At 38.9% G+C, this 103,941-nt stretch overlaps 3 protein-coding genes and 1 long non-coding RNA gene across 7 annotated transcripts; 1 reads left to right on the plus strand and 3 right to left on the minus strand.

Moving 5' to 3' along the window:
- Nucleotides 1–10,807: 10,807 nt before the first annotated feature.
- Nucleotides 10,808–12,041, minus strand: LOC101476249 (uncharacterized). The gene is made up of 3 exons (XR_191294.2): nucleotides 11,923–12,041; nucleotides 11,101–11,269; nucleotides 10,808–10,919 (listed from the first exon to the last, which is right to left on the minus strand). It is a non-coding gene; the product is annotated as an uncharacterized LOC101476249 (long non-coding RNA).
- A 5,180-nt stretch (nucleotides 12,042–17,221) lies between these two features.
- On the minus strand, nucleotides 17,222–41,029 carry kcnj3a (potassium inwardly rectifying channel subfamily J member 3a). The gene is made up of 3 exons (XM_004555410.2): nucleotides 39,477–41,029; nucleotides 38,295–38,511; nucleotides 17,222–19,081 (listed from the first exon to the last, which is right to left on the minus strand). The coding sequence occupies exons 1-3, from the start codon at nucleotides 40,152–40,154 to the stop codon at nucleotides 18,486–18,488; spliced, it is 1,491 nt and encodes a 496-aa protein (XP_004555467.1). The 5' UTR covers nucleotides 40,155–41,029; the 3' UTR covers nucleotides 17,222–18,485.
- Nucleotides 41,030–50,359: 9,330 nt separating this feature from the next.
- galnt13 (polypeptide N-acetylgalactosaminyltransferase 13) lies at nucleotides 50,360–85,880 on the minus strand. 4 transcript variants are annotated; one of them, XM_004555412.2, is made up of 14 exons: nucleotides 85,450–85,880; nucleotides 79,897–80,177; nucleotides 75,387–75,552; nucleotides 72,885–73,051; nucleotides 71,809–72,016; nucleotides 68,665–68,835; nucleotides 67,930–68,047; nucleotides 66,817–66,997; nucleotides 64,990–65,129; nucleotides 62,986–63,084; nucleotides 61,738–61,872; nucleotides 61,411–61,440; nucleotides 58,306–58,528; nucleotides 51,959–52,096 (listed from the first exon to the last, which is right to left on the minus strand). In XM_004555412.2, exons 2-13 carry the CDS (start codon nucleotides 80,036–80,038, stop codon nucleotides 58,343–58,345), a joined length of 1,743 nt encoding a protein of 580 aa, XP_004555469.1. In that variant the 5' UTR covers nucleotides 80,039–80,177; nucleotides 85,450–85,880; the 3' UTR covers nucleotides 51,959–52,096; nucleotides 58,306–58,342. The 4 variants fall into 4 exon arrangements, with proteins under 4 accessions (XP_004555470.1, XP_004555469.1, XP_004555468.1 ...); XM_004555411.2 differs by having other exon boundaries at nucleotides 75,387–75,555; XM_014408285.2 differs by lacking the exon at nucleotides 61,411–61,440 and having other exon boundaries at nucleotides 75,387–75,555.
- Nucleotides 85,881–88,062: 2,182 nt separating this feature from the next.
- rprma (reprimo, TP53 dependent G2 arrest mediator candidate a) lies at nucleotides 88,063–89,192 on the plus strand. Its single transcript, XM_004555414.2, has one exon. It carries the CDS (start codon nucleotides 88,323–88,325, stop codon nucleotides 88,629–88,631), a length of 309 nt encoding a protein of 102 aa, XP_004555471.1. The 5' UTR covers nucleotides 88,063–88,322; the 3' UTR covers nucleotides 88,632–89,192.
- Nucleotides 89,193–103,941: the final 14,749 nt, after the last annotated feature.

Here is a 103,941-nt window from a genome sequence, read left to right on the forward strand (position 1 = left end):
TTTTGTCTCCTCTCTGTCGCATCTCCTAAAAATATGTCCCAGATTAAAGTTTGTCAATTTTAAAATGGTTGGGGGAAATGGGATTTGGTAGCAGCAGAAAAGCTGCCACGCCCACATAATATCCAAATTCAGCTAATAACATAAAGAAAGGAAGGGAATGACAACAACTGAGGAAAGAACTTGGCAACCTTGTCACACTCACAGGAGAGTGCTGTCAAGTCATACTACTGTACTACCTGTCTGGAATGATGGAGAGGCAAATGATTAACAGCGACGTGATTTGAAGCCAACACACACTGCATTCAGTAGATTACACAAGACGGCTTCAACTTTGACGTGAAAGTGGAAATAGACAGGGAGATTCAAGGAGACTCTTCTTCTTCTTTGACTGAAAAACCCTCTAGCCCCAAAAGACCTAAGATAGAGATCATAGATAAATACTACTGATTCCAACAAGAAGCTTCAAAGAATAGTAGGTATCAATGTGTTTTAGTTTAAACTCTTAAATATTTTCCCCATTTTCTTTTAGTGCATTAGATGGCGCCATTGTCCTTTTATTGTGGTTATTTTCAACCCACAGTCATATTCACATATTTTTTAATCACCAATAGTGATTAGAGCACTCTGCAAAATTGATAACATTAGGCTGAATAGGGTTTCTATTTTAATTTAAAGCATGTTTCATGACAAGCTTTTGACGTGTGCCCACTTTTTTCTATAATCATTAATACTATATGTGAGCAGGAATTGATGTTGGCTTATATAACAACCTCACAGCTGAATAAATATTGTCAACAGATAAAAGAATCAGTAACTACATCACAAATAATGCACCAAAAATTAGTTTAAGGTTATTTAGAAGACTAACATGAATATAAGTATAACTGTATGACAGTACTTATGCTCAATTGCACGGCCAAACCATGCAAGAGATAGCTGGATCCTTTTGTGGATAAATAATTTGACTTGCCTCTTCTCTTGTGACACTTCCTGACTCTGTAAAGGCTGATTTGTTTGCTTCATGTACCCGCACAAGTCCAATGTTGTCATCTTAAATGAAGATCCATGGCACTAACAGGCTTACATCCTGCAGCCGCTTTGCCTTAATGTGTTCTTGGTGCACTGAAGGATCACCGTGCATTCTCTATATGTGTATGTATATATGCTTTATAGCTTTTCCCACTTTTATGAAGGGTATCAGTGGTAAGCACACAGTGTCTTAATTTTGTGTAGGTAAACTATAAAGACTGCCACACCTAAAAAGTATATGGAGTATAAAGCAATAATATAAGTATAGACACACAAGTGGAAACATCATCACAGAGAAATTCATTTTTCCCCTTTTGGCTCTGTTGATTTCTTTACTTTTAACTATTAACCTGCACTGAAAAGAGAGATGGTGCTTAATGTAATAAGTAAAGTTTTTTTTATCCAAAGCCCTTTGATCCTGAGCACGCCTGTATATGATGTATCCAAAATGACACACGCATATATGTCGTTAAGAGCGGCCGTATAAACTGCTGTTTGTGCTGATGTTGAAAGGCAGGATCTCAGACTGCGAGATTTATTTGCATCTGTAGTTCGAATTGTTTCGATATGAATTTAAAACCAGTCCCCGGTGTACAGTACGAGCAGCATGAGGTGTTATGGACGAAAGAGAGAAGCACTTTTTCACAACCCCTGCAGAGCAAGGTGGCCTGCGCTCCATATCAAAACGGAAAATCTTCTACACCTGACAGAGCTCGTCTGACAGGAGAGCAGTGTGTCATTATAGGTGACTCATTATCTGCTCTCCTTGCTGCTTGTGTGTGTATGCGTGTTCTTCCCTGCGCATTAGTTTGTGTGTGTATGCACACGTTTGATATGGCATTTTCCCTTTTTGAGTATACATAGCAATTATGGAGGCATCGTGTTTAATACAAACACTGTGTTACCAACAAAAGGGGAGGCAAGTTTCATAAAGGTAAAATACAGCAGTGAGCATTAAAGTCAGCATTTCACAAAACACAACAATTCTCTGACCTTCACCGCATGTTCGGTAATTATCCTCGTATGTTCTCTCAAAGTGTGACAGCGTCTGTCTTTCTCTTTGCTCTCCCTCTGTATGTTTGCAGGTGTTTAACTCACCTGTAATATGACTAAACCTTCATGTGACTCTGCCTTTACCTGTCCTAATCCCTCGTCTTATTATTTAAAAAGGTGGTGTGGACTGAAAAACACAGCCTTCTTCACTGGAGTGGCTGTGAGGATGATTTTAATTAGCATAATTGCAATGACCATGTGGACCGAGATTATTGTGTGGCTGCTAGGCTGTCTGTTCTATTGTAGCTCCTCTTAGAGAGAGCCTGTGGATTGCTCATTGACTCACCCAGCAGTAGCGTTTCCTAGCAACGCCTCTTGAATGTACTGTACAGTACTTCCCCATCTCATGGGCGCCTTTAATAATCTGCTTTGCCATTTCCATGTAAGCTTTGTTAAAAGATTTACTGTACGAAGCATTTGAAAGTGTGGTTTTCTTGCCGCTGTCCGCACAGAGTGTGTGCAGCAAACGGTGCTGATTCGTAGGATAAAATGCCGTTTACAGCAGGGCTTTTCCATGCGTGCAAGCGAATTAACGTGATGCAGGAATCCAAGGACTTCAGCTCATACAGTGAGGGGGGAAATGCTGATTGCTCATAATGAATTGCCATTAATGATAACGCTGTTCTGCTGAAGAACAGCTTTGACCTGGGCAATTTTATTAACTGTACCACATGCCTGATAGACAGTTTTAATAACTGAGGCTAATTTCACTGAAAGACCTCACAGTCAAGATGAAGCTCCCTGAATGTAAATGTTGTGGTGTTACACAACTTAACCATGCAATGGCCTCAGTTTATTCTGCACAATTTAACTAACAAGTAATTGTGATACTCCACAAAATCAGTGCAAAAAGGAGTGCATCTGACAGCCAGGAGCCGAGGGCAGCAGCAAGGTTATCATGAATCCTGGTATCACATGTATTGTTGCTGCCTGAGTTCTTGCTGATGGACAGCTTATATGCTCCGGGACAGGAGATCATGAGTCTTGCTGCCTTGTAAAATTGTGACTGAGTTGCTCTAAATCACCGCACAGAGAATGTGTCTGCGTGTGGGTTGATACGTAGACCTCAAAGCTTTGGTTTTGGCATGGAATTAAAGTGCGTATGCCCTTTTGTTTTATATTTTTATTTTCCATCCCCCTCACTTCTATCTTCTTACCTTTATCCTGGGTGATGCGTTTGTATCTTACCACTGTTATGACACATCCCTTCATGCACAGCCAGCTTATTCAGGGTTACACACACAATAATCAGCTGTTATTGTGTCTTATTAACTGGACACATATGAATATTAGCATCCACAGCACCAGGAAGAACCCTTTGTTTTCCCTACTTCCTTTTCACTTCTCTGCTCGTCCACCCCTTCACATTGTTTTGTTTTATTCATGTCTTTCTCTGAACTTCCGCGATTTCCTGGCTGCCACATCCGACATCCTTGTGTCGCGCACACACAGTTCCTCTAATTCTGCTTCAGTTGCTTTTATATTCTTTCTTTCTCTCTTCACCTGTTTCTGTTCACTGCTTTTCCCTGCGGTGAAGATGTCTCCCATCTGGCTGACTTCACAGCAGACTGACAGTCTCTTGCAGCTCTCTTGTGACTCCTTGCTCCTAGTGCCCACTGCCAGAAGCTCTACAGAAATAACACAGGTAAATTTCTTTTAATATAAGAAAGGCCAGAATTGCAAAACTTGGATTAAAGAACATAGCCTTAAGTATTCTAACACAGGTAAAACAAAGCACATTATTTTCCGAAGTTATGTAAATAAGGCATTTTATATCTTTTGTAATATAAAGTTTTGGTCAGAATGTTTCATACACTTATCATGGGCATGAATGTCATGGTAATTTTGGTCTTTTCATGATTTCTTTGCCCTGTTCATTTTCCAGGGTGGGATGAGTGTACAGCATACCTTTTGTGCACAAAATCTGCGTGCACAAGTTTAAATTGGTAGCCAAGCTTCTGGCTTGATTCTGGCTCAATATTTGAACGATCCTCTTGGTAGAATTGGTTTAATTGGTTGGTTTCCTGCTGTAGACCCAGATGTTTTAGTCCACAACATTCCTATAGGGTTGAAGTAGGTTATTTGAGAAAGACATGTCCATAAACTTAATGTTACCTTACTATATCCATTCCAAAAGTTGAAGTTGAGGAATTTGTAAGAATTGCTCCTTCATTACTTTGTGCAATGTACCATTCCCACTCGCAGCAAAGCAGCGCCTCAACATGATGCTACAGGCACCATGCTTGACAGTGGGTACAGTGTTCTTAGGTTTGAAAGGCTCACCATTACTCCTCTAAACATAAGAAAACCCAAATAAATTTAAACTTCTGCTCCCAGCTCTTGTTTTTTTTTAAAGTTATACAGTTCAAGTAAATCATTCAAAACCAAAAATTGACATGACATTTATGCCCACGATTATTGTATATAATCTTCAAACCACTACTATAAATATGCTAGCCACATAGAAACTGCTTTATTCTATCTTATAATCATTCTTTATTTTCAGCAACAGCAGGGAGGAAAGCTGTCACTGATGTGACCCCACTAGGATAAGCTCACGGTAAGATTCATACATTCTTTTCCTTAAGTAAAGTTTTATTATATTTTCATAGCACACCAACTAAATATTGCATCGAATATTCAGACAGCTCTAAAAGTAAGATATGTTTTGAGAGTAGGTTCGGGTTCTTTCATATAAACAATTTCAGGTCGAAATATTGCAGCACAATACCTGCAACCCCACACTATGTCTTAATTAAGCCATTAGGAAGCGCGTTTCCTAGACTTGGACACGTCTGGTGTTAATGAGCCACCTCAGCTGTCCACTGTGGTTACTTGCAAGGCTAGGTGGTTCTCTTTGGGCAAGGATAAAATGGAATGAGGAAGCATGAGCCAGCAGTGAGAATTCACAGTGAGGTGATTAAAGGTAGTAGTGAAAGCCCTGTCTGGGAGCAAAAGATTAAGATGATGCTACTCTCTCATCTTCCTCAAAGCCAAAGTCATTTGATGTGGCCCCCACAGGCTAGTTGCCTAGAGCCAACGTTCTTCGGCAGAAGATCACAAATGAAGATACACATATTCAAATATGTTTTTGATGAGAGTGGCTGCCATTAGACGATAAATTGAAAGATTGGCTTGGCACATCACAGAGTGCATTTGAAATTCCTCCTGTGGAGGAATTGGCAACACAGAAGATTGTATGTGTCCAGAGCCAAATGTTTGCAAATATACAAAGTACCGTAGCTCTCTAGATAGTGATGTATCAGACGTGGAAGCAGAGGACGTCAATTTGTAACAGAGTTAAAAACCTCAGTCTTTGCTCAAAGTGCTAAAAAAAGATTTTTTACACAGGTAGATAGTTAGGTATGGCAAACAAAAGAAGAAGCCAGAGCAGCACGTGGAAGTGTGACAAACACTGAGATGTAATCTCTGACATACGGATGAAGATGAAAGGCATTTTTAAAGCAGCTACTGCATGGAAAAAAAAGAAACAGGTGTTACCAGTGACAATGATGAAGATTAGGTGTCTATTTAGGGGCAGTGCCTTGATTAATGTAATTAGTAACACCTGTGTTTACCTACTAATTTCTGTCAAAATGTCTGCTGTGAAAAAAAGTGTATCTGGCAGAGGACAAAGGGAACACGTGAAACTTGTATAGCGTGGGAACGAGACGACAGTTGGACACAGGTGCAGCACATTAGGGTGGGGCAAGAGATCACACAGGAAGGGCAGCAGGTGAAGGATGTGCGAGCACATTTAAAACAGAATGTGACAGCGATAGTCCAAGGAAACAAAAACATAACTGAACTAATTAGCTGTATGCAAACAAACAAAGCGCAGGCAGATAATGCCTGTGAGGATTTGCTGCTTTTTTGCCTTGTTTTGCAGATTGTATCCACTCTGGCTGGAAGACTCAGAATGACCTTTTTATTGTCTTTTTTTTCTTGTTTGTTTGTTTACAATACTTATAATGCAAAGAAAAAATGCCTGGTGTCATATTGTTGAAAACTTTTTTTTTTAATGAAATGTTGTTTTTCCATACTGCCACTAATATAAGCAAAGTTAGTATTCATGGGTATTAGGCTTACAGCATGACTGCGACATGCTGGGTGTAACTAACAGTCTGCTGTGTGTTGCGCAGAGACGGAAATTACCATAAGAAAAACGTGACTCAAGGGCACTGATCTTTAGTGGTGTGCTGCTTGACCTCTTGTATGTACAGTAACATTTGTATTCAGTTCAATTCAAGGCAAATTCAAGTACTGTAATGCCACAAACTTTGTTGAAAATGCGTGTCTTTCCTGTTGCACGGTTTATCTTAGCGTATATGCACATCCCTTAAGGATTTAATTTTCTAATCACTGAGTTGGTCAGTAGAATGTTAGTGTTTGGGAAACCTACACATGTAATTTCAGTCGCTTCTGTGTTCTTAATTGTGTATGTGTACATATATTTAAAGTGCAGCATGTGTGTAGGTGTTTGTGTGTATGTGCATGTCTTATACAGTATATGTATAAGCAAATGTGCCTGGAAGGGCCATTAGATATTCCACTTCCATATGTCCCCCATATATTACTCAAGGGAATGATCTTATTAACGTCAATCAAACTTAACCTCGCAGGCTAAAGATTTAAATAGATCTTAATACTGCTGTAGTGTGGTCATCTTACTGATATATAACTCTGTGTATTTCATACTTTTCAAGGCAATGTATATTTCAGAAGGTCGATTATGTATGGGCATTGTCCGTTTCACCGGCAATGAAGCAGTTTATTCAGATAAAAGGTCGTTTTGAAAGCATTCATGCAGCCAAGGTCTCCCTTTTGATTGCTTTCACTGATTTCCTGATGTAGAGCAGGCCATTGTGCTGTACATGGATGATGCTATTATCACAGATACATTAAACATGAGCCATGAGCCAGGCACTGGAATAAAATGGAACAGATGGTAAGCATATTTTGAGCTGAGCCAGAATGAATAATTCCCCCAACTGATGACACAGCAAAGCCTCAACAGCTTTGAAAACTTCTAAATCGTTGTGGGAAAAGTTTTAGTTTCTATATTGGAGTGATTTGTTGTTGTTGTTGTTGTTGTTGTTTTTGGATGTCAAAAACCTTGGAATAACAGATTTTTTTAAGAGATGCTTTGAACAGATTGAAAATGCAAAACTATGAAAGAACACCGTGTACAAATCGTAACAGCAAAAAGCTCATTCTCAAACCAATTCCCTCTAGTTTTATTCCTCCTCTCGCTATGATGATCTTTAGTTTACCTTTGTAAACAAGCTGTTGCTGTGTGTGACATTCTCCTTTTACAGCAGCTTAGCTTTCCAGGTCCAGATGCCGGATGTTTGTCCTTGAGGGGACAGTTGCCCTCAGACCTACCTGTCAGTTTAAATAAGAGGTGGCAGGGCACTTTGCAGTATATTTCCTCAAAGTACAGAGGTTATAAACCATTTTTAAAAAGTAATAACAGACTTTTGTCTGCAGTGAGAGGTGTGTGTTTTCAAATTGTTATGCATTTATGACTTCTTTCACTAGAAGTCCTGATTTTTGTTGACCTTTTTGCTATCCACAGTTTGCTTTAGCTCACTGCTGTCCATAAATCACAGTTCAGACCTAATGGCCCAGTCATGTTTTCTCTGCACAGGTTACTTCTATCTTTTTTTCTTAGTGATCATTAGTTTAAATGGCAAGGCAGTACCACCAAACCATGATGGTCATTAGTTCTGTAGCATAGGATTATTTTTCACAGCAAAGTTTTGTTATTGTTTTATTTTTATTATTTTTTGACTCCATCGTTCATTACAGTCGGTGAATGATTTATTGTGTCTGAAAAGCAGCCCATAACTGAACGTAACTTTTAAATGCAATCTTGTTAAAGCTATCAAATTCACCAACTTTCAGCTTCATTGCCTCCAGGTAGTGTCCTCCCCATTATACCCTAATTAAGACTGTTTCTCCATTCTATTACTTTCAGTATGACTTTAAAAATGAAATGCAGGGAAACCGAAAGAAAGGTCAAATGTACGTTTGAGTAAATCAGTTAGGATTTGTTTTTCTACAGCTATTACCCCCCGCAGGAGATTTAGTTTATAATTGACAGGCAAGTCAGTCAATCACTTGTCGGGATGTAAAGAGATGAAAACATCTTGTCCTCTTCTATATCTACTGTGAGCTTTCTATTCCTCTTACTCCATAAGTCATTAGTTAATTTATCTGAAGTCAAGCTGAAAGGCATGTTTTCCTTTTCATGGCCCTCACGCATCACTTAAAGTGGCCTTACCTTCCTCAGCTCATGTTAATCTTTATTGTCCTTCCTCTTGTCACCTATTGATCTTACCGGTCCTTCAAAATAACAATTGGGCAAGAAAATTAAGCTCTTGTGTGCTTACATGACCCTGACAAAAAGGAAGACAGAGGGGGGGGGGAGAGAAAATAGTTCTTCATTCTGCAACATTTAGTCCAATCAGCTTCCTGAGGCTGAAAGCCGACGGGTGGTTCGGCTCCTGTGGTGAAAGAAAGTGGAGGCTGTAAGCCTGCTCCATTTTTCTATAGCATCAAAAATGCATGGGAGTAAAGTGCATTATGAATTACATGCAGGGCTATGTCTAACAAATTTATATAGCCAATAAACACATGGCTGTTCAACGTCTCATAACTGGCGTTTTCATCAGATTCAAACATCTGGCATGGATTAATAATGTATTTTTAAAGGAGAGTCTGCTTTAAAATTACCCTGAAGAGACACGAATCTAACATTTATTGTTATATAAGTGCTTAGTTTCTTTACAATGCAGGCTAGATTTCTTTAACAGTGATTTTATTCCTGCATGTTTATTTAAAATGAACACATTTTAGAGTGGAAAATAGGTGAACCAACTCAGTTCAGATGCATAAATCGTACGGTAATAGCATATTAGCAAACAGCCTAGTGTTTGTGTAAAGTGAACAGAGTTTTTTGGCAGCATGTAAACACCATGCTACCTGGGGAGGAGTCCAACACTGTTTACAACCAAAGTAACAAATGGAACATAGTGTAGTCTCCTGAAATATTCATCCCAGAGCCACAGCAGACACTGCAATGGCAAAGAAAAGACAATGATGAAGTGAATGACCAACAGCAGGGCAGAGACTTTGCTCAGTCAAGTGAAACCACCCTTCAGTCTTCTCCTGGTTTTTACTCCTGCTGCTCAAAATGGAGAGAAATCATCATCAGTCAGCACGTCTTTCCTATAGAAATCACGCGGTGTGCAAAATGAATCTAGGTTTACATTAAAACATGTTAAGTTGTGGGAACATGCAGATGTAATGTATTCCGGTTGCAGTTGCTAGGTAACAAGTGTTTCACGGGGAAACCCTCATTATGAAGTGTTTAAAATGCGTCATTAATTGCCAATGTGCAGATAGAAGTATTTGAACGTTAACCTTCAAAACTAGTGCAGTACAGAGCGATTGCTTGTGTGGATTGTGGTTCACGCGCCTTGCATACTTGTTTGAAATAATCCAAGCATTGCTCGCAAATTGCCTTTGTGAGTTTAAGTCATATTCAGGACAAATGACCGGATTGTGTGCTGGATCAAAAACCTTTATGTGCGTGCAGTGGAACAGAGGCACACCGTTATGTACAATCTCTTTCTCATAGCTCTACACTTATCAAACAGTTGCCTCCACAGCCACAGAGCAGAGGATGCAGCCGAGAATCTGCCACCCTCGTCTGAACAGGATTATTTTTAGCAAGCATGGATTGTGAGAGAGCACTTGTTTTATTTCAGTCCTACTGGCTGTGCCTGAAGCACCACAATTATTTGGTGCCCTTCGAGTATGCAGTCATTTTCCTCAAGCGTACATCCAACACAGGGATGGACAAAAGGTGGCAGGTTTTATGAATTCTGCTATCCTCTATAAGAGCTGTTCACTGCAGCTTTCAAAAGCATTCCTCGTGGCTAGTTTCTTGGATAGTGTCCTTTTTTCTTTCCTTTTCTTTAACAAGTTAAATGCGGGGTAATGTGTTCGATACTGACTTAAGCGGTTCCCACATTAAAATCTATTTATTCTAGTTTTCTTGCTTAAAGGCCCAAAAAGAAAAGAAAAAAACCCAAAACAAAAGGCATACTCAGAGCATTAGCATTTCAAATGATTCTTTAGTCCCAAATTTCAGCTGTGAATCACATTTGGCTTCTCATAACTAAAAAAAAATAAAAATAATAATTCTTCACTGCCCATCCTCTAAAAGCAATAGTTTTGGCAAAGGAGGGCAACAGTCACTTACTGATCTTAAACCAAACATGAAATGGAAGGGAGCAGATAAAGCGAGCATCAGGCGAACAGGCTCACTATTCTACAGAGAGAGTGGGCTTGGTGTGATGTGTCCTACTCAGCTCCTTTTCCCCTGTGCTGTTGGCGACTACAGCAAAGATGGATTTTGACTCAGGTGCAAACTGAGCTGTTTTGCAGACGCCCACACCAGCCCGTTATCGTACAAATACAATACACCAGAGACGAGGCATCTGTTGTGGCTTTTTGTGTGCATGTGTGCGTGTGTTTCAGAGTAAGTACGGAGAGATGTGTTTTCATGTCCGTGAGCATGAGCTTGTTTAAAATGATGGAAGACAGATGATACCGATTTTTTTTAGCATCACTTGTTCTTTTTTTTCCCATTTTTTTTTGTTTGTTTTTTTTACAATGCACTTCAGAAAAAAAAAGAAAAAGAAATGGTGGGTTATGGACCTTTTATAAATGCACCGCAGTATGCTGCCTCGACAGAACTTGCATTAGGCTGTGGCAGCTGTTTCCACACCGAATTATCAAACCTATTTGTATTGCCAGGAGAGGAGCTGAGGGATAAAGAGGCAAAGTGTAAATGTAAAACAAGTCATGACAGAATCTGACAAGAGACAGAAATATTCTCTATCCCCCTCTGGTGTTCTCTTTTACACTCTCTCAACCATTTTAATCTCCCCCTTAATACCATCCCTTCCAGACTCAACTTTGATCACTGTCATTTTGAAAACTTACAGGATTGGAAGGATTGAGACAAATGTATTATTCATCCCACACACCAATTCGGCTCTCCTCTGTTGTCTGTAATACACTTCTCTCATTTTCCTGTCAGTTTTGTCTTTTGTTCACTTTGCTCTGTCGAAGCCTCATAGGAAGGTACTGATCTTTGATGATCTGTAATGGACTACAAGGAGGAAAATGTCACAAAAGTCACAAAAATGTTTTTTTCAAATATAAAAGATATTGTAAAAAAGTCATAAAATCATAATTTGCACGTATATACAGTCTTAGGGTATTGATTCGCTAACTATGAAGAAAAAATATTTATATATTAGTAAAATATTGACTCAAAATTCACATCACTCCCAGAAGCAGTGGGGTTCTTCAGTAGTCTGTCTTGGATTCATGGTCTTGGAACAACGGACAGAAATGCCACCCTCGTATTTGTTTCATGAAGCAGATATCATGATCACCTTCAGCTGGCGTAAGCACTAAGCTCCCTAATCCAACCGGCACCTCAGAAAATCACACCCAGAGCTCATGAGTCAGGAGCTACGGCAATAAAGATGAATTGGAAATCACTACGAAGGCCTTGAAAAGTTGATTTACTCTGGCCAGAAGGGTTTAAAAGTAATCTGACAATTTGGAGGAGGAGCAGTGCAAAAACGCTTGGCATTCCAAAGTCTGATTGTCAAGCCAACAAGTTTACATTTACCCGCTGCAGCTAGGCTCATAGTGACAAAACTGAATCCTACGGTCATGCTGGATTTTTTAATGTGTTTAAACACAAGAAACTTTTGCTTTAGGAAGCAGAGCTTTGTAAAAGGAAACACTCACCTACATTTGCTTGCATGTTAGATAAAGTGAGTAAAAAAATAAATAACAGACACTTCATCAGCTCACTAAGCCTCTTTTTCTCTACTTCAGCATATACTGTGTGCAGTTACCTATGCATGACAACAAGCAGGGTAGATTTACCACTTGGAGCTTTTCGATAGCAGACATTTTGACTTGCCAGAGCAAAAATAGCACAGGTGAGACTAATTTGGTTTGTGATGGCTCAGTTCCATCAAGTGTCCCATTATGCTATGACTGTGAGCCAGAAAGCACTAATTTTTGCTCCAATGGCTCTGTGGTTTCAGAGAGATAAAGACAGCCTTCAACCTTTGATTTTTGTCAGCAAAAATGGCAACCGTACATAACATGCAGATATTGTTAGCTGTAAGAAATCAAGACTTTAGGCTAAAATGTACTTCTCAAGCAGCAGATGTAAACACGTAACTGCTAATATAATTTAAATATTCTCTTAGTGTAGACAGTCCATAAAAGACTGAGACAAAGGGATACTGTATTTGACTAGAGTGCTTTTTAAATAGTGAATGACTTCACCCTTTATGCATGCAACTTTCCAGCATGGAAACCAGCAGCTACTTCCACCACCAATCTTCTGAAACTGACAGGCACTTCGTGCAGTGGCCCAGAGTGTGTAGGTGTGAAAGTGTTTTGAATTCACAACTCAGTTTTTACACATAAAACCAAAACAACAAGTGTGGCTTTTTTAGTTTTCACTGCTTAACGAATTTAACAAATCATCACCCACTGTAAGGTTTATGCTACAGCTGCCCTAAATCAACAGTATTGGTGATTACCAAAATTCTTTCTTTCATGTTTCTGTACTGGTTAATACGAGGTCAATCCCAAAAGTAAGGTCTCCTATTTCACAAATATAAACAGCTGTTTATTTTCTATAATATTTACATCATTTATCATTGAAGAATCATTTCTTTTTAATGCATTTTTGTTGACACTGTGGCAATTTTAGAATGCTGATGATATACCAGCTTGCCGTCATGTCTTTCAGGAAGCATTGAACCTCATCTTTCACCTCTTCTTATGGCGGTAAACTTTCTACACCACTTGGTGCTGAATTTCAACCAGTTTAATGCCTTTTGAGTTCAAAAATTGAATAACTGCGCGAACTTCATATTTGGCGGTAGCGTTCAAAGGGAGCTCCATTTTCAAGGGCTGCCAAGCCAAGATTGAGCATCCCAGCGAAACCGTGCATGCTCATTTGGGGGTGGAGAAAGCACCAATCGCAACAGTGTGGCCAACAGCCGTACGAACAGTTTCTCTACGTCCCCACAGCTTTGGATACCTTACTTTTGGGATTGCTCTCGTAAATAAAAGTATAATTTTTAGTTTCAAACAAGTTTCTGAAAGAACTCTAAAATATTTGCTCCTTGTTTCTGTTACAGGTGGTCTGATACATTTGTTAAGCACTGCGATACATAGATTGTTGCATGTCGCAGGCAAGACGTCAACATCTGAGACACCTGTTATTAATATGACAAGGAAAAAAGTAAGATAAGCCTGTTTAATTCAAGTTAACCCAGATTGGTTACCTTGGATTTAATCAATACAGAAAAAAGAAGTTTGACAAGTTCTTCTAATTATCTCAGAAATTCAGAGAAAACTTGTTTTTCTGAATTTACAAAAGAACTTAAAATCCTGAAAGAGCCTCTGTTGACTTCAAAGCTTGATTTAATGAGCAGTAATGACCTCCCCTTCCAATTAGTTTAATACACCTTTCTTTTGGTTTAGCTTTGCAACATTGAGATATACAAGCGTCTTTGTGTCTTGAGTCACCACAGAGAAGCCAAATTGAATTTTAGATGTGTCATCTTGTATCCTGGAGCCATACAGGTTCAGTGCCATCTTTACTACTGAAAAAAACTGTATCTCCCAATCTTTTCAAGTATGTCTGCAGTGGGACCATTATTGCATGTGAAATCTTTCAAGTCCAAAAAGACTCTTTAGGGATTTTAAGTTATATTGTTAATTTAGAAAAACAGAGTAGATTTTTGTGTTTCAAATTATCTCTGAATTTCTGAGATAATTAGGATAAATCTTTTTGTTTTCATTTGCTTCCATAGCTTTTTGGCCATGCGTCTGAAATGCATGTCACAAGTTGATGGATCGAAATTTGCTGAAAAAAACAATGAGCTAGAATAGAACCAGCAAAGTAGAAAAGAATGTTTATAATATAGTATAATTATATAGTATTAGATAGCAAAGATTATAACTTTTACTAAAATGATGTTTAATATGCTATGATTGAATTATTTTTGTTAGCTTAACAGAGTGATTTGGATGCTGAAACTCTTTTGGCCACACAATTGGCATTGGTGGGATACACTGTGAGGAGATTTGTGTTGCAATATTTTAAGCAGTGCAAAACCACCAACAGTTCAGTCTTATGTCGCACCACTCATCATGTGTGATGTGTCATATATCATCCCATCTTGATGCTGGCACAGAGTGAGTGTTCAAACAGCTAGTCAGCATACCATATTTAACTTTGAATGTTCAATGAACTTTCACTGTCACTGTATTTTTTACCAACAAAGTGTTAGATTTGCACATTTCTTGAAGTTTGAAGACATTCTCTTCTCGTGCGTCTTGTTTCTCTTTTCTTCATTTTGGAATAGTTGAGAAATTATGTACAGTTGTGTTTGTCTTGCATTTATGTTGTTTTCTTTGCCACAGGTTGAGTTTGTGACAGATTTTTATTGGTCAAGGATTCTGATGATAATTTTAAAAAAATCTCTCCAAGACTTTATTTTTTCTGGAATGCGAACAAGATTTTCAGAGAAACCCTTTTTCTGCTTCCTACTACAGTCCTCCTACATCTTCTGAATCTGCTCGTGTCAATTATTTTAGCATTTAATTACTATGTTGTGGAGAAACATTGGCAAAAGAAAACCCCACCACCATCATCACCACTCAAAAGAAAGGCAACATCTAGATCAAAGATCTCTTAATGCTGATAAAGGGCGATTGTGTGTTTTGGCTGTTTCGAGGTGGCCTAAAAAGATTTGAACCCTGTTTCCAAGATGTTTAAGGATAATGACTTTTGCAATGTTGATATACTGATTCATCCATGGGCTTAAAGACATTTTTTGGGGGGGAAAGGTTATCTTAGGATAAGGACAGCATTAACCCAACTTCCTGTGATGCCTACAGTCACACCACTGACTTTATCTCCACAAGTCCTTTAAGGTACCTCTCAAAAAAGACTTATTTCCCATAGCATATTTAACGGTAGCGAAGGCTGTACTGTGAAATTCTAACGGCAGCAATGATTACACAGAGTATGACCAAAACAATGAAAGATGCTGAAGAAAAGACTTCTCACAGTGTCACTGGCTCTGTCGATGTGGAATCCTTTATCTGACTCAATTTTTGGCCCGATTTAGAAATACATTGCATCACTTTGCAGCCCCGAATGTGTCCTCGGCAAACAAAAGTCAAATGTACAAAAATACCACAATGCTTGATCTCCTGTTAGTATTGTATCTGATTTTTAAAGGGCTGAAAAATGTGCCACTCACTGTAAAAAGGTCCTCTCAGTTCTCAGTTAACTCCTATGGCGATTGTCATTATCAATCCTGCACAGAAATCTGAAGTGATCATTTAAGTATGTAATTTTTAACAGCGTTCTCTGAATCTGCTGATTAAAAACACACAATACATGTCCCTCTGAGACATTTACAAAGAAAACAACTGGTTAATGAAATTGCTGTAGAATTTACCTGGAATACAGAGGCATCCTTGCTTTTCAGGAAAGATTTGCATGCATTTTGATATCGCAACCCTAAGCATGATACTACATTTTACACCAGTATTTGAACGTTTTTACACTTCACGTTAAATTACAAATGGAAATATAGAGAGCTTATACAAGAAGTTATGTGTCAAAAATGTTTCTTGTCATGCTGTGGCAAGTGGACCTTTTTTCATCTTGGAGTGGAAAAAGAATGGGGGTCATATCAATAGTCTCATCTTACACTCGGAAAGTAACGTATTTTCCCAAATGTCAAAGCATTCCAAAATTTAAAAAGAAAAGGTTGCATAGCCAAACTGAACACTCCCCAGACACTTTATTAGGTACACTTTTCCATGCTCAGAAATGCTTTAATTCTTTTTGGCATGGATTTAGCATTCCTCATAGATTTTGTTCTATAATGGCAGGGTAGCATCACACAGTTACAGCACATCCATTGATGTGAATCTCCTGCTCCCCCATATCTCAAAAGACCTCTATTGGATTACAGTGAATTGACTTAAACTTTGTGACATGGCATGTTATCCAGCTGAGAGCAGCCATCAGAAGATGGGTAAACTATGATCATAAAAGGATGGACAGGTTAGCAATGCTAAAGTTGTCTGTTTAAAATGATGCACAGTCAGTGCTAAGAAGCTTAAAGTGTGCAAGAACATATTCCCACATCATCACATCTGAACCAATGCTGAAATGAAGGATAGATCCATGCGTTTATGTTGTTTACATCAAATTATGTCCCTACCATCTGAGTGTTGCTACTGAATCTTAAAGAAGTCCAGTCGCTTTTCTTTCCTTAGATTACCATGACCTGGATGACTGAGAACCTTCGCAGACAATCATCACATCAGTTTTCTATTGTCCAATTTTGTTGTGAATTATAACCTCAGTTTTCTGTTCTTAGCTGACAGGAGTGAGACTCGGTGTGGTCTTCTGCTGCTGTAGCCCATCTGCTTCAAGGTTCGTTGGACTGTGCATTCAGAAAATGCTTTTCTGCATACTTTGGTTTTAGTGAGTGGTTATTTGAGTTGCTGTTGCTTTCCTTTGAGCTTTAACCAGTCTGGCCATTCTCCTTTGACCTCTCGCATCAACATGGTATTTTCACCTGGAAAACTGCCACTCAGTATTTTCTCTTTTATGGGACCATAACCCTAGAGATAGCTGAGTGGGAAAATCCAAGTACAAACATCATGCCACATTCAAAGTCTTGTCAAAGTTTAGTCAAAGTTCGAAGTCACTGCATTCTGATGCAAAGTTAAAATTTCAGCACGTTGTTTTGATCATTTCGAAGAACATTTGGGTGCATTTTGCTGCCATGCGATTGGAAGTGGCCAGTGAGTGTACACAGCTTTGGGTAATTCACATGGCAGTAGATGCAGCCACACAGGTCAGCTATTAACAGTAACGAAACAATGGTGTTGGTCTTCCATCGTTTTGACCGCCCTTAACACGGTGACATTTTTTCACCAACTCAGTAAAGTATGCATTATATCAAGTCAAAGGAGCAAGATGCTCAACAGTTACTTTAGATCTTTATTCCTGAAGAGATTGGGTATCATACAATGTCTTTGATGCATTTAGAGAAAACCAGATTTCATGGCATGGATTCAGTCAACAGAATGAATATGGGGCTGTGGTAGACCCTGTGGCTATATAAAGATTATAGTCATTATAATATTATTGCTTTCATCACAGAGGAGGAATATTATGGGCCCCTAAAACAAAGGTTATGATTTTCTTATAGGCCCGGTAAATCTAAATAGTAACACCTAAGTTGAAATTCTAAAGGAGTGTCTTGTATGACCACACAGGCCTACTATAGATTGTATTCTGTTATATAATGAAAAATGTGATTGCACAGTACTAGACTACTGCCCTAAGCAGTCAATTTAAAACAGAATGCCCATAAATAGGTTTTAATATCACAGGGTATAATATAATGATTGTTTTGTGCTTATCAGGAACAAATATTCAATCTTTCAACTTAAGTGTTACTTTAATAAGTGAAACTCATTGTGCCCAGTTCCGATAGGTCATATGAGGCTGATAATGCACTCCTACGTAAATGTAAAATGCATCATTTAGCAACATATTTTGTATTTGATCATCTAATAAATTCATAAAATCGCACATGGTAAAATAGTCTATATATGAAATGCCAAAAATACGGCTGTGAACAAACATGAAAATGGAAACAAGGTAATATAGTTAAGGCTAAACATCTTTGTCTATTACCTTTGTATAGCTAAGTCAATAAGAGAAGCATGCAGTTAACATAACATTGCCACGATTTTACATTAAACAACAAAAGCAATCAACTCAAAACAAATGTATGTGCCTGTCGTCACCACAAATTAGAACCATGTAATGTAGGTTTTCCATGTTGTAAATCATATGGCTTTGTGCAATTGTTCCACCGTCTGCAAATTCATTAATGAAATTCTTTTTGTAAAATAATATATCAATAAATGTCATGCCAGAAATTATTTAGATTCTGTTCTACATGCGCTGTTTCTTACATGCCAGATTGTGCTAATTGTACATCATCCTTAAAAAAACAACCCAAAAAAAATCAGAGGTCTTTCATCAGAGCATGTACACTTACATCCAGAGACAAATGTGCTCAATTCCATCCCCACACTTTATATAAGGTTTTTGTGCACATATTCTACATTTCGTTTAATATAAGAATATTGTCCATTAATAAATTAGGAATAGTACAAGGACTTCAGTTAGGGAAATAAAAGTGGATGGCATAATTTAAAATATGTTGCCTGCTTTATGTAAAGCGATCTGAATTCATCTTTCTAAGTTTAGGCGGCAGGTGTCCGTCCATCCTGCCCGCCCCTCCTCCAGCCAGTCGCTGCAACTTTGGAGGTAGGTCCGCCACTGACTTACTGATGGGCTCTGTGCTGATCTTGGAGGCCTTCCCACCCTGCTTGTCGTCAGAAACGCCAGGAACAGAGCTGATTCGCTGCAACTTCATGGGCAGGTCGCCAAAGCTGTAAGTCATCTCTGAGGTGGTGGAGCTCATTCTTAGTAGCTTCTTAGGCAGGCCGTCCCGCCCTGTGATCTTCTGGAGCTTGGTAGGCAGCTTGGTGGTGCTGTCATTGTCCTCCAGGGTCTCCAAGCAGTCCAGAGAGCTGTTCTTCTCCCCGCTGTTGCAAAGGGATGGAGCCATGAGGGGCGAGGAGAGAAGCAGGGCCTCCTCCTGTTCCTTCACGCTGTAAGGAGGGGTGGGCACCTCGAATGTAGCATGAAACTGAGAGTAGTCCACTTTAAAGAAACCTTCTTCCAAAGATATGACCGGGAAAAAGCGATGTCCCCACAGAACCTCGTCCTCGGTGTACGATGTCCTCGCTTGGCAGGTCATTCCTGTGACGAAAAGACAGAAGACCCTTTAAGTTTCACAAATTATGTGTCACTGACTTATAACAGTACAGTTAACCCCAAAAATTTAAATATGAAATATTTCAAGACTCCACTATTATACAGCAGAGCCCTGATTTAATTATGTGCTTGGCACTCTTCCATAAGAGCCAATATGTTATTCACCAGAGCTATTTTTAGATGACAAAGCAAACAATATTGCAAACAAAACTGCCTCAATGATTAAGCATTTACTGTATTACAGAGCCAGCTGCCTAAATAAAAAGCTTAATTGATTTTCCCTTCCTAAATGTGATGTTTATGAGCAATTTCCAAGCTAACATGAACATTAATTAAAAGTATAGTTGAGTAATTGGCTGCACGTGTTTTATAAGAATGAAAAAATAATAATTACAAAAGTCCAATTTTAATTAAAAATTATGATTAGTAAGGAACTTCCACTGCACCTGTCATGTATTCAAAGAGTACAGTGCATATTAATATTACATTTACTCTTTGGTTTAGCATCGTCTTCACTTATGGCAGTCCAGTACAAAAATACAGGAAAAAAAGACCTCAAATCCACTCTTATTCTACTTAACAGCTCTGTCCACGCCTTAGCAACTACAACAGATAGAAGTAATATTTCTTTTTAAGACATTAAAGGGGAATCAGATGTTATGCAAAGCACACATACACACACACACATACAGACAAAAAAATGTTCATTATCCTTTTTCATGACATTGTTAAGCCAAAACCAGCGTGACAATTTGGGTAAAAGTGCTCAATTCTGTCCTTTGGAGATTACAAATTAAACCACAATAGCCTTATTAGCATGTGTCTGGCTTGTGTGTGTACTTGTAACCATGCCTTGCAAATTTGGCACATGATAGCAGACTATTATACATTTGGAATAAATGTTCCCTCACTGGGGAATTAAAATCCTGCTTTAAAACTCCCCTCGCATCCTCAGAAACAAATTAATGCAATTAGAAAAATCCCAAGGTTTGAATTAAACAGCATTAAACATTTGTTTTCATCCAAAGTTATTGGATGCTTGTAAGTGATTACTCATCGTCATTATTCAGCAGTAGCTATCAAAGCCATGTGTGCATTATGTCACACTCCCCTGCTTACAGGAAAGCCTTTTCTATCCCAGCATAGTTAACATTCCACTGAATAAACAATTTTAATTTCTAGCTGAAAGTGAGTGCAGAAAAACTATAATTAGGTTTACATCTTGAACAAAATACTAAATTGGTTATATCACACAGCTGAATGGCTGGGACATTCATGTTAAAACTTGTTGAAATCCATCAGGAAATCAGCAACTGCGGTTCATAATTATCACACATTTTAATTACCAAACTAATATTGTTCTAGCAGCGACATTTGGGTCCAAACTAAGAGAAGCGCTTATTCACAGTGAGACACTGCTGCTGATTGCGAGGATGTCATCATCGAAACTAGCAGCATCTGCGATTCCGCCTGATTCCCAAGGTCATAAAATAATTCACTGATAACAGCTCTGTACACAATCACAGATGTGAACATCAAGTGCGTTTAGGGTATTCAGTGTATTACTTCTGCACTATTGCCTCAAAGTCCCCGAGCCTTTTGGGCATATACAAATGTGCTGCAGTGAATAAAGTGGGCAAAGCTAATGAGAACTGTAGGGCCAGAGCGATAGAGTTAAGCCTGAATGGAAATCTTATTGCATAGTGAACCTGTTAAATTTCCGCCAGCCAAAACACAGTCGCCATCAACAGGCGTGCAAACACCGATTGTGAGAAAATTCTGGTGGAAAATGCTTTCAGATTATAGCTTTTGACAGCTACTTAATCACCACCACAAATGAGCTGCACCTTCTTAATCAAACATGTCGCTCAGTGCTAATTGGACATTGATACTATATCTAAAAGACTACAACACTCTTTAGTTATTATTTTTTAAATCAAAGGAGTGAAAGGGGTTGCTACAGTAAAAACAAAATCCAAATAGCTTCATCTTACATCTATTAATAACACTATCGGCCCTGCAGATAGTGTAGGAGTTACTGTAAGACCTCTGTCTCTGGAAACCCATGAACCCTGCAGGCCTGGGGCCGAATCCCTGCTCAACCTGTTCCCCTTCCTCTCAACCCACTCAGCCCACTACGGCAGAAACCTCTCTGATGTCAATGATCTAATCCGCTGTATCATCCTTCAAGAACTAACAATAGCACCAGGCTTAATCAAGATCATTAATATAGATTTCAATTCCATACATTATTCAAGAACAGATACTTGAGCCATTGCATAATTGTAGACACTGTTGCATCAGATATGTACAATTGTGTTGCTAAAGACCTGCTGTTCTGCAACGCCCACATTCATATGGCCACACCATAACAGACACAGCAGTGATAATGAACTGTGCACCTCGACTTTCAGTAAGGCCAAGACACTGCAAATTTGTATGGAAATTTAAACATTATGCTGTGTATATCGAAGTTTCGTATCAGTTAGAGAGGCAGCCCTAGATCGAGTAACAGAGTGCAGTTACACAGCCTAAAATAGCAGCAGCAAGAAACCATAAAACCTCATTTAGATATTTTTTTTACAGTTACTATGTATCATTGCTAAAAATAGAAATCTACTCAAATGAGAATGCCCATATTGGATTGTACAATGTATTACTGGTAAAGCCTTATGTAACTCTTAAACACACGCCTGCCCAGAACTCAGCGTTTCTATGGAAACAAAACTGTAGAAATGTGTGCATGTGACAGCCATAAAGCTTTTTCTCTGCTTAGTTTGGTCAAAAGTAACAGTGACACAACACAAAAGTCTCTCAACAGCTGAAAAAAAAATGCACAACCCAACTGCTCAGAATGGATTTTCCACTGAGGACAGGCTCAGATCCTCAATATGGCTCCCGAGCCAGACCAAAATAGTTTTATTGTCACTGAAATGTGACCTTTTACAACACAAAACCACACAGCTCAAAAGTGTCTGCCTTTTGGTGAAGTGGGGAAAACATATATTCTGGTGACATCTCATCAGCGAAGCCCAAAACTCATAATACAAATGTCATTTTTAATAAAGCGCAGAGCAATTTTCTCATCCCCTTTCATCCATCACTCGGGCGGAATATTGCACTGTTTCCCTCGGATGATCTTTGCGGCACGCACGTTCTGTATCACACGAACGGGTCATAAATGCACGCGAAGCAGGGGTAAAAAAAAAAAAAAGAAGAAGAACACAACAAGCAAACGCACAAAAATAAACATATCTGTTGTGCTCTGTGCTGCTGGGAACAACAGCAGGACGTCACAGCAGAGAGGGGGAGAAAAAACACCTCTGATATGTGGTGTACAGTGTTGTCACTGAAACTTAGGTTTATTGATGTTACCAACACCTCTATGTCAAAAAAGTGAAAGCTAAAATAATTTTGTAGTCACAGTTTTTATACTGTATGCTTGATATAGTATAGGCTTCCCAGTTATACTGAGTTGGTACCACTGGAACTACGCTACATGGATTTTTAACCACTTCTGGGAAATTCAAATTCTTTTTATTCACCCCATCACTTCAAAAAGAACAAGTTGCAGTTAACATCCATGGCTGTCCTGATTAAAATATTATCTTTTCTTATTAAAATATGTACATTGTGAGAGAAATTTATAGGTGGATATGAAATATTAAAGCCACTATTTCAGCATCTGTGAAAATGTAAAAATAAATTGTCACAATCTCCCCTTCTGTTTCTGAGTTATAGCATTTAATAATGGTGAGAAAAGATCATCGCGCCACAATGAAGTTGATAAAATTCACTTATTCACTTCACTATTTCATCCGATCAAACATTTATGTGTAATTATTTCAGTTTCGCATTTACAGCCCAAAAGTTGTTTTGTGAAATGTCGTTAGCATCGAGGCATAAAAACGATGTGCTGTAACAATAATTTAACCTACCTCTATGAGTCATGACAGAAAAAACAGAAAATCAACATAATGTTTGAAATTTTTAATCCAAAAATCACTAAAACAGCGCTTTCCAGCTTTTCCAGTATTTAGATTTTTCTTTCTTTTTATGATTTTTATGATTAAAAAAAAGTAATTTGAATGTAGAATTTTTTAACTGTCCTTTGAGGAGACACAATGACTGACAGATTTATTAATTACACTAATAATCATAATAATAAATCAACCTGTGGTCAGTTTCATTCATTCTTCAGTTCATGTAAACAGAAAACCGTCAGGTTTCACCAACTCTGTTAAAGAAAAGAGAAGCCAGAAGAAACTAAGTGGGGGAAAAAACATCACTGGAATCAGTAAAGAGGCAATTCCTCATTCAGCCCATTAGGAGAGAAATTTGTAACTGTGTGGATCCATTACACTTCTAATTTCAGTAAATCGTTATCTGTTCCCTTCTGTGACTCTGTATAAGGCAATACCAGTATATTTCAAATCCTCTGTGGAGTGGCTCTTCTCTATAAAGTGCTCCGCAATAAGAGATTCTGAACACCCCTCTTACAGATTCTCTGGAAGACAAATCAGGGTCTTTTGGCTGTTTTATCAACAATACACAAGTTTCACAGAGGAAGACCTCTCTGTTATCGACTTACAACATCTTAAAAAAATGTATCTCTCCTTTTGTCTGATTTTTTTGGTGTGTGTGTGTGTGTGTGTGTGTGTGTGTGTGTGTGTGTGTGTGTGTGTGTGTGTGTGTGTGTGTGTGTGTGTGCGTGTGTGTGTGTGTGTGTGTGTGTGTCGATAATGCTGTTGCAAATTACTGAACCACCTCAAAGGCACTTATGCTGGCAGGCAACATATGGGGGAAGAGGGTAGACTCGGATCAAATTATTATCTGCTTTCAGTCCCTCAATTAACCTAAGCGAGTGGTACAAGAAGTGCAAAGTCCTTTAGTAAAAGTAGCCGTTCGACTAAAGACAAATACAACAGTAGAAGCAGAAGTCCCACATTGAACACCGAGCATCAAAACGCAGACAAAGTTAACGTCTGACTGCTGAACATAGTAAACAGAGCTAAAGATGATTTAGATTTTCCATCTCCACAGCTGTGAACTGATGTCATTGTTGGTAACATAATGAGTCCATCTGTTACATGCTTTAATTCTTACTTTATTATGTATCGCTGAAACAGGGGTAAAAACTGCATCTCTCTTCAGTTTTGATTGACAGTCTTTCAGATAAGAATCATTTCCCGTTTTACCTCAACATGCCAGTATATTGGTTGTTGAAAAAAAAGTGAAAGTCACAGATATTACTTAGTGCTGACTTTTATTGCACAGCTTTTTAAGAAAGATTATACATTCCCAAATCATTGCAACATTTAAACCAGTATTATTACCTGTGAACTTTTTAAAAAACATTTTAAGGATCTCTCTATTCATAAAAGTATCCCTACATTGCACAGTCTGTGTGATATATGGTATTTTGGGGCCTAAATTGAAACCCCATCAGAACCGCCCCCCCTTCAGAACAGGACTCACATGATATGTAATATTCATGTAACAGCATGAATAACATTTGAATAATCCTCTGCTGAACTCAGGAATGTTGCACAGATATAAAAATGCAGCTCATTAAAAGTAGATTTCAGAGAGGAGAGAACATGGAAAACAGAACGAGCATGCAGATCTTCTTTTGTCATCTCAGCAACAACCATGTTTGAAAATCAACTCACAGGTATTTTGCTAAACCCTGAGGAAATTAGTAGAGAGCAGTGAGATGTAGAGGCTGCCTGTGCCCTATCTGCACCATATTTAAAATATTTCACCGACTGACTCCACAATGGAATGAAAAAAAGAAGAACAGGAAATCGCGTCAAGAATAAGCTTTGAGATTTAGGCGCCCAGAAAGCCACCTCAGCTTGAGACTCTAAATAAATGCACTTTTGTGATAAGACAGAGCTAGCTTCTTCTCTGGGCTAACAAAGTGAAGCGGATTGACAGCAAAGATAAAATGGGTTCTTTGGTGACTGGAACAGAAAAGCACTGTAAACTCAGAGGCAGCCTGCCAGTGTTTCTTGATAGTAGCTGAAAAAAAACAAGACAAGTGGTATTCACAGACACGACGGTCTAAAAGAAGCTTATCCAGGCTGGAAAAGCTGCAGGATCATATCCGATTGGTACTCGGCTCCGTAAAAATCACCGCTGCAAATCTGCACTTGACACACTGAGGACAGAGTAGAGTCAAGGGGCAGACGTGAGAGCAGAGGCCTATTAATTTCAGCTCTGTCAAATTATCTAGGCAGAGTCTCGATCTAGATTTTCAAATAAATAAATCAGAGCTATTGTATGATTAAACAACCCACAGCCACCCGGCAAACGACACTCAAAATTGACGGCTATGTGAAAATGAAGGTTTATTCAAATGACTTCTCATCTGAGTGCTAGTCAGAAGAAGAAAAAAAAAGGGAAGGTGGGTGTCAAAGAGTTCTTCGCAACCTCATATTTAGTGACAAAATCACAAATAACCTCCTTATTCCTCGCTCACTCTCTGTCTGGCTCTCCCTTTCGCTCAGTCACTCAAATGGTTCTACACACACACACACAAACACCAGCGCAGTGCTGTCAGCAAAGTCCCCTGACAGTCTATCACGGCTGTGGAAACAGCTCAAGTGTTATGTATGAGAAAAACGCTAGCAAAAACAAGCATGAGAATCTGGACATTGCACACACACGGTCACACAACATTATTCAAGATTCAGCCTTTTATCTGTGCGCCACTCCTGTCAAACATTTGCTGCAGCCGAGGCTATCCGCATCACGTCTTTGTCTGCAACGCGCGATTGCGAGGTATAACAATTAATTCATAATAACTGCTCTGTTCTTCAATTAAATCAGGGAGGAGCATTCCCCTGTCTGTATTAGGTCATGAAAAACTGAAGAATATCAGAGGATGATGATGATGGATGCCATATCTGCTTGCTGAAGAAAGAGAAGTGCAGCTCATAGGTCTGAATAACATGTTTTTAGTTTGTCACAGCTATTTTTTTTGTAAAATTTGACTCTAGTATTAAATTTTTCCTGCAACACAATAAAATTTCTTATTTGATAGTGATAGTGCTATTGCGGCCACAAGTCCTGATCAGCTGTTTCTATGGTGACCACAATCAACTGGTAAACTGTAGAGAAATCCAGAAGCATTCAGTGACCTGTTTTTCACAGTTGGACTTTTCAAGGATGCAAATAAGTCCCCTCCCTTCATTAAATACTGTTTTAGTGCGTAATCCCTTTGTGAAGATGGCTTCAAGTTGCTTGCAGCTCTCAGATTCTATTCCAGCCCCACAGCGCGGGGCTCAGCAATGAGAACAAGAAGGAAGCTGATGGAGGGAAAAGGCAGGGGAAGTGCACTGCTATGGGGGAGGGGAGAGACTGGATGCTGTGGCAATTGCTTGAGTGTGGAGGCTGTTGGAAAGGGAAGGAAGGAAAAGGAATAGGAGCGGGGCTGCCAAGCATCTCCACGCAAGGTGGGGTGTCAGGCAGGCTACAGGAACATATGGCTGAGGGCCATTAACACAGCCAGAAGAGCGCATATTACCAAATGAAGGCAAAGCTGATACCGTCGTAAAGGGACGCAGTTGAGCAAAATGCCAATCAATGGATTTTCTTTAGGCCAAAAAACCTTTATTGTTCATACAGGAGAAATCACACTGAGTAGGTGTCCACACCAGCTGAGAATATGAAAGATTTGCTTCTCATTATAAAGTATATTGAGTTCAGAAACGATCAGAAAGCCAATTTCTTTCCTTAAAACAGACTGAATGAGTGAAAGAAGCTATAATCTCATATTGATCGCCACTATTAAATCTTCTTAAGTCATGAAAAGGAGTTACAGCTAAGAGGGGGGCAGACAAAAGAGGGATTTTCAAGCCTTAAGAGATCTCGCTTGGATGGTATTAAAAGGAGTAAAGAATCTCTATTGTTTTTTTCAAGTTTGTCACTTGAGCTTGAGAGCGCATTATTCCAGTAAACTAAACCATGTCTGAGCGGCAAAAATAGAAAGAGACATCCCAGAGGAGGGCCTTGCAAGAAGACAAGCCTTCAGAACAACATGTTCATGGGGCTCTGTGTTTAGGCCTCGGGATTGATTCACCTGCACTTCAGGGACGGTCACAGCTCCGCAAATCAATGCTGCGAGTGCATCACAACCTTCTTTGGGGTGATAACCTCTTAAACAAGCATAACAACGTAACACTTGCCCTGAGTGTCTGTCCTCTATTATGGCTGGAGTCATGTCAATGTTGAGGTCTCCAGTTTGTGTTATTAATAAAAAAAAAAAAAAGAAGTGTCCTCACAACAAAGTGGCACACGCATCTTCTGAGAGACAACATCTACTCAAACCAAGTCAGTTATTTCTCGCACTCGGAGTAGAGGCAAATATTGAGGTACTGCTATTTTATCGCGCAGGTTCATTCCAGGTCTGCCACCACACCTCTTCTACCAGTGATTTATTGCCATCCAACAGAGACTTGACAAATCCCTAAAGACACAATTACCGTGCTCACCCCTTGGGATGGCAGCATCTGAAAGGGATAATGAATCCGGTATGTCATAGCTAGTTCGTTGCAATGTCCATTATGAGGGGTTCAGCCCCAGAGCAATTATTGTATGTGCAATAGCCATAAGATGTTAATCTTACACGTCTTCCTAGAATATCCTTGTTTACCTAAAATTTGCAATGCTAATGTCGCAATACGACATGAAGGAAACGCATTTGTGCAGAGCAGCAGTTGCTACAGGTGTTGGACAAAATACGTTGAACACATTTTAAATATAACATAAGCAAATCAGCTTTGAAATAAATCTGTCTGATGCCTATAAAGCTTAGGCTACGAGACGCTCTGACTTGTTTCTATGATGAATATGAAGCTTCAGTTTTTCTTGTTGTTGTAATGGAGTGAAATATATTGCAAATAAAACCCAATTACCCAATCCAGTGCAACTACAGCATAATCTAGACTCAGACTTTAGCTGAACCAACACCTCTCTGACATTCTCATAAAATGAAACGGTTTGCTTCATAAAGTTAGTTCTTACTGTGGGACTAGTGTGACGCATTGCATTAAATTTATATAGAACTTTGTGATTCTGTGTCATTTCTTTTTTCTTTCTGGATGTGTCACAGCTACAGATCTTTGAAGTTATTCATTTCAAGTGAGAAATACATGCAAAACCTGATTCTTTACTCAGGTACAATAAAGCAGTTTACAGTAAAGTGGCTTTTGAAATACAGTACATAAATGAAAACACAACTGAATTCATTAAATATTAATGCAAAGTGAAGCTATACTGTAGGTAAAGTTTATATAGGAAAGTCTCATTGAAAATATTTAAAGTTAAAGCTGAAAGGCATCCAACACGTGGTTTATCTCCTCAGCTGCACAGGTGGATCTCTGCGGGGACAGACACCTCTCTCAGGAGCTCTCACCCCGAGCACGTTAGATTTAATTGGAAAGCCTTGCTCTCACCTGAGCTGCGACTCTCAACTTCTCCACCGAACCCACTTTAACCCTTTGACCCGCAGGCCCGAGACAGGGAGCATGACACTGAGATGAGAGGACATGCTCTCGCTTCAATGACTCAAAATGAATTATGGTCAGCTCCTCTGATCTTTCACAGCTGGCTCATAAACGGGGTTTGCGTCTGTAACTGACGTCAGGTGACCCCAGACCTCCGGGGCAATGGCCTCTTGCTCATATGAATGAAACTGTGAGGCCTCTGGCGTAAAAGAAAGGTCTCAGTGTTCATTTCAATTACTGCTGCTGCTGATGATAAAGCACAGATCAAGCCATGACATTGGCTGCTCTGTTAATCAGTGGCAATGAATGTTCCCAATTAATTATGCTGGCTGGCTTTACCACTAGACAGAGTCTACATCAAAGTGATTATTACTCTTAATTTCATTTTCCAAGTATGTGTATTTGTTGCACAACAACTTAATTGATGATATTATATAACTTAATAGTTTTTCCTCCACACAAATCAGTATTCATTGTTGTTTATTTACATAAAATGAGTGCCAAGCCTTTTTAATTCCTTTTTTATTACTGATTCCACAATCTGATGATAAATCTCGAGCATCTGTTTATGTAGACGAATCCAAATGCTAATATTTTCTGCATCGTGTTTTAAAACTTTAACGCATGCCCAAACACAAACTTCATTTATAACAGACACACTGCTGTTCCAACAAACTGAAGGTAGAAGATTCATCATTCAGGGCTGATCTCTCCAGTCAGTATTTATACAGTATTTATGCATACAAAAGCACATGAATAAACATTAGTAGCTGCTCCAGTCTATAAGCAACCACCCCTGCCACCTACACTCATTTAACAAAAAATGAGCAGATAGCTGGGTTATTCTATTTTTTATTCCATAACAGTAATTCATGACAAATCTTTGTAGCAGTATGAAAAAGAGGGGGCCGAAAGAAACCTTTGCAAACAATCCAAATCAATGCACAACTTAATCGATGAAAAGAGAGTGCTTTTGATGTTTTACCCATAATTTCCTTCATTATCGGCCTCAGAACCAAATCAAGAGATGAAGCGTGATTCAGTGTTTCATGTACGACACAGAGGAAAATCATTTCGAAACACTGAGATCATTAGTTAGTGCAGTAAGCTGAATGCGTTTGTGCCCGCGGTACAAAAGTGATGCGTCACCAGAAGAATGAAGCAAAATCTGAGTGAAAACTGAGAAGAAGAAAAAAAGTAATCCAACCAACTAAATGACATCTAAGAGCACCGAGTTCATCATGAAGTATAAATCCTGAAGAACCTTGGCAACTGTGCTTAAAAACATTTCTAAATATGACCTATATGCAGCACTCTATGAATTTCGCAACAAGTATAATGATCACACTCCACAAATTTGCATGAAAGTCACATCTCTCTGAAAAGATAAAGAGTTTATGCTGATGATACACTTTATGCTCATGAATCACTGCTTTTCATAGCCGATGAGTGAATTTAGAAACACTTTTCGGAGGTTTGCGAAGATTTCAACACTGTTTTGCCGCCATGTTAGACTGAAAACATAATACAAAATTTCAGGGACAGACTAATGTGCTGACTTTCACTTCTGTAATGAAAATGAGGCCCCACGAAATAAATCATTAGCTTGTTTATCGTTATTTATTACGTCTCTAATCTGAAAAGTGCATGGTCTTAAATTACATAGATGCACATTAGCTCCGTGGGAAAGAAAAAAACACAGCATTCGCACAGGAGCGCTGTGGAAATCATGAAATACATTTATTCGCAACACACTAATGAGTTTCATGGCTACAGCAACCTAAACGTCTGTTACTGGCAGCTACAGTTTATTTTGAGCTCTCAAGATTCACCTCCACTAACGAACAGATTGCCTCTGGCTCGGTATTTAAGCCTTCGTAGTGCTGAGCAGCATTACTGGTGTTAATGGGACACTTATCTAAACTTCTGATGTATTTTAAGACTGCATGTAGTAGTTGTGATTCATCTGGCAAGTCAAACTCAGGTCACCATCCGCGCTGCAGCAGAACAGTGAAAATGACCTGCAGCGCTATTAATATGTCATTATATCACAATTTGTTTCTATTTTTCTGACATTCAAGATCAACTTTTTTATATATATTTAGAACAATACTTGTCATTTGCTGTGCTGCACAACAGCAGACGTGCGGCATGTCATACCAGGAAAAAAGTGTGGCTGCATTGTATTTAGGTGGGCTGGGTTTGGGGCCCTGCTATTGTGTATGCTGGCTGCCTGGTATGAGATAAACTGTTGCCCATGAAGAGTATGATTTCAGTCAATATGGGTGATGCAAGGTATTATATGGTAAAAGATAACGGGAGTCATACTGGAAATCATGTCAAAAAGAAAAATAACAGGGTTAGCTATCAGATTTTTTTAAAAGCAGCTCTGTACATTCATATTCTGTCTGGTGCCTGTATTATATTCTGATGCCTATACTTGTTTAGCACAAATAGTAAATGAGCTGGTTCTTTTATAGCACGTTTCCACTTGCTCTACTTTCCTATCTAGCATTCACACACACTTCAATGAAAGCACTGGAGAGCAACTTCAGTTCAGTATCTTGCCCAAGGATACTTCAGCATGCAGACTGGAGCAGTCTGGGATTGAACACCAACCTTCTGAGTTGTAGTTGACCTGCTCTACCTCCTGAGCTACAGTCATCCCAGTCCCAGCCTGTAGAAACTACATTTATGTAAAACTAACGTGAATTATTTTCTTGAAAAATATGTTCTTTCTGACCTGTGATTATATGTGACACTCGTTTTAAAACACATAAACAGATTTTTCAAGAAAGGGCTGGTTCAGTTCTGCACCTCATCTTGGAGGTAATTTAAGTGGATGGTTGAGTGGAAGGATTCAAAGTGAAGGGCTTTGACACTAGAGTTTGCATCCTGCATATCTTGTTGTTCAAGCCACTTTAAAATTATTCTGTATGAAAGCAAAACCACGATCTTTCCTCACATTCAATTAATCCCAATGAGTGGTTGCACGTTCATCAAACTATACAGCCCGTACTGCAGACCAGGAGCATGCCTTGCAAGTTAACAATTTGCTGATGTTAAAATGCATTTATAGAAAACAATCAGAGTATCTTTGTTTATTTATTTTTAACTAATTTCATATTTGAGGTAAGTTCATAAGTAGAATATTTTCTGTCATTTCATTTCCTCCTTATGCAATTCCTTTTAATTGAGTTTTATGCATATATTGCCGCTTCACAATAACAGTCATGTCAAGGTGTTTAATATCATAAGGTAAGTCCCTGCCCAACTAGAGCTAAACTCTAAGGGATGAGCCTGTATGATCAAGCACTTGGCAACTGTGGGAAGGAAGAACTCCATTTTAACATAAAAAAAACCCTCTAATAGAACCAGGCTCAGGGATGGGCAGCCATCTACTTCAAGAAACAAAAATGAGAGCACAGAGATACAGAGTCAAACATTAATGCCGGCAGAGAGAAGACAACATTAAACGCAAAAGTCCAAAGGTGGTGTAGAAACACATGAGTGAAAAATGGTGACAGAAGAAGGAAGGTTCAGGGCATCATGGGAAGTCCCCGACAGAGCCTATTGCAGTGTAATTAAGCCATGATTTAGGGTGACCTGATCCAGCCCTAACTATAAAAGGGAAAGTTTTAAGTCTAATCTTAAAAGTAGAGAGGCTGTCCATTTCCCAAATTCATACTGAGCCAGTTCTTCACAGAAAATGAGAGGAACTTTGTAGCTGAAGGCCTTACCTCCTATTCTACTTTGAGAATGTCTGAAAACCACAAGCCTGAAATCTGAGAGCAAAGTGCTCTATGGTGGGGTGTTATTGAGAATGATTTCAAATTCAGTTAGATAGGTCATACAAAAGGCCTGAGTCAGGCATAGGTAGATGATAAATGACAAAGAAAACATTTTTTATGTGTTTGTTTGTTTTTGATTGGATATATAAGAGTAAAACATTCAAATGAATTATAACTCCTTTTAGGTCTTTGTAAGCTAACATGAAAGATTGCTGCCACTCCTCCTCCTGGGCTTATGCTTCAAGACACTTAACAGTTAGTATAATGTGAGGGGTTTGATTCATTTAAACTAATGTATTATTCCTGCCATTGCCAGGTTTCTGTAAAGCAACATAAATCACAACTGAACAATTATAAAATCATTTACTCATAAGCATTTAGAAGAGAGAAATCTAATGATTATAAAACCATATTTCATTGTTTTGCTCTTTGGTGCTGTTTCAAAAGTCATTTTTAATGTCATTTTTTGTGTTGATCTATTGTAGCTGATCTGGGAGCAGTCACAGTCTCTGTGAGGATGAGGTTTTGGAGGGATAACAATAGAAGGGAAGCTGCAGAGAGGAGCGTAAGATTGCAAGTCTGCTTTACAGTCCAAATTCTGGAATGTCGGGTTTTGGGGAAGTTTTACGTATTCAGCCATTCTTCTAGAAATGGGAGCAGCACCATCCAAAGTGGGATGGATCTCTCCTAATAAGACCAGGTTTTCCCCAGAGAGTTTGTCAGGTGTCTATAAAGCTCACATCATTTTCTGGACATGATCTAGACAGCCAGAGGTTGAAGGACAGCATGCAGCTGTACACGTACACAATTATAAATATATATTTTAACTCAAAAGTACAGTTTTTAAATGTAATGTTGCTGAAACAACAAAATATTAAAAAAAAAAAATCTATCTGATCGAGAAATCACTCATCTTTGGAAAAAAGAGTTTATTACAGACAAATGGCTCTTTCCAAAATAAAAGCTATACTATACGCTTCTTCTGGGCTATATTCTCAGCAGCATATTAAACATATCAGGTCCCCATAAGGAGAATCATGTGCTAATGGCTGTCTAAATGACTCGGGTAAAGTTTGTAGCAGGCATGCTTGTTGTTTTTGTCTGCTTCCACTTGTCTTTGCACTAGGATGATGTCGGTGTAAATGTGCAGTCATATATATTGTGTTCCCACTAGTGCTGTCAGCGTTAATCTTGTTAAAATGACATTAACGCCATAACGCCGCAAATCTCCGTTTAACGAGTAACCGCGGATCGCCCCGTGCATTGGGCTGGACGGCGTCAACACGTTAACAAGCTAACTGCGCTAACGCACTGGCGTGGCACGTCCAACATACTGTTTTACTTTCTAATGTCCATGACACGCTTACCATCAGGGTCATACTTCACATGAAAACCAAAATAGTTCCAAACGCCAGATCTGAATGAGGGTGTGAGAGGTTCAATTTCGGCTAGCGTTGAGGCAGCTGCCATGTTGCAACTAGCTTAGCTTCAGCTTGCGCTGCGCTCAGTGGATCTGCGCAGATCTGTGCAGATCAGTGCAGCCTAGGCGGAGTAGTCGAAGGCAGATCCACTGAGCTCTCAACACAGACAGCATCGTCAGAAGGAAAGTTGATAAAATAAATTTAAAATTTTGTATTGTTCGATACATATGCGTACCGAACCGAAAGCACTGTATCAAACGGTTCAATACCGATACGAGTATTGTTGCACCCCTAATATATATATATATATATATATATATATATATATATATATATATATATATATATATATATATATATATATATATATTTTTTTTTTTTTTTTTTTTTTTTTTTTTTTTTTTTCTCAGCAGGTGTGTCACCAAGTGGGGAAAATCAATTGTGGTTATATGGGCTATTCTTGCTGCCCTGTTTTCATCATCGCTTCTGTTTTCACACACTGTCATCCAAATTGTGGACTTACTACTTTTTTCCAATGATTTATCTGCCCACATTGTCCAAATCAATCCGCCCCTGTTCTTTTAATTCTTTGCGATCTGTCAATCTCCCTTTCGAGCTGTCCTGACACCCCTCGTCCCTGTCGCCAACTCTTTGAGGTTGTCCAGAGCACCTCATCCAAAGTCTCGTCACTCATCTGCTTACTCTGCCTTCATCTGAGACTCACTGAAAAGGACTTTAATTTTGCATATTCAAATTTTTTTGTGAAAAATCTTTTTTTGTTGATTCCATTATAAATAGTATACTGCTAACTAATTCTAGTAGTAAATAAAGAGAAAAAATAACGTGACCACTAATATCTTCGGTTATGAAAAAATACAAAAAAACGACAATCTAAAACTTTATGTATATTTATATGTATTATCAGATAAATAAATTGAGACTGTAGGCAGGATGGCTTTGTTGCAGTCTTGCTGTATTAACAGTTTCTATGAGACAAACTCTGAATAATCACAAATGGACAGCGAGTGTAAACGGCCACTAGACCACTTGCCAGGATTGATCTGGGACTCAATAGACCCTACGTCCTCTGAAGGGTGTTCTCTGCTTTCTCTGTATTATTGCAGGGTCTTTATCTTTAAATATAACACACCTTGAGGAAACTGTTGTTGTGATTTGGTGCTATATAAATAAAATTGAATTGAAATGAATTGTGCAAATACTATTGTGTTCTGAGACAGCCTCAAAAAAGGCAAAACAAAACAATACACGGGATGTATTAGTGCAGGATATGGTAGTCCTTTTTCTCACTACCCTAAATAGCTGGAATAACCCGTACATCTTGAGCCATTTAGGGTTTTTTTTTGCTCAACCTTGCTAAATAAATTTTTTGCTTCACTGGCGACAGACAATAAATTTGACCTTCTAGCGGAAGTGATGTAGAAAAAATCAGAGCACGATTGGTCAGCGAGACACCTTGGAGACACATAACGACACATGACACAGGTCTATGGTGACTGAGCCACGCTTTTCACACCTAATTACTCTTCAGTCTGACTGTTCGAAATGCATCTTCACATCCAGTTTAAACAGAGTCCAGCATGCACAGAAAACGCTTAAGCATATAATAATCACTTTTTCCTGCAGACCCTACCTTATTGAAAGTGAGCAAATATTTCTGCCCTACAGTCTTAGTCTATCACAGACTGTGCATTTAATGTCAAATGTATAATCACATATGTACAAAATGTTATCATTACTCTAAAAGGACAAAATGCATTTGTATTTATTAAGCATTGGAGTTATACCAGAGTCGCAAACATCAAATATTAGCTGGTTTATAGTCATTACTTGTTATCCACTCCTGCTGCAATAAATTCCTCCTCTTTGATCCAAGCACCTGTCAGGCCTGCAGTGCTCGAATAATGCTGAAATAACTAAGCCGGGTATTATTTTACAGAGATCCAGTAAGTAATAGGTGGATGAAGCACACACAGACACAGAGCCTGACGCGTACTGCTCTGTAGCCCATCACACTGCTAAAATTTCTTGCTGGGAAGTAAATTGGTGTGTGTTGCTTCTATTGATTGTTTGACATTATTCCTGTTAGCGCCATTAACTCATCTAAAACTTGTTACTACAAGCCTATGCTGTTTTTTTCTAAAGCTAGTCTGCTCTTCTGGCAGCATGCACAGTACATTAACTGCAATTTATCCTCTGGAGCACAACTGGTATTACTGCGGAAAAGAAAAAAGATAGGATGCCACGAGACAACCTACACGTCTCATCTGGAAGCTGTATCACATTGAGGCAGTGATTAAAAACACCTTAGGCTCTTGTTTAAAAGAGAAGAGGGTAGGCTTGTGCCTTTTTGCACAATGTAGGGGTTTTCTGAGGTTACAGCAAAATAGAACAATTCTGAGTTCCTTCACGCTCTTCTTTTCTTCTTTTGTGCGGAAAAAGAACTGACAAAATATTTTCGTGTGATCTAGAGGAACGAAAGGTTAGTGTGTCAAAAAGGGTACAGTGTTGTGTCTGTTATTATCTAATGGGAAGCCCAACAGCCCAGTGATGGCGAGGCTTTAATCTGGAGAGTATTTTAACTCATGTTCCAGACAGTGTTTTTCCACGCATAACAAGAGAGAGAGAAAAAAGAAAATAGTGGGGAGTTGGGCAGCTTCTTCACTAGTAAACACCAAGCCTCATAAATATTTCATCTTATTCTTTCTCTGCTGTATCACCTGTTCTGGAAAGCACTTTATGGAAGAGTAACGCCTCTGTGTGCTTTTCACATTTCAGAGGAGAGTCTCCTTGATGCCAGGTGGTGTCAACAACTGGAAATTAGATTCATGTTTAAAAAACATGTTTACCCAATTTATTACCAAAATGATTATATGATTCCTATACCATAAGAATATAAAAAATATCTAAGTTTAGGTGCAGTGCTGCAATCCTGAATACTTAAGGAGAGGTTGCCATGGAAACAGAGTTACACTGGCCAGAAATGAAAGCGTCTGAGGATTTAGACTTTCACTGTACATCAATTTTTAACTATAGATTGTTTCTACATCACCCTTCTCACCAACTTCACGTAACCGCAAGTGCTCCTCCATACAGACACTTCTGTGGAATACAAACGTGAGCACAACAATCCCCCCCAAAAAACACACGGATGATGCGATGACACATGCTTCAGCGACAGCGTAACGCTATAAATATCTGCAAATATAACAATGATGATTTTTATCGCATTGCTACACTGCAGATTTGCCGCACTTGCTTAAAACAGCGAGTTTTAGTTGTCTAGCCAAATGTGCGACAGTCACAAAAGATGTACAATCACAGCAAGATGAAAGATTAAGATTTAGATCATTTTACACCAGATGTTTAGTGATTATTTATTTAATTTATAATGAGACATCCTCAATTTGTCTTTCACAGAATTAAGTCTGTACAGATGCTGCGTACTGGAATATATTAAAACGTAATACAAACTGCAATATATTAACACAACTCAATAATGTGCAGCGCACTTTCATCTATGCAACATGCCAGTGAAATGACGAATCATAAATACTGCATGCCCTGAGCTGGAGGGTCACAGTGAGCTCAATCTTTGATACAACTGCAATAAATTGCTATCATGATTATCTATCAGGAATTGAATGTCTATGCTAATTACTGTCTGCAGTGTTGGCCTGCAAGCTTCCCTGTCACATCTCCATATGCTGTTTTCTCTGAACCAGCCTATTACAACTGCTCCTGTGTTCACTCTGTAACACTGAGGGAGCTCGCCCCACTCTTACTATAGCAACTGTGTCAAATAAATCGTCGAATTTAAAATGACCACGGTGGAGAATTTTACTCGGGGCATTGCTCATCTTGTGGAAATGGAATTCCCCTAATTCTAAAGGGACCTTAGAAAGCAAATTATCATGCCCTCTGAGAACAGCAGCCAAGAGGTAAGAGCTGTTCAGGCACAAAGACGGAGGAATGGAATTTACTGCAGATGACAAAAAGAAAAGGTGTAAAACCAAAACGGTGACCTGCTAGAGCTTCAAGTGTTCTGCACTTAAGTGTGGTTTAAAATTCTGCCTAACTTCTCAAAGCACACAAGGTGTTAAAATTCATTTAAAGCCTGCAGACAAAATTAATCATCAGTGATTTATAAATGCCAACCACTTTCATTATTAGCAGCTCTGTGTGTTTGCCAGAGAAATAAAAATCAATGAATTGCAATCAAGAGGTCAATACCAAGTCCATTTGGATGTCAACCATTAACACCTATGAAGAAGCTCAATATTATCCATTTCTGTTACAGAAACACATCAAAGTACTTTAGCACCATTAAAAAGACAATCCAACATGCTCCTATACTGAAGATGTAGACTGCAGCTATGACTTGAAGTAAAACAGGCTACAAGCTGTCATTTTCACCACAGCAAGCCAACAAAAATGCATGTTTGCTCTTACTCACCTGTGGTCTCCACTATTCCTTCTAATATAACCACAATTTCAAACTGCTCTGTTTGCATGGACCTCTGGGAGAGGTCGTAGAAGGGGCTTTTGGTGTCAATCACATGGCAGATCGTGAGTGGTGAGACGAGAAAGAGCTGATCTGCTCCGGTGCTGAAACCCACGTCCAACTCCAGCTGATCCAGCGGAAGAAACTCGCCTTCGGGGGTCTGGCGAGACTAAAGAAGCATACAGAAAGTGACAGAGAACTCTTCAGTAGAGAGAAGGAAGGGGTAAGACAGCTATCCACAGCTTATCAAGAGCCTTTGTGTAAGCTTTTCACATTTTATATGCAATCAGATCCAACCAGTCTATCAGGAAAATTACTACAATTTTCTTAAATTAAGGCAAAAGAAGGACACATGCTCTGAGAATATCCATTTTAGCATAGATTGGAGGTGTCACTGACTCTTTACATGTGTAATTAAATAAACTGGATTTAGTTTGATCCACTTGATCAAAGTGGATTCACCTGCATTAAACTCACCTGCCGTGGCTTATTTGCCCCTATGGAAAAACGAACAAACAAAGCAAAGCAAAAAAGCAACTGTCATCATTTACTAACATGGATGTTGTTGCAGTGTGGCGTATACGTCTTTAATGTGATAGAAGCTGCAGGGTTTTTTTGCAATGTTTCTGCTGTATTGTCAGCATACTCTTGTCTGTTGTTATGGTAGTGGATGTACATTTACATTATGGAAAGTGTTTATGAAGCAAAGCAGTAAAAGGCATGGGAAGTGACAAATAAGAATATTCTTGCGTAGAGAAATGAACTCATGGACACACAATGTTATTACTAAGGTGCAGGCCGCTTGGAAAAAGTTGCCAAATTATTTTTTACTGTTATTGTTCTTTTTGTAATTGTATTACAATTCCTGGAAACCATATGCCTTTTGTGTTTTGATTTAGGGTAGGTAATGATCTTCCTGGAGTTATGTCACAAATGTGGTGTAACGTGCATCCACTGCAGTCTATGAAATTTGGAAATACAAATGAGGATTTGTCCAACAGATGCCTCGCGGCTCTATGAACAGTTAGGAGTAGGCTTAAATGTCAGTGTGTAGGCCTTTCTGTATCAGTTTTCTAAACAATGAGGTGAACTATGAGAAACACTGGGGACAAACCCAAAAGCATCATCACTCACTTTTAGCAATTTGCAGCGGATCTGTGCAGAGACCATATGGCTGTTACGCAGGTTCCCGACCCTGAACATGAGAGTTAGTTTTCCATCTCGCATAGAAATCGCCGCATGTTCACTGAACATCAAAGTCTCGGCCCTTTTCTTGGGCTGAGACATCTTGATAAACATGCAGCCGATCAAAAATGCATCGACGATCGATCCGAGGATCGACTGGAAAAGGAAGAGAATGATCCCCTCGGGGCATTTGTCTGTAATGTATCTGTAACCATATCCTATCGTGGCCTCGGTCTCTATGAAGAAGAGAAAGGCTGAGGGAAAGTTATAGACATTGGCCACACATGGAGTGTACTTATCATTGTGGGCTTTGTTGAGGTCTCCTCTGATGTACGCGATGAGCCACCACATAGAGGCCATGAAGAGCCAAGCGACTGTGTAGGTGAGGATGAAAATAAATAGATTCCAGCGCCATTTCAAATCTACTAGTGTTGTGAATAAGTCTGAGAGATATCTGCTGGTTTCACCACCCAGGTTCCCATGCTGGACGTTACATCGCCCGTTCTTGTCCACGAACCGCTGCCTCTTCTTCTTTTTCTCTGGGGGAGGCTGATTGAATCCAGACCCGCTAGATGAGGTGGTCACTACCTGATAATCGTCCCCAAATTTCTTTCGAAGTGCAGACATACTACGATGACAGCAGCGAAAGAAATAACAAATGATTCAATGTTGTTGTTTTTTTTTTTTAAAGTCTGGCTTTTAGTTGCTGCAGTCGTTAGTGCCCGTGCGCAATGTCTCCTTTTTGGGAAATAAGGCGATAAAAGTGCGATGTCTTCTCCCGAGTTAGACTTGCATCGTCCTCTTTCGCCACACACTACTGTTGCTACACTCTACAGCCATGAAATATCAATAATGGACGACCAGCTTACAAACCCCAAAGATAGAAGCCATGTGAAAAAAAATAAAATAAAATAAGCGACGCACAGGATAAGGTATCCAAGCGCGCCAGTCGCAGTCCAGGTTTTAGAGGTTTATCAGTTGCAGCGTCGTGGATTACTCATCGCCAGTGAAGGTTGGGGGGCTATATCGACTTGTTCAAAACTGTACTCACGAAGTAAGTTTTCATTGGAAAGTTCAAAATCCTTAAGTGGTCTATAAAAGACAATTATCTCTGCGTAATTAGTCTGTGGAAACGGTTTCCAAGATGAAAACGCTCTTTGCGCACTTGCGGCTGTGTTGGAGATAATTCGGTTTCCAGTCCTTCCTTTGCGATCTCTACACATAGAAGATAAATTGCGCCCAAGTATATGACTGTAAAAAATGACGAGCTGGAGGAAGAAAATCACTGTCCCACTGTCGTCATTTGCTGCTGCGCGCATCGACGCTGTTTGCCTGGTTCTTTTCGGGCACCTTTTCTCCTCTCTTAGAGAAATATCGACTGGATTCTCATAGTTCAGCGGCAGAGATCCACCAGATGCTCTTTTGGCTGCTTAAATCATTCTTTCCCTTCGATTTCCCTGTTCGGCTCCTGCGCACTTCCACGATTTCAGTGATGCACTCACTGTTGCCTAGTGGTACTACAAAGACAGACAATTTGGAGGAGGAGGGAAGAGGATTCGCCTGATTTGACAGGTTTTTTTTTCGGGTTTTTTTTTCAAGTGATCAAATATGGGAAATTGCAGTCGAGATGTCTTGATGACTTTCAAATAATTGCACCGAAAGCAACATTTTAGACTCCAATAATGGAAGAATGAACCCCTGGCTTAGAGATAGATTGCCAATAACAGTTATTAAGGATATTATAAATGCCTTTTGCGTGTTTTAAAAAGCTACATTTTCCTCCTGCAGCTTATCTCTATTTTGCAAAAAATAAAATAAAATAAAAAGTTGCCAAACTAATGCTCATTAGTCTTTTTAAGCAAGTAACCAGTTTAAGGAAAAATCGTCCCAATGCCAGTGAACATTTTGAAATGTTTAGTGGCTATTCTTCTGGGTCACCTGTACCGACAGCCACAGCTGACCCCCACATTCATCGATCCCATGGGTGACTGCACCCGATCTATGCTACACACTAGATCTCTTAACAGAGTAACACCTTCAGCGGTGTAGTTGCTGTCACTCCCAGCAAACTCTTTTAGATCTCAGGAGGACAAAAAAGCTGAAACCAGAATTCACCCATCATATTACCAAGATCAAGGCCACGGGGGAATACACCCACACCATAGTTACCCAGGCTTTCTCTCAAACACATGAAGCAGGGTGAGCAGCCTAAAACAAACAGCTTGTCTATTGTATCTCCATCTCTATTATTTTCTATTTTATTTTTGTGATTATGTCTTTTTTTCTTGCTAAAATCACAATTACCCCTATCGAAGTCAATGATGTGTGCCTCTTAGATATTAAAGCATTAAAGCAGGATACACACTGCATCATCAGCGCAACAGCAATGTGGATTGATTCGGCTGTATTCATTTTCACCCCAGAAAGAGTAAATAGATCAAATGAATAAATCACCTTCTGAATCAGGCCTGACAGTCACCTACACATCTTGTTGCATCCGGTGTAGTATCACACACAGTCATCTGTGAATATCAATCATTTGTTTTGTATTTACTGCCATTTCATGCGGTATCTCTTGATTTTGTAGTGTAAATATCTATAATGGCCTGTTGCTCCCTTTTCTTTAACCCTTTCTCAATGCAAAGTCTCTGCTAAGTCAGTCTGGTTCCAGGCGAAATCTACCTCCCCTAATATCTTTTATGTCCCTGTACTTAACCACATGATATTCCTTGTCCAGTCAGAACCCAGCAAGCCCTACTGTACCAATGGTAGCTTCTAAAAACAGCACTAAGGCCTGACATAACTGTTTCCAAATGAATGATTGCATGGCAGCACAGAGCAAAGTTGAGATGCCTCTGAGCACTGTCTGCAAGGCACTGTGATTCAGTCCTCTTGAGGAGAACACACAGGAAAAGATTTCCCCATCAGTCACCAGGCCATCATAATTGCCAGGTGAACATTGGCTTCAGCTTCTGCACAATTCTGTGCTTTTATAATGAGTGCAGGGGGACACAGGTCACCCAATTCCTGCATTCTGGCCCTCATTAAGAGGAAAAGGCTATTCACATATTTGCAGAGCAAAAAATATGGCTATTAGTTTGGATTGGCCATCAGCCAGCCAGCCAGCACCACGAGCTAGAAAATTTTAATTGCTGTATTTCATACATATGCTCACTGAAACAAAAGTCTGTACACTACTTTTGTCAAAGTGTCTCTCCTGCATGTACTTCCAGAAAAAGAGCAATTAACTCCAGGATACAGTGGAGCTTTTTTAATGACAAAGTCCCTTTGGATTATCTTCAGTGTTCATGATTTAAAAATCCCCTGAGGCCTCCAAATCAAGAGAAAATTAAATGTTCCTGATTAAATAGGCACTAAGTAAAGTAAGAAAAAAACACTTTTTTTTATGAATATAAAAGAGCCAAAAGCCTGTGTGCTGAACACAGCACCCTGCACACAATGCACCCAGTGGCTTACTAACAATGACTCTTGTTAATGCTTACATAGTAAAATCAAAATTCTAAATGTGTGGAAACTGTGGCAGAGTCAGTGATACTGACAGACAGATATAGAAATTGGCTTTAAAAGTTTGAAAATGTAAGTTAGTCCATTTCAAGCAGGGCTTCGTTATCAGATTCAACCAGCTGCCTGACAGAGAGACAAGGTTTGAACACTTTGTGAACACATAAAAAAAAAGCATTCACCAATCAGAGAGTAAGAGTAGGGAGATTTGAATCCTCATCAACTGTTTGTCTGAAATGTGAAATGTGCTCGCCCCCTCCTTTCATAAAATTGCTTGCATAGCTCAAACTGTAACTCAGATCAACCTGGGTTAAAAAATCATGAATCCTCTTGCCTTTATTTTGCTTTGTTTTTTATTTGTGTGTGTGAGCATGTGAGTTTAGCCCATGATTTTCATTGAAATGCTGCCAAATTCTAGGAAGTAGAGAAGAGAAATGTTTCATCACTCATCCAAGTGACTTCCTCAGTCTCAGCTGACTGCGGGTTTCCCTAATCTTATAAACAGTACATTTGCATAATGACCAAACCTAGCACCACTGACTAACAGCATTGTGAGAAGGTGAAAGATGTACCCTCAGGCTCCCTCCTCAATTCAGAGATGGTATGCAGGAACCTTTGAAACTGCACAGTCCTGGTTACTGGAACCGTTTGTCATTGTGTACCTTTACTTTCATGTAATTCACAACAAAAGCTCCCATTTCCACATGGATTGATTTCAGGTTAACTTGCAGCCACAGAGACAATTACAAAGAAAAAAGATCATGCAGTGTTAGTAAGTGTTTTTTATCCAAACATGCAGAACTTATCAACTGTAAGGGAGTCTATAGAAACCATTAATTGAAGCATCATTCAAGCATCCCCAACCCTGCAGACACGCTTCCTTAATTCTGCTCAGCACATACGGTAGGCCTTGTCAGTGACAGCTAAATCCAAGAAAGAGGTTAAAGTCCGGGCTTGTTCTTGTCACACACCAGGAGGCAGCTGATGTGTAACTCTGTGCACTAAATTGGAATATATGCAGATAAGTTCTCATCTAATAATGAGAGAATTTTAAAAAAGTAGTGCATTTTGCTTCAACAAAGAAAAAGGGGTTTTCTCCACCAAAAGCACTTCTTCCATTTGCCATCTATAACTAGCGCTTTCCATGCAGATGTTAGTTATGCAACAGCTAGTGTCATGTGTTAGTCAGTGATCAGAAATACTTTGATGATCTTCTGTAACCCATTTCTTAAAAATAGCCTGGGCAAAACCTGATGGGCGGGTGAGGATGGGATTGATTTATTAATCTAATCAGACCAATGTAGGACACTAGATGCATTTGTCCCCCTCCCTAAATCAGCTAGGATAGCACTTGAGGTTATTCTCGGAAGATCAGCCATCATGTCAGGCAATCTTCTCTTATTTTCTATCTTCCTTTATAATCTCTACAATCAAAGACAGTGCAGGGAAAACCGCCTCAGCTTTGATGCTGGCTTTGATGGATTTGTTCTTCTACGCCCCCCACAAATTTACGACTTCCTCACTAAAAATTCTCTGTAATCTTATTTAGCTGCTACAGTATTGATTTCTTGAATTTTGAACAAGCAATCCTCTTCTTATAAAAGATGTGTGCTATGTCTTTTCTCCCTGCAAAGATTAGGCTTTAACATGATCTGAAGCATGCTGATTGGATGCTGAAGCATTATCAGACTCTCCTCTATACTTGGCATGTAATGTAAAACCATGTGGTGGATAAGAAGAGCAGCATCTCTAAACAAAAGGGCACCCTGGGAGTGCATTCAATGAGCCCATGGGGCAATGCCCTATTTTGCAATTTAAAAGAAAAGGATATATTGCAGACACAAACCATACACATAAACTGAACGGCTTCTTCCTTTGCTACACCTCTGCACCAAGTTTCATGACATTCACCTCAGACCCACCTCAGCCCTTGCTTTGGTGGAGAAATGGGAGTAAAGCAATTGGGTCACAATGTGGTGCCTCCAAGGGACATATGAAATTGTCAGCATCTTGTGGTAATCAAATGACATTACAGCTTTTTGTCAGTGATTGAAAGAGATGGCAACATTTAACCGCAAAACAAACTATCATACCTCTTACAGCTACGCAATCATAGATTTAAAAAGAGATAAAAATTGTAGGTACACTGAACAGCAAATGGGAATATTATTCTGCGTCTGTTGGTTTTTCTGTCCCTAGCTGAAGCGAGACCTTATTAGTTGTTGCCTGGGTCAAAAATAGCATCTGAACAGGAGTGCTTTGTCGAACAGCTCCTGGAGATTGATGATTGATTACCACACAATTACTGCTGAAAGCAGCGGGGCCCTTCCTCCTAATCACTGCTTTCGTCGCAAAAAGGAGATTATCACATAGGAGAAGCTTGTTAGAGCCACTTCCTCCCTGAAAATCAATAAAAATTACTCAAGAGATGGCAAGCATACATCAGAAATGTCTCAGTTGAATCCCTAGGCTGGCTCTGCACATCTACAGGCAGGTACTGTACATTATTCTCGGTATGTGTGGGTGTGTGGGTGCCTCCTGTGGCAGTGGATGTTACCCCATCTGAGATATTAGCCTCAAACTATGTCTAATTAAAGCTGCTTTCCAACGTAGGCGCTCTGGAACTTTAGGTCCCCTCAACAATTAAGTGCAGGATTTCTCCTTTGGTCTCAAGCGAGGCGAAAAGACACATTCAGAGGTTTGATTATCCCCTCTCTCAAGCAAACTGCAGATACTTGGAGGGATAGGACACAAAATGTCCAGCCTTGGATTTGAAGTCAGGGCACGAAAGTGTTGAGTTTCTTGTCATGATGGTTTAATGGAAACGGGTTAGGGAGACTATCAGACTTAAGGAGACGAGGTTCAATTGCTCCTGTTGCGTCCTTGGAAATTCCACCAGGATGGGCTCAAGGAAAAAAAAACAACAAACAAAAATGAGCTTTTCTATAAGCAACAGTAGTCATGATTTAAAGGGGGAAAAAACTCAAGTTAATGCTTGGATTTACCTTTAAAAGGATGGCATTTACCAACCTTATTAATAGCACTATTTATAATAACCCACTAAAACACATTTATGCACTTCAACACAATTATTCTATTGTTCATACTGTTACTTTTGTATTAACTATAACTAACTGCAACACACAAGACACAATTTAGTGCACACAAATCACACACTATCGTCTTTTATTGCCACATGTAGCTGAATGCACTGCAGTAAGTCTCACACACCGGTGCTGCAACTTAAATATTTCCTTTGCACTCATTTGATTTTGCTGGTGACACAAATACTACTGTAAACCTAAAGGTACTTTTATAGTGTGCATGCTTGGCTTCTGAATGAATTCACGTTTTTGAATAAAACATTAAATAATTCCCTTGTGTTTTCTAAACAAACAGTCTCAGGAATAATAGGGACTTTGTTGTGTAAAATGGGGGAATTAGACATGGTGTAATATGGTCTTTGGTCTCTAGATAAAACCACCTATTTATACAGTATTTCCTGAGCATAAAAAAGACCATGTTTTAAATAGCGGAGAACTGCAGAGTCTTCATCGTGAGGATGTTCTACCTTCCGGAGCGACAGAAAGCTGCAGACAGCCACAGATAAGGCTTCCATTAGGGCTATTATTTTAAAGCATCTCACCCCTTAATGGACCCTCCTGGTGTGCCCACAAACCCGCTATCTTATCCTCACAGGGCCCGTTAACCAGCCTGGGTTTCGCTTCCTACAGGTGTGAAACTGTCTGAAACCACAGTCAGTCCCCTCAGGGCAGCTGCTGGGAGCGCTGTGAGGCACTGATGTTTTGTCAGCCCCACAACAACAACTGTTAATACCTCTGCAGTGGGCACCTTAGAGAGCTTTGAGAAATACTGATCAAAAAGCTACCATAAGTGAGGACAATGAAAATGCACAGTATATCTGCTATGAGTGTTTATTATTTACCCACTATGTCTAATGAGACTTTAGGCACAAATAGTTTTTGTTTCTAATTTTATGCTTAAATGGTTATTCTTTCTTTTATTTGATGAAAAAATGAAGACTTACACCACTCTCCTCACTGTACTTTAAATGCAAAGCTGAGCAGAAACAAGGAACATCAGCACACCCAACACAGTCAATATTCATTATTGGTCTATTTTTATATTTTTTGTACAAATATTTTTGCATGGACTTTGTTCTGGATTGCACTTCGAGCCAACACATCTCTATGAGGCTGTCAGGTTTTATTCAAAGCCCCTCCTTGAGCCTGGTTCTGCCAGAGGTTTCTTCCTGTTAAAAGCGAGTTTTTCTTTCCCACTGTTGCCAAAGTGCTTGCTCATAGGGGGTCGCCTGATTGTTGGTGTTTGTCTGTATTACTAGGTCTTTACCTTACAGTGTTAAGTGACTTGTATTGACCATTGTTGGGATTTGGCACTATATTAAAAATATATATATATATTTTTGCTGGATTAATGATGCTATACCCAACAAGTTAAAAAGTTAGCTTCAAAGATTCTTTGTTTCATGTAGATGTGAGAAAGGTGTTGAGACTCACATACTTGCTAACATCATATCTAATCAGCCAATCACAGCCAGTGAATTTAGGCATGCAGATAATGACAGGATTATCGGCTGAAGTTCAAATCGAGCATCACCTAGGGGAAGAGATGTCATCTGAACATGGCGTTGTTGTTGGCGCCGGGTTGGCTGAAATTACTTATGTACTGGAATTTTCCCACACAACCATCTCTGGGGTTTCGCGAGAATGGATCGAAAAAGAGAAAACACCAAGTGAGCAGCAATTCTCTGGTCCAATGTCAAACTGGAACATGACAGTTCATTGTACTTAAACGGCCTTCATAGGCACCTGGTTACAATCTAATATAGCTCATGTGGTGGAAAGAGGCAGTTGCATCATTGATGTGCAGAAAACAAATCTATGCAATAGCAAATTCAATTAGTTCGCAAGGCAAAAGTGGGTACTAGTCAAGCCTAACTTACTGTATAAAGTGATGAGTGTAAGGATGTTCGTCAGCATGTTCAAATCGTTTTCTAATTCCTACGCTCTGTGCTAACAAAGAGTGGCAGCAGATAATATTGTGCTGGATAAAAATGCCGATTTCAAACACATTTGCAGTGAGGAAGGTGTTTTATGCCATTTTTAGTCGTTTTACTAGTTTTTAGTTGGGTGACTAGACTGACACCAGCTGTTCTTGAAAGTATTAACATGATTTGCTATGAAGTCTATTATGAAGCCTGATTTGATAGCTATAATAGAAGAAGTTGGAAATGCTACCTTGTGTTATATCATGGTGGCCACTGGACTGTGGGCAGCACTTTGGAAATCCTGGTTCCAATCAATAAGCCTGACATTTATTGAGTAAGTCATCAAGCCTTTTTTTTTCCTGATTCCAGCTTCTGAAATGTGCAGACTTGCTGTTCAGACAACTTTGCCTGTAAGAGGTTTGAGTATAGAAAACAAATATTAAAAATATATGCTGTCCTTTTCAACAACTTAAGGCTTCAAGGCTAAGCCGTTAAGTAATCAACTGAACAAAAATTAGAAAAATGAATGAATATTCCAAATAATAATTAGTAAAGTTGTATAATTCATGACGTCCAGTGTCTGCTGGGTATTCTGCTAGCTTTATTTTTTCAAAGCTTTGCTCAAAAAGAACAATTTTGTGTCTCAGACTTTTTCATAGTCACCTGAAAGGTCGAGCCTTCTGTGATTAAAAGCACACAGAATAATGACAAACTCCTTTACACATAAAGCAAAAAACCAACAACTAACATTCATTACAATGTAACTCTTATAGTATCCTGTTGTATTGGTGTTTTTTTCTAGCTCATAATAAAAGAGACGGTACAATTTGCTACATTTAAAAAGGACAGAGTAACCCCGGGTAATGAGATGTACGTGAGGCCTTAAAAGCTTATTAATCAACCGTATATTTTGGTGCGACAAGCTGTCAGGTGCTCAACAGTGAAGCTAATCATTATTTTATGTTCAGAAGTTTTATTTTTTCTACAAAAAAAAAAAAAAAAAAAAAAAAAAGCGAAATGTACAAACAGATGACAAATGTGCAACCCACACATTGAAACATTACATTCCTGTTCTAACACCATGCACTTTAAGATAATGAAAAACAATAAATGTGTGTGCGTAATATCAAAGAGGTCACTGGTTTTCAATCTGAATGCCAAGCAGGCACCTGGCATCAGTTCAGTATTCAAGCAGCATGGGCAGTATACCCCACCCCTCATGTACTTAGTCCTTCAGATAGTCTCCGAATTGGTTTTTGTGGGACCAATGAGGATTTCCAAAACACAGCACAATTTCAAAACCCACAGTCAGCACTGTTTTTATTACTTCCAAATCTATCACGTGGTTTCGTTTAATCATCATTCAGTATGTTTTGCAAGAATATTCCAGTTTTACAGCATCTTAGAAAAATAATTGGTTCTGTATATATAACAACAATGGTGCTAGATACATCTGAACAGCATTATGTACAATACAATTTGTTTGCCGAATGTGGTGAAAGATATCTGTAAAGGTAACGATGAGTACTGATATACTTCATATTCACTTAATGCAATGATCAAGACTTTGTATCATTTATTTATGAGATATGGTAATTATTTAATATCAATAAGCTGCAATATTTTATCTCAAACCATCCTTTTCAAACATAAAACGCCTCAACCATCCAAAATCACTAAAAACCAAACATGTAACAACTTTTATAAGGAAAGATTTGCACCCGGATATGTCATGATATCTCCTATGGAAAGAATTTGAAATCATATGGAAACAGACTTAAAAATAATCTTTTTGATGTAATGATGTTTTGATAGCTATAATATTACAGTGTGATTTTCTCAAAAGTACCTGTTAAAATCTACATTCATTCAAAATGTATCACTTGTATTTCTAGTCCAAAACCAACATCATATTTCTCATCACCTGTAATAGATTAACTTCCATGATGTAATTCCTGTTGGAGTAATACGGAACATCAACAGCTGCGTCAGTTAACAACCGACCTGGAATTTCAAAGATATGTTTCAGGTATAGTGCTGTGCAAAAGTCTCGAGTTGCCCCTCATTTCCTTTTGCTTTGCTTCCAAAGTGGTTAGCGTTTCATGCAATTTTTAAAGTGGTCTTGAGCAATAATTATCATTTGAATCTTTAAAATTTTGTCTTTGGACATTGACTGCTTTTTTTGTTGTTGTTTTTAATTTCAGACAAGTTCTTGCACCTGACCATTTTCAGACTCATGTTTTGGGGGGATTTTGCATTTTCTTTGGGGGGGGGGGGGGGGGGGGGGGGGGTATCTTTAGGCGCTTTGTTATTAGCATTCTGTTGCAAAAACATTTTCCCCACAATTTCTTTAAACCAAGACTATGAACAAAGGCATTCAGGAGAGAGGTTCAATAGTGAGTCTCTATAGCCATCTGTAAAACAAGGTGGCGGCTCTGTCATGGTTGTGACTGCAATTCAGCCACTATTACTGGGGGATCTTCAAAACTCATCAAAATTGATCAGATTTAGAGCCACCATCCCCAAACACACCGCCAATGTAGCAAAAACATACCTGGATAGAAAAGCACACAGTGAAACACTGTCAATCATGGACTGGCGTCCCCAGAGCCCGGATCTCAACATTAATAAAGCAGTGTGGGATCAACTTGACAGAATGGAAAGAAAGGCAGCCAACATCCAAAGACGACCTTTGAATGTCTTTTAAAAAGCCTGGAGAACTATTCCTGAAGACTTACTTATGGAAGTTACAAGAAAGCTGCCTAAGAGAGTTCAGGCTGTGTTGAAGAATACTAAAAACTGATTTTTTTTAAAGCTCCCTAGAATTATACAAACTGTTTTGTCTTATACTGCATCTCCATGTATGTTTGCATACTTCAATAAAGCACTGCAAATATCAAGAAGTTAAGGGTGGCTCAAGACTTTCTGCACAGTACTAGAAACTTTAAAGAGATTAGTACAACTCTTTAACCAAGTTTAAGGGATCTTCATAAAAATGGCACTCCTCTTAAGTTAAACTGTAACAACTGATATGGGTGTCAGGGCTTCAACTGAAATTTGATTGTTCAGTTTGTTAAGGTTGGGCTTCCGTTTTCTCTCGAGCAGATTTATTACCACACGGTCTCATGAAATGTGATAAAAAGACACGTCCTAAATAGCTAATGCTACAGTGGGCTTGATAGAAGAAGGAAAAGCATTTGTAGGTTATACAGGGCTACGACTTTATCCCTTCAGTAAATCACCTTAAGAGGGTAACACCTATCAGTGCTGATCTCCATATGTTAGTCAACAGTTGCAGTTAAAATGACCACCATTCTGCTTCAAGCATAGACACAGTAGACACCGACACGAAAAGAGAATGAGCAGCAAACCAGCTGTTTTCTTTTACAACTGTACCTATAGTAGATACATCAATGCCTGTCTGGATACAGTGGTGGTTATAGAATCTCAACCATTGCAAAGATACGTCTCAGAAAATGACAAATGGTCTCCTGTTTATGTTTTTCCAGAAGCTAATCAGCAGTCAGTGCAGCAGATTCACAGCTAGCAGGTGTCCATCACAGTGTGACTCCTTTGATGTGAGTGTTTTCCATGCACGACCCGATACGTCATTATCCTAGTTCAGATCTGTAAAAGTTCCCAAAGCTACAGCTCATCATATTTTTAGAAATGCAGGTGCCAGTGCAGTTTATCCTCAAACCTGTGTTGAACTGTAATACGATCAAATGGAAGAAAAGCCGCTGCTGCCCAGTTCTCTGCATTTCTTGGCCAGGATGTAAAAGCAAGAGGTGCATGATGTGTGGTAAGAGCCATCTGGTGAGGGTAAGGAAAGCCAGGACTGGTTGGGTGGAGAACGACAGAGGACTGAGGTGAAGAGTCAGACGCTAAGGGTCATGTTACGGAGCAGCCACTGCTGGGAACGGCTGCCATTGCAGTCTCTCAATGTGGGGACCATCTTGTCGTCCTCAGAGGGCATGTCCAAGCACTGGTTGCTATTCACATGCAGCAGAGTAAGTCGCTGGAGAGAAAAGATGAAAAAACAAAACAACAGGCAGTTACAACTGATGTAAATATATACGCATGACATTAAACAATTACAAGTTGAAGACCAACCTCCCCTGTGTTTTACAGTCATGTACTCTCAAAGATGCAGGTCATCACTGAGGGCATCAGTGTCAGCTGCCAGTGCCTCACTGCTTCAACTGTGGTCTGAAGAAAAGCTGAATCTATGCGCATCACTCAAACCAACCCTCAGATTCATTTTAACTACCAATTTCCCAAATTGTTGTACCATTGACCCAGTAAATAAACTTAAGTCTGTGCCTGCACCATTTATTAAAACAATAAAAACAGAATGACAAAATAAGGAACATAAAAAAGGGTTACCCCTCATACAATACATCTCTCACTGTGAAACGCTGTGGAAATCGAGGCTCCTGTCGGGGGAGAAACTTGTCATTGGCACTTTAACAAAAGGATGTTTCTGTGATTGACTGAGCTTCAAAAGCATCAACCTCTCTAGAGCCAACTCCCCCCCACATTCAGTGGTAATGGGAAAAGGAGTTGTTTTAATGTTAAAACCACTGCAACAAACTCGCTACAGTGTTTTCAGTTTTATCACTATGTTTAGGTTTGCAAACTCCTGTATGTTCATTGAATAGCAGGTGAAGACACATCATGAACAAGTGGATCGCATACAAAGTAAACGTAGACCTGTGCATACATTTGACCTTAACAAGGAGGTCTACTGAGGCGTTTTCTAGTCTTTAAAGCTGATTTTTGGACCATTAAAAAAGTGATTATATTCTGATTACGAATGTAAATAACACATTCTTTACACATCCCGAAATTACAAAGCAGCTTTAAAAATTAATGTAGGGTCTGTTTATACTCCGTTTTTATCTCTGTTTTGGTCTGTGCCATCAACAAAGGAAAAGATCCGGTCCTGTAGCTCCTAATTTTCACCAACCATTCACTGCAGGCCAGAAAATCAAACCAAAGAGCTGAAATGATAGCGATGTGAGGTGATAATAATGTTTGTTCCTCTGAGTGACCCTTATCACATACATGTGGTGATCTGGTCCATTCTCAGGAACAATAATAAACAGTTTTAAATATTTATTTATTCCAATTATTAAAATAACCTAGGAAAAAGAGTTTATTGTTAACACTGCAGCTCATTATATTTACTTTTTGATCAAAGTGCTACAGTATAATAGGCACCATTAGCACCAGCAGTAATACTGCTGGTGCTTGTTAGCACTGACCACATCACGATTATTTATTCAACACCATGCTTGGGATAAACTGTGTTTTTATTGTTAATGCGACACATTATAGCAGCATCTTTTTTCAGAACACATAAGTAACCAGGTATCACGAGGAGAAGAAAAAGGTTACAATGTGACATTAGTTGCAACAAATATCTCTACCCTAATGATTGTGTGTGTCTTAATCAGTACACCACAATGACCGCCTCTCAGTTGCAAATTTGTTACTATGGTTGCTGTAGCTCAGGAGGTAGAGCAGATCATCTACTAATCAGAAGGCTGGTGGTTCGATATCTGGCTCCTCCAGTCTGCATGCCGAATATCCTTGGACAAGATAGTAAATCCAAGTTGCTTGTATGGATGGGTGAATTAGGCAAGTTGTATAAAGCACTTTAAGTGCTCAGTTAGAGTTGAAAAAAAACCTATATAAGAACCAGTCCATGTATTAGCAGTGTGTCACAAAAAAAAAAAAAAAAAAAAAAAAAAAACAATTTGTTGCCATTTTTCAGCTGATTCAAAGACAACACAGTTTGACAGCATTAAATTGCATCGCCAGGTGTTTCATCGGATTTGAGGTGTTACCTCCTTTGACAGTATCACAGTATCAGCTTAAAGCACTTGTTGCAGGCTGCTGAGTTTGCATCTTTTGCTGTGAAGTACAGCCAGACTTTTGACCGCTTCGCCTTGGGCATTTTTAATCTGTAGCTCTGCTCTAAAAGAACGTAGGTACCTGGACCCGCCTACTATCCTCGGAAACGTAAAATGATTGGCTAGAATCTAAAGTGTATCACAGCTCAGGAAATAAAGCACTGAAATAAAGCACCGTAATAAAGCACCGAAATGTGCGCTGCTTTTCGGTCTGGTTACTACCGTTTATGTCAGAACCGGTGCCATCATGGCACCGGACACCGGTACCCATCCCTATCAACAAGGTGATTTGTAAAGAGTTATTAGCAGAAAACCTGCCATATTTGAGCAGGGTGTGCAGTGTGTCCTTAAAATTTTTGAGGAAACTAGACAAGTGAAGGACAAAAGAAGTGGCTACAGCAGATTCACTGTATTTGTCGTGTCCTTATAAAATAGGGGGGGGGGGGGGGGAATCCAGCAAAGACCTGACACAGAACCAGAGAGATGTATCTGGCCATTGAACTGATCCATCTCTTGTTCACTGACACATCATAAGAAATTGTTTGAAATTGAGGCAGAGAAGATAAAAGGCCAAGACATGCCAAATTATATTTATAGAGTGATAAATCCAGTTTAGAAAATTTAGGTTCAAATCATCATGAACAGAGGAGTTCAGGAGAAAGGTACAACAGGGAGTGTCCACAGTTATGTATTAAACATGGCGGAGGATCGGTCATGGTTGGGGGTTCAATTCAGCCAGTGGTGCTAGGGACCTTGTCAAAATAGATGGAATTATTGACACCGAGAAGTAAAGTCAGACTCTGACCCACCAACAACTATAAGGCATCTGATTGGCAGCAGCTTCAGTTTTCAGCGTGGACTCAAACACACTGCAATGCAGTAAAAGCACGGAACAAAAGAAGAGCTTTGACTGTCCTTCAAGAGGCCTTGAGAATTATTCCTAAAGACTACTTTAACACAGAGTGAACTGTCTTAGGCAGCTTCCATGTCATTTTTTAAAGTATAAAGTCAGTAACACCAAATATTGACTTTCAAGCTCATTGCAATTGCTCAAACTTTGTTGTTGCCTTATAAACTGTATTTCTATGTATGTTTGCACGTTTTGAGAATCACTGCACTTAGTTCCCTTTTTCCTAGCAAAATATAAAGAAATAAGAGGTTGCTCTAGACTTGCACAGCATTGTATACCAGTAAAAACACCTGTACAGAACTAATGAAGGTGTGTAACTGCAAAGCTTATCATTATAGAAGTATTTTAATAACCTTACATTTCTCACAGTGGCTTCATTACACATCACAGGCCAAATATGCCATCATCTGCTAACTAAATTGACCGTGGGACAAGTTGGATTGGGCTCTGTCTAACTGGGCTCAGGTGACAATGACTGATTAACTGGCTTTCTTCATGAAAGACATTTTAGTAAAATAATGATGAGTGAAAACCATTTACACTCTCAGGGATCTGGTACTGTGCATACTGGCTCACTGTCACAGCTCATCAAGACACTTAAATAGAACAGGGTCCCCGTTAATGTAATTACAGTATTCCTTCTCCTGCTCCACTCCATCGCTCGTGTCTGTCCTATGTGATGCTTTTTCGTGGAAACCAGAAAGGCTAGAAAACAGGACAAACTGGACCAGACTGGAAATAACACACCTGTTGTGATGAGCTCGAACTCAAGCACCACACAAGTGGTATGTACCACAGGAGAGAATCTGTGGCTATCTGCCACACGTCACCAGAGATAACACCCCCCACTAACAACTGTGAGAGAGCCCTCAATAGCCTTGATTAACCATTTATGTTTAAACCCTCAGTAGTAACATGCTTCCGCAATTTCATTCCTCACTTGAGTTGCTTTTCTCATCCTAATGATCACATGCAGAGGAGTAGGGGACTTGAGAGTTGGTTTGTAAAGAGAAGCAGAGCCTCTGCAGAGAAAAACAATGCCACGAGAGAAATTGGGAAAATTATGTTAGGAGCTACAAAGATGCCATGTAATATATGAAAATGTATAAGCGTATAAATGAAAACCAAAACAGAGATAGCCTCAGGTTTAGCAGTTTGCAGCTTAACACAATGTTATATTGGCATAAAAAATAAAACGCAGGTGAACAAGTAACCTAAAAATACATCATGGCATAAAAACTGGTCATTAAGCATGATTTGGGGGTTTTTAAATTCTGCAATCGAGGCATAATTCTTCATTAAAACAAGATTGTGCTTTGACAGTTAACAGAGGATATTCAGACTAATGAGCTCACGGAGACGCTCAGGCCATGTTTGATCTCAAGCTATAAAACACAAGGGCCCAACACTATCTGCCTGGATACAAAGAAGTGCATGCAAACACAGCCACACACACACACACACACACACACACACACACACACCTTTCCTGAAGTACACATTGCAGACTGCCCTACAGGGCACACTTGTTCAAACAGAGTGAGAACAAAGAGAGCAGGTGGCACACAACCTCACACACCTGTCTAAAAACAAAGGAAAAGAACAGTAAGCTTGTGCTACACTATACTTTAATTTAAAAAGTAGTTCTTTAATAGTAGTTGTAACTTCATAGCAAAGTTCTCCCTAAACTATTGAGAAGAAGAATAAAAAAGAAGCAAAGATCAACAATTTTTTCCTAATCCAGACTGAATGAATACTACATTTTTGAGCCATGCGCAGGGCATAATCATTTACAAAGCCTTTCTAAACAGCCTTAAATCATAAAGATACTATTTTTCCTTTCATTCAAAATCTAAATTTACTCCAGGGGAACATGTGGCACAAGAAAAGTATGATTTGAAAAAGAAAAAAGTTCCATGTTCAATGAAATTACTCGAAATATGGAGGCCCTGTCCTTTGCTCATAATTATTTCATGCTTGCTTTGGGGCAGAGAAAACTCCCATCTTCCTCCCAGCAAACCAAGCACAGTCTCCAGAGCAAGAAACCGAGTGTGTGCACAGCTGAGACCAGCTAATTAAATGATGACCGTTTCTAACCATAACCCAGGTTGAGGAATAGCATCCTCTTTATCACCACACAGCACACTGGACTTGCTGAAAGGCAGAGAGGTTCTTGTTTTGACGTGATCTTCTGTGCTTGCTGCTGGGGATCTAGATAGAGGAGTGGCTTTTTTGTGGGATACAAACACAGCAGATACTTTTGTATCTCAGGGCAGATTCAGCAACAGTGTCATTTGCTTTAATGGAGCCCTTCTCTTGTGTACGTGCTCCTCTCTGCTTGCTATGCTAGGAGGACGTCTGAGAGTGAACAGCAAATCAGGCCATCTAACAGCAGGTCACTATACTGCCACAACTCTGACACACACCAGCAGTCCCGGGAGCTCCTTACCCAATTTGCCCTGCTTGGACACAGAAACTGTGGCATGCTACAGTGAAATTGCTCTTTAGCGTTTTGAGAGATACAACAGTACAGGATTCTGAGGTGTTCACTCCAAATTACTCAACAGAACAGAATTGGCTACAGAGAGAATGACTGACAGACACAAAGCCTGGAAAAGGCAGGAAAATAACAACTCCGAAATGGACAGAAATGCTGAGCTGAAGAACATTCCTCACAAAAGTATGTAAATAAGAAGGCTTAGTGGTGAAAAAACACTGATAATGGGCATTTTACAATGTACATGGAACACTGTGTACACAGCTGCTTTTGGCCAATAAGAGAGTGGCCTCAGCAACTACAGCCATGAAAGATAGGTTCACAATGAAGGATCACTTCAAAAGAACTTGTAAACAATGGCGAGCCCATTTGAATAAGCTCCGCATGCAGATAATCAGCTAAAAATAAGCACGTCCTCCATCTCGGCCATCATTCATCATGTGCAGGCAGTCCAGGGGACAGCCAGTGAATTTTCACATCAAAATATAATATTTATTTTGGAAAATAAATGTCAATTGAGATGTAATTTAGCAAAAAGATTAGCTAAAGGTCTTCCAGATAGCATCTTATACAGAGAAGCATCTTGACAGGACATCTGTCATTGTGTAATGAAGCTCTTCCCACATCTCTGTGCACTCCCCCCTTGAAAGGTCACCAATAACAAAAAAGTGTTAATGCTTCCTAAAACACATGCACATTCAGGCGTACACCTGGAAGAACCACAAGTCTACTCTCACTGACAAAAATCAGAAAATCAAACATACTCTCAAAACAGCCAAAGTTGCCTATTACAGCCCAAACAGGTCTAGTGAATTCTAACAGTGTGAAACTACATTGCTACAGAGCAACTATGATGACCACCAACCTCTAATTCTACACCTAACTTGTGCTAATCTGCTCACCTCACGCCCCCCGTAGCCCCCGAGAGCAGACTTGAGTTTAGAGAAAATAATCCGTGGGACTGAAGTAGAGGTGTCTAGCGACCTCCAGACGAGTGTAGTTGTGGAGGATCCACGACTGTATTGGACTGTTGTTACAGTACTCCACAGTGGGGCCATAGGTGCCGTCCTCCAGACGGCCGATGGTCAGACATGATTGGGTGATGATGTGGAGGAAGGTGTGCTTCTGCAGTGAGCCAGGAGGGAAAAGGGACAGATGGTTTTCAAGGTAAGTCACAGAGTCATAAAGTAATTCTTAAACTGATGCGTCTGTTCTTCGCAGTAAACTTTCCCAGACACTGACTAAATGTCTGACTTATTTGGTCCATTTCTTGTTTTATATAGTTATTAGATGGACCATATCTTCATAAGCGATATGGGTCATGTTTCAAATTATTCATGTGACTATTGGCTCAGTCACCCACGAAAAAAGGTAACAGGATGGCAACCTCCTTGCATCAAATCAGTAGCAACAATCACTTGTAGGCAGATCTCATTGATGCAGACAGATTGGCAACACATTAAAATCTGTCTGCATTTATGAATCTGAGTGTGTTTGCACCAATAAGCGCTTGCCCATTGAAAGTCTCCTGGTTAAATTCCTATATAAAAGCAAGCAGAGTGCCTATGTCATTCTTTAGTTAAACTGCCATCCTGCAGCAATTACGTCACAGTTTAATGTTTAATATAAAGGTGCCATATTCTGCTGATTTATCACAGTGAATCCCTCTGTTCTCACAGATTGCATGTAACTGCCAACTTGACCCCATTCAATGGCAGACTGTTGACAGTCTGATAGGAGACCCACTTATTTTTAATAGACATCTTGATGCACAAAGTGGCTTTGGGGTCAGCAACTGACTGCAAGTAGTTGCAGGCCTGGTTGCTGTCTCCAAAGCAACCACTTGAAAGTCTAGGAGGTTGGTTTCAAAGTTCAAACCCCTGAGAAAATGACCACATCAACAATTTGAACATGTCCTTACAATGAGGCAGACGATATTTGCCAAAATTAGCACAATGCAAATAATTTTGGGGGGCAATTTATAAAACGAGATGGACAATTTAAAAAAAAAAAAAAAAAAAAAAAAAAAAAAGTTAGATGACATGTTTTTACTAAATATCTATGTTCTAATTCGTGGCAGGGCGTGGTCGGCAGGGAAAGCGGACCCAGCCTGCACAGGATCGCAATCACGCCTCGCCAACTTAAGATCGGTATAGAGTCCTGTTGTGGTGTTGCTGTTGTTGTTGGTATGTGGCTGGCAGCTGGGAAGCTGAGCCGACTTGTGTGAGCTTCAAGCGTAATAAAGAGAATGTCCAACAGTGGTGAAACGCGGTCATGTCATGCCCCTTACCTGCAGGAATTTGAGTTTATCTATTTGATTCTCCCATTTTACTCCCTGATACAGCCTGTGGCTTAGTGTGCCTCACTTGTAAATAGCTATTCAATCAATATGCCAATCCATGCCTCAAACTCTTTATCTCCAATAAACTCATTACTTGCATTTTGCTGCAATAGTTCAAGTGTGAATTAAATAACGATTAGCTCAAATATTTTAAGTCTTAAAAAAATAAAGAACATTCTGGGTTTCTTTAGCCAGAAAACTGGCTGGAAAAAAAAAAAAAAAGTTTAAAAACTACATTAGACTCTACTAAAGCTAAAACACAACTTGACAAGCACAGCAAAGTTAAAAAGTACAGATAAATTGGTGAAAACTTCAGCGCACTTAGAAATTTTGGCTATCATGTGTTTGAGTGGGATATCCATGCGAGGGAAAGCACAGCAAATAGAACTTATTGCTGGCTGAAACAGCAGAGTAGGTGAACAGGAAAGTGGATGTCGGTCACAACTGTAAATGAATACAGGAGGAATATGGAGAAGCCAGGTATTTCTGTGAAAGTGAAACTGATGACCAGATGAAATGTTAATGGTACTGTAGTCATCCAGGATTCAGTCCCTGTCAGTCACACCTGGGCTAAAAATAACACCGGCTACTGACAGCGATGAAACCCCAGAGCTGTTTACAACAGAGACCGGTCCTCTTCGTTATGAATTATTCATTTTATTCTCTTTTTTTTCCCCCATTTTAAGGAAAACACACTGAGAGCAAAGTGTAATGAAAGGATTTCTCCATGGATTTGTTCAATGCTCGATGGAAAGGCCTCTGAGCTTCCTCACTTTGTCATACCGCCATGTCAGTGATAGGACATCTCAATCACTCATAGACAACTCTGCATGCGACGCTGCCTTGTCTAACCATCTCCCAGAGGATTAAAAATGCATAAATTGTTCATATAAAAATGCTTTTTGAGTTGTGTAATCCATAATGTATTTTGATGTATTCTAAGGAAACAAGGCTTGAGAAGAATATTTAGTTTTCCTATGAGATTCAAAATGTCTTTGTTTCCTGCCCACAACATCTGTTTCTTCATTTGACTGAATATCAAAAATGCAAGCTTATTACTGCTTGCATACCCAGGAATATTAGGTAAAGTGAAACCCTGGTGTTCAATATGCAGCGTCTAGCTTTGTCAATTATATTTTCTAATTCAGTGCTATTGCAAAAGGAAAAGACTTTGATACATACATATATACACATATAGAAATACCTGTAATGAGCAACACAGCTAAAAAAAAAAAAAAAGAAAAGAAAAAAAAAAAAGACATAAGGTTATTATTTTTTCACCTCACCATTTTGCACCTAATGCATGCAATCATTTGTCTTTGATATTTGTAGGTGATACTTGTGTTTTGGTTTGTTTGCTTGTTTTTGGGGTGGGGGGGGTGGGGTTATAGGTTAGACTTCAGTTTCTCTCTGCGATGTAAATTATTTGGTGACTTGATTGTTCTGCTGCACATACAATATATTTGTCTACAAAATATAAAAGGATAAATTGCAATGCGTGATTCCAGGTCACCGATGTAGAAAAAGACTTCAGTACACATCCAAAAAATATATTTATATAAACGATCTACCGTACTAAACACTAACACTTCAGCGTCCACACACTCATACTCACAATACTAAATCACAATGTGGCACTTCAGGAGGGACAAATTGAACAGCTTACCTCAAAATCATATTCCCACTTGCCAACATACTACATAATGAGACCAGAAAAGAGAAACAGCTGCTGGGTTGAAATAGCAACTCAACTTCCGTGGTGCTTTAAAAAAAACAAAACAACAACAACAGCACACAGCACCATCTTGTGGCAGAAAACAGTCATTCTAGTTTTCCCACGACCAAAGATCCTCAGTGTCCTATTGCTCATGAAATTACCTTTTGACAGGTAAAGGTACAAACGTTAAATTGAGGAACAGGGGAAAAGAATGGCCACTTGCTTTAGAACCCTTATTTTGAATTATTTGGATCCTAAAAGGGCCACAGATCCTACCTCAGCATCGTACTCAAACATCTGATTGCCCTTCATGTGGTGACACTTGAGCATGACAACAGGCCCGTTGAGGCGGGAGACATCCAGGCAGAGGTCATCTGTTCTGATTTCTTTATCCGCAGTGTACGAGAACACCTACAGGAAGAGGTTTTATTTAGCTCTTGAAAAATATCAGTAACATCAACATCACAAAAAATAAAACAACAGTATTGTAAGGGGTTTTAGGGATAGATGACTAAACTGTAAATATTTTTTAAACCTTAATTTATTTTTTATTTTTTATTTTTTGTTTTTATTTACACTCCAGAGCTTTTTAAAAATTTATTGTGTACTTTATTGGGCATTTCCAGGATGTTCTACAGATATTTTTTATACAAGACTGGACAGATATTCTGTCTTGTGTGCTGCAGAAAAAAAAACTATAATGAGATTCGAGTATAAAGAATATTGATTGGACCAAAGTGAATTCTGGGTTAGAAATCTTTGAGTCTAATCAACACTGGGCTTCAGAAATGAGAGAGAGAAAGCATTGTATTGAAAATCTGCACATTGACTTAGAAGTTGGAGATTAACACACTCCTTGCTTCCAACCTGAAGTCAAGTTTTTGGGCAAGATAATGTACTGCTAGAGGCTGCACTTTAAAATTAAGTACACCCCATGATTTAGTAGCTTGGAGAACCATCTTTAGCAGTAATAATTTGAAATGATGAGCAATAATTTGAAATCATTATTCTCTCGAATCACTGTGGAGAAATTGAAGTTTGTTTCTGCGCAGCTCTCTTAAGCTCCTGCCATAACATTTCAGTCAAGTTGAGGTCTGATTTGACTGGACCATTGCAACACCGTGATCATTTTATTTTTCAGTCCTTCGGCTTTAACATGCTAATTGAAGCCTGGATGGTCTGAGATCTAGTTCTTGGGATTGTGCTTTAAATATCTTTAAGTATTACATGCCCTGACCTTGGAGTAAATTTGTTGGCATGTCTACTCCTGGGAACATTGTGTTAACACCTAAATGCTCCAGATCAGCAAATTATAGAGGTGCTCACACCTGCTAATGATCAATTAATCAAGTATGTTTAGTTAGCAACACCTGGCTGCTACCCAAGTAGAACGCTTAAGGCTGTGCTTAGTTTCATTCAGATTTAAAGTTACATTTGCAAATTCTATTATAATATAGACAATAGTATTTCTTTTCACAATTAAGCATAATACTCTCAATACAGTATTTCCTGTTATCTCCTCACCTGGTTTCCACCCATGCCATGGCAGTTGAAAAAGCCAACCTTCTCGTTCTCCTTTCTCCCCATGTTGTCCATACACTGGTTGGTTTCAACATTTCTGATCTATAGACAGGAAGTTCAGATTTACAAATAAGAAGTACAAGTTTATTAACTTTGTAACACTAAAGTCTTAAAGGGTTACATCATAGCATTTTATTTATGTTTCTTTTGACAACAGCTAGGCTACAGGAACAGGAAAAAACATACATTACCAGAATAATGACGTCCCATTTAATACATCAATATAAAAAAAATTCCTTTTCTAAGTCCTTGTTTTTTGTCCTCCCTTATTGTTTGAATTCTTCATCCAAGGATCTCTTGTGCAAATTGATTATCAATCACTACATCTTAAATATTGTCTTCCAAAGAAATTAATCTGTTAATATATAATTAGCAACAGCATTTTAGTTCACTCAGTTGTACTGAGTATCTTTAGGGTTTGATTAGTTTTTTAATTAACCTTTTAAACCCAAATATTTGATCCATGAGTTTTGGAAACATACATCAGTGTTTTGTTTTTAATTCTTTGTCAGAAGGTTTAATAATCACTCGATTTCCAAAATCTTTAATTTTCTGGCAATTATTTCATGGTTCAGGCTTTAAAGGGTTAAAAAATTAACCTATTTCTTGGCATTTGATAAAATAATCATATAAGCAAATAACAGAGAATAATGTTAGTTGCCACCCCAGGTTTGCAAATATTGCAGCATCACTAATGCTGAAACCACTTTAAATGCAAGTCACAGATTTAATGATGCTTTCTTTTTGGAAACTGGAAAAAGTTTGTCACCATCTTCCATAAATCCTATAGCTAAAATCATGTATATACCATGTCACTGAGTTAATTTAGTCCAACCTCTGCTCATTATATCCACTTTTAAAGATGAAACTGAGCTAAGTTGACTGCACACTTCTCAATAAGCAATTATCACAGCTCCTACTGACTTCCAGTCAACTCAGCTATCTAATGAACTCCTACATTCACAGAGCTGAAGCGGAGCTGACTATGTATGTTGCCTAAGCCATTACCATGCCTATCATGCAGGAACGGAATGGCATTCATAATAATTAAGTGATATAAAACCTAATGGTTCCGGCTGTTAAGGAAAGGCTGACTGTGTGTTATGGGGGATGAGAATCAGCCAGAAGTAGTCTGGTTTAGAGGAAAATGGAAAAAAAAAAAAAAAAAGGTGCTGCAGTGGCTAAAGGGAGATAGAGAAAACCAGTTTTTACTGCAGTATAGGAGAGCAGTGCAAAGGACAGAGAAAAGTCCCCTCATCCTCAGCTGTATGAGTGTTAGAGGATTACAACCTCATTTCACACTCAGTTCTTAGACTGACATTACTTTTACATGACCTTCATCTATGTCCAGATAGCACGGCCCATGTTAGCACTGAGTTGACCCCCGCTTCAATGCTTCCCACACAAAGCTATGTTCATCAAGAAGCTGATTGTGGTCACTTTAAAAAAGCAGAAGGGAAATAACTAAAAAAAATCTCTCGTAAAATAAGCTGTGTCAAAACTGTAAATGAGTAGTTATCAAACCATACTACATGCTTACAATTTCTACATATTAACAACCCTATGAAAAATCTGATTTCTAAGGTAGGTACTCGGAAACAGTCTTTTTTTGTTCTTTAAAGAGCAGAATACAAAACTATCTAGAATGCATACACGAGCTTTATCTCACTGCCTCAACATGTGGGGGGGATCAATACCGACTCCTTGAACAGCCAAACGTCTGTTTATTATGCACGTTCAATACAAACTTGGTTGTTTGTTTTTCAGCTTTTTTTAAGCCTTTCCTAGATCCTGATATTTTCAGGCTATATCTCACAGAGATATTGTCTTTCTGAAAGAAAATGAAAAAAATGAGGCCAGGCGCTAAAAGGATATATCTGACTGAACGCAGAAGGAGCCGGTGTATGCGATACATTATAGAAGATTAGAGTATAAGAGAGCTCATACTTCACCAAGAGAGTAGTATCTTCTTGGGATCTGGGAGTCTGGGTAGATGTTCTCTAGATACCAGGAAAACGGTTTGCACTTTAAGGCTTCACGGAGGGTTTTGCGAGAGGAGACGTCTCCGTACTCCACCCGCATCACGCCTGCAAATGAAATGTCAAGACAGGAAATGCAGCCATATGTATCAGTGAACATCATCCGTCACATTAAGAGACACATTTTCTGCTCTGAAAAATAGGATGGTTGTGTCTGTGCACCACCGAGACCCGACACCAGAGGGAACCTTTATGAAGGGAAACAAAGCGCTTTACCTGAAAATATCCCAATCATAATGTTAGCCTGCAATCCCATTTACAAACAGTGTAATGTGGAAGATGCATCTCCTTCAATAGCGCACAAGTGCAAAAGCTGTGCAATAACTGTGGGCCATGATGTAAGTCACTTTAGCCAAATGTGAACTGCCTGATGTATCAGCCTTGATGAAACTAAAGACTAAGAAAGGATTAGACAGCGACTGGGCACAGACACTTACAAACACATTAGACAGATGGTTTCTTCCTAAAGTGCCGCTTGAGGACTCGTAGCTTGAATGCAGATAGACTCAAGGTGGTAATTTAATATGAAAGAGCATGATTGCAATGAGGGAAAATAGAGGACAGCTTTCAAAAACCAGTCAACATGTAAGACGTACAGCACTGTATGTATGTATGTATCTATCTATCTATCTATCTATCTATCTATCTATCACACATAACTAAGATATTGCAAACAGCTTACCAATACCATCTCAGGCTTTAATGTGGGAAACAGAAATATCAAGTTGGCAGATAAAAACAGTGAGCTGAAGGCTACTTTTCTCTCCCTTTCTTTTTTCTATCTGCGGGGGCTAAGCATCACATATTATAGCTCATGATGAATAGCCTCTTAGATCCAGTGCAGAGGAAGGACAAGGAAAGGGGTACACTTTTAATAGGATCACCAGATGCCACTCCCAAATTCAGCCTGAGCAACCTACTGTGCTCTTCTCCACCAATAAGGGAGGTCTGGCAGCAGCACAACCCAGATCATTCTCCCTAATGTCCTGGAGGAACAGACAGTCATCGCGGGGCCACAATATACAGAGAATCATCCATCACAGCCCTGGCTCTGTCTGCACACATGCCCGTGGAGAATCCTGCCTGACTGAGAGGAAGAGAAGGTCACAATTTGTGCCGTAAGATCGAAAGATTGGGGATGATCCCTTATAGGTTGGCTGGCATCTAAAACAGTTAACCCGAGATTTCTGGGATACCGCTTCCTGCAAAAGGGTAATCACATTACTAAGTCGACAGATGGAGGGGTACTCATCTCTCAATCTGCACAGTCGTATTGTTCTAGTTTGTCCATATGTGTTTGAGCTCTGTTTGAAAGATGGCCGTTCGTGACTAATTTCTGAACCCAAGTTCAAGAGAGCACTAAAAAAAAAATGTATCTGAGAGAAGGAATTAATTAATCCCACTTTGAAGATGGCAAAGCTGCATTAAATTCAAATATAAAAGTAAAAGAAAATGTACATTTGCATAAGAATAAAAAAAAAAACCTTGCAAGAGAATGAAAGACTAAAATGGAAGTGACATGTCTTTCCTTTTACACCAATTTGCTAAATTAACCACACAGGGGTCCAGCAATGAGGTTTGTTCACGTCTTCCTTTGACCAGCAGTGCACACTGAAACCTTTTTTATAACATGTAAAATCAGCAGAGCTGATTTAAACTCTTGGTTTTCAGTTTTCTGCATCATTTTAGTGGCTGAGAGTAGTAGTGACATGGTGGCGGTTTCATTGCTCTGTACCTGGTGATATGATATAAAAGAAGTCTTTGAAATCATCCATCCAGACTTCGGCCAGGCGCCTGTTGTTCTTGTTGATGACTTGGCCCGTTCCTCCAGGGAAACTGTATGGGGTGGCCTTCCGGAAAACATGGCCCACATGTGAACATGTTACAATTTCCAAGGAGCCACCGCATTGCCAAATCTGCAAGCGTAGAGACAAGGCAGATTTATGTAGTATGTGACAGGAAAGCAGACAAATAGGCTGGATAAAAACTGATGAAACAGTCAGTGAATGCTTGTTCCCTTTGTTCTACCCCCTTGATGCTTAGGTGACCTACATAAATGATAACGTTTGTTACCAGTAAAAAGATTTGCTCTTAAATTTTAACAGCGTACCATCGTACCACACACACACTTACTGTAGATCTGTTTGTGACTAGATGCTGCAGCTCACAGGCATGCCTTATAACAGCACTTCATGTTTTCTGATTACTAACGACAAGCTGTGACAGGAAGACAAAAACACCTTCTATAAACTGCCCTTGTCATAGTTTCTGGTACAGTAAGTGTCCCCAGAACTAAATTTTCAATGATAGCAAATTCAGAGAGACTCATGAGGTGAAGTACGAACCACACTATCACTAACTGGTAATAATAACATATACTTTTTACAATAAACTGTACAAACATAAAGCAAAGAGACTAAATATTTTTCCCTTATGTTTGTGTAAGCTCAAAGCTAAGTACACACCAACATGTAATATGAGCACACACATCTAAGGCTTTCATGTGATGTCAGTTCCACATCTGCAAGGTTTCATGAGTACATCCTGTACAGTTGTGACATTACAACAATGACAAAAATCTGTCCACAGATGTCTGCCAAAGTGCTCAAACCCATCAATGCACAATAGTACATTTGCCAGGATGATGCACAAAGAGAGACTCTCACAAAAAAATCAGCAGCAGCAACCACATGGTTGCAGCAGGAAACAAAAAATGTTTGCAACAGTGTATTTTTTTATTTTTTTTATATTTAGAAAGATCATCCAATTTTATAATATCTATAAATATCTATAAAAAGGGAACATCAAAAGGCAGAAACATGTGCTGGTACACAGAGAAACCACTCACTCTAAAAGACATTTCCAGGTTTTCTCCTCCCCAGATATCCATCCCTGGATCGTAACTCCCAATTTCTTCAAAATACGTCTTGTCTATAGAGAATAATCCTCCTGCCATGGTGGGAGTCCTGCAAAAAACATAAATTAAGGCAACAACACAAAACCTTTTTGTAATATTTCATTTCCTCATACTGAATTCGTTAGCATCTTTTTGTAACTAAGAGGAACATTGAGGATATAATAACAGGCCAATTTGTTTGACAATTTGAAACAAAGCCTTAGAGGGGCAATTACTTTTATCTTTTAATTCATTCTATACTCAAGTCAGTCCTAAATAAAGGATATTGTTTGCTGCTTGGAGTGATTTGCATACAGATGAGTTTTGTGAAGCCAAAAAAGGCAGCTCTAAGCAGTTTCTATTTTCCTGTTTCAAAATACATGGATGCTTATACTACAAAGAGAAACATCACAACTCTGTGGATGCCATTTAGGCAGAAGCTGGCATCAGTGGGACACAGAGGGAAAGATGATCTATTTCTAGCTCTAGATAAAAATGGAGCTTTTTATAAAATAATATTTTGTAGAGAAATTTAACTTTCAGCATTTCCTCTGTAGCCTGCTGTACAGAAAAAAAGCTGCATTTAATTAAGCTTACAAAATATTTCCAACTTTTTCAGCGTTTAATCTGATCTCGCCTCTCTTATTTCAAGACGATATGCAAGTGCAAAGCCACACACAGATGTACCTGACAGGGAGTGTTCTATCCCCTTTGCGTCGATCCATCTCCCGCTGGGGAACAGGATACCATCGAAAATTCAGCTTCCAGTTGAATCCACCGTAAGTCATATCAGAGCCTGCCATGTATTCAAATGTCTCGTCGCTGATGACATCTATGATAGGGCACACCACTGCAGTCCTGAAACACACAAAGTGCCATAATGTTCACATGTATGATGAAACAGGCTTGACTGAAATGAAGCATGTGGTTCATTATCATATTCAACGTGCCTCAACATCCCACCATCATAAAATCGACCGCATACTGTGAAGAAATCAGGTTCTGGGTTGTAACTGCAAATTCTATGCACACCATGCCAGCAACTAGCTATTACTCACATTATTAAATGTTCTGAAGAAAATGATCATTAATCGTAAAGCGCTGCAATCAGCTGAACATTCACGTTTTGATTAATCAATTAACTGGTTAGTCTTTAAAAAGTTACAAGAAAATATGAAAATTAAATCATCAAATGTGTTGTTCTCCTTTTGTCCACTCAGCTGCTGTAATATAAACAACATTTCTGTAAAAACAGAGATGAATCCCTGTTTCAACTTATGAAATACGAAGTCAAAACAGAAGTCATTTAAACCCTAAACACAAAATAAAGACAATATATTGAATATTAGGTGGAATATATAATAGCTTAATATGTTGAATTTATATCTAACAACATTTTTAAGGTGGAGCTGGGGGAATGAGGATTGTGTAACAGTTTGAAGGGCAGAATGACATTGTGTTTTAAAGGACAGGGATCTGAGAGGCTGATTGGCTTTGGAGAAGGAGTCAAGAAGATTACGGGATCAGAGGGGATGACGACAAAATTAAGAATGAGTGGAATTTAAAATAGTGGGAAAGCGGAAGTGACCAAAGAAAAGATCAACAGTGACAACAAAAACACCTAGAAAAGCAGGCACATGGAATAACACAATAATTTCATTTCTGAAATTATGCAAGCAATATTCAGAAAATCCGGGGAGATCTCGGTACACAAGGGACACGGAGAAAACCAATATTGAAGCTTGAATATTTTGAATTTGCCCTCAGGCAACACTGCAGTAGAAAAAAAACAAACAAAAAAAAAAAAACAACAGCTACAATTCTGTAATGGAAATCACTTCACGGGCTCTGAAAATCATTGCAACTGAACGCAATTTTATCGCAGCTAAAAATTTACCATGCAAAGAAAAACGGAGCCCGAGCTCATTTAAGATGGATTGAGAGGAAGTAGGCAAACTGTCAGGTGGTGTGATGGAAATCACAGATCCTACATCCTATGGGATAAAGAGGAAAAGGACCACCCAACTTATTACCAGCGCAGTTGAAAGGCTAAAATCTTATGGGATATATTTTTAAAAAGATATATTCTATGTTTTATATGCTGCCATCCAGACAATGTCTATGTTTATTTGATCGAGACAATTTTCTTGCATGCATTACAACAGCACAGTAAGACTGTAGCTACCCCACAATAAGAGGTTTTATTTAAACATTTTACATATTATACATTGAACAAAATCGAACACAGGACCACCGAAATTCTTGGGCAGCTGACAAACAACGATAAACATTCTCAGTTCTGTGTGTTGGAAGACAATGTAAATACAGTTTCTTGGAATCCCTGCGTTGTTTTTATTGAAGGGCGGTGCAGATGTGTAGGAAGTATGGTTGCACAGGTATTATTTTGTAAGATAAATGCATGTACTTCCTCTCAGGATAGTCACAGACAAAATTATTTCTTTATCAAAAAGAGCAGGTCTGGAAATTTAATCTTTGAACATACAGTGTAATTTCTGCACCATCTCAACAGTCTGCACTCAGACTTAAAGACATCAATACATGTGCAGCAGCATTCAGTAAAAGTGTAATGGCTCCATAATACAATATTCGGAGTCATATGATACCAATTTCCTCCTGAGGGTAAATTAATGTGTCTGACCTCAGATAAGGTAAGAATCACAAGAGGATCATCATCATTCATTACTGTCACACAGAAACAGTGGATGGCATAAATGTGTCTACAGAGCATGGGCAAATGCCTTATGTAGTATCTTAATATTTTGATAAACAGCATAAATTAAATGAATTCTTCATCACTTTAAATCAAAGCTATTTGTTTAATGGCTTTACAGATGCAGCAAACTCAAACCTTTGCCCACTTAATACAGATACTGCGTAAGTCATATAGTGTTGACATGATGACGGTGTTAATTGTCATGGTCCCAGGATTCTTATTTGTTGGTGGTTTTGTTTATTATTACAGTTTCTTTTTTGATGCTGTGATTATTTTGCTTTAATGACTTTCTTGTATAACTTTACTGAAATTTCCCAGTATTTGCCTTAGTGTAAAGCTGCTGTGTGTAGGTGTGTGTCTAATCTCTGCATTTATTAGCCATTTCCCTTTTTTTCCCTGTAATGATTCGTCTCCGGTGTTTTGGATTTAGTCTTACTTCCCCACCTGACTCGCTGTCTTTGATTATCTTCACCTGTGTCTCGTTACAGGGCTGTGTCCGCTTTCCCTTAATTATAAATACTGTCATATAAGTGTTGTTGTCTTCCCCTCTGTCCCTGTCTGTGATCATCACCCGGGTGGTTTTGTCTTCATGCTCTTGCGGCTTAGGTTTTGTTTCTCTTCGTGTTTTGCTCTGTGGACGTCTGCCATCAGCCTAATTAAACGGCTTACCTTTTGTTAAACCCTGCTGCCTCCTGTGTCTGTTTTTTGGGTTCTCAACCTTACACTCTACACAGTTTGCATAACCTGCAGATTGACAGAAGCTATCTTTTCCTCTGAGGTTGCAGCATAATTATTATCTCATATCAGCAGTGCCAGGCAGCGTATTAATAACTGGAAGTTTGCTTTCCCATCAGTATTCAGATAGTTTTGGCTCAAGTACCCAGTGATGCAACCAAGGCGAAATATGATAACAACTGCAGTAATAAAGCGTTTTTAGGGCTCAATAGTAACACTAAACTGTCAAAACAATAGGAGGTTTTGCAGTAGTGTGGTGCACTGCTGCAAAAACGTCAAACATATGTGTGATTTCCTATCAGTGCCTTCAAAAAAACAGCATTAAATTCAAAATACTTAGTGATGTCAATTTTAGCTCCTACCTGTCCTCTTTGATGCGAGCCAGCAGGGGCTCTAGCCAGCCAACAGTACACTCGCAGTGAGCATCAAGAAAGGTGATGACCTGACCGGTGGTGGCGGCTGCCCCCCTCAACCTGGCTCTGATTAGACCTGAACGCTGCTCCATCCTCAGGATCCTCACCGGCACCTCCAGAGTACGCACATAGTTCTCCAGTTTCTTCTTTAGGAAATCTGAAAGAAATTATGCAAAAGAAAATTCATAACAAGTTAAATATGGACAATATGATGATGAGATTTCAATCAGGTCATCAAATTATCAATTCGAGCTAGTCAGCTTATGTCCAGCTGAGATCTTATGGATTCCAAAATAAAATAATAACATTTGAAAACAAGGTTTTTAGCTACTACCTATTGGGATTATATGTCATATTTATGGGTTACAGAACTGCAAATTAAAAAATAAGGTAAAGATAGTAAGACCATAATTACTTGAGCGCATAAATATTGTTTCTTGACTCATCAGAGGTGGATGTGCCACCTAAAATAATAGCATAACCAATAAAGGAAGAAATTCTTTACTTACATGTCTTTCAATATTTCACGATTCCTTAAACTGTGATATGGCTGAATCAAAATCTGGAAACCCGACCGTTATTTCTATAATGCTCAAAAATGTACTTATCAATGTGTTTTTACTTGAGTCTTCAACATCACACTCCTCATTTGTTTTTTCCAGGGTTTAGTGAGGAGTTCTCAGAGTAAAAAACCCCAAAATTATGTAAATTTGAACCACAAACGTTCCATTTGGCTTTTTTATTAATCTAAAAGATCTTAAATGGTTATTTGAAGATTACAAGAACAAATGGGACTCACAGCCTTACATCGAAGGTTAATTGGTGTATTTATTCATCAGGTTCTAAAAATAAATACTAACACCATAAAGTCCTTATGTTGTAATTTAAAAAAAAAAAAAAAGCTAGATTAGCTTTAATTTATCTTGCTACACAGCCAGAAACGTGGGTCCCTTTTATCATAATCATCCTACAGTACTCCATCACATACATCCTGTATACTTTGTTAACGTACACAGATTACAAACCTCGCTCGCTGGCATCATCAACTAGGATAATTTCCACCAGCAAGTGTTTAGGAGAGCGGTTGATGACGCTGTGAACAGTTCGCAGCAGCGTGCTCCATGCCTCGTTGTGAAACACGATGACAATGCTGGTGTTGGGCAGGTCATCTGAGTACACTTTGGTCTTACAGCTGACAGAGTAACACAGGGGGGGGGGGGAAAGGCAAATCAGTGACATAAGACTTTACGGAGGAAAGTTCCCTTAGATATGCAGAGTCAACAAACTAGGTGAAAAGTCAGAGCTTTAATAAACCCTATTAATTTAAATCCATATCTGCTGACAGTTAATTTAAAGAGTGTTTTTGTCCTTTGTTGATAAAATAACATTAAATTTTTATTTTTTTATAGTTCAAATATTTCACAAATATTTTAACTATACTGGATGTTTTTCATACTGATAATTATTAATATGTAATCACCATTTTACAATATATTAATCTTAGACTGTTTAGATTTTTACACTGACAATTGTTGGAGATTGCAGATTATTGTGTAACAATATGTATTACTGTATAACAAATTTTAAAAATATTATTTCATTTTTTGAAAGAAAAACAATTATACTTTTAGTCTCAAATAATTTAGTCCTGTAAAATTACAAGCTGTGACAATTAAAGTTTCTAAAAGGTTAATATATGGTAAAACTGTAATGTTACGATAGCTGATGATCTGATTATCATTTGTTATAATCTTTGATATTCTGTTTATTAAAAGGATTCATACTTTGAAAATGTATCCCAAAACTAAAATGGTCATTTACAATGACAAACATAATTTCTCAATATGTTTGAACCACTGCACAGAGCATCTAATCTGTTGCTGTACTACTACTGAGTTAGTTTCAAAATGCAGCCCATTATTTTGTATCAGAGAACATAAAGTTCCCAAGTGTTATCCAGTTTCGCCATCAGTGTAAAAACACTGTCACAATAGGTTTACTGAAAGATATTGAGAAAGAAAGTAGAAAAAGTTAAACCAGTGTTGACAGCTATGTCAGCATGTCCTTGGATTAATGTGACGTCTGTCAAAGCCAAAGGGTGTAAATGTGGGACGGTGCTGTAGTCAGTGCTGTTGAATAAAGAATTAGCTACATTACAGAAGAGGATGTGGACAGTGAAGGCAGCATGTATGGCTAGAGGAGGTGGTGATGTGGGGGAGGGGGGGGGGGGGGGGGGGGGGGGGGTTACCGGAGCAGGCAGCATTGCTAGTTCTGTCCTGTCTATTCAATGTGACAGCACTGACTGACATAACTAGGCCAGGAGGCTGCCTTGAAGACATAATGCTGGTGAAATTTTGCACAGCTCAGCTGTGCGCTGTAATAAAGATGCTGTATTATTTATATGGACCCATATTGGGCAGAAATACAGAGTTCACATCATCTGAATGTTCAACTTTTTCTCTCTAATATAGATCTTCTTTTGCACTGTATAAATTTTTATGTATTGTATTTTATACAGTTTTTCCACATCCCAGACAATCTGGAGTGGTCTTCTTCTTGAAACAGGCAAAAACAGGAGCTAAAACAAAAAGAATGTAGGAGTTTAGAAAGATAATTTTGTGGCTTATTTCTCATTTGACAGGTAGAGACTCTGATAACCACTTAATGAAAAGTGCCGTGAAGAACTCAACTGGAATAGTTAAACATGAATCACTTGGATATTGTCTCCGCACTAGGCAAACGTCTGTGCATATCAGCAGCCTTAAATGAATGTGCCCATGTTTCATACAAGATGCATTTTGAATTTTCATTAGGTGTTCAAGAGGCTCTTGAATGACAGTAAACAAACCCTACTCCCATTCAAATGTCAAGCCTAATGCAAAACGCGAGGGACCTAATAGATCCTGCATGGAAATGATAGTCATTATTAAAGATATCTTTCACAGTGGGTACAGTTGTTATTACTAATAACATGTAATGGACCCAACTGTTTAAATTCTATTTAAATTATCATAAAACTTTTCTTACATTTCCTTAGTTTCTGCAGTCCTTATGAGACTAGATAAGCATCTTTCAATCAATTTGATAGCATAATTTCTTGATTTCACTTTCAGATATCATTAAGCTCTCTCTGCAGTCTCCTTCGCACTCAAATAGTCTCCGTACAGCTTCGTTCAGCTCTTGCTCAAAACTGTAAGTGCGTCACATACTTGGCTCTGGTTTTTGTGTAGCGGCTTATCACTATAAAAATTCCTCCAAGAATAAAATGCCAGATATGGTGTCGACCATGGAAGTCACCTCTGTATTCTTACCAGGCTGTTTGCTTTGAGTAGAGTGAGTCAGTCTTGTTCTATTATTCTCTGTTGCTTTCTCAGTAACTCTGAGTTAATTATATGTTAGTAAAAATCTGACAAAAAAAACCAAAAACAAAACAAGCCTCTTAGCAATGACGGTAAAAACATTATGTGCCATGAAATGTGATGGATATCAAAGATCTGCTGTTAGTGAGGACACACGAGCCTACGCACCCATCCAGCCTCACATCTGGCAGACTCCTGTTGAGTGCAATCATATCACTGGCCATCAGATTGAACTGGTTAATCTTAAAGAGCTCCTTCATTTTCTCCTGGTCATCCTTAGGGATGTTTACCGCTTTGCCCATCTCACCTGGACCCTCGTGGCTCCGTGATATCACTGCTGTAACGTAACAAGGACACCACAGAAAAATATTTGATAAGAAAACATATTTTTTCTCACCAATGAGGCAAAAAATTAACATCAAACTGCATCATAAAACAAATCCTACTGCATAAAAAAATGGACCTTGTGGAACAAGGAGAGTGCAGAAAAGCGTGCGTGTTCTATTTCTGTCCACTTTGTAAATTTTCTAAACTCATATAGCACCCAGAGCATGAAAACCTAATTTTCCAGATCAATGTGCATGTGCGTTTGATAACAGAAATAAATGTACTGGCAGCTGGTGTTCACATATGAACAGTACATCATGTTCACATTTATTACATTATTATAATACTGTATATACAAAAAAAAGTGAAAGCCTCTAAAAGCCTGTGTTATTAAAAGCAAGGAAAAATGTGTTTCTTCAAACATCAGTGCATGCTCAGCAGAGAAAAACCTTTAACACAGCGACAGTGCATCCACTCCGCTTAAGCCCTCTCCTGGTGGTTCTGGCTTAGGCTGACAGGGTATTAAGCACTGTACACTTTGCCAGCTATATTTAATTTAAAAATTTAATCTATTAGGAGGTTTTGAATTCAGAGATTTAGGCCGATGTATTAATAGGTGAAAAAAAAGCAGCATGACAGCAAAACAATTGCTACAGTTTTTGCTATGAAAGGCCTGGAAAATATCAGAATTGCTACTGGTGCTGCACAGCGCAAGCTTCTTTCACCGAAGGTAAGTAACCACCCATTGATTTATGGCTCTGCTCTCTCTCACTCTCTTTCTCTCTAATAATCTCTTAGAACAGAGGCTGTGATTTCCATGAAAGGGGGACACATAGTTCACATTAGCTGCATGGCCTCCTGCTAAGAGGATTTCCTAAGACCCCTTTGTGGAGATGGACTGGGATCGGTCGGATTATAACCTAAACTGATCCTGGGTTTTCTTTATAATGCTGCTGACACTCTTCATTTGGACACCAGCTGACATCTGATGGACACAGCTCTCGAGCTGCATGACTGAGCATCAAAACATTCTCAGCCTGCTCCAGCCATACTCCAATCCATCATTCTTTGTGTGTGGATAAACGTCCTGCTGAAAGAGAGAGAGCACCAAGCAAACCATCAATAGTAGTTTGGGTTTCTAAAGAAATTGTAGTGAAATTGCCAGCTGCAAAGCTGAGACTGTGCAATATTGCTTGATAGATGGATGGCGGCCAAGCAGCAGTGCAATGACTAAAAGCTGGAAGCTGTACAGTACAGGTTTGTGTTATCTGAAAGCTAATTTGTACTGCCTAATTTATAGCGGCTGACAAAGTATTAGATATGCTAATGTGAAAATAGGGTTAAAAGGGCAAATGAAAGGCAGCGAAAGGTGCTAAAATGAGAGTTAAATGTGTAATTATGTGTAAATTCTCAAGACCCAACTTAAACTATACAGGTAAGAGTTGTCATGTTTTGATTGTTAGCTACGAACCATGTGCACTAAACACATCCGTGCATCTTTGTTGTGAGCTTTGTGTTGGCATTGTGATTTTTTTTCCAAAGCCTTCAATGGTCATAAAGCTTGTCCTAGTGGAAAATGCAAGCTGGAAGGGACATCTTTTAATAGTCTTCCCCTACTCTGTAGGCACCAATTAGCTTCACTTCACATCATCGGTCACTTTCTTAAAGGAGCCCATAACATTTGAAGGGCCTGATAATTTATCAGTCTCTGAATTATCATACTCCCTAATGACACTTCTTGACCTGGTTTCCAAGTCCTTATCAGTTGATTAGGGCCCAACTTCCTAATGACGTTCTGAGCCCGAGTCAGTGTACGCATGGATAAGTGTTGAAACAGTCTGAACCCAGGATTTTAACAAAAGAGAGAACCTAGAGGCCTAAAGAAACACTTCAACAGACCAGTGCAATTAGCAATCTAATTAAATTGCTTGGTTTTCTAGAATATTTCCAACCTTCTGTAATGCTGTGGTAGCTAAATCAGAAAGAAAGGTTCTGGAAGAGAGAAAGATGTAAAAGTGGAATATCAGAACAGTAGCCAACATGCTATTTAGGCAATGCCAGGTAAGAGAAGAAGCCACAGCTGAGACCAACACACACGTGAGCGTGCAGATTTTGTGCAGTCATCATCACATGGCTCCTAAGGTTCCCCTGTTGTTTTCATTCTCGTTTACGTAGAAAAAGATCTGTGTAGTGTTACACAGTTGGAGTCTCCTCCTTAGGCTCAATCCATTCTTTTTCATCCAGACATTACCTCCTCTTCTTCCCTCTCCTGCTCTGCTCTGCTTCCTGCCTGGCACAGCTGCCATTTCATTAAAGATCAGAGAAGCTCCTCTTGAACACATAACCACAGAAGACCATGAACACACATCACACAGAGTGCTTCTACAAGTCTCTGATATGTACTTTAACTGTAACTCTCTCTGGTGGTACATGACAGGTAAGGGGCTTTGTTCATAGAAAGATTCCAGCCAATTAGAATTAATGTACCATCTGTGAAATGTAAGTACACAGAACTGGCTTAATTATTCTTGGCATAGATGTAACAAAGATTCCAGGAAGATTTTGGTCTATATTGATATGACAACATCACACAGTTGTTGCACATCCAAGAAGAGAATTTTCAGTTCCACCACATCCCAACGTTGCTCTATAGTATTGAGATCTGGTGACAATGAAGACCATTCACAGCTTGAGATGATCCGAGCTTTGTAACAAGGTGCATTGTCCTGCTGGAAAATGCCATCTGAAGATGAGCACATAAAGGAATAGATATGATCAGCAACAATGCAGAATGGAGATCAATCAAGTGAGACCATGCGAATTATAGGAAAACAGGCAACTGAGGCTGACTTGACAAGAGTGGCACCCGGTGTGGTCTTCTGCTTCATGGTTTGACATGTAATAACGCACCCTGATTCTACCAGCCTAAACCAGTGTGGCCATTTTCCTCTGACCTCTCACATCAACAAGGTATTTTCACAAAGACAACTGCAGCTCATTGGAGATTTTCTCTTTTTTGGACCATTTTCTGTAAAGCCAAGTTTATGAAATCTCCCCATCTGCCACCAACAACACCACCAAATTCAAAGTCACTTAGTTCACCTTTTTGCTCCCATTCTGATGATCCACTTCAGTGGGTCATCTTGACCATGTCTAAATGCACTGAGTTGCTACCACTTGATTGGTGTCATTGATTACACATTTTGTTTATCAAGCTGTTGCACTGGTGTACCAAAGCAGCCATACTCCTGATAACCTAAAACTGCCTTGTAGATATTTTTTAGAAAGAAGAAATTTGTTATGGAGACATATACAAAACTTATTTTTATATTAAACTGCAAGAGATATGAATTTTCTGTCTGAAGTTAAGCATTTTTAAATCATATTCTATAGGGAATACTTAATCGGCCTCGAGCAGTCATTCGTGGAACCCCAAGGGCTTCATTATTCAGCCTCAGAGCTTGTTTTGTCTACTTAACATACTAACACGTGCTTTATTGTGTTTTCAGCAGGTTTGCAGTACTGACAAAGCAAATTTTTCATGCAAGACTTGTTTTCACTAATGTGAATCCAAGCAAAGAACTATTTTAAACCCAAAATATAGCAGTGAATTTGTGCTAGACTAAAAATTATATTTTCATTTGACAGCTGAAAAAACAAAATAAAACAGGGGTACACTAAACAAGATAAAACTTGAAACACCTGCAGAGACATTGCAAAATCCAGTGTTTGACAGCAATCCTAAGATATAGTTCATATACACAGAAAATCCTGCGATCTTAAATGCAAAATAACATCCAATGTAACTGCTGACTTTTGTATGGTAATGAGACAGTAACTTGGAGCTCAGCATCATTCTAACCTTAAAAGCAGATTACTAAGCTTCTTAGAAACCTGCTTACTTGAGGACATGTGAGGAAATTAACTCTCCAAGAGGAAGTGTGTTAAAGTGATTTGAGCAGCACACCTTTATACAGAAAAGCACAGTTTTACAACAACAACAAAAAACTCAATTTCATCAGTTTTGTTTCATAGTCCATTGAGCAAAAAAGACACTACATCAGAAATGTCTAATTCCTATAAATGTATTAATGTTTTTGTAGTTATAAAACCAGAATTCCTACCTTTTCTTACATTACCATCAACTATTAACTGTTTCATATGTTTTATGTGTTTTTCTGCTCTTTCAGGCAAAGCTTTCCCCTCAGTGAACACTGTTTTAATAGGATTTGTCACAGATGATGAATATTTTACACTCAAGTGAAATTTTAGAAGGTATTATTGTCTCCAGCTTACATTCTCATGCATGTTTGATACAAAATAACAGGGAAATTCTGCAACATCAACTTACCTCGAAGAGCAGGGAGCAGCGAGCGGTCCTTCCTATCATCACATTTGTTACACTCGCTGAAGTACAACAGCAAGAACACATCCACCAGCACCCACACTAAAGAGGTGGTCAACACCACCTTGCAGTAGACAAACCGTCGCATCACCTCTCTAGGATGACAGCCAGGCAAGTTGATAGCGAGCACTTAGGAGCGCTCAGGCTGCCAGTGAAACATCTGAAGTCCAATGACAGGGTGAAGTAACAGGGACGAAACCAAGCAGGTTTGACCGCGGGGCATCATCCTTCAGGAGATGGGAGAAGAAAAAATAAAAAAGAGAACAGAATACTAAATTTAATGTGAAATGACATCATAATAGTTTAAGTATTCCTGCTATGAATCCAACTGATATCAATCCTTACAGTAAAATGACATAAAATGCAAAGGAGGAACTACATTAAAGTAGATCAATATTAACCTCTTTTAACCTTTCTCAGGCTTCACTTTATCAGTTCCATTGCTCTGTTAGCATCCTCTGTCAGAGGTTTCCAGTAGCTACTTAAAAGACCTGCAAAAACATTAGTATGAGTATGACCTGCTAAACTTAAGTAAAATTTCTATGATCTTTCTAAGATATTGATTGATCAGCTATAATCTAGTAATGACACTGCTTCTTCACTGTTTTAGGAGGAGGACCATTATGAAGCTCAAATATTTCCTTTTGTAATTTATTTTGTAATTGATCTACTTTTTGCTTTGAGTCATTGCCCTAGAAATGTTTAAAAATATCCAGGGGGTCTTATACAAGCTGCGATTTCTTTTTTTACTAGTAGTGGTTCAGTTTGTGGCAAAACAACAATGAAGTTCATGCATAAGTTTAAGAAGTAAGCTCTCTATTTACTCATCTGTGTGTTTGACCTGCTAGTCCATTCTTAAAACACTCGAGTCTGTCTTCATCACTTTAGCCCATTCATTTTCCCACTTTCTACAAGCTAGTGACCCACTTTTTCATGTCCTTCTGATCTCAGCGCTCTTCTATCATTCTGCCTTTCAGAGTCTCATTCGTGCGACCTGCCTCCTCCCTGCCTCCACCTAACTAAAAGATCTTCATTTAACTTTTCATTACTTCTTCTCCACCGTCACCAGCATCTGGGTTCCAGGGGATCCTGTCCCAGCATTGTTGGGACTCCACTCTGCTATATGGAGTCACTGTAAAAGTACACTGCTCTTTCAGTTCAATGGTTTTCATGTCAGGACATAATAAACATATGGTGAGATCTGCCAAAACCAGCTGTTAGTTTCTGTGGAGCAGTAAGGATGCACTTGCATGTGACACAGTGCAACAGCTGAGAGGACCACCAGGCTACACCCCATGAAAAATGATCTTGCTTGACAGTAGCCTGTTTTGTATTCAACTGTATATCACACTTAATTTTTCATTTTTTCTAAGCATGACCTCCCTGTACTGATTTTTGCAAATCATATTTTCTTCCGGTGAAGTATAACTGACAGCATATACAGACAAAAATATACTCTTCTTCAATGCAACAAATTCCTTTGTTGGATTATTTTTTCTTGTTCAGCTACATGAGTGTGACTTCAGTGTCTGATCAGGTTTTTTGATAGGAACATTTTCGTAGTGGTCCCCTACGCTTTGTTTTGGTGAACTTTGGGTCTTCGCTTACAGTGAAGAGCTTTCATGCTAACAGCATGTAAGTGTGTGGCTGTGAGTGAACACTCCACGTTTTTTATCACTATTTTTTCCACTGTCCACATGTTATGCAGGAAACCCATGAGCTACATCTCAGACTCAGTTAAATGTTTAAGTTTAAGACAATATGTTTAGAAAAAGACTGAACAAGAAGGAATGGCTTTTTCTCTCAAAAAAACAAAAACAAAAACATGTCAGCACAGCCTAGCTTTGCAAAATCTGGAACAATTTCCTTTGGACAGATGAGACCAAAGTGGAGATGGTTGCACATAACCACGTTTGGTGAAAACTAAACAGAGCAAATCAGCACAAACATGTCATGCCAGCTGTCAAGTACGGTGATAAATTGGTGATGATTTGGGTTTGTTTTGCAGTCAGAGGATCTGGGCACTTTGCAGTCATCGAGTCAACCACAAACTCCTCTGTATGCCAAAATATTCTAGAGTCAAATGTGAGGCCATCTGTCCGACAGCTAAAGCTCAGCCAAAATTTGGTCATGCAACGGGAAAATCATCACAAGCACAGCAGCAAATCTACAGAATGACTGAAAAAGAAAACAGGCTGTACCTTAAGAAAACTGTGCATGAACAAATATCTGCAAAACTAAATGAATTGAAGCAACATTGGAAAAAACAGTGGGACAGAAATCCTCCACAGTGATGTGAGAAAGTGAACATATAATACAGTTATTGTTGCTAAAAGTTGTTCTATAAGCCACTAAATCATGTGGGTATGTAGCTTTTCACACACCGATCTGCACTTCAGTTCATTTTCTGTTAAATAAATAATAACACAGCGTACTGCAATTTGTCATGTTTTATAGGTCATCTGATGTCGTATTTACTTAACTTTATGACCTGGTAACATTTACATGCTATGTAAAACCATAGAGTGTAAAACCTTAGGGCATACTTTCCTTTTATCATGACTCTAGGTTCAGCTGAGTCTAATTCACTTTAAATTATATAGCGCCAAATCACAACAACAGTTGCCGAAAGAAGCTTAATATTGTCAGGGAAAAGACCCTATAATAATAGAGAGAAAACAGAAAACCCAACAATCAGACAGCGCCCTGTGAGCAAGCACTTTTGCGACAGTGGGAAGGAAAAACTCCCTTTTAACAGGAAGAAACCTCTGGCAGAACCAGACAACCAGACAGGGGCGACCTGTTGGGGGTGAGGAGAGGAAGACAGGGCAAAGACATATGGTGGAAGAGAGCCTAGATTAATAATAACTAATGATTAAATGCAGAAACGTGTATAAACACATAGAGAGTAAAAAAGGTGAGTAAAATAATAGCCAAATAGCTTATTACTCAAACTCTGTGCTTCTATAAATCACGGTCAATTCTCAAGCAATCTTTGCTTCTCTACAGGTGTTTAACTTTACTGCAAACATTTTCTAATTATAACTAATAATGATGAGCAACATATGAGACAAATAGCACTACACATAGTATATTTTCTTCATACACGGTTCTCATTTTCTATTTCCATTCTTTATTGCTTTTACAAGAATAATAAATAAATAAAAATTAAAAACTGAGGAATGAAGGTCAAATCCAGTCTCCCACATTGGACTGACCACAGTCCCTTCGCATTCTTCCATTTGAGAGGATGAGTGAATGCTCATTTCCCTTGTACAGTCTTCACCCACTTCATCAGTAGTGCTGCTAAGACCATCTGGGATGCTTAAATACCAGAGGCAATTTGCAGAGGTTAAATATCTCATTGGCATGGAAAGTGCGCCTCACAATATTTCTGATGAAAGACAACATAATTTTCTGTCTAAAAGGATACTTGACTGAAATTATAGGTTTTTGTTAACTGAAAGACTTACGAAAGTACAATCTGGATGATATTACAGTCATGAATAACGCTTACATTCAAATACACAAACCAAGCACAGAAATGGTCAGGAGTTTTTTGAACATCTGTAACAAAATACACCACAGTGCTTTTACATTACTCTGGGTAGGAAAACAGATCAAAAAGATTGGATGGTCTACAGATTGTTTCCAGCCTAGGATGATGTGGTACATCCCATGTATTAAAGCCACACGAGCCTCTTGATATTCTCAAAATGTAAAATACATTAAACATAGTTTCCATAAATAACTATGCATTTAATTGCCAATGCATTTAGATATAACTTACCTGAGTAGTTACTTTCATAACTAGCTGAAAAACGCCTGCAGAGGAGTAAGGACAGATTTCCTTATCTTTCGCATGCAGCATGGTAAAGACTTTGCACTACACACACACACACACACACACACGCATCTCTCAGTCCAACTCTGTGCCCCCTGTCTAAATGTCCATCACAGAGGCTGACACGCTTACCTTAGGCTAACTCTTATCTCATTCAAAAACAAGGCAGCCTCTACCCAGCTGCATCAAGACTGAAATCACAGTGCAGTGGATGATTTCAGTCACTCAGACAGAAACTGCACACTACTCAATAAAGTAGATGGATGCAGTCTACACTTAATGATTGTAATGAACAAAACTGTGACATTAAAAGCGAAACAAGTCTGCATCTAGCATATCACCTCCACTCACACTGTAGACAGATCAATGATGATTCTGCCTTTATGATGTCTGTTTGCATCTCTAACCATCTGCTTTGCTGCATGTGTGTTACAAACATATTTTGGTGACTATGACTGCACCAGCCACACCACCAAGAGTTTGCTGGTCTGAAGAAGTCTGACTCAATTAGTCCCACCATCTGGAGAGATGAATATTTCCTGTCTGCTGTGCACAGCTCTAAAAATACATGTCTACATTCTCGACTTGAAGCAATTTTTTTTTTCTTTCAATCTTTTCAATAGGAGTGTAAACCACTGGCCATTATTAACTGCTTCTCAAGTGACACTTAATTGTGTTGTTAGCAACACTCTTTGTTGTGAAATGTCTGGTGCAGTGCTACAAGTTAAATTATGTATTCCTCGCCCATTCAACAGGAGTGCTTCTACTGTATGCAAATGAAAGGCTGTATACTTAAGCTGCCAAACTGCGTTTCACAGTAATATAATTGGACACGGCTCACATCAGCATCTGACAATGGAGCTGTGACAGTAACAGGAGACTAAAAATTTAATAAATTAAAAAAACATAACATTTTTGCATGAATCTTTTTCTCCTCCACATTTACAGTACAAACCCTGCTGACCATCAAAGCACCCACTGAGGTTTGGGTGCTTTCTTAGGAGTAAGAGAGACCAGGCCAGCTAATAATTGACTTTGATATTTTCCCATCACGCACCTGCATCTAAAAGGTCACAAGCATCATGTAAAGCTGCAGTACTTTCTTAAGTGTTAAATGAAAACTGTATTTGTTATGTATGGTAAAAGAAAAAAAACTGGCATACAAACAATTAATAATTGGGTTAAACATATTGGTACAAACTGGAAGTCACACTGGCAGTGGCACTGAAAAATAACAATACATACACTGATCTTAGATTGCCCACTATGCATATGCAAGAGATTGTGGCAGCAGAAAATCATAGGCTTACTGGAAGAAAAGACTCCATCTATATAGCTCACTGTGGTGGTCTTAAAAGTGTTGATTACCCTCAATCTGTCAATCTTTCATTCATGTTCAGGTACATTAGGCCTTGGCTTCAAAGACTGGTTTATTAATTGTTAGATGTCACATGAACAAGACGACAAATACTGTAAGAGCAGCCAACCAAAACCACTCATTTTATGGTAATATAGATTAAATCTAAACTATAACCAAGCTCTCGACCACATTAAGATCACGGTTTAATGGTGTGATGTGTAACCATAGGAGCCAAATTTTAGTCTTGCTATGCAAGGTGTGCACGCAACAGAAAACGGGGACACTCTTTGCTTACCTAAATTATGGATGGAGTGAACCATTGACCTGTTCCTGACTCGCTCCCGGGCAACGTGTTGAACGTGGACGACATACCCAAATCTAATGCTAATTACTGGTTTAAAAAAACGGGGCCAAATTTACCGCGCGAGCGCATAACATCTCGTAAAAAGACACCTAAGTTGCAGTCCATCTCAGCGCAGAGTAGTCCAAAATCCAGTCCGTCCAGTAAACCTTCTCATGGTACCTGTGTGGACTCCTTAATGTGATAAGTCTCCGGCTGAGCCGCACTAAACCGGTGGATATGAAGAGTCTCCATTATTTTTCCCCTTTTGCGTTTAAATGGATATGCGGTCACTGCAACAGACGCCTCTCTCCGCGCACCTGTTTTCCGAGTGAATATTGTAACGCTAAGAGGACAGGCTGAGATAATAGTCAGCACAATCTAACCTCAGCTCAGACCGACCTGCATATATACCGAGTCTCCTCTCTGATTGGCTCACAGCGACGTCGCTCACGAAATCCCTTTGAAGTAGGGCTTCACGGGCGTCTGGTAAATGTAGGCGCGTGCATGCCACCAAATATAGTGTTTGTTTTTTTAAATCATATATTAACATACATTTATCGAAATACGCTTAATTTGATTTTAGATACTTGAATTTTTATTTTGTTTTAAATTCGTTTTCACGGAATCTTCTCAGACATATATTAGGAGGTCAACTTGATGACAGTTATTTCCCATACTTTTCATTTAGCATAGGTTACCTGCAGCAAGAAATACAGCTATAAAAGCAATCAAAAGAAACGCCCAAATACCTATGCTCTTTGTGAAATGATCTTTTATTGACATTCTCGGTTTTAACTTTGTCCTAATATTCTGAACTAAGCCTGATTCCTCGTGTGGTTTTGTAGTTTCGCCTTTATAAAGCTTATAAGCAACTGTTAGAGCGTTTTCCTGTTTATGTTTCCAGTAGGGACAAGGAGAAAGCTGGTTAAAATGCACTCTAAGGCAGATTACACCCGGTCAGGGTCTAAAGGTCAATTCACTGAAAATTTCCAAACGACACAGACACTTGTGTACATCACAGCTATTTTGAAGCAGACTTTTGGTGGATCGTGTTGAACAATGCTGCCATCTACTGTTATTGATAAGAAACTCGGTTTTGCCCCTGGGCAATTAGCCAGATAAAATCTAACCGAAGCATTTAATAAACATTCAGGGAATCATAATAACTCTGATGTACTGTCAACAATGTGCAGCCACAGACTCCAAACTCTCCTTTATTGCTATTTCATTTACCTCAGCGACAATAAAGAAGCTGCAATAAATACTGCAATCTGTTTTCTGTGAAATAAATCTGACTTCCGTTCATATCTGCAGTGTATGCAGATGAACACTGGCTTCAGATCAGACCCAAATTATCCACTAGATGTCACTACACGCCCTCCTTGAGTTAGAAAGTAATAAAAAAAAATTTGAAAATAATACTTCTATTATCATTATTATTAGTAGTAGTAGTTTTAAGACTTTGAGTAACTAGATGGCTTTGGGGAGTATGTTTTTCTACGACAGCTGATGTATAGTATAAAGTTTTTTTCAAGTTTTAGAGTGAGCTCTACTGGCTGGGTAATTGTGAGGGAAATGTAAAGTAAAACTCAGTGGAAATAACCTGAGTTTTGAACTCAAAACTTTATTTCAAAAAAATTCACAAAGGATTCCTTTTATTGTTTATGACAGGCCAAAGCTGTGAGGTGTGAGGCATAAACCTCCTAAAGGCAAGATAGGAAAACACTGTGCTATAAGCAGGCCTTTTGCATGTGGCAGTGGAAAAAACACTGATTCATATTATTAAATTTGCCTCCAAGCCATTTCAGGGTCCTCATATTGTGCATGTTGGTTCACTGTCATGAACAAAGCCATTGTTACAAACATCTGTAACACTTGTGTTCTTATTATTATCACGGGGAGCTTAAATCAGCCAGCTAAGCATCCAGTCTGGGCGGCTTTAGATCATGTGTAGGAGGGAATATATTTTGGACTTTTAACTTATATTCATAGGTTTCAGCTTTTCCGGGTAATCTGATAATCATCGTTGCCATTCATAAAAAGGAATTAAGTAACAGATCAACAATAACAATTAAAACTACAGAAATTTCTCTCTCTCTTTCGTTTTTTGTTTGCTTTTCAATTCACAGACAAATTCATCAGGACTTTTTCTGTAATTTTACGCATGTATTAACTACATCTTACTACATTTACTACATCATTTACTTCATGTAGAAAAACTGAGACGTGCCGTTTCAGCTGCAACACGCATTTGTAAAGCTTATGAAGCTCACTTTGCATTCGTATATTGAACAGTTCTGGTCTTCAGTATGGCTGCAGGAACACGATGCAAGCTGCTCTGGCCTCTCTCTGACACGGGGTCAGCAAAGACCTGTCAAGGTTTTGAATGAACCACCAACTCAGTAAACCATGCATGCATACACACACCAACACACAGATGACCGCAAACACCCAAACATACGTAACAGACAGTACGTAATGTCCTACATACATGCACATTAGTATGGTCGTATGGTGGCGCTCTTGCTGTGCCTTCCTGCCACTGGAAAACAGCGACAGTCTGGCTATTTAACGGCGGGGCTGGTGGCTTCATTCCGCTCTGAAACTGGCAGCACACCACATGAAATCCCCAGTAATGCGATGCCAAAGCAGCTTGTTAAACTCAAGAAGAGCGCTGTCTGATCTGAGGGAACTTGTTCAACTCGCCGCCTCCTCATCTTCACTTTTCACTTGATGACAATTTCTGCCGGATCGTGCCCAGCGCGTCTTTCTCTCTCCGCCTTCCGCATCTGTCGCACTGAAAGTTTGGTTTTGCGAAAGTAGACATGAATAACACCGGCTTCAACCAAACAGAGAGCGGCCTATTCAACAAGACAGAGGAGGTTTTTTGCTGCAACTTTTCATCCGTGGTGACTGATAATGGCTTTGTGGCAGCCGCTCCGGATGAGAGGAGCCTCTTCATCATGAGGGTGGTCCAGATAGCTGTCATGTGCGTTTTATCCCTCACGGTGGTGTTTGGCATATTTTTCTTAGGCTGCAACCTCCTCATAAAGTCAGAGGGGATGATTAACTTTTTGGTAACGGACAGAAGACCGTCAAAAGAAGCGGAAGCAGTTATTGTTGGAGCCTACTGACTGATAAAGACATATACAGTGATCACACTCTGATCAGATGGCCACAGATCGGAGACAGTGTGATGATCAGCCGCCAAAACCGGGCCCCGTTTTCATAATGGTACTTAGAAAAAGAAACAAGAACTCAGAGGAGCGGTCACCTTGCAAGAGGTAACTGAACTCTGCTGGTGGCTGATACTCACGGGGTGGGTCTACCTTATTTCTGCTGGCCTTTAAAGCCAAGAAAGACTCATTCATCTTCTAGAGGTATAGTGCGTTTTAAGCCTATTGTTGTATTAAGTACTGTAGGCTATTTAATCACGCACTGTTGTCATTTCAGTATAGTTTCCCTGTTTGTAAAGCAGCATCCTTTGTCAAAATAGTGGCAAAGTCTTTGTATTTGCTGCTTAGAAATACCTCCTTGCATCGAAAATGCAAGGGCAAAATACATGAATGTTGTATGCCTCTGCATGCAACATGCAGCTCTCTATTTTCTGGTGACAGTTGTTTGCGTGTCTTTGTCGGCAGCGGTGAAAGTCCGTAATGCTGTGTATCATGTTCATTTGAATAAATTCATTCTGTAATTAAAGTTTTCTTCTTAAGATCTGCTTTTCTGTCATTTCCTCCACCACGCCCTCTGCCAAAGTAACTGAGATCTCAGAAGCTAAAATTACAGCAGGAGAAAGAGCTCTTTGATTCATACTGTGATAATGACATGATGTTAAAATACAACAGAGGGTACTGATCCCGATGAATATATATTTTTAAGCTTTATCTATATCTATGAAGAGTTGTACAGTTACAGGGAACAAAGAAATAGCTGCTTTTCCCTCTTTTGATTTTTTAAATTAGATTTAGATTTAACATCTAAATATGAATTATTTTACCCAAAAGGATGCCTTAAAAATGCTCTAGAGTCCAAGAAAAAAAAAAAGCCTTCCCGCCTTCCCAAGAGAGCCCTGTCTGGGTCAGATTTTGATCCATGCAGCTTTTTACATCCTTCCTCCTTCTGCCAAAACATCTGTTATGCTCATCCCCTGCTTCACCTGGATTCTACCTCCCCTGGAGCCTTAAAAATGACTTGCTTTCTCAGTTCAGAGAGGATGAAGCTATCGGACAATACGCTGCTGTCTGATTGCCCACCTGTGCTCCGCTCGCAGTTAAATAGAATCAACTTAATTTAAAATGCCCTTCACCCCAGTTACTCCATCTGTTTTACCCTTTCTGATCTATGCATCTTGTCTGACACGGCCTTACTCGTCTGATGAATGTTTGTCAAGGTGGAAACTGTCTCAGGCCACATTTGCTGTCCTCATGCTGGATCTGAAGAATTCAAGCAAGCACTTATTTTACTAATCGTGCTGAGGAAAAATAAATGAGTAAGCAGTAATTAGATTTTATACTCTTATAGGTGGAAGACCTACACATGGGTTACATGAAATTAAAACAACTGCTATCAAATATGGCACAATCCAGTAGAGTGGCAATAAATGCTGCATTTGTGAAGCTTATGATGTTGACTTTACTGCGGCTATATTTTATAGTCTTCAACAGTGGGGGGCAAATATTGCCTAGATTCTTTAGAAGAGAGGAGTTTAATGAAAAACCACCAAAAACAACAGCTTGAGAAATTGCAACAACTGAATCAACACCTCTCGGAGTCAGCCTCCACAGAAACCCAGAGCTGGAAATCTTAAATATACAGCTGAGCTGGGTTTATAGGGTTCATATTCTGTTCTTGTCTTGCCTTCTTCAAATTTCTAATAAGAAATAACTGCAAAAGCACACAATCCTGGGAGGTTATTCATAGCAAGTTAATAGGCTTCTTTACATGTAAAATTCACACCCCATAAATTTACCTCTGAATAATTAAGCCACATTTAGTTTTTCAAGCTGAGCAATAGATTTTTTCACATTTTCACCTCAGGTATGACTCTCTGTAGTTAGAGCAACACATTAACAAAGCAAATGATGCAAAGAGAAACATGTCTTTCTCTGTTAATAACAGCATGAAGTGTTATTAATATAAGTAAACATAAAACATAAACACAAAAATTTTTTTGGCCTAACTGAATATGGGATACAATAACAGTAAAAATGCAGCAGGTATAATTGTATTTGTATATATGACTCCAAGCGTTTCTCTTTTCTGTGATTGCTTCTGTTAGGTAGTGCTGAGAATAGCTCTCAAATATTAAATATCCAGCAGAGAACAATCTTCTGTCTGCAGCTGAGCTGTAGTTAGTTTATCCCGCAGTGCTTCATACACATTTATATAGGCTGAAATCTGGCTCATTTTAGAGATCCTGAAAGAAGCAGATCTAAAGTTGGAAATTCAAGTTTAAATACTATAATTTTTCTTCTTATTTAGGATTTTACTTTGGATTTACCACTAGAGGCCATCTCAAAGAATACACACACCTGTCACACACCAATGCTGAGGGAGATTTAGGAGATTCTAACAGCAAACAGTCATCTATACCGCCAGCCTTCCTGCTCTCAGCAATCTGATAGTTCCCCGCAAAGCTTATGTTAAAGTCCTCTCGATATATTTAGGCACACATTAAGAGTTTTACTCGGTGTAAAACAAAAGCACCAAGCTAGGGCTTCATAACATGGTTCAGTTTATAACTTGATGTTACCTGGTTTTGTGTTAATCATCATTTATTCACAAAGTGTTTGGGATTTTAAAAAAAACAAACAAACATGTTCTTATTTTGTTAATACACTTGCAGTCTGGTTAGAGTAACTTATATCACAACCGCAGCACAGGTAAAAACAGCATTAACTCACTTTATCCCATGTGGACTGTATGCCAGCTTTGTTCAACTGTGACTGCATCTGCAGGGTGTTGATTGTGGGCTAAAAGAGGCTTCGGGTCCTGACTCGCTCTCATATGATTGGCTGGTAAGCAGAGATTCAGTCGATGAACTGGATAGTGACTAAAAGCTCCAAATAGCAGCAAGGCACCACAGCCACCTCCTCGGTTTACTCCTATTCTCCCACAGCTTTATTCCCATTCAGTTTATTTTATAGCCGTGATGTGGGAGAAATAAATCTGTTAATGTCGTCTTATGTTTATCTCATTGAATTGTGGTTTGATGAAGTTTTTCTCTGCTGTGTCTTTAAACAGTGAGATGTTTCTTCTCAAAACTACTCAGGCTCAATGTAATTCTTTATTACTTTCCCATTTTTAAAGAGTTGGTACACTGAAATAAGAGTGAAAATTAAAATGTGAAACACATTTTAAAAAGAGGAAAAAAAACATAAGCAAATTTAGCCAATTCTCTATTGCTGAATGTGATTAATTTAATTGTATTTAAAACAAAATAGTGTTTGTGCCCATTTCAAAAGAGTTAGGACAGGGGCTTGTTTATATCTACAATTCACTTCTTCTTTGAAAAACCTTGCATAAGCATCACAGGCAAGAGATTTAACTCGTACTATATTTTTATTACAGATACATGCTGCTGCAGCATGTGCAGAATCTGGTTTGACATTGTCGTTCAGAAATAAGCAAGCCTCATCTGGGTACCATATGACACTCCTAAATCTGTATATAATGCAGTTTACACCCAGAATATGATATTATTTTAATGCAGTGTTATCCAAGGGCCTTAAGATTACAACCCTTCTGTATTGGTTTTCACCCATATCACTTGTATGTGGACAGATTTTTAAAGATTTTACATACCACAGCTGAAATCTACTGAAATCTAGACATTTAGACATTTTATTTTATCTTTTATTTTTCTAAAATCTCAAAGCATTTACCGACACCAACTTTCACAGAGACCTGAACCCCCCTTTATCTGTACTTCTGAAAAACACAGGATTTATGGGATTTTCTTTTTATATCCCGTCATTTTCCTAATTAGCGTCATTAATTGTGAGACGTTCTACCAGGTGTTTCTTTTGCAGTATTTTCATACCTCTACTCCAGTTTTTTTACAATGTTTGTCTTGCACCCAATTCCAACTGAAAAACATTTTTCATTTTATCTTTGTTGTGCTATTAAATCAATGTAGGGATTTGCCAGTCATTTGGATAGGTTTTTTTTTTTTTAGCATTTACCACAGCCTTCTTGCTTCTTTGGAAACATGGCTGGAAAAAAGCTGAATGCAGACTATAAAATGCAGATATTTTCATCAACAGTAAAATGTATTCGGTCTGAACCAGCTGGTGCAGATGTCATGAGATGCCAAAATCTAACAAAAGCAATAATTGTGGAAGACAAGTTGTGATAAATCCACGAGGACTAGTTCTGAAGACTGATTGCATTACTTCACATCTCGAACAGCAGTTACAGGATGAGTCATGGCTCTGTTGTACTGTTGATTGTTTCACACTGAAGCATCACTGGGATTTAACATCTGAGGAATCCTGCCACTAACACTTTAGTGTAATCCAACGTGTGTGTGCATACATTACTGAAAGAGTAGGAGCAAAAGTCTGTTCACTTTTAGATTACTCTCAAGCTGAACAACTCGTTCACTTTTTGTTTCTTGAAGTGCAGCTGGTAATGAGTAATGCAAAATCCCAACTTGGCTGAACATCACAGCTCCATGAAGCATCATTTTCAGTTTACGGAGTGACTTTAACTGCTTAATGCTGTTGTGTTCATTCATGTCAGGTTCCCGTTTTTTGTGAAAAACCTCTGATTAAGTTACCGTTCAAGCAATTTTACCACTCAATGTAAGGTTTATGGCACAGCTGCCTGAAATTAACACCATTGTTAATTATTGAAATAATTTTTTATGTTTCTGTGTGCCAAATTACAGCTATTTGCTTGCACTCCTGAACAGGAAGAAGTGGAGGAAATTTGATTAATTTCATAGAAATCCAGTGTGCCTGCTCAAATGTTGGTATAAAAACATGAATTCAGTTAGGTTTTTGTTTTTTGACTAATATATAACAATATGATTTATAGTTATAAACAAGTTTTTGACAGATTTCTAAAACATTTGTTGCAGAAATTTAACAAATGACGGGTTGTTAAGAACGCTAACTTGGACAAAACAATAACTGACTGACAAGACTGACAAGATTACTATCTCATAATATAAATGCTAGAATCTATTTATTAATCAACCAACAGGAATACCACATGAGAGGTACCCTGACACTCATGTTGGTGTGAAAAAACAAAGCAAGTCCAAACCCAAAAGCTCATACACTGCATGTGCTAAACAAGAAAGAAAATCTCATTTAGTTTGGCCAGCAGACGCCTTGTTCGTAGAATGTGTCTTCCAGCTGTTATCATGGCTGCATCAAGGAGGAGATAATACAGGGATAGAGAAACTGCATCCATGCATGCTAGCCTACAATTTAATAAGTATTATCATCTCTCAGTCTACTTACATAAAACTTGATGTTGTGTATGCAGGTTTGTTATCCATGCTGGACAGCGTGGCCTGCAATAAACTTATAAGACTTCTGAAATCTGACAGTCAGTTGGTGCCTTAAAAAGTAGGTTAATATGAGTTTAAGGACAGAGTTGGGATAAAGGTGTGTGTGTGCATGTGTGTTAGTGTGTATTGAAGAAGTAATCGGGTATTTCTATTTTCTAAATAGACACTTGTTAAGTTTTGTAACAGGATCTTACACCGGTTGTGATGCTATCGTGTTGGGAAAATCCACAGTGATAATAAAAAGAACCTGTCAACGTACTCAAAACCTCTTTTGTGACAACGGCCATAATAAAACATCAATAAGTGAAAGACATAAGATACATTATCATGTAAATAAATCTTTAAACATTTGATAAACTTACAAATACAGTCAAAATTTAAAAACAATGTGGGAAGAAATGTGAAGTGTCCCTTTGTAAAATAAAATGTCCCCTTACTCAAAATTTATGGATGCTCTCAGTGCTCTCTGCCAGCTCATATTTGACCTGTAACGCAACAAATGGGCCTTTTTTTGAAGATCTTTACTAAAATGGTGAAAGTGAAAACACATTTTTGTTGTTACATCACTGTTAAAAAACCTGCTTCTGAAGATTGACATGAACCCTTGTTTCAAAAAAAAAAAAAAAGCAGAGTGCTTTTCACATATCTAAACTTGAAAACAAGTCAAATGTGACCCAAACACAATATAAGCGTTCCTCCCTTGTAGTTTTAGGCTGATCGACCACCTTAATCTTGATTATCCTCACTCCATGAGGCAACATCTTGCATGGACCTACAGGCTGAAGGCGATTGATGGTCATTTTATATTTCTTCCTTTTCCGGATAATCGCACTAACAGTTGTCACCTTCACACCAAGCTTCTCACTGATGGTTTTGCAGCCCATTCCAGCTTTGTGCAGGTCTGCACTCTTGTCCCTGATGTCTTTTGACAGCTCTTTGGTCTTGCCGGTGGTTGTGGAGAGTTTGGAGTGGAAGAAACTGATTATGTGGACGGGTGTGTTTTATATACATAGCATTTTTTATTTATTTATTGTGATTGATTGATTGATTGATTGTAATCACAAAAAAATCAGCACACAGCTGATATGTAGGACTCTGGATGAGTTGTAGGGGATCAAATTTCACTCAGTAAAATACAAATCAGTTCATAGCTTTTATTTAATGTGATGTTTTTTTCTGAAATTTTTGCTTAATATTCTGTCTCTCACCATTAAAATGAAACTGCCATAAAAACTAGAGACTTTTCATTACCTTGTAAGTCAGTAAACATACAAATTCAGGAGGGGATCAAATAATTATACCCCCCACTCGGAAGACAGACAAAAATGCACCTGCCAAAGTACGCACAGCCACCTTTGTCATAGATGCGGCTGTGGTAGGTGTACCCAACACAGCGCAGTCACAAATAGACTCACAAGGTAAAAGCAATACCAGCTTTGCTATGGCAGCTTGTAATTAGAGGATACATCAGATTTTGCTAAACCAAACAATTTTCACGCTAAAGACAAGATTCATGACAGACAACAGCAGGAACTCATCATTCACTGCAGTCATGCAAGCACAGTGCAGCACAATATGTAATGAGTCTTTGTTGCTTTAAAATAATAGTGGTGTCGATGTGTTATTGAACCTGCAATCCATTACAGCTGTTGCGTGAGTGCGTTTCAGACTTTACTGACCTTCTAACCATGCCACTCTCTGCCAGCTACAATCAGAACAGTGTTGTCACCGAAAGGGAATTATTACTTGACTTTCGGGGGGAAGTTTCTCTATACACCATTACCACCAGGTAATAACCTTTTCAAGAGACCACTCTGACAGAGTATCAAGGGAGGGAGTTGTTTTTTTTTTGCTTTTTTCTTAAATTGCACTTTCAAACTGATTTTTGATGAATGAGAAGACTTTGCTATCTTTCATTCCTGATATACAAACTGTTTTAGTGTAGTAATATTTCTGGGTAATGATTTGAATCTGTAATCTGTTCATGTGGATGTAGTGTTTTCAACAGCGAGAAGTAATACTGTAACGTGACAAAATGTGGAAAAAGTGAAATGTTGTGATTATTTTCCACACATCGACAGTCAAGAAGTCGAGCTCACTAACTCAAATCACCAGAATAAGCTACAGCTCCTGTCAATCAAAGCAGCCACACCCCTGACTTATTGTCTTATAGATAAGACACACACGAGGGATATCAGTGGCTGCAAAAAGACCCTCAGTTCTGTATGAATCCATAAGAAAAACAGTCCACAGCCCTGACCTGAATGAGTAAATGACTTTAGATTATGGTTTCAAAACATCAAGATGGTGATTTCAAAAACACTCATTGTAAAGCTCACAAATCAGTAGATGATCTCACAGTAGGATCCATCTATTATATACCTTTAACACAATGGACTGAGCAGGAGAGAAACTACAGTTTTTGCCATTTCTGCAATGTCTTCATTTTTACAACTGCTTGATTCTCCAAGAAAACCCATGAATTTGAAAACATTTGGTAATCTATGAGGAGCTGGACAAGTTTTAGTCTGTATTTCTACTCTACCTGAAGCATTCATCCAAACTACTTCAAGCTTGGCTCTGCATTATCAGCAATAGGCCTAAACCCACCAAGTGTAAAGCAGACTGGATGAATGGTACACAACAAAAGCTAAGACCAGCCCCACACAGACAGATTCTTTTATTTATTAATGAGATGGTTTCAACAGAACAACAAAAGACCTTCTGCGCTCTTCCTGCTTTTACAGTTTGCTGCATCACATTTTCCCTGACCTGTCACCATGACCAAAGTGTATTTTTAATCAAGCGGTCTTTATTTTGAGTCAATTGTGTGTGAAGCTGTTTGTGCACTTTCAGTGGCCAGGAAAACAGCTGAAGACCTCAGTTTGACATCTGGCTCACACTGGCATCACACACCCGTCTGTGGGCTTTCATCATCACCACCACCTCAGCTCTCGTGAGACCTGAATGACATAGAGGAGTACTCATTCGAGTGCTTTACCGTTTGAAAGGATAGAGAGAAACAGTGATGGTGCAGTACAATAAAAACAAGCAATTATAAGGTCACACAACCTCTAATTAATAGAGTTAATAACTATTCTGTTTTCAAAAGTACAAAGTCTTCTGCAGCGTTTATGTGAAGAGCTAATCTTTTGGCTGAGCAAAGATACACTGATGAGAAGTGTACTCTTCATTCCTGACCGTAGAAATGAGCCGTGACAGTTTTGGCCTCCCTGCCAAGCACCACTGTCCTATCTGCCTATGCAGTGCACTCCCATGCCCCAGCTGTCAGCTGCACTCAGTCACTGTACCATTAATGAACTACTTTTGGCCAAGCCATACTTTACTATAACATACAGTATTTCTTAACCTGATCATCTTCATCCAAACTGCATAATTTCTACGCTTTGGCCACAACAGACTTTATATACAGCTATACAGTTTGCCCCATGCAGTATACAGATATAGAGTCAAGTCATTTTATTTATATAGGAAATGTAAATACAACAGATGCTGACCGAAGTGCTGCACAATGAATAAAATCATCAAAACACAATGTAAATGATTTAAGGGCAATAAAATGAATAAAAATAATAATTCAATATTTTAAAAAAACATGTAAAAATCTAAAATGATCACAGTAAAAACAACAATTAAAATAATAAACGTAAACAAGAAAGCACTAGGGGAAATGCAGCATGTTCAAAAGTAGTACGAAGCCCAAAAAGCTATTGAAAGGAAATATGTCTTAAGATGGGATTTGAAGAATTTTAGCGAGGTAGATGGCCTAATCTGAGGAGGGAGACTATTCCAGAGTGTTGGTACTGTGACTGAATACACAGTCACCTTTACAAGCCAACTGGGAATTCATAATAATTATAATAATAATAATAATAATAATAATAATAATATATTTTATTTATACCACCTTTAAAGAGCCTTAAGGTCACCTTACATTAGTGCAGCAAAATAAAAACCTATACAATAAACAGAATCACAATTATAAACCTAATGAAGGTAACAATAGACTAAGACCAAGAGATACTGGATGATGATCCACAACTCTAAGTGAGCAATATGGGGCATAGGAATGTAAAAAGAAATCCACTAGATAATCTGGGGCAAGCCCTTTTAAGCACTTGTATATCACTTTTATATGAGCAAATATATTTTAAAATGGATCGAATATATTATTACAGGACAGATCTGAAAACAGAATGACTACATTTGTAACCTATTCTATGCATCCAGTATGAACAATAGGTCAAATGTGACTTGCCAGCTGGGCAAAGTGTCCTTTCTTTCCGATCTGATGCCGTACCTTGGGAATTCATGCCTAATGGTGCACCTTCTGATTCTGTCACAGCACATGAAAGCCTGAATGCTGCATGATAAAACCTCTACAGGGTCATGACTTATTGAGCTACCTCAAATTGCTTCTCACAGTGTTGCAAGCTCTTCCTCCCCCAGGCCTGGCTCCATTATCGCCTGACTCTGTCTGCAGGTTACGGTCACATCCCTGACTTCCTCTATTTAAGTTATACTGCAGCTTAACTCCACAGTGCATGCGATTGATTTGAATTTAGAAAACTTTTAAATTATCACAGGAAAAATAATAATGCCACATGGCTCAGTTTGTGTTAAAGGTGAACACATGAAAGTATACTACAGTAAGGCTTATGAAAGACAATAATTACTCCCATGTATGACTTTTCTATTAAAAGCATCATATTTTATAAGAAAAAGACAGACTTGGTGAGTAAAGATAAGAAGTTGCGTTGACAGAACAGATCTATCATATAGCCGAGGAGACGTGGCGATAGAGAGAGCGAGCAAGAAGAAAAAGTAAAGATAAGAAAAAGATGGAAGTTGAAGCAAATGAGTCAGAAAAGCAGATAACTCGAAGTGCTCTTTCTGTGCAAATGATTTTCATCTGAGTGCAGAAGAAGAGTGCCAATCACTCAGTGTCAAAATTATCCAGCGCACAAGTAACGTGTGTGACATTCAGAAATGTCACTACTGTAACATATAACAGTGCTTCTCCCACATACAGTAAGTGCATGAGCAACAGCCGCTGGGAAGCTGTTGTTGTTGTGTTGCCAAAATAGAAGTAAATAATCTGGCAAATTGATTTTGACTACAGCCGTCCTGATAACATCTTCCTTTCAGGTCTCTTTTCTTCAGCTTGAGCTGCAGTCGCCGCGGTGTTATCTCCACCATGTGGCGTGCGTCTTTATGTGTGTGACACCTTTCTCTCCTCTGCTCATACACTATAAGGGTCTGCATCGCAGGTGCAGCTGCGACCACAAAGTGTTGCAGCAGCGCGTGTGCGAAATGACTTCTCGGCCTAGCGGAGCCGCACCTTACCGCACAACAGCTGTCGCAAAAGATCAGCGCCCAGCCTGCCACACTCCAGGAGCTGCTTTCTGAAAGACCTCTGCTGTTCTGTTGTCCGAGCTGCTTATTCTTACCAATGAAAGGTCAGCTCCATCATATGACAAATAAGCGCCCACCTGTTTGACTGTGTCGGTTTGCATCAGCTCAGGTGTACGGTGCCACAAAGAAGTGTTTGTGGGCTATTAACGGTATAACTTCCAGGTAAAATTAATAAAGAAATGAAGTTTTTCTTCAAAATTATCAAAACATACTTTGAAGTGTTTAAGAAGCTCTTGCTGGATATTAAATATAATGTGCAATAAACGTCTTATCTAAAGCACCAGTCATCCAATCAGCCACCTCAGATGCTCAGATATTATTAGCCTATAAATGGCTATGGTGAGTGACGTCGCTGCATTTTAATTGCCATAGAACCACCAATTTAAAAGACAAAGTCTGACTATAATATTGTGAATTAGCTACACATAAAAGGTTTGATCCCAGAGCTTTGCACCTGGCTAGTGTTAGAGACGCTTTGATCTATTTCTCTGCTTGTTTTCCGCTTTTTTGTAACCATTAAACAGCTCTCTGGTTCCTTTGAGGGGAAATTGATTAGCGATTAAAAAAAGAAAAAAACAGGAAAGAGGAGGAGAGGCGTCTTTGTGTCTGAACAGACTCCCGGGTCTGTGGGTGGTTTTTACAGTGCAGAGTCACTGTTTGGAGAGGACAGCAAGAAGATGTCCGCAATATAACATCTATCTGAAGCTGCTAAAGCAATCGTTTTATGCATATGGAGGTAGTGAAACACTTCACTGTATTTCACATGTACTCTTACTTCCTCTGTGTTAGAAAATTGAATAAAAAGAAACTGATGATGTGATCTTGGCTCATGCAGTAGACAGACTGTGACGCTGGCTGCAGATTCTGAAAGTACTCAGACCCCTGCGCATTTTGCACTAGATTTAATTCCAGATGGATGAAGCTTCCTTTTCAGTAGAAGGCTTTACACATTTGATTTTAACAGCAGTGTAGGTGATTTTTGCTTTAAGGATCCTGTCCAGCACCTTGAGATTGGGTGGTGTCAGTTGTTACATAAAATCTAAAGGTCTGTGCACAGTCAGGGTTCAGTTTGCTAATATTTCCACACATTACCTATTATGTGGAGGTTTGAAGGAACACTTATAGAACAAAGCAGACAGAAACAGAAAAGAAGCTGTAAGAACTTGAATGAACTATTCAATAAAGTGCATTCCTTAAATCTGTATGAATTATCTGATCTCTGCATTGCACTACAAACAAATGTTTAAAGCTCACATTAAAGTCCATTCAAACTGTATTCAAAGATTGTTTGAAAGTATGCAAAGTAGGGCTGGGCCATATCATACCGTTCACGGTATGACCGGTATAATGTTGGGCAACGATATGAAAAATGAAATATCGCGATAGAATATGGGTAAAACACGCATGCCTTTTTTCATACACACCGTGGAAAAAGCATGGCGGTGACGCAGAATGAGAAGGGCGAAAGCAGATCGTTGAATGAAACGGATGAACCAGAATTGGTTTGTAAAAATGCTGCAACTTCAGGGGTGTGGAACTGGTTTAGCTTTCGTCCATCAGATACACAACAAAGCACTATTTTTGGTAGAGCATGCTAGCAGGCCGTCGTTATTACCGTGTTTCTTGGAAAATACGGCACACTTAAAATCAATCCTTTGATTTTTCTGAAAATCAACAGAAAAATAATACCATGTGCCTTATGTATGAATTCTGGTTGTGTTTACTGACCTCGAAACGATTTTATGTGGTACACGGAGCTGGAAAATCTGTCAAATGTTTCAGTACGACTTTGCTAAGCTACGAAGCCGCACCGCTTGATGGATTGTCGGAGCATTACGGCTATCGTAGGCAGGAGCCTCGAGGAGTGATACATACTGTGCTTCAACATAATATTACTGTATTGTGTGTGTATAACCTCTTTTGTGGATATTATACATGGTTATGCTCAGTGTTGGTCAAGTTACCTGAAAAAAGTAATCAGTAACTAATTACTGATTACTTCCCCAAAAAAGTAATCCCATTACTTTACTGATTACTTATTTTCAAAAGTAATTAATTACTTAGTTACTTAGTTACTTTTTAAAAAACACGATTTACAACCTGAAGAGGTGATAAAGCGATAGATCTTTCAGCCCAATTCTACTTTTTCTGCATAATCCATCATACAAAATGTAATCAAATGGAAAAGTCTCTTTTTTTAACTTGTTTTATCAGTTTTATTCTTTTAACTTTATGCATCAAGCAAAAATTTAACTATAAGCAACATTCTCTGACTTGAATAAATTAGTTTAACATTTAAACCTATTTTCTAAACATTCCAGCACATAAAATAAAATATTTTTGGTGTTTACACTCAGTCTTTCAAATAGATGCAAGTAAAACACAGCAGAAAATAAATAAAGTCAAAGACTCAGTGGTCCTGTTGCTCTATTTTCACCTGTAAAGCAGGACTGCGGTAGGCGGAGGTTTACCCTGGTGCAGGTGTGCCGCGGTCAATGGAAGAATCCGCAAGTTTCTCTGTGAATTTCCCATTACGTCGTAGCGCACTCGGTGTTTGCTTGGAAGTTTAGGGGTTTTTTTCGCTGTAAAAAGAAGTTTTCTTCCCACGCACGATGGACGCTAATGTTTTTGTCACTTTTTATGGAATCAAACTCAAAGTAAGGTCAGTACTTCCACGCTTTAAACGCTGCACGCTCATACTCTCTCTGCACTCGATATATGATCCATTGTTGATCTGCACACAGCTGTTGTCACTAACGGCGCACTCGCTTATGTCACTGTCGTGAGACATTCTCGCAAAAAATCACGGTTTTAGTAACGCAGTGTTCCTACGGGAAAGTAACGGTAATCTAATTACCGTTTTTGCAATAGTAATCCCTCACTTTACTCGTTACTTGAAAAAGTAATCAGATTACAGTAACGCGTTACCCATCTCTGGTTATGCTGAGGATATGTCGGCCAATTTCCACTGGAAATGCCTTTTGGTTAAACTGTCAGAAAGGAATTTGCATTTGCACTGTTACATTTTTATATAACTTTAATGCACATAAAAAACAGCTGCTTGTTTAAGTTAAAATACATTAATGTTGTTGTTGGTTTTTTTTTTGCACTAATAAAGTTGTGGAGTTGTGAAGTATTTTGTCCAGTGTCAATTATATCGTCAGTTATATCGTTATCGCAAATTTTTAAATGTATATCGTGATAAATATTTTTGGTTATATCGCCCTGCTCTAATGCAAAGTATGAACTTGGAGGAAAAGATGTGTTTAAAAAAGCATGAATCTAGACAATTATTTAAATTATTTTCTTTGGTCTTAGAAATGCGTTGCCATTTGGAATATGCTGTACGCAAAAAAGGTTGTTGTAATGTAGAGTAAGTTTTTACACTTCCACTTTTACATTAGTTTATTTTCACTGAAGTTATGCAGGAAACAGTTGGTTTAATAAATATGGTTAATTTGTCTTAATACATTATGACACTACATTACACTTTTCTTCAGTTATCCGTCTGCTGCTCCAATCCTTCCTGGTTTAAATAAAAGAGGAGGCTCCTGGTTTTTTTCTTCTTCTGCTACTGCTCCTTCTTCTTCTTGTGCAGAAGGTCCCAGCATTAACAACCTCTTGCAACAAAATACCCAAAATTAAATCTATCTTTATTTCTCTATTTCACCTTGAGAACTTCTAAAGCTCTTCTATATATTCATTACCAGTGTTGGGACTAACGAGTTATTAAGTAACGCGTTACAGTAACTACGTTATTATTGTGGTAACGAGCATAGTAACTAGTTATTATGCCAAAACCGGGAACGCGTTACTCGTTACTGGGATTTAGATAGGCTCGTTATTCGTTACTTCGTGTGGTGGCTATCGCAGAGCTTCTACAGATTCAATAAAATTAGCAAGTGGTGGAAGCCAGCAGGTGGATGAAGGAAATGGGAGGCAAGAGGAGAGACCCGAAGCGGCCGCTGGTCCGAGAGTGTCAGCTGAACTGAACTTCAGGTAAGAAGTTATGACCTGCAGTCTCTCTGGGTCAGATATGAACCAAGTTTAGGTGGAGTTTATTTTCGTTATTCTGACTTTTTCGTACTGCATGCTAGCTAGCATGACGGAGTTTCTATACAGCTGGGTGGTGCTATGTTACTGATGTTGAACTTTATTTTGTTCATAAGGTTAATTATTAGAGTTGCCAACCGTCACGTAAAAAACAGAATCGTCTCGTATTCAGAGAAAATATTACGCATTTCGTATTTAGGTGAAAAGAAACACAGTTTGTCCCGGACTTCAGCTACAATGAAAAATACACAAAGCTGGAGTTACTGTGTGTTTGCTGCACAGCTGCCTCTTCTTCTCTCCTGTTTCTGCTTCAATCATGAAACTGATCAATGATCAGCTGATCGGCTTTTCTCTCTTGTTTATTTATCGCCCACTTTGCGCCAGGAAGAGGAAACCAGCGGATGTCGCGCTAAACAACAGCAGCACGTTTA

Source organism: Maylandia zebra, linkage group LG16 (assembly GCF_041146795.1).
Source record: "Maylandia zebra isolate NMK-2024a linkage group LG16, Mzebra_GT3a, whole genome shotgun sequence".
NCBI classification, from domain to species: Eukaryota; Metazoa; Chordata; class Actinopteri; order Cichliformes; family Cichlidae; genus Maylandia; species Maylandia zebra.

Excerpts from the sequence above, each read along its gene's own strand:
- galnt13 (XM_004555411.2), bottom strand. The coding sequence starts at position 80,038 with ATGCGACGGTTTGTCTACTGCAAGGTGGTGTTGACCACCTCTTTAGTG. Across the intron at positions 75,556-79,896 it reads GCTGCTCCCTGCTCTTCGAG|CAGTGATATCACGGAGCCAC; the intron begins GTAAGTTGATGT and ends GTTACGTTACAG. Across the intron at positions 72,017-72,884 it reads TGATGATGCCAGCGAGCGAG|ATTTCCTAAAGAAGAAACTG; the intron begins GTTTGTAATCTG and ends AATTTCTTTCAG.
- rprma (XM_004555414.2), top strand. The coding sequence starts at position 88,323 with ATGAATAACACCGGCTTCAACCAAACAGAGAGCGGCCTATTCAACAAG.
- kcnj3a (XM_004555410.2), bottom strand. The coding sequence starts at position 40,154 with ATGTCTGCACTTCGAAAGAAATTTGGGGACGATTATCAGGTAGTGACC. Across the intron at positions 38,512-39,476 it reads TCCGCTGCAAATTGCTAAAA|TCTCGCCAGACCCCCGAAGG; the intron begins GTGAGTGATGAT and ends ATGCTTCTTTAG. Across the intron at positions 19,082-38,294 it reads AGGAATAGTGGAGACCACAG|GAATGACCTGCCAAGCGAGG; the intron begins GTGAGTAAGAGC and ends TTTTCGTCACAG.